This window comes from Notothenia rossii (assembly GCF_949606895.1).
Source record: "Notothenia rossii genome assembly, chromosome: 11".
Classification (NCBI taxonomy): Eukaryota; Metazoa; Chordata; class Actinopteri; order Perciformes; family Nototheniidae; genus Notothenia; species Notothenia rossii.
The window spans coordinates 22,370,379-22,493,859 of record NC_136910.1 but is presented as its reverse complement, the minus strand read 5'-3'; the positions used below and the strand labels follow the sequence as shown (position 1 = coordinate 22,493,859).

At 41.4% G+C, this 123,481-nt stretch overlaps 2 protein-coding genes and 2 long non-coding RNA genes across 5 annotated transcripts; 2 read left to right on the top strand and 2 right to left on the bottom strand.

The window, feature by feature from the left end:
* Positions 1 to 3,532: 3,532 nt before the first annotated feature.
* On the top strand, positions 3,533 to 78,433 carry abcc3 (ATP-binding cassette, sub-family C (CFTR/MRP), member 3). Of its 2 annotated transcripts, none has more exons than XM_079658200.1 (31): positions 3,533 to 3,857; positions 28,292 to 28,468; positions 29,257 to 29,382; positions 33,159 to 33,296; positions 37,217 to 37,342; positions 37,622 to 37,683; positions 41,377 to 41,508; positions 46,814 to 47,059; positions 48,626 to 48,803; positions 48,913 to 49,074; positions 51,020 to 51,112; positions 51,469 to 51,672; positions 52,858 to 53,004; positions 53,093 to 53,180; positions 56,644 to 56,710; positions 56,800 to 56,926; positions 58,263 to 58,439; positions 59,380 to 59,547; positions 59,914 to 60,097; positions 60,184 to 60,292; positions 60,453 to 60,609; positions 66,373 to 66,580; positions 68,420 to 68,733; positions 70,453 to 70,652; positions 71,924 to 72,050; positions 73,071 to 73,172; positions 73,914 to 74,060; positions 74,336 to 74,494; positions 76,177 to 76,343; positions 76,457 to 76,651; positions 77,590 to 78,433. In XM_079658200.1, exons 1-31 carry the CDS (start codon positions 3,822 to 3,824, stop codon positions 77,699 to 77,701), a joined length of 4,635 nt encoding a protein of 1,544 aa, XP_079514326.1. In that variant the 5' UTR covers positions 3,533 to 3,821; the 3' UTR covers positions 77,702 to 78,433. The 2 variants fall into 2 exon arrangements, with proteins under 2 accessions (XP_079514326.1, XP_079514327.1); XM_079658201.1 differs by lacking the exon at positions 68,420 to 68,733 and adding an exon at positions 67,015 to 67,325.
* On the bottom strand, positions 55,876 to 58,376 carry LOC307024248. Its single transcript, XR_013803872.1, has 3 exons — positions 58,237 to 58,376; positions 56,762 to 56,946; positions 55,876 to 56,231 (listed from the first exon to the last, which is right to left on the bottom strand). It is a non-coding gene; the product is annotated as an uncharacterized lncRNA (long non-coding RNA).
* Positions 78,434 to 84,554: 6,121 nt separating the features above from the next.
* On the top strand, positions 84,555 to 89,517 carry LOC307025909 (WAP, Kazal, immunoglobulin, Kunitz and NTR domain-containing protein 2-like). The gene is made up of 2 exons (XM_079660886.1): positions 84,555 to 86,931; positions 87,196 to 89,517. Exons 1-2 carry the CDS (start codon positions 86,749 to 86,751, stop codon positions 88,741 to 88,743), a joined length of 1,731 nt encoding a protein of 576 aa, XP_079517012.1. The 5' UTR covers positions 84,555 to 86,748; the 3' UTR covers positions 88,744 to 89,517.
* On the bottom strand, positions 88,917 to 98,839 carry LOC307025911. The gene is made up of 3 exons (XR_013804303.1): positions 98,273 to 98,839; positions 89,689 to 89,999; positions 88,917 to 89,028 (listed from the first exon to the last, which is right to left on the bottom strand). It is a non-coding gene; the product is annotated as an uncharacterized lncRNA (long non-coding RNA).
* Positions 98,840 to 123,481: the final 24,642 nt, after the last annotated feature.

Sequence of the window (123,481 nt, the reverse complement as noted above, 5' to 3'; positions counted from 1 at the left end):
GCCCACTTTTGGGTGAAAACAACACTGTCAGTTGAATACAAATTCTGAAGTCTTTGCCAATCCGATCAGAAATTTAAGAAAACCGGAGATTTTTGGATCTTCAAAGAGCCCGATTCCAATGGCCAGACAAGCAAACAATTGCATTAAGCCATTAGAAATCGACGATTGGGCTCGATATATGGTTAAATATAGCAGTAGGCTATCGATTTTCATAGATGAGAGTAACATCTACGTGACTTTACGGCCCGCCCACTTTTGGGGGAAACAACGCTGTCATTTGAATGCCGATCGAGCCTGAAGCCACAGAGCTCTTCTTTTACTGTCCTTTCTTCTTAGAGGAAGTACAGAAACACTGAACTCTTGATTATTTTTAATGTTTGAGGTGCAATAAACGACACAGCAGCTTTTTGGCATGATACAAATATTATGTTCCACCTCGCTCATGAGAGTAACAGCTGGAGAAATTACAGCCTCACCTACTGATTTTAATTTAACCATATATCAAGACCGATTGTCGATTTCCAATGATCAAATGTAATTGTTATCCTGACAGGCCATCGTAATCGAGCTCTTTGAAGATCCAAAAATCCACGGTTTTCCCAAAAATGTGATCGGATTGGCAAAAACTTCAGAATTTGTATTGACAGCCATTCAAATGATAGCGTTGTTTTCCCCCAAAAGTGGGCGAGGCCGTAATTTTTGCCCGGAAGTGACGTAGATGTTACTCTCATCTATGCCATTGAACACGTTTTTTGATCAGATTGACAGCTACGGTGAGACGATCTCCCGTAAAAGCTCCGTAAAGGTACGTGTTGTGATGTTTGTGTTTGCTTCGCCTGTCGCGAGTTCGGATCGCTCAGTGATGATATTATACCTATATAATCTGTGGAACCTCAGCTTTAATCGGATATTTTGTATGTGCAGCTACGATAAGTAATAAGGGTATTTTCATCTTGAGTTCTGTGCCAAAGTGCGTTAGCATTTTTTGCTCAGGGGTAATTTAGATGCTTCTTATGAGACATGTGTTTGGTTTTGGTAAAAATTGTTTGTATCGTCAGTTAGCTGAGATTCTTCCCGTTAATCTAGTATAACACATGAATAGGTTCTTAAATATTAAGATTCACGACACAGTGTCGGTAAAAAAAAAAAAAAAGACCCGCCGAGTGGGTCTTTGGGGCTTAACAAGTTAAATGAATCATTAGGTCTTACACAAACTCTGTTGACCTTGGGCATTCAACTGCATCGGTGCTGTTTACACGGGAACGAAACAGGTTGTATCCGCTACTTTTCTCTTTCGTATAGCCCGTTCGGCCACACGAGGCCGTAACGGAACCGCGGAAACGGACCCCTAAAACGATAACGGGTCCCAAGGTGGATAGATCTGCGGACTGAACGCTCTGGGGGGCCAAACGACTCTGTGTGTACGTCCTATACGATCATTTTCCTGATAACGATGAAGCCATAGCCCCGCTTCTCCCCACCTCTGCTGCTCACTGCTGTAGCATGGTCAGTAGCTACTGTCAGTAGCTACTGTCAGTAGCTACTGCTACTGTTACTGACCATGCTACAGATGTTAGTGCAAAATCTACAGCTCCTCTAGCACAACCATCAGCAACAAGTGGACATGGAGAACTACATGAACTACATGCTGCTAAATCCACCGCAGAGCATAAACAGAAGGGCAACCAGGCAACCATGGCAACAATGCATGGGGGCCTTCTTCGCTGCTTTTGGTGTATTTTGTGGCGGAAGTACAGCGCCATTTACAGGTTCATGTACTACAGCGTCTCCAGCTGGTCGAGCGGTCTCGTGTGAAGGGACACGTTTATTGAGCCGTATCGGTGTGAACCTTTATATATAGTCTATGGTGTGAACGGAAGACCTTTTTTATATCGAATTCGGTTTGTTTGCGTTTCGTTTGCGTTCCCGTGTAAATGGGGTCTTTAACAGCATGTAACCGGATTCTTGAACTTTTAAACAAACACTGAAAATGTCCTGTGCAACTGGTTTTGGGGAGGAGGGAAGGGGGGGCTGTACATTCTAGGCGTGTATGTACAGTATGGGCTATGAGTCACCAAACCTACAACTGAAACCTTTACCTTATTTAGCCCAGAGAACATGTAACACAGACCTTCACAACCACCCAGCTGTCCCCTCTCACACTTTTTTTTGAGGGACTTTTAATTTGTTGCTACTTTGTACTTCAACCCTACTACAATTAAAAGGTAAATCGTGTACTTTTACTCCACTACATTTATATTCTATAAATTACTTTTTGTTTAATGATGTGAAGTATAACACTTATGTAAGACATTCTACCCTGTATACAAAGTAATTCAAATTAGCTGCACCTGATAATACTAATCACAATAGAAATATATCATTTATATTATTCTCAAATGGGCCAATCTGCATATTGAGTACTTTTAATTTTGATACTTAAGTTATTCTGATGGTAATACTTTGTGACACAACAAAAGTACTTTTACTTTCACTTAAGCACGAGATAAGTTGCAACTTTTTGTTGGTATTGTTTATTTTTGCATCACCAGACACCAAAGCAAATTCATTATATGTGTAAACGTACCTGGCAATACACTTGATTCTGATTCTGATCTGAGTAATTCTTCCACCTCTGTACATGTGTAATCATTTTCATTGTGAGGACTTGAAATAGCAAACACACCGCTTATATTGAGGCTATATTTAACCAACTACGCCTTTCCCCCGGGATTGACCCATATTTTGTTTAATTTTCCAAAAGAGGAACAGTTAAAACTGACTGATTTTAGGCTACCTCTAAATCACTTCCCTTAAGCGAATCAAATCTTGACACACATTAGTGATTTCATAATGTTGACTCATGTTGTGTGTGTGGAGATAATAAGATAGAGAGCGAGTGAGCAACAGAGAGAAGAAAGGATACTAACAATACAACTTCAGGACATTTTTATAAACTTTAAAGAGTGATGGATTTGAAACAAATATAGCTTTTAAAACAAAACCTTTTAGTTTGGGGGAAATGTTACTCTCAAGAAGAAATAGACTGATTCTAAACCAAACTTTGAACATGTTTACAAAAATGTACAACAATTTGGCACAAACAGAGACAGACTGTACCAGACACTTTTATTCTACCAGACACTTTTTATGCTGCTATGGACAGTTTTGCACTACTGTATATATTTTGGTGATGAAATAATTTATCATCTCTTTCAATTAATCCGTTTAGCAGTCTGACCACTAGACTAGACTCAAACCCATACGTTATTATAATTTTGAATAATTATGTATATATTTATTTTTGGATATATTTACTCTCTGTGGTGAGATAATTATGATGAATTTCTGTCACACAAAAATAGAAGTTGACAATAAAGTTGACTGTATCCCTGATTTCAATGTTTTGTCTATGTAATTTTTGATTGTATATGACATTTATACATTTTGTTTAATAAGAGGGGGGGAAACTGAGAAAGATGGGGGGCGGGGCTTAGTAAGCTGACACCCTGGCCCTGCTCTGCCTTGCCCTCGCGACAGCCTCCCGGTGAACTAATTCTCCACAGGCTCTGAAGGACTTTTCTCTCCGTTTCTCACCAGGGCGGAAGGAGCGGACCGTTTCCTGACTGCTCCACGTTGTCGCCGGGGGGGGGGGACACGGTAACCGAGGCGCCTCCGCTACACATACCTGGCATGTGACAGTTAGCGAGCATCTCTTTTTTTTTTTAACGCCGAGGAAAAAGGAAAGTTGGTCGGCGAGAAAGGGCTCGACCGGTAGAGGGTGAGCTCCGCTTTGGTCTCCCGCCGAGACAGTCACAGAGATGGAGCGGCTGTGCGGACCAGAGCTCCCTTTCTGGGTGAGTACGTCTCCGTCACTCGCTGCCGGCCGGTGTACGGTTTGTCACGACCGCCGTGTATGTCACAAGATACCCTAACTCCATTGGTGTGTACTTCACGTACTACCTGACAAGGTTATGCAATGTTATGTCATTCTATTGTTTTCTTTTCGGGCAGAAAAAGCCACTAATGGTCATAGATTACTCGAAATAACCCACTTGATAGCATTCACTGTGTTAACAAGCTCCCAGTTCATGTCATGCTGTATTCAGTGCTCTCGTTTGCTGTATAAAGAAGGTCGGAAACTGCAGTTGTTTTCTATGGGGTAATAAACTGTCTAATAAACGTCCGCTAGCTTAATGTTGATATTATTATAGTATTTATGATACACCTCAGCAGGGCCGGCCCTAGACTTTTGGGGGCCCTAAGCGAGCTTTGGCTTGGGGGCCCCCCTCACTCTAGCGCGTGCTCACTACACACAACACGGAACCAACTTTTGTCTTATGATGTTAGCATAAGCACACATATTGTATAAATAAGCATGTAAACACCATGGACCTAACCTGAGGGGTCCTCACCTCCTCTAGGGGTGTCCGGGGGCATGCTCCCCCGGGAAGATTTTTCTTAAAATATTGAAGTTAAAAGCATCAATCTGGTGCTCTTTGAGAGCAAAATTAAGAGATCTATGGATACATCTCTCAACACCCATATGAAACAGAACTGTAAACAGATTTTTCTGTATGGATATATTACAAATCACTTAAATTGTATTCTTGTTTTGTCATATAGTATTTCATAACTGTTTTTCATTTGGTCTCTCTGACTGTCCATCTCATAATGTTCACATAGAAAATAGCTGTCAACAGGAATATCATTCAGAAGAATTATAATTTCTTGCAAAAATCTGTCACAAAAAGAGGTATCACATATAAATTCTGGTGTTGTTATGGCAACGTCAGTGGCCAAAAAGCCACATTTACTGCTGCAAATACGTTCAAACATGCTGTTGACACGTAAAGCAGTGGCAACTATGCCACCATTTCAGCTTTTTCTCAGAAATACTGTCACATAACATCCATATATTTTAGTGCTAGATTGATGCTTAGCTAAGCTAACTATGAAACACTTTAACTGACAGGACTCCGGATCAAATGTGTACTGTAAGGTAGCTTCTAGCTTCATGTCGAACATTAAGTCAACATTTCCCAGAGAGCTTTCTTTGAAATGACCAGGTAACGCTAAAAAACATTACATTTAGATCGTATGACAAAGTGTTTATTTAATATATCTGGCTAGCTATAGCTACTTGCTAACGGTTTAGCTTACCCCCGCGATTCAAAGTAACGTCAACGTAGCTGTAATTTATGCTTTGCTTACATGTTTGCATAACTTGGAAGTTTACTGACATTTACATACCTTGTTTACCTGGCTCTGGGGTTGTTGTGTGAGCCACCACTTGAGAATTGGCGTATTTTTTAAGAAAATGTTTTCTTATGTCCATCTTCAAAAACTCTGAGTCTGACTGACAGTTTATTTTAAACATTGTCACAGCTCACAGGATAGGTACCTGTCAGCCAATAAGACTGATGTTTATCTCCATTCAACTCTCTGGTTGGTCTGGTGTCTTGCCTCTGTTGCATTCACTGAACACGGGAAATTACCATCCTGTCATCCTATCTTGTGTCATGATGAGGATCAGTTAAAGCACGGTTAATGTATTATATTATTGACTCAATAATATTGTTTATGTCGCTTAATGGGTCGGGCCGGCTCTGCACCTCAGACACGATAATGTCCGTAAACTATCTCAGTGTTAGTACACAGTAGCTACATCAATCAATATGAAAGTGACAGCATAGCAGAGATAACAACATCATAAAGAAGGAAGTATCTACAGATAGCATTTAACACTCACTATAGGCTCACTGGGAATATTTCTCTATGGTGATTAAAACATGTGCAGTACCAAAGTCCCTCAATACTCATATTAATGGTCAATATTATAATACATTGCTGCGTTAATATATCTATTAGTCACCAAAGACACCTGTGACAGTACAAAAATGTATATGAATATTGTAGGAGAAGAAAAATCCCAAAAGCTATACAGGGTGTCCGTGGGGTCTTAAAAAGTATTAAAAGTTGATAAATCAATTTAGCGAAAATTAAGGCTATTAAAAAGTATTAAACGGCATTTTCCAAGGTATTAAGAAGTCCCACAGCAACGACAACATGAAACACCCTTTAATTTACTCAAACGACATGTCGGGAAACCCGCTCAAGGCGGCCCCATGCATAGAGCGCCGTAAAATGCTGCTTCTTATTTTAAGTTTCATTGCCTTGCTCCGCTCTGTGGTGGGGGGGGTCCCAAGGTGGGTAGACCGGCATACGCAACGCTCTGGGGGTCCAACGGCTCCATGTGTAAGCCCTATATGATCATTTTCTGATGACGATGAAATAGCCCGTCTCCCTCTCCCCACGTCTCCTGCTGCTGCTGGGCTGTCAGAAGAGGGGGAGGAAAAGAGAGGCAGGCACCGTTTATTAAATATTATTATACAGAGAACAGAGTCGTTATCAATTTGTTTTAAAGCTCAATAAATAACAAAGAAGACCTCTGATCTGCACTTTTCTAGTTCTGTACGGAAGATTTAAACTTTAACAGACATGTTGGCGGAATTTTTTTTTTAACGGAAACTCTACCGCACGGTTCCCTCGTCCTTTGGAAGAAGCCGAGAGGTGGGTGTTTTTCATCTGCTGGTGGACTACCTGAGAGATATACAGCAGGAGAACACGCCGTCCACCACGGAGAATAAACAGAAGGGCAACCATGGCAACCATGCTCCGGGGTCTTCTTCGCTACTTTTGGTGTATTTTGTGGCGGCAGCAGCGCCACTTACAGGCCTGGCATATGTACTACAGCGTTTCCAGCATTTCCAGCGGTCCAGTGGGAACGGACACATTAATGAATCGAATGCGTGTGAACGGAATACTTTTTTGCGTTTGCGTATGCATTTTACCATATGCGTCCTCGTGGGGCCGGGGTCTAAGCCAAACTATATCCGGTCACAGAGATCTGCTATTTTAAAGTCAAGTCAACACATATCGACCCTAATATAGTCTATTGCAAGAACGAGAAAAGTCTTAACATATATATTGTTCTTTGTAAACATATGACAAATGTGTGACGGGGATGACGTCAGAGCATCGTCCTATGTGCCAGGGCTTAGCCCCGGACAGCCCCAGCCCAATTTAACCCCTGGGTATTTGTGAGGGAGCTCCTATATGGCATTACCCCGCTGAAGCTCATCAAAGTTTAATATATTTCATAGTTCAAAGTTTTGTCAATTGTTTTGTTTATTGGTCAAATACTGGTTTCTAATGGTTTCTGAGGAGTTTTACTGGAATGAAAGAGCACAGAGTCAGTGCATGACATTAAGGATTTTGGGAGGCTAATTTACAGATGGCCCTGAGCCCAATAGAGATTGCCCTGAAAAACGCGCGCGGACGAAATGACGCACAAAGGTTTTGGGGGGCCTCCCAGAACATTTAGATTTTTGCAGGTCTTAGATGCTGTCTAGTGCATTCTCTAGACTGAATTATAAGATGAACCACCACAATATTACAATTTCAATTGTATTCTTCATTTCACTTGTTTGTGTTTGCTCGCTTGCATGCCCTGCATAGCTATAATAAATACTTAAGTTGTTTGTCAAGACACTTTCCATCTGATGAAGGCAAATGCCTTCCCAGATGTAAAAAAGTAGAAAACATTACATGCAGCTATAACAGCCAAAACAAACATTATTTACGCTATTATGGCCCCTGTTAAAAATGTTTGTAATGTTATCTACTGTAAGTTGGTCGAAGGAATGCCTCCTCATCCAGAAGCTGACCTAGCAGACCCGAGCAGCCGAGTGCATCCGCGAAGCACACACAATGGCGACGTCAGAGTTCCCGTTAGCAAGCAAATCTAAATCTCTTCGGTCAAAATGTCCGGTCAAAATCATTTCCCTTTAGCGCAATACCGCTTCAGTTGCGCCACTTATGTGACAGACAAGAAGAGTATGTGACGGACAAGAGTAGTCCATTCTAATGTGTAACACTTAATGTGGAGAAAGAGATGTGCTGTGTGGGTTGATTGTGCGTTGATCTGTTGGTAATGCCTCGGGGTTCCGGTAGGCATGTAAACAAATGCATAATGCTGCGCTATACTTTGTGGCCTCACCCGGTTGCATAGCGACACTTATTGTTTAGGTCACGGTGTCTTTTAATAAGCAGGTTGTCATATCATTAGCTAGAACTAGCTGGATCTGATCGATATGGACATAAACGCGAGTGAAGTCTAATCTGACGGGAGAGAGAGATCAGCTGCTGCTGACGAGTCGACACGCAGCTCTGCATGATCACATGCAGCGGTGAGCGGACCAAACACACACTTCAGGGTTAGAATATCACACGTAGCTATTTTAATCACCTCTCAAACTACCTAAACTAGTTATAGATATGTTTAGTTTTACTGTCGGGTCACTCATTACTGGATCCGCGAGCTGCATGATACTGGTATAATAGATTGCCCGATCGGGCAACCAGCAGGTGAGGCTTCATGGCCCGAGCTAAATACTAGATGGCCCCGGGCCATCGGGCAGCCCTTAATGTCGAGCCCTGACAGAGTACAGAAGCAACAAAGCAGCATACTGCATTAAACCTGACCTTCACAGAGAGGTTGAAGTTCATGTGGAGAGGAGGCTTCAGTAGTCTGTCTGCACTCTGTTTAGTTGTGCTATCTTACAATCAATATAGTAAATGTGAGGTAAAGTGTGTAGCCAATGTAACCGGTTAGAACTCAAAGTTGCGATGAGGTCTTAAAATGTATGGAAAGGGTCTTAAAAAAGGTCTTAAAAGGTATTAAATTTGACCTCAGGATTCCTGCATATACCCTGCTATAATAGGATAAGGTAATTACTCAGTCAGTAGTGCCACTTTCCTTAGAAACCCTCAAATGCATGCACATTGTGTGGATGGTAGTGGTTACTTGAGTCCTACTAATGACTTTTAGCCTCAGAAATATCTTTAAAAATAAGCTTACAATCACAAAACTTGCAAACGGCTGCAATTGTGTATTTCTACATGCTTAAAACATACAGAAGCTTACCTAGTGATGTCTGACACATTTATGTGCTAAATTTGATCCTGAACATAACAATTCTGACATTTCGCCTTCATAGGTTAATGATACATTTTTTAGTGTGGTAATGGGGACGTATGTTTATAGATCTGTTGCTGTGGTAAATCAGTGTTTCCTGGGTGATGTAGAGAACATATGTCACTTGTTAAGGTTATGAGTCGGGTGTGAAATGTGCAGTTTCATTTGTTATTGCTGTAAATATACAGAGACTGTAACAGCCCGTCCACACGGCGGCGTGCGTTGAAGCTTCAACGCTTCTGCCCATTCACTTTGAATGGGGTGACGTCACGCTTTGCCGAACTGCATCGTGGGAGCGTCGCTACGCTTTGCTTGCGTTGCTCGCTTCAAAAGTTGAGCAATGTTCAACTTTTGAAGCATCGACAGAAGCTTCAGCCAATCAACTCATATGCCAGTACAAGCTCTAGCTAATCAAACCGCATGCTTGTGTGTCCGGGGCGGGAGATTCATGTGATTGGTTGTTGGTCGAGTTTCAGACACGCCCACCGGCAAGCTTCAATGCACGCCGCCGTGTGGACGCTGCGTAAACCTGAAGCGCTTCCTTGATTTATACCATATTAAAGATGTACATTAGAGATGTTTTTTATCTATTGTTAACATGAAAATATGACCACACCAATATTTGTGTTGGTGCACCAGGCTGCGGTACCACTACTACAACATTTTGCATCTTTGTGCCATTCAGACATACCCTTGCTTGGGCTCACACCTCATTAAACTGTCATGCTATATTAGTGAGGAAACCCCTTTATGCACAAAACTCAACAGGGGCACAAAGGTTAAGACTGTGCACCTGACTTTCCTCTCGCTGGATATTATATCAAAGGCTGGCTTGTTTTAGAGGCCAACTGAGGTGACCTGGACTAATTGCTGCTGTTTACATCCACTTCAAACAAACTGGAGGTGGTTGTAATCCCCCAGGGCTCAACAGTGCAACAATTTTCAGTGTGAGTCAGGTTAAACACGAAAGGCTTGACCAAGGACATTATTTGCAATCTCATTGTTTGTAAAGGTTTGTAACCGGACCTTTATCGTTAGCTCAAACAAGGTTTATCTTAGTTAAATCCATATTAATATTGTTCAATGCTTTTTTAATAAGATCTCCCTGCAATAGCCTGTTCACAATCCAAAGAGGTTTGAACGTGCTGCTTCCCTTCTAATATGCTTATATAACGGCTGCTTTAGATGGCAGGTTTTACATGTTGTAACTTTCACTAGATCAAGATAAAAAACACCATTGATTCAGATCTCTTTGGTTTTTTCCCAAAGCATACCCAACTTGTGACCAAAAAGGTTGCCTTGAAAATAATTAGAGTATTTCAATTTGACAATTGTGTAAATGTAACAGCATATTTGAAGTACTGTTGCTGTGGTTAATCATCGTTACCTAGATAAAGAAGAATGTTCTTGTAAAAAAATCTAAAATATACGAACTTAATTTTTGTAATTTAACAAATAACAGTGCTTGTGTCTCCTAAATCAAGATATATCATGTTTATTACCCAAACCAGCAAATACTGACATTTGTTAAACTAGTAACCGTTTGCTTGAAAAATGTGATGTACCTTTAAGCTGTTATTACAGTTGTTATTACAGTTGTTGCAGAATAATCTCCTGTGGATGAATGACTAAACTGATAATTTCAGCTTTATAGCCATTCTTAGTTAGACCAAATACAATATACTCTTTAGATGTGCCGACAGTAAGCTCCATAGGTCAAGAATGACTCATTTCAACTTAATGCTACAGCACAGCATCTTTTTGACTCTGTTCTTTGGTCACAATTAGAAAGAGATTTGGTTACTAACATCAATACAAAACCTGTATCTTAATTGTAAAACCCCATTTACAAACTTTTTCAAAAAAGTCTTCCGTTCACACGCATTCGATTCATTTAACGTGTCTGTTCACACGAGACCGCTGGAAACGCTGTAGTACATATGTCAGACCTGTAAGTGGCGCTGCTGCCGCCACAAAATACACCAAAAGCAGTGAAGAAGACCCCGGAGGATGGTTGCCATGGTTGCCCTTCTGTTTATTCTCCGCGGTGGACGGCGTGTGCTCCTGCTGTAAATCTCTCCGGTAGTCCACCAGCAGATGAAAAACACCCACCTCTTCCAAGGGACGAGGGAACCGTGCGGCAGAGTTTCCGTTAACATTTTTTTTCGCCGGTCAACATGTCCGTTAAAGTTGAAATTTTCCGTACAAAATTAGAAAAGTGCTGGTCAAAGGTCTTCTTTGTTATTTATTGAGCTTTAAAACAAATTGATAACGACTCTGTATAATAATATAATAATAATAAACGGAGCCTCTCTTTTCCTCCCCCTCTTCTGACAGCCCAGCAGCTGATATCTGAGCAGGAGACGTGGGGAGAGGGAGACGTTGGGAGACGTGGGGAGAGGGAGGCGGGGCTATTTAATCGTTATCAGAAAATGATCGTATAGACGTACAGACGGATCCGTTGGACCCCCCAGAGCGTTCCGTTTGCAGATTTATCCACCTTGGGACCCGTTATCGTTTGCGGCAGACATGTCAAAGTCAAGGCGTGGCCCGCGGTACAATTATATCCGGCCCGCGAGATAATATATCTAATGTCATAATCATTATATAACAACTGGCCCGCCGGCGTGCAAACCGCTGATACTGAGGTCACAGGCGCGGGAGATTCACCTTCTCTTTCTATTGTACTCATCACAGGTCAGAAGTAATCTACACTTGTCACTTCTAGTTACATTTTTATTAGTCTGTCAAATGAAATGGCCAAACTAAAAGTGGACTCTGAAAACAGGGGCTTTCAAGACAGGTGGGAGTCAGAGTATATGTTTACAAGTGGTAAACCAGTTTGTCTGGTTTGTGGATCTGGCGTGGCCGTTATTAAAGAATACAACATCAGGCGGCACTATGAGACGAAACACCAGGACAAGTACAGGCGAGTGGACAAACAGCAGAAGATGGAGGAGTTCAAAAAGACTCTGGCATCACAGCAGACTTTGTTCAAAAAAGCCAAATCACAGAGTGAGGCTGCCATGAAAGCAAGTTTCATTGTGGCCAAAGAAATAGCTAAATCAGCCCGGCCGTTTACAGAGGGAGAGTTTGTAAAGCGGTGCATGTTAAAAGTGTGCAAAGTCATGTGTCCAGACAAAAAGCAAGCATTTTTAAGTGTAAGCTGGAGCAGAAATACTATTGCTGATTGTGTGTGTGAGCTGGCCAACGATTTAAAAACACAGTTAATGAACAAGGGGAAAGACTTCGTCGCCTATTCCCCTGCCGTGGATGAGAGCGCTGATGTGACAGATACTGCGCAGCTGTCAATCTTCATCCGTGGAGTAGACTCCAGTTTAGGTGTTACAGAGGAACTTTTGGGGATAAAATATATGCATAACCACAGGGAAAGACATCTTTGAGGAAGTTTCCAAATGTGTCAATGAACTGAAACTGCCCTGGGACAAACTGACGGAGCTGACGACAGATGGAGCGCCTGCGATGCGCGGTGAAAAGAACGGACTGGTGGGGAGAATGCGGGAGAAGATGCAGCGGGAGAACTGTGCCGGTGATCTGAAAGTGTATCACTGCATAATAAACCAGGAAGCACTGTGGTAAAGCTCTTGATACGGATCATGTCATAAGCACCGTAACACAGACTGTAAACTTTATCAGAGCCAGAGGCTTAAATCACAGACAGTTTTAGTCTTTTCTAGAAGAAATGCATTCAGAACCTGGCGACATTCCGTATCACACAGAGGTGCGATGGCTAAGTCGAGGAATCGTTCTGAATAGATTTTTCGAGGCTACGTGAGGAAATCTGCGAAGGGAAAGATACCACAGATCTCCGGGACGAAAAGTGACGATATGAGCTGGCTTTTCTGTGTGACACAACAAAGCATCTCAATGCGCTAAACCTCCAGCTATAGGGGCAGGGCCGTGTCATTACGGACATGTATGACGCAGTGAGAGCATTCCAAACAAAGCTGGGCCTATGGGAGACTCAGACTCTTCTTCTTCTTCTTCTTCTTCTTCTTCTTCTTCTTCTTCTTCTTCTTCTTCTTCTACTTCTTCTTCTTCTTCTTCTTCTCATTGTTATTATATATGTAATATTTTTCACTTTTAATAAAAAAAAAAATTAACTTTTAATTTTTTTTTTCTTTTCACTTTTCAAATGAGGGTGCATAACGACTCAACTGAGGGTGGTCTTAAACAATACCACAGCAAAAACCTAAAACATCAGGAAAGTAATGATGACAGAGCATGGCATTTTAATTATTATTTGCCTTACTATTAATTAATAAACATCATGGTCAATGTCATGCAGTGGAGCAGGGACGTGCACTGACATTTTGGGGGGCGGGTGCTCAAGTGAGAAAAAGGTCACTTCCCATAATCATTTATATAAAAAAAAATGTAAAACAAAAAGTTAAATATAGTTGCACATCTCTGACCAATTTATTTTTAATACCCTCACACTCACGCAATTGTTTAATACTCAACAGAATTCTACAAAACAATCAACTAACACCGAGACAATGGTCTTCTTTAGTATTCACAATGCACAAGAGCAGACAACAAACTAGTACAATGAATAATTATTAAATGAGCAGCCAACAATCAACATTTTGAAGTTACTGTTTAAGGACATTACAGGCAAAAATATCCTTTTATCATTTACTTGTTATTTCCATGTTTTCTTTAACTCTAATGGAAATAAAACGACCAAGAAACATATAAATGGTGTTCGTGTTACCATGTCTGAATTCATCTATAGATTTAAAGCTAATCTGCATTTAAACATAACATTTCCGGGGAAAATACTGACTTGACGTAAGTAACTATCCGGGGAAGTTGTGAGGTAATGTGTTTTTTTGTTTTATCCTTTCACCTGCAATGCCTTGGTAACTGCATGCAAATTAGAGCATTTTAATTAGGCCTAGTTAACGCCTAATTTACATATCAATGTGGCGATTGTGATGACGTTATTAGATACACATTTGACTGTATTCGCTTTAAGTGTCTCCCCTTAAGTACAGTACATTAGCCTGTATGCCCATGATGCATTGCCTTAGCTAAACCTTGAGCTAACTTATCCATTAGCTAGTAGCCTACCTTAGTTAACTCTATTTGTTATTGTCTTTTAGCAAATTAGCTGTAAACTCGAGGCACTGGCAGCTTTGTCATTTGTTAATCACCACTCACCTTCAAAATAAGCCAAGAAAAGCCGGCATAACATGGGACAGTAAAGTGGGAGGTGCTGCTACCTGTCTGTCTGAAGTGACAGTAAAGTGGGAGGTGCTGCTACCTGTCTGTCTGAAGTGACAGTAAAGTGGGAGGTGCTGCTACCTGTCTGTCTGAAGTGACTGTAAAGTGGGAGGTGCTGCTACCTGTCTGTCTGAAGTGACAGTAAAGTGGGAGGTGCTGCTACGTGTCTGTCTGAAGTGACTGTAAAGTGGGAGGTGCTGCTACCTGTCTGTCTGAAGTGACTGTAAATTGGGAGGTGCTGCTACCTGTCTGTCTGAAGTGACTGTAAAGTGGGAGGTGCTGCTACCTGTCTGTCTGAAGTGACAGTAAAGTGGGAGGTGCTGCTACCTGTCTGTCTGAAGTGACAGTAAAGTGGGAGGTGCTGCTGCGACGTGTCTGTCTGAAGTGACACTAAAGTGGGAGGTGCTGCTACGTGTCTGTCTGAAGTGACTGTAAAGTGGGAGGTGCTGCTACCTGTCTGTCTGAAGTGACTGTAAAGTGGGAGGTGCTGCTACCTGTCTGTCTGAAGTGACAGTAAAGTGGGAGGTGCTGCTACCTGTCTGTCTGAAGTGACAGTAAAGTGGGAGGTGCTGCTACCTGTCTGTCTGAAGTGACTGTAAAGTGGGAGGTGCTGATACCTGTCTGTCTGAAGTGACAGTAAAGTGGGAGGTGCTGCTACCTGTCTGTCTGAAGTGACAGTAAAGTGGGAGGTGCTGCTACCTGTCTGTCTGAAGTGACTGTAAAGTGGGAGGTGCTGATACCCGTCTGTCTGAAGTGACTGTAAAGTGGGAGGTGCTGCTACCTGTCGGTCTGAAGGCACTGCCGATGTCCGCAACGCTGTGCACGAGACGTGGAGGGAGGGAGGGTAGAGAGAGCATCGGAACTTCACAGTCTAATCTCCCGACCTGATATTTTGTATTCAATAAATATATCTTTGGAAAGGGAAACTGTGCACAAACAGCAGTAGATATATATTCATTTATAAAAAATAAAAAAGGGGAAAAAAAGGGCACTTTCTCTGGAGGAAGAAAAAGTGCAGGGGCTCAAGCCCACTTTGATGTCTATGTGTGCACGTGCCTGCAGTGGAGGATGTGTATCCAAACAATAATACATCAGAACATTTAAACATCCATATGTCCTTGATAAAGATAATCTAGTTTTACTCATACACATCTTTTAACCTTCACACAGGTTTGCAAAGATAAGTGCAAGCTATTTTGTTGAGACACTTCCTAAAGAGATGCTCAGAGGGAATTACATTTCCCCCAGGATAAACATACATTATGCATAGTGTATGTTGAGGGCTTTTATTGTGAAGGACACACATGGTGTGCCACTACTGCGTTTGAAAGTGTTCGTGAAAATGACAGCCCGCCTTTCGATGCCAATTCATTACCAAGGATAGAAATAAGGATGTTAAACACATTGCATGCTTATCTGTAACTTTATGGTACAGGTGCCCGGAGCACCCAAAAAGGTGTGTTGCCTTTTTAAATGATGTTAGGAAGTCGGCTATCATGACTTTATTTAAACAGGCCATACAGTTTTTATTGTAGCTGTATTACTCATGATGCGTAGACGAGTTGCTACCCTGTATGTATTTAAGAAGGCCTTGAAGAAGCAGAATATAGCATCCAGTTCACACATGCCGATCTAAAACCTTTTTATCAGCAGCAGCACATAGCAACTATTCAATCTGTCACTAGCATCTTACATTGTCACTTGTCAGTTGATGGATAGCGCAGCCCAACAGCTGGAGCTGAATGTTAACAGACTTTGTAAACTATATGGTGTTGCATCAGTCAAGAATAGTTGATGTCAGTTCGGGTTTAATTGGTGTAGGGTGAAGCTTCTGCTGAATGGAAACTGAAAAAGAGGAAGCTTTTGAAGAAGTCATTATACTAAGGGACATTTAGTGGGAAAGGTCACTGGTAGTTCCCAACCCTTTATGTGTTAAGGTGTGTTAGCAATAACTCAAGTTGAGATAGAGTAGTGTGAAGTTATTAACCTAAAAGCTAAACCTTTTCACATTGTGAATAAACAACAGCTGGAGGGAAACAATTGTTGTATTATAATGAATGCAAAATTCAATGTAATATTGAACATATTGAATGTTGTTTTCTTCTTTCTGCTTGATGACTAATTTCTCATTCGTTTGCCACAACATTATGTCTGTAAGTGATTCGAAATGGTTAAACGACGATCTATTTGACACGATATTCATATTTCTTTTAGTCATTTAAAGGTTGTTGACGAACAGAAGTATTGTTTTCTGGCATCACTTTAACATTTTACGGGGGAAATCAGCATTTTGTTATGACGGTGCACGCCAAAAATGAGAGGGCGCTGCGCCCCTCTTACCCAGTTTGGAAAAAACCCTGAGATTTAAAAAGCTTTCCAGGAATGTGTGTTTTTGCTGTACTTTTTAAAACGCAAAACACATTTTTCTTTTAGATTTACTGCCCACATTCTGATACTACATAATTGAAAATGTGGTCTCCCGGTTTCTTTATCTGTACGTGGGAGGGGGATACATCTATCTGAGTAGGATCAAGATCAATTGAAGATCGTCTGTGAAAGAAGACCTTGAACTTTTGAGCACAAATAGTAATTTCTGTACCAGAAATGTATGCTGGACACATCAACTGATGACATTGTAGTTTCAAACTCCTTAAAATATCATAAAACACACAATTCACAAGGATGTTTGTTTAGTTTTTGTACTTGTAAACCTGTAAACCTTTAATTATTTCATCTCACATTTTCATTATCAAGCTGATGTTTAACTGCAAAGTATCTTAATTCCTCAAAATATTAGGTGACTATAGAAGGCCACTATTTCTTCAGTACTGGCAGCCAAAAGCTGAGGACTGTTTGGTAACCTAGTAACCACTTTTAAAAGTTATTTGTGAGCCCTGTGCACACAAACTCTGTCAGTCAATAAACCATGTATTGTTAGCTGACTTTGCATGTCCAAGGCAAACCACTCAATATGGCAATGCTGTTTTTAAGAGGACTCACTCACCTATATCCACCAGCATGCTTGTAAAATTCTACATTTTCAAAGAAAAATCCCCAAATGTAGTGTCTACTTCTGGAAAAGAAAGACTGCTAACCCAGCAAACAATGAGGAAATGAGAGTTGTGAAATGGGTTCATTTGAGGTCTTTTCTTTTTTAAAGTAGCACCTGAGAACAAGGAGAAATGTGCAAACAAGTTCTGTCACGTTATCATCTTATCAATATCCTTTTACATTCTAGTCTGTGTGTTATACTCATTAAAGTCTGACTCACTTCCTGTGACACATTTTGATTGGTTTTACTAGCAAATCCCTTCTTAATCATAAGTGTTTGTCCATTATGAATTGGAATGTCTATCCTGTAATCCACTTTCAAGGAAACTGGTGTCCAGCAAACTTTAGAGAACAGAGAACCATGAATAACACTGTTAATGTTTTCCATGTCGTAAGCAAACATGGCCAGCAGCAAGTCCTGTCCTCCTGCAGTGTTTACGGTCCTCTGTGTCTTCCTTTCATACCTCTCGACAGCTTTTCAGTGTAACAGAGAACAGATGGACGGCCTGCTGCATTTTATTTCTAAATACACTCGAAAGCATAAGACAAGTCCGTCACCCCCTCACCATCTGCATACTTTACATCGTGATTGTCTGTTAGTCACTGTGATTTCATTGCGAAAGCTACTACTATAGATTAATATAATATAATTCCACTGTTAACACTGTTAATTCCACTAGAACCTTGTTTTTTAAAGGATCTTTCTAGTTCTATAATGTCACTTCCAGAGTGCTCCTCAAATATTACAATTACATATTTAATATTACACAAGTGTTACACTCAATCAAAAACATATACTTACCATATTAGACTCTTACTTTTAAAACAAGCCATTTTATTTTACTGGTTTGAGTGGTAAGTACTTATTTACTAGTGTAGTAAAACATGTTATACCTATTATCAACTTGCATTTAAGTGTGCTTTAGCTGCATCGGGGTGAGACAAGTCGTGGTCATATAACTTTGCTCTGTGATAATACTGATATTAAAGAACTTGTTTTTGGACCACTAGCAAGCTTAGCTTACCATAGAGACTTTTTTTCTAAGCAAAGATAATACTTGCAGTTGTACAGTGTTTCCACTTTACACGTTATATGGGCGTCATATGTCACAGTATCATAATATCTTCCTCGAACAAATGCCAGTGTCTGACAAACACACACAAACATACACACAGAGCTGAGCAGAGCAGAAACTGACACACATCAGGCGCCCTGGTGACCGGACATCTCCTTCATAAAACAAATAATCAGGTGTAACAATCGGGCAGTTTGTTGTGTGTGTGGCAGCCTGCGGTCGCTCTTTAGCTGATCTAATGAAGGTAAACACAGTGATGATGGCGGTACGTGAAAGGCACAGCTCTTTGCGTGCTGGTCTCTTATTATACATCCATGGTGCTGGTGCTGCTCTTCTCAGAGGCTGAGTCCGCTGCCTCCTGATGCTGCAGCAATTTCATAAAGTGACTGAGGTTTCGCTTCTATAAAACAGGTTTGGGCAGCAGGTACTCTGAGAGTCACTGACATGAATTCATAGATCAAGGCAGACTGTTTACAGACCCTCGTCCTGTTTTGCCGATCCGGTGCTTAAACAAATAGCTGTACACCCCTGGCCGAAATGTCCTTAAAATGAAGTCTGAGTGCGAAATACAAGTCAAATAATGTATGTACTGTCATTTCCACACATACACATAACAGTCTGCGAGGAAATAGCGGTCTCTTGTGTGCTCCACTTCCTCTTTTGTGCACCGCGAAAGTATGTCATGCTCGTGAGGAACGTTCTTGTGACCATGTGAAAGTAACCCGTTATCCCAACTTTTTTCCTTTAAGGGCTCTTTTGGTGTTTGTTAAGCAAGACTATTTTTTAGTTTGGAGGTTTGTTCCGTATTTTAGTCTCACTGTTTTTCTCCTGTGCTTCCCTGTATCCATATTAATGCTGTGATGTGCTACTGATAATGCAAACTGATCACTTCCTGCTTCTTCTGCTTCACATTAATAGCTTTACATCGCTAAACCCCGGGAATGCTTTTACTGTGAGGAACATTTACAGGAAATGGATTTTGTCACACATTATTATACATATATAGTCACTCAATGCATCTTTGGGGGATGGGATTGCTTTCCTATTTCACAATAGCTATGTGAAATGCATCCAAGAAGCATTCAAGAAGGATTTCAATCTAATTGCTCAAACTGCCTCTGAAGGTTCTGGCTTCATCATTACTCCTCTCATAGTTTAACTATGCGATTAAGCAGTCGGGAAATAGTCACTTACTGTGTACTTTACTTATTACATCCATGGTCTCTCTCCTCTGTCCCATCTTAAATCTGAACAGGACTTTATTTGGATACAAATTAATAAAAATAACAAGATGAAATGGGGCCCAAAAGACTGCTGTTTTAAGCAGTTTGGTCAAAGGTTTTACTCTTAAAGTGACATAAACCGAGCTGGCATTCTTCACTAAAGAACAGATAACAAGCTGAGCGACACACACAGTATTATCCTTTAAAGCGTTTTCTGGCAAGATGCTTTAAACATATTGCCCTCTTCTTATGCATTCAGCAGACAGAATTTCACATGATCAAACCATTAGAGAGTTTTTTTTTTTACCACAGACCAAAAATAGAGACAAAAGGGCTGCCTTTGCTGGGCAGGTTGCTACAGGCATTCATATTAAGACGGACTCTAGAAGATTCAGGAAGTTCCTTCCTTGGCGATTTAAAGCAAACCAAAACAATAAACAAATAAGCACTGTTTGGAATATTTAAAGCTAGATACAGTTAAATGTTTTACTTTTATATTTGCTGGCCGTTCAGTATAGAATCAGCTGATGTTTCTGAGTGGTGTACACATCCTTCGATGATCTGTACCCAGATAGTCCGAATGAAAGAGATTCACTAAGCTCTTAAGTGTTTAATCCCTAATAAACAACACCACAACAAGCAGCAAGGATGTTGTCTTGAGCGGTATGAGAAGTGTAGAATACAGTTCATGTATAGAATGCCAACACCTTTGCAATTCAACGTTTACAATACCTTTTCAATACTACTGTAAAAACATTAAATCAATGTCATCATTAAATCTGATGTAAATGCATACATACATATTTTCGTTTACATCTTGGAGGTCATTTAAACAAATCATTATACTGTATCTTTTGTTACGTGTCAAAACATTACAACTGAACACATCATTATGAAATCATAGTTTATCTTTGAACAATAGTTTAAGTAGTAGAGCTTCAACCTACCATAATTCATCTTTATGCAACGTCTGCTAACCGATGTATTTGATCGTTGACAATGTAGCTTTTAGGTAGAGAAATAAGATGCGTCCCCTGAGTTTTCTGTTTCCAAAAGATATGTTCTACTATCCCAGGGGCGACAGGATGGTGTACCTGTAATATGTACGGTACCTGTGTTACTATATAAAAAACAAAACAGTATTGTCACGGTTATCAGAATGTTTCAGAATTTACTTGGTACCAAAGTATTGGTTCTTGTGACATCCCTAAAAGGGCTACTATATTACGCATTCAATTCAGTTTACTGAACATAAGGAGTGATTAACCAGTAAACATACTTGTATTTATCTTCTGTAGCACAGGAGCAACTTTTCTAAACAGGAGGAATGGGGTTTGAAACAGGATGGAGGACGGAGGGATCAGATGCTGCATTATGGGACGTGCAGAATCCGGTTCATTCTTTTCTGCTACAAAATATAGCTGACATTGTTTGTCGGCTATTAAAGCCATGTGGTGGTAAGGTAGTCCTTTGGAACCAATTTCACACCCTTAAATAGAATATATTGATTAATGTGATTCTTACAACAGCTGCACGTTACATGATTCCACAGTCTCTGTGCAACTCTCAGCAATGATTCATGCTCATTAGGCAATGATGTAACTTTGTGTAAGCCATGCTGTAGCTCCCTGTTGCTTTGAAGCGATCCTTTGATAATAACTCGGTTCTATGCAACAATGCCACCAAGGGATGGAATTCAGAGGCTGGGAGTTGCCAGACCTGTATGTTAACACTCTGCTTAATTTACTATTAGTTTCAGACTCCCTGTTCTTGTATTCCTGTTTCTCTCTGCTGGCGCTCTGATAGAGCCTCACCCTTTTCCTTCACCTTTTGTTCAAGTTTCAGGTTACATGCATTGTACCTGAAAGCCTGTGAAATGGAATAAAAGCCAACCCTTCCACATTCAGTAAGAGCTGCAGTGTGGTAACAGTTGATAGTTATCAGTGCTAGTCAGTTTTGTTTTTAAATAATTAATGGTAATTTCAGATGCCTTTTATAAACAGTTTCCATTTAAAGAGGACATATAGCCAATAGAATTGCGAGTGTTACATATGAATGTCACTTTGTATATGAGAAGCCTAATTTAAACAATTACAAGTACTGCTTATCGATCCGGTTCTTTAACAGTATTTTTATAGGTTATTGTTTTAGGGGGAAAACTAATTAGAAACAGAATTCACATTGATTCATTTTATGTATACTGTGGATTATGGGCTGCTAGCACAAATAAAATAGGCCTACCTGTAGTGTTATATTGAGGTACTTAAGTATTTCCACTTTTGCTTCTTTGTACTTCTGAGAGAGAGAGAGATGTCAAGGGAGATGTGTGCATGCCTCACAAACAATGTTTGTTTACAACTTCTTCCCAAGCTTCACGCGCCCCCCCTGCAATAGCGCAATTATTATTAATTGTTAATCTTTCAAGCGCTTTGAGCACCAGGAAGAGTGCTATATAAATGACATGTATTATCATTATTGTATGTGCATTTACGCAATCTTCAGTTTCAGATTGTATCGGTAGGCTGCTTCATTGAAATGCCTCAGCGCTAATGTGATGATTACAGCCTCTGTATCACATTAAATATATGAAAAAGGGAACACGTTTTGCAATAACCACATACGCTTAGAAAACGTAGCCTTTATGTAGTCCCTTCATCCATGGAAACAATCTCCTTTTTTTTATCACTTTCAAACGAACGAAAATGTTAATTTCCCCTGACAAATATTTAAAAGGTTTCACCACTGTGTGAATATTCCTTTTAGAAGGTGAGCCGATGTAGCAAGAATTAATGAAACCATTTCTTATGCGCATTCAGTTTCTTTGCCACCAAGATAATAAAACATGTGATATATGTGAGCAAATAAAACACAATGGTGTGGTTACTAGTGGATATTTACTCGCTGCCTTTTCCCCAGTGGGCAGTCGAGATAACTACATGCTTTTAAATGTGACGTTTGCTTTCAGCCCTCTGTTCCATGCCGAGTGTGATAGGGAGGTGTGTTACAAACCCAACACAGATAATGTGCTGTTGGCCTGCTGCTCAGGTTGGCATGAGGAAAAAAAGCGTTGACACATTTGCAATGCAAAACTCTGCAGAATCCATTACTTCAAACAAATATGGTGTTAAGGAGCGTGACAACGGCCTGTTTGGCTCCAGTGTTGTGCTAATAATCGATCTATCAAATATTCTTCTCGATTAGTCGATATATGTTACGTCTCTAAAACTTCAGAAGGCAGTAAGATATTGTTATGAAATGTGTTGTTGTGAACAAAATACCCAAAGAGAGAATTATCAATACTGTCTCCAATTATTCAAGGTTACGTGATTTTGGCAAACATGGAGGACGAGAGTTTTGTAATTGACCTTTCGCAAAGCCACGCCCCTAAATGCCCGTTGTCCAATCATATTCGATCACGTGCGCGGCTCCCTGTGGAAGTCCGACAAGCTTAGCGTTCAAATTAATTGCGAAAATGGTGAAGCGTTGTGCTTATGGTCTTTGCAAATCGGATAGCAGATATCCCATAAGCTTATAGGGGGAGGGAGAGAGGGAGAGGGGGAGTGAGAGGGGGAGGGGGAGGGGGAGGGGGTGATATTTTACCCGTTTCCTAAACCCAAAACCCAAAACCCGAGAGGAGAGATGCCGCCAGTGGATAAAGAAATGCGGCAGGCCCCATGCCCAGCTGAATATGGCGAATATCAACAAACACAAATACGTTTGCTCCAAGGTAAATACGTGCTAACGTAGCTAGCTAGCTAGCAAAGATTACATTCACAAATTAACTAACTAATTTAATTAACTAATTTCACTAACTAACGTTAGCTAAAGTCACACGACTACAGCTGTAAGCTGTGTGCTTCTAGGTCGTTTTGACCATGTATATCACTTGATGCATAATAATGTCTGAACAGCTGAGCTCCGTTATTAGTCTACCTGTGGTCAAAGTACAAACAAGAAAGCCAACAGGCAATCATTCATTTATATTTTGCTTTAATCTTTGTAGCATTTTGTTAATGGAAAGCCTACTGCCGACTTCCCTAATCCTGCTGCACAAGTGGGCACCCCGACCCCCACAAAGGAACAACAAGGTGGATGCAGAAAGCCACCAAGGAAACGGTAGTTAACTTTAGACAAACTACAACATTTAATGCCTCTTGTGATTGTATTGTTTTACTCCAAAATAATAATAATAATTCCGTCGAATTTGACATACAGCTCATGTGGTTTTTCACTCTTGCACTGCGACCTATATGCAATTGCCTCTATTGATGTTGTGCCTCCCTCTTTTCTAATGTTTATACTGTGGATATAACCCTCCATAGCGTATTGTAGCCCCTTTTGTCGGGACCTGGAGGATATTGCTGCGTTATTGCTCCAAAATGAGTCTGTTAAGGCGACTCCGACGTTACGGAGACCCTCCATTATGGCTTTGTCTAACGCATCTGGCTCCCAGCTTGTCGGACTAGCAACAGTAACCAAGGGGGGGCGTGGCTTTGCGAAAGGTCAATTAAACGTACACCTCAATTACTCTAATCTGAGACTAGGACAGGCAGCAAATGTTTATCATTTGAAAACCTAAACCAGTGCAACTTTTTTCAGTTTTCCTTGTTGAATAATCAGTTGAATATCAAGACGTTTAGAGCACATCTAAAGCTAACTGCTTAACTAGCTTCATATTCTTTTTTCTATCTGTAGGCTACAAAAAACAAAGTGTGTTTGTACATGGGGTTATGCATGTATGACTTTTATTTTAATCTGCACACGTGGAGAAATATGTGGATTAGAATCAGTGATATTTATACTTTAAGATGAGTTGGTAATATCAGATATTGGTGACTTTAAACCTAGCAACATTCTGTCATTAAAAAATGGCTTGAAACGCTGGAAATGCTGTAGTACATATGCCAGGCCTGTAAGTAGCGCTGCTGCCGCCATAAAATACACCAAAAGCAGCGAAGAAGACCCCGGAGCATGGTTGCCATGGTTGCCCTTCTGTTTATTCTCCGCGACGGTCGGCCTGTTCTCCTGCTGTAAATCTCTCCGGTAGTCTACCAGCAGATGAAAAACACCAACCTCTCCGCCTCTTCCAAGGGACGAGGGAACCGTGCGGCAGAGTTTCCGTTAACATTTTTTTCCGCCGGTCAACATGTCCGTTAAAGTTGAAATCTTCCGTACAAAATTAGAAAAGTGCCGGTCAAAGGTCTTCTTCGTTATTTATTGAGCTTTAAAACAAATTGATAACGACTCTATATAATAATATAAGAATAATAAACGGAGCCTCTCTTTTCCTCCCCCTCTTCTGACAGCCCAGCAGCTGATCTCTGAGCAGGAGAGGTGGGGAGAGGGAGACGTAGGGAGAGGGAGACGTGGGGAGAGGGAGGCGGAGCTATTTCATCGTTATCAGAAAATGATCTATAGAGGCGATTACACGGAGCCGTTTGACCCCCCAGAGCGCTCCGTTTGCAGATCTCTCCACCTTTGGACCCGTTATCGTTTGCGGGGTCCGTTTCTATCGTTTTGTTACGGCCTCGTGTAAACGAAAGGGCTATACGCGGATACAACCCGTTTCGTCCACATGGGGCCGGGGCCTAAGTGAAAAATTATTAGCAGTAATTACGAAATATGTTTACCCTTTACTTCTTTACACCTCACCCTAAACTGGTACGCACTTTTGTCACATTTAATCATCATTTGTTGCTTTTCAATGTAAGTTTGTGTTGGTATTAAAGCTTTAGAGGAGCTAATAGGTGTTATTTGGCACAAAAAGCATGGCTCTCTGTTTCTCTTTATGCTAAGCTTAATAGCTGCTGGCTGTAGCTTTATGTTGACTGCACATTACATACTTTTACTTTTACATACTAATTCTGGTTCTTGGCAAGTAAAACAGTAAATATCCCAAAAGGTTCCAATATTAACAACACAAGGGTCTTAATTATTTGCTCCCCTGGATTCAGTTAGATGTACTGTATGATGCATATAAAACGATTCAAACAAATGAGAATATGTTCAGGCCTTATCAGGTATTCAAAAGCTTAAACACCTTTTCCGGGTGTATGATACACAAAAAAGACAGAAATATATGTGCTTGTGGTCATTTACACATCACATTGTATTTAGGGCCAGAGGGTATACTGTAGGACTCCTTAAGAAGAGACATTTCAAAGCTGCCACACACACCAACACGAGCAATTACCCAACACCTCATACCAAGGCAACCCTTTCACACACACAGGAGGGTGTGGTGGTGTCGGAGAGTTGGCCAGCAACTGTGTTTATCTTGGTTCCGTCTGTGGGTGGGCCCTGTACTGTGTTTGTCAAGGGGAGCACGATAACCACGGGCTGAGTCAGGGCTGCATCCCACTATGCTTCATGTTTACTTTACCCATCTCCTCCGGATGTCCTCGGATCACTCAGTTATTGTTGCTCTACTGCAAAATAAATGATCTGTTTTCATATGCATGGTGTGGAAAAAGTTACACATTAACATATCAGTGTCGGAATCACACAGTTGCTCCATTTTAGAATACAATTAAATTAATAGACATATATTTATATACATAGATGGATAAACTGTATACTTTATTCATCCCACATTGGTCAATTGATATGTCACAGCAGAAATGTTAGGCATTAGACATGAGTTTAAAAAAAATTGAATAAAAAAAGACATAACTCTACAAAATAAACATCAATTCTATACATATCAACACTAGGAGAAACACCAATTGAGTTCAATGTGAGCTGTTGTCAAGTGCATCAGAGAGAAGGAGAGAAATGTAGGGGAAGATAAAGTGTCAAGAAAGTGCCTATAGCCTCATTATGACAGATTCAGAACCTTTTCATCACGGGCCTGGGATTATATCATTTTGGTTTTCAGATATGTCACTGGAAATTCTACTGTCAACTCAATACAATGAAGGAGATTGCAATGTCATTCTGGTGATTGCAGTGTTGAAAAATGACACTTAATAATTCATAAAAAAAATAATGAATGGTATTTTTTTTGAGTGCTTTTCCAAGTGCTCAAAGCGCTAAGCATTACCTATTACATATCAGACATGTAATACATTTAATACTGTGGACTATGGCTGCACGATATATCGTGTCGTGACGATCGCAGGAAGTGTTTAAAAAATATTTTTGTTTTATTATTTTTTTAGAACGTGCGATATTAAGTAGGCAAATTAACTCTAACACGTCATGTTACAATTATTTTGCTGCTTGCTACAAAAGAAAAACTCTCATGTCAGGGTTACTTGAGTGAGCAATGGAGAGCCGTGACTTTTATACCTAGGCCCTCTGACCCCCACACGTCACACGTCAGTCAAACAACTTAATTTGCTTCGCCATTTTTTGTAAAACAAACACGGCGCACGTGCATCGCTTTCTGGCTCCGTAATCACACCAATGCACGTGCAACTTAAGTATCAGGTTCCGACTGGTCACAACAATAATTAAATATCACTCTTAATACAACCAATAATTAACATTTATCTATTTTGGGGTGCACATTTAGCTGTTTACTGTCCTTATTTCTTTATGTTAAAAAGTGGTTGCCACTGATGGCAACCAAAGGCCAAGAAGTGGTTGACATTTTTTCTGAATGGTTGCCAATGGCAACCTAGCAACCGTTACTGTCGAGCCCTGATAAACAAATAATAATAATGCTATCAGTCACATTCATCTTTTACTTTGGTTTATTGCGTGTTGTGTAACTTTTTTTGCAAATAAATACACTGAAAATACAAATGTAGTGACTAGGTAAAAGAGTCAATTACAATAGCAATATGTATATAATATGATCAAAGAGGTGCTGGATATGTATATTATGAACATCATATAAATATCTGATTTAAACATCTTGGTACATCTCTAACCCCTAAATGATTGCTGATGCCTTTGCTTCTTTTCAAAGATTTAAAATCCAATACATTCCTGGTTACTATATATTCCACAGTTAGAGGAATGTTGTCAGGCTGCTCTGGCTCTGACCTCTAACCTGCTTGTAAAGCTGTTAATCCTGGCATTTAAAGTTACTATGATATCGCACAGAGGTTGGCAGACAAGTTTCTAACATACAAAGAACAGGATTTCACATCATGTTTCCTTCTCCCATGACGGATGGGTAACTATTTTCACAGTGTTGAAGGGAACCATTTGCTCTGATAAACTAGAAGTGGTGTTTTTGGTTGGGTGTTGGAGGTGTGGCGATGTCTTTTTGGAAGTGTAGGTCTGAGCAGAGTTTCTGCAAATCCAGGGAGAAGGTCAGGCATACCAGTTTGGGTTTTTTGATCAAATATGAAGCACTGCATTTAAAGGATTAAAAGGCTTTTGGAAATGAAAATCCCAAGAATCCTCCGACAATGCAACATCAAATATACTTAACAAGTACATACAATTGTGTAAAAGACAATGTGGTTTAAGTAAGTTGCAGAATAAGAAATATATATTGTTATAACAATTGAAAAGTTTAGAAATGAAATACTGTAGGGTAGAATAGGCACTGTATACTGTCATCATGTATCAACATTTGGATATGAGGACTTTAAACCGATGTGCAGGACAGCGTATTATGAACAAACTATAACTGAATGGTGAAACTTCAGGAGACTTTGTACTAAAGTGTTGTTCCCCATATCGTGTGTCTGCAGGTAGCCAATCAGACGTTCCACACGGACCGGCCCGACCTGCCGGAGTGTTTCCAACTCTCCGTCCTGTCATGGCTGCCGTGCATCTACCTTTGGGCCGTCTGCCCCATCTATCTCTTCTATCTCAAGAGGAACAACAGGGGCTACATCATGATGTCCATAATGAACAGGTTCAAAACGGTGAGAGGGGACTTCATTGTTGTACATTTTATCACAGTGCACTCCAGAGAACAAGGTTAGATTGTTACACGTGGCTGATATTCACAATGCCAGCTAGTGCTATGAATACTGTTGGTTGATCTGTTCTTCATTGAATAGCTCTAAAACAGTTAGATATATTTTACATTTCAATGGAAATGACTATATTGCTCCTGTGCATGATTTAAAGACAAATGAAAATCATTGGACGGCTAGCTTCAGGCATGTGTTAGGGTGTTTGACTGACATTGTTTAATTGCGTTTATTGGTTTATAGTGTCGTGGACAGTCCACATTAATCAACTGTCACAATAAACAGTAAATGGGGCAGCTTAAGACAACATTGCTCATTTCCAGCTGTCGTCCCCGGCCAGATGATAATAGACCCTTAAATTGTACCAACACTAAATTTCCTTATAGTTCTCTAATGTAATAATGTTGAAGCAAGCAATTATTTACATTTGTTCAACAAGTCTTTGTAATGTAGTTAATAAAACGTATCATGCTGTTAAATTTGTTTCTTACTCAAAAAAAAAAAAAATGATAGTGAATTAGCTAGGCTAACTATAATGAATGGCAAAAACTAAATGAAATCATTTGGCTGTTCTAGACTTGAGATTGTCAGTTTCCAGTGATGCTGTATGAGAGAAAGTCCCTAGTGTGCATCCAATGATGTTGCTGGAACTAAGCCACAATAACCTTTGGTTTTTAAGTATTTGATGTCTGTCTGTTTTTTAACCTTGCCTCGTTTCTCTCTTGCTCTGCTCTCAGGTGTTTGGCTTGTTGTTATGGATTGTGTGTTGGACAGATCTCTTCTACACATTCCACGAGCTGCGGCAGGGGAACACACAGCCGCCCATCTACTTTGTCACCCCGCTGGTGCTCGGCATGACCATGGTGAGGATATGTCTAACAAAAAAACAGAATGAGAACGTGTGGCTCTCTCGTTTATAATTTAATGCTTTTAAAACAAATATTTCCAGAATTTTCTAATACAGAGCTCACAGTGATATGATATAATCAAGTCAACTTGCATACAGTATATATTTAACTGGAATTACAGGGCTCGACATTATCATTGGCCCGCTTGCCCGGAAGCACTATTTAGACACCCCGGGCCAGCATAACGTACTTTCCACTTGCCCGCTCGGGCCACTAAAAATATTGTTTAAAAAAAAATGTTTCCTGTGGTATTGGTATTTTGACTATCAATTTAGTTAAATTGTTTCGTTTATCAACGCTACAACATAGCGTTTCGTGAGTCGGTTGTTGTTGTTGGGTGAAAAGCAAACAGCTGTTTGCTGCGGAGCGCAGTGCGAGCAGGCTCCCGTGAGCGGGAGCGCGCTCCTTCACTACAGACTATCGCGCCACCTAACCATTCGCCAAAATGTTTTTAATACCAGCGGTAACCGGCCAAGCGCCGGGCAAAAAACTATCTTCAAATAAAAGAAAGTCACCGGAGGAGTTAAAGGAGAGTGACAGGGAGCATGAGAAGAAGAGGGAGAGAACATTTCAGCCAGCTTAAGCTTGAGGAGTTGGTTTCTATAGAGTGGTGCAGTGGCGCGTCCTAAAACCCTTTTTATAATCTATCGATTAGATTTATGATTAGAAAATTATAAAAGTAGGGTAGACATGTGGAGATTATCCGGCTGAACAAAACGTGCATTTATCAAACAAGTTTGTTTTCCACAGACTTTATTTCCAGCTGTTTTCCAAAACCCTGTAGAGAAGTCCCATTGCTTTTTTGTCGATGGAACCAGCGGCTTACTTCCTGGTTTTATGACGCGTCACTGGCTGCACCTCTCAATATGATGCCAATATAAACAAGGTCTTCTGTCGGCTCTTTACATCAATGCCGACCTATGCTGACAAGTAAGTGAAGAGTAGAAAATATATAAGGTATTGGCTATAGGGAAATGTCCCAGCAGTTTAGGATAATGAAGGTTCTAATCTAATCTACTACATAGCCATTACATTTCTAACTCCTATGACGGCAGAAAGCGCTTTATACAAATAATAATACTCATAATAATAGCAGAAATGTTTTAACAATGACCACAATATAATTATTTTAATAAACCAAATATGATCAATTGAGGAAAGTGAGGAAGAACTGATGATTCAAATGTTGTAGTACAAGTAGTAATGTAGTTAGCATAAATGACTATTGCAACAAATGTGTTAATTTTCTTCATTATTAGTCGATTTTTTTTGGACGAATGCTCTGGGCCAGTGGTTACAATGGTGGGGCCAGTGATAATAAAATTCCACCGGCCCGGAGGGCCACTGGCATTTTACCCTTAATGTCTACCCCTGAATTACTGATGCTGATTATTACCTGTTGCAAAGTTATTCGGTTCAGCCCTAATATTTAGTCTAAATATAATTTAAAAAGGTACATTTTCAAAATGAGCATGTGTCCAAAGCAACTGTAGTCTCTAATGCAGTTTCCCAAATCCATAATACTATTCCCATACAGCAGGAGTGCCCAATAGATAGATCGCATGGCATTTAAAAAAATAAAAAAACATCCTTATTATGGCATTTGCCACTTGTCTACCTACATAAAAAATGCAGGTAGACAGGCCCGCCCCTCCCTACACGCAGATGATGCACACTGCGTGGGGCCTCACCTCGCGGAGGGAGCCTCATCTGAAGCGCACAGTTTCTCCGCCGCTGCGAGGTTCCGGCACTCGCAGTTCACTAGCACCCCCCCCCCCGTCAACGCTCGCAGCACAGAGGGCCTCATGACTTAGCGTGGGGCCACAAATTGGGCAGGGTAGACCTAGATCATTTTGACTTTAAAAGTAGCTCCCAAGCTGAAAATGTGTGGGCACCCCCTGCCATACAGTACTACATACCTAACGTCATAGTTTCAGCAGTTACTAAACAAAAACATCTAAATAGACATTTGAATGTCACTGCCAATAAAATAAAAAAACAAAAAGGTCTTCCTTGATTTATCTGGATCTCACAACCAATTAGGTAATTTCAAATATAACAGCATTTAAATGATCCTTTAACGCCACATTTCTAAATCGATAGCATTTATTTCTCTCTGGTTTTAGTACCCTTCATTTTTTCTCTCCCATGTAGTATTGTTTTGAGACGGACCATTTATCTTGTCACAGTGCATGATATTAAGGATTTTGGGAGATGGCCCTGTGGGCCGTCTAAGCTAATTTACAGATGGCCCTGAGCCCAATAGAGATTGCCCTGAAAAATGCGCGCGGACGAAATGGCACAAAGGGTTTGGGGGGCCTCCCCCTAGAAAATTTAGATTTTTGCAGGTCTTAGATGCTGTCTGGTGCATTCTCTAGACTGAATTATAAGATGAACCACCACAATATTATATTGTACAATTTCAATTTTATTCTTCATTTCATTTGTTTGTTTGTTCTTGTTTGCTCGCTTGCATGCCCTGCATAGCTATAAGAAATACTTAAGTTGTTGGTCAAGACACTTTCCATCGGATGAAGGCAAATGCCTTCCCAGATGTAAAAAAAGTAGAAAACATTACATTCAGTTGTAACTGCCAAAACAAACATTATTTACACTATTATGGCCCCTGTTAAAAATGTTTGTAATGTTATCTACTCTAAGTTGGTCGAACGAATGCCTCCTCACCCGGAAGCTGACCCGAGCAGCAGTCGAGAGTAGCCGAGCGCATCCGCGAAGCACACAAAATGGCGACGTCAGAGTTCCCGTTAGCCGGCAAATCTAAATCTCTCCGGTCAAAATAATTTCCCTTTAGTGCAATACCGCTTCAGTTGTGCCACTTATGTGACAGACAAGAAGAGTATGTGACAGACAAGAATAGTCAATTCTAATGTCTAACACTTAATGTGGAGAAAGAGATGTCCTGTATGGGTTGATTTTGCGTTGATCTGTTGGTAATGCCTCAGGGTTCCGGTGGGCATGTAAACAAATGCATAATGCTGCGCTATACTTTGTGGCCTCACCCAGTTGCAAAGCGACACTTATTGTTTAGGTGTCTTTTAATAAGCAGGTAGTCATATCATTAGCTAGAACTAGCTGGATCTGATATGGACATAAACGCGAGTAAAGTCTAATCTGGCGGGAGAGAGAGATCAGCTGCTGCTGACGAGTCGACACTCAGCTCTGCATGATCACATGCAGCGGTAAGCGGACAAAACACACACTTCAGGTTAGAATATCACACGTAGCTATTTTAATTACCTCTCAAACTACCTAAACTAGTTATAGATATGTTTAGTTTTACTGTCGGGTCACTCATTACTGGATCCGCGAGCTGCATGATACTGGCATAATAGATTGCCCGATCGGGCAACCAGCAGGTGAGGCTTCATTGCCCGAGCTAAATACTAGATGGCCCCGGGCCATCGGGCAGTCCTTAATGTCGAGCCCTGTTGTCATCACTTCCTGTCAGTTCTATTGTTTTTTGGTGCCCCTATGTCCTACCTGGCCATCAGTAGCAGGCTGAAAGCATTTACCCAGAGCTGTATACTTGAGTGAAGCTTGTCCGCAGTTCTCCTGAGAGCGATGAAGCATGAAAGGCTGACCCAGTCAGACCGTGGTTCACCTTACATGCCCTCAGGGATTAAACCCTGGCTAATCTAACATTCTGCCTCTGCCCATCCATTCCTCTCTCTGTGTAATACCCCCCCCCCCCCCCCGCCCTCCTCTCTCAGCTGTTGGCCACGTTTCTGATCCAGTTTGAGAGGTTACGCGGGGTCCAGTCCTCAGGGGTCCTCTTCATCTTCTGGTTCCTGTGTGTGCTATGTGCCATCGTGCCTTTCCGCTCCAAGATCCTCCAGGCCTCCAGCCAGGTGAGAACGGCTCTCAAATGTCTTTTACACACTGAAAAAAAATATTTGTTATGAAACGTATTATGTCAACAAATATCACATAATTGTATTCAGTTCACGTCCATCATCCTCTTCCCCATCCCCAATTATCTTGTCTTTGCTCTGGTGGTTCTCTTCCATTTCCTTCCTCCTCTGCCTCCTCAGTGCTCTTGACGTTTGAGACTACTTCATCTGTCAGCTCTGTCTCTCCCCTCCCCCTCCACGTTGTCTCAGGAGCTTACAGTGAGTGGATGTTTGGAGAGGGGTCAGCCCAGGGCATCACTAAGCGCAGAGGGAATAGTAGGCCTGTTGTTCCTACCATACTTATCTCACCTCTAAGGCTGTTAGCTGCAGCACACTGCAGACAAATCCCACAGGCGACAAGACAAGACAGGGTACAACAACAACAACAACATTTCAAATATAATTCAGAAGCAGCGCCAAAACATTATTTTTGTTGCAAACCATTGATCCAGGTAATTACTTGGCTAGGTGTTGGGCATTTTGGCAGAACTGTAAAGCTCCGAACTGCTGGAAATAAAACACTCTAATCAGTGACCTATTAAACATTTCAGTACCACTTTCTATAATGCTGCATAATGAGTTATAATCTGTTATAGCGCTGTAAATTGACTGCATTAATATAGCATCTGTCTAGCTTTAGCAACCACTCCACACAATACAACTCAAGCCAGCCTTCACCCACACTGAAAAAAATGAAATGTTGACTTAAATTGTATTATGTCAACAAATGACACATAATTAGGTGAGTTGAAAGCAATTATAAGAATTTTAAATATTAGGTTAAACTTAATCAATGTATTATGTCAACAAATTAAACATAATTGTATTAGGTTAGTTGAAAGCAATAACATTAAAGGTCCCATGTCATGGCCATTTCTACTGATCATAATTCCATTGTTGAGGTCTACTAGAATAGATTTACATTGTTCAATGTTCCAAACTCACATTGGTTTCTCATACAGCATCTCTGTATAGTATGTGTATTCACTCTCTGTCCTACACGGCTTGTTGGAGCTCCTATCCCACCCCCTCCCTATGAGCCCACTGTGCTCTGATTGGTCAGCTCGCCCACTATGAGTCCACCACCGTTACAGCGGAACATCAGTGATTATGTATTACAATGGCGTTTGTTAGCAACCAGAAAATGACACCAGTAATGACAAACAGAGGAAAATGCTGCGTGGGGTCTGGGTGCCGTGTTGGCGGGACGTTGCAGGGCTCGCTGCTGCGAGGAGCGGACAGTGTGAGCTGGATTACTGGTGTCGTTTCCTGGTTGCTGCATGGGGTCTGCGACACAGCGAGCTGTGAGTTTGTGTGTGCTCAGGCTGAGTTCAGGATGAGAAATCCACGGAGTAGCGTGGCTGAGAAAAGATATGGCTGAGTGTGTATGAGGAGCTCCACGGATTGGTCCATTTGGAACAATTGGTCCATTTGGTCGTCGTTACGTCACTTGGTACCAGGAAGAAAAAAATGGAAAAAGAGGAATTTCAAACGAGGCGTTCTGGGGCAGCATAGACAGGTCTTTTCTGTGTTAGAGTTTTTCTCGCTACAGGGTGTACTTTGAGGGTTTGTGACTCTGCAGACCGTTTACATGTAGAAAAAGCTACATAACACACAAGGGAACGGGTAATAACCGGAAAAGCATGAGGGACCTTTAAGTCTAACTAAAATGTAGGTTACATTTACTATTACTTATTCAAATAACTTGATATAATACATTTAAACGTTGTTGTTTTTCAGTGCATTCATTCACACACACATTCACACACTTGTGGAAGAGGCTTCCATACCAGCTGCCACCAGCTCATCAGGCTCAATAAACAATTAACAGATTATAGTCTTTATGTATTCTCTCCTACACAACATAGCAGATATAACATATCACACGCTTGTTGTAAGTCAATATAAGTTGTAATTGTTTGCTTTAATGAAGTGGGAAAAACATATTTAATCTAAAATTGGAATTACAAATTATTTAAGTACTTGACACTTAAAGTCATATAACATAGCTTTAGAATGTGTAATGGTTATTGTATATAAAATGTTGGATTCAGGAAGACAAACATGGGGTAATATTTTCAAAAGGAAAGTCTTCAGCATACTCTTAAAAGTTTGGACACTGTCTGTCTCATGAAAATAGGAAATTGAGGTGAATTTCTGTTAGATCTAAGCTATTTTTGGCATTTTTGATCATCTGTATTATGAAAATGTTTCTGGCTGTGTTAACTTGCACGTTATAATTGGATTACGCTCAATATTCAGAGTAAGAACCGATTAAGATGTGCACATTGGTTCATATTCATGTTTCTGTGTGCGAGATAATCTGATTTACGTATGGAAAAGGCCACCTGCAATTGTTTTAGCATCAACATAACAGTAAAAAGTGTGAAATAAATATCCATTAGATCAGAAGTGTATTAAGAAATGCAAGTCAGCCTCATGAATGCACCACACACTGACGCTAATACCATGGGTTACTGTAAGATATTTATGAAAAAATAATATCCTGTGTGTGTGGGCGGAAAATCTTTTATACCAGTTAAGAGTAGACTCCACTTGTCCAGCCTGAATGTCTCAGTACAAAAAGGTGTGTTCAATTGCTGTCACTGAATTCCTTTTGTGCCACATGATGGATGGTATTCTTTTCCACTTCCTTTATGATAAAAAACACTTTCAACCATAATAAATACATTTCATTCATATTTAAAAGTCTTTACTTAGTGTGGCTGCTTTCAAAGTAACACCAACCCAGGACAGAGGTGTAAACAGACCCTGGAGCGCTCAGTGGGTCAGAGTGCGAGGCAGACAGGCGGTAAACCACGCAGCCATGTGTTCCAGGTCAGCCCAGGCTACAGCAGACCTATGCTATATTCACGTTGATCCAGAAAATTAGCCCATGAACAAATATGATTCGGTGATTTTACACTGTCTAACTAGGCCATCTATTTATAATCATGTTCGTCTGATTTAGCTGTTTGGAGAAAAAGTTTGTGGCTTCCCTTTGGGTCTTTCTGTCTTGGGAATATTGTGTGAACTCAAATCAATGGATGCAAGTTAAAAGTTTCAGGAATTCTAATGGTAGGTAGCGTTTGCTACAGGACAACCAGGTCAAAATGGTCTGTCTAACTCTTTAATTTATGATCAAATACCTGTAAAATGAGGTTTGTGGCTTTTCAGATTAGATGTTAGCATATTAGCAGGCTAAACTAAAGTGCTGGAATTACATCTGCTAAACATCAGCACTTACATTGCCATTGTGAGAAGGTTAGCATGCTAATAATTTAGCTGAAAGAGGCCCTATTATGCAATTTTTTCATTCTTAATGCCTTTTTTTGTCTGACTTGCGCTCTACGATTGGCATTGTGGGCCTGTAGGCTGGTCCACCAGTTAGATCCAGACTTACATATGTCAAGGTGGACTGCCATCACATTTTGTACAGGCTTTGATGGTTCCTTGAGAAAGAACTCGTCTTGTGCTTGTGGTGATCGTCTGGCGCAATAATGATGTTGCAACTGCGGTTTTGAATGAAATATTTTGAAGAATGTTGGGAATATCAATTTCCTCATAGGATTTATCAAAACATCTTATCTTATCTTTTTTAACTTTTAATTTAGTGCCAGCATCAGGTCAACATTGTCCATCCAAAACTTGGAAAGAAGGCTCACTTTTGACTGAATACCCACAGAACAGTTTGATCAATATTAGCTGTACCTCGCATTTAGTTCAAATTGGCATGTTAGTGTGGTTTTTGTGAGAATGTTAGCAACTGACATTTTGCTCAAAGCACTGGTTTGTCCTAGCACAGCCTCACATGATCTTTCCTTTAATTTCATATTTGCTATCATCTCATCTCTTTGTGTCTTTATTTTACATTTCAGAGCGAAGTCAACGACAAGCTGCGATTCACTACGTTCTACTTCTACTTCGCCTTTGTGGTCTGTGAGCTGATCCTCTGCTGCTTCAATGAGAAACCTCCTCTCTTCTCCAATGTTGTCACAGACCCAGTGAGTTATGCATCCTTCTGAAGTGTCCACTCAGAGCCCATGGAGCATGTATGTATGTTACATGCAAGGACATCTTCAATTCCTGCTTGTATGTTCACGGTCCTGAGTGGCTGGAAGTCTGAGTGTGTGCCTCAGGGCCACTGTTTACTTGTTAAAGAAGGTCACACACTTATTCACACACAGAGAACACGCTTGTTGCTGGCTGCTCATAGAAGTATGTCAACTGTATCCTTGTTTACCCATGACTTGTTTTTCTGCACATTTTCCTATTTTTTTCAGAATCCCTGCCCTGAAGCCACAGCAGGTTTTCTCTCCACCATGACGTTCTGGTGGTTCACAAGGTGGGTTCACACTGGTGTCTGCCTCCCAATGCCTCACCCATAGACACATCATGTGTTGTACATATTGGGATTAATAATATATTGTATTTTTACATTTAAGTTTAAAATGTAACTTTCAATTAAGTCAAGTTACTTCAAGTCACTATAAAAGAACCAACTAAAGGCTGCTGCTGCACTTAACACACTACTCACACAAAGTAACCTACTACTCCTTTTATTTAGCTAAACTATGCTACCAACCTAGTGGCTAAATTAGTGAGGCAAGGTTGCTAACTTGGATTATTTCTCGAAGTAGAGTAGGCCTACATGTTAGCAATGTTTTCTAGCTCCTTTTATCGTAAGCAAAGAAAATGTCTGTCATGTTGTTTGTTTTTGGTCAGTTTGATGTTCACAGAATTCTGTATTTCTCTAAGGGACGTCTTTGAAATCAAAATCGCTTAGCTCCGAATTATCTAGCTAGCTGTTTTTGTCACTTTAGTGCTGATTAATAATACAAGCTAGCAACCTAGCATAGTTAGCTGGCTAGGTAGCCTTGTTAAGCTAAATCAGTAAGGTGTTTCTTACTGTGTACAATCTACATTTAAACATCAGTAGGAGGTGGTTACATTTGTTAGCGCTTATTTTGCTGGCTATTAGTCTGGGATCATGTAATTATTTTTGAAGGGCTGTAGTCAGGGGGGATTTAAAGGGTAAATATGTTATCCAGCCCAAGACCCAGGTCCATGCAGAGATCTATGGTGATGATGCATTATTGTGAACAACAATTTAAAGTTAAAATGATACGAGAAGAACTAGTGACGTTAGCTGTTAGAAGCTGGTTTTGCAGCACAGCTACTTTTAATAGAGGTTGCATTGTGAATTGTGTCGCTTCAAGCTCTATTCAGTAATAATACATTTAAACGTAATCTAGTAAATGTACTTTTGGTCCAGAAGCTTTCAAGAAAAACAAAGGTGATCTCTGCAGACCAATATAAAATGGATATCAGGCAATTATTTTATTATAAAATATATAATATGTATTTGCTCAAAGTTGATAATTACTGTTAACAAGGGACGTTGGTTTGTCTCACACCAACTGATGATAACTGACACACCAACTGATTCCAACAACAAACAAGATGTTGCTTCTTTCATCTTACTGAAGTACAGCATCTTCTTTCTGTTTTTTCTGTAAGCCAGTCTCTCCTCTTACCGGAAAATGCATCAGGGCAATTTCCGGTGAAATCTGATCCACCAGTACATAATAATGATTAGCAAATCCAGGAAACTCAATTAAGGTTCTTTGTGGGGAGAATTCCTACTGAGTCAGTATCTTAGATTTTTGTTTTAGAATGACTTGTTGCTCATGTAATGAAACACACAACAAGGTACATAAGAAAACACCCTGAAAATCGTTCAAAGGCAGAGAGACAGGTGGAGACTAACAAGCCTAGACTGTCTCCTTCACATATAATTGTGATTGTTGAAGTGTTGAATGTTCCAGATTCAATTAAACGGCTCTCTCACTTCAATTCAATTAAAAAGCTTTATTGGCATGGCCATGATGACATACATCCTTGCCAAAGCATTTTACAAATAATACCATTTAAAAACAATCATCCAAACATAATGAAAATCATTGTACCAGCCATCTACTGTATCAATGTTTTTCGAATTTGAGCAAATTCAACTACAGCATCCCCTAACACCAGTCCTATTTTTTAAACCCTTAAAGTGACAAAAACTGAACAGAAATCATATAGGCAATTATTAATTATTCTGCTGGATAAAACTGGTAATATATATATATATATATATATCAGGGTGTCCGCGAGGTCTTAAAAAGTATTAAAAGTTGATAAATCAATTTAGCGAAAATTAAGGCTTTTAAAAAGTATTAAACGGCATTTTCCAAGGTATTAAGAAATCCCACAGCAACGACAACATGAAACACCCTTTAATTTACTGAAACGAAATGTCGGGAAACCCCCTCAAGGCGGCCCCCATAGCGCGCCGTAAAATGCTGCTTCTTATTTTAAGTTTCGTTGCCTTGCTCCGCTCTGTGGGGGGGGGGGGGGTCCCAAGGTGGGTAGACCGGCATACGCAACGCTCTGGGGGTCCAACGGCTCCGTGTGTAAGCCCTATATATGATCATTTTCTGATTACGATGAAATAGCCCGCCTCCCTCTCCCAACGTCTCCTGCTGCTGCTGGGCTGTCAGAAGAGGGGGAGGAAAAGAGAGGCGGGCACCGTTTATTAAACATTATTATACAGAGAACAGAGTCGTTATCAATTTGTTTTAAAGCTCAATAAATAACAAAGAAGACCTCTGATCGGCACTTTTCTAATTTTGTACGGAAGATTTCAACTTTAACGGACATGTTGACCGGCGGAACATTTTTTTTAACGGAAACTCTGCCGCACGGTTCCCTCGTCCCTTGGAAGAGGCGGAGAGGTGGGTGTTTTTCATCTGCTTGTGGACTACCTGAGAGATATACAGCAGGAGAACACGCCGTCCACTAAGGACAATAAACAGAAGGGCAACCATGGCAACCATGGCAACCATGCTCCGGGGTCTTCTTCGCTGCTTTTGGTGTATTTTGTGGCGGCAGCAGCGCCACTTACAGGCCTGGCATATGTACTACAGCGTTTCCAGCATTTCCAGCGGTCTAGTGTGAACGGAGTGCACATTAATGAATCAAATGCGTGTGAACGGAAGACTTTTTTGCGTTTGCCCATGCGTTTTACCGTATGCGTCCTCGTGGGGCCGGGGTCTAAGCCAAACTATATCCGGTCACAGAGATCTGCTATTTTAAAGTAAAGTCAACACATATAGACCCTAAATATAGTCTATATTAAGAACGAGAAAAGTCTTAACATATATATATCTTTTTTTGTAAACATATGACAAATGTGTGAGGGTGATGACGTCAGAGCATCTTCCTATGTGCCAGGGCTTAGCCCCGGACAGCCCCAGCCCAATTTAATCCCTGGGTATTTGTGAGGGAGCTCCTATATGGCATTACCCCGCTGAAGCTCACCAAAGTTTAATTTAATTCATAGTTCAAAGTTTTGTCAATTGTTTCGTTTATTGGTCAAATACTGGTTTCTAATGGTTTCTGAGGAGTTTTACTGGAATGAAAGAGCACAGAGTCTACAGAAGCAACAAAGCAGCATACTGCATTAAACCTGACCTTCACAGAGAGGTTGAAGTTCATGTGGAAAGGAGGCTTCAGTAGTCTGTCTGCACTCTGTTTAGTTTTGCTATCTTACAATCAATATAGTAAATGTGAGGTAAAGTGTGTCGCCAATGTAACCGGTTAGAACTCAAAGTTGCGATGAGGTCTTAAAATGTATGGAAAGGGTCTTAAAAAAGGTCTTAAAAGGTATTAAATTTGACCCCAGGATTTCTGCATATACCCTGTATATATACATATATATATATATATACATTTATATACATTCGATGCAGGGTTGTGGTATGACTTAAACAAAAACACTTCTGATTAACAAAAAAATGATAGACAGGTTTACATTTTGGGCATTGTGTAAGGTAGTGCTGGTCTGTCTCCACAGCAGTTCTGCCAAACTGATGGCAGAGCTGCTCCTTTTTTGGCGGCCATGTTTTCTTATACCTGCCTGTTCCTATCACCATGTTGTGAATGCTCAGTCTGTACTTTGCTAACATGGCTCTCTCTGTCTCTCTCTCTCTAGTATGGCTATAAAGGGCTACAAAATGCCTCTGGAGACCAAAGACCTGTGGTCTCTGAACAAGCGCGACAGCTCCAAGGTGACGGTGCCCAAACTCCTCAACCAGTGGGAGGAGGAGCTGACGAAAGCCAAGAGGTATGTTTTAAAAGGGAAGAGAAGAAGAAGTTAATATTTGATAAAAACAGCTTTACTTTACTGTCAGTGTATTGAACATACAATATGTTTAATGCCAAAGAGACAGTACCGTAATTTTCGGACTATAAGCCGCACCTTTTTCCCCATTTTTCGACGCTGCGGCTTACATAACGGTGCGGCTAATCTATGTATTTTTACAGCTAACGGCCACTAGGGGACCTCCTAAATCTATGGATTTTACAGGTTACAGTCCACCACCTTTAACTCTATGGGCTCTATGGCCGGTCCGCGCCCCCCACCTTTAAGCGGCGGGCTCCAGCAGGAAAAGCTGGAGGCCGGAAAAGAGTGAGACAGGTAGCGCGCAAAAGTAAAAGTGGAACTGAGAGTGGTACGAGAGACAGAACGAGAGCAAGACAGACGGACATTACGAGAGTGAGACACTTTGTCCCCGTACCACTGGATGAAAACCACTGCTGTAGATCACTGCCGGTACGTGCGCTGGGAGCGCACCGTTAAAGTTTGAAAGTTGAAAAGTTTGTCTGTCTGAAACGCTATGTGATACAGTACAGTTTACACAGCACAGTACATGTTCTGTAGCTACTATTGCACGAAATGGTAACACTTGAATACGTTATGCAAATATGCAACTTGTTTGTTGAAATGTTAATAAATGGGAGCTTCCTCAAACAGCCATCTCTTTCCCGACAATCCCCTCTGTGCACGAACCCTTACATATGCTAATTAAACATTAAAACACCTGCGGCTTATAGTCCAGTGCGGCTTATATATGTACACATCATTCAATTTAGCTGCTGCGGCTTATATTCAGGTTCGCCTTATAGTCCGAAAATTACGGTAGTCTAAGGAGAGAGAGATCAGGTTTAAGAAGAAAGATCTGCCTAGTTTAAAAATACAATGTGACGCAATAATCACATTTATCCATTCACATTTTTTTTTAACCAAGGCTGTCCAATTGTAAGTCATGACTTTCGAGAGCTGTCATTTGGTTTTAAAAAAATGAAATGTATTTATTTCAGTTTTAGTTGTATTTAACTATCTTGGACACAGCTATGTTTCCTTTCACCTATCTGCATTCCTGCCATAATATACTTTCACTTTCTATGGTCATTTGTTTCTACTTGAAATATAAATCTCTAAAAAACAGATAAAACAGATTTCATAGTTTGATTAAAAAGGTAATTACCTAAAACAGTAGCTCCCGTAACAGGAGGAAATAGTACATTTGATGAGTTCTTCTCAAGGTAACAAGGAAACGGTGTGGTTTACAGCTGTCTTTTGGAGGTCTATAGCACAGAGGAATATGATGTATTAGTCTTCGATCACACACTTTTATTACAGTAGGGTACATTATTTATTTTTATTTTTACAAAAATAAGGAATATAGAATTCTTTAAGACTTAAACAAGATATCTGGTTTCTCCAGGATTATTCACTTGTGTTACATGGTATTTTATTTTAATGCAGGAATCAGACACCAACCAGGTTACTTGAGTGTAAAAAAGATCCTAAATGTAACTTAAATAATGTGGTTTTACACAAACTGCAAGGGAGTTCTTATTTCCTGTGTGAAAAGTTTAAAAAGTGCTGTTGTACAATATGTTCACCCTTTTTTGCACAAGTGAAACCATGAGAATGTCATTGAAACTCTAACAATAACATAGCTACATCTCATTTATGAAACCAATACCACTGTCTCTTTAAAAACATATTTTTCACAATGGAGTTGATAACAAAAGTATTTACAAAACAAAACTATTCACAACAAACAAGTAGTACTTACACATAAAAACACATGAATTCAAAAAGATAAAAAGGAAAGAAAAGAGTCAATAAGAGGACAGAAGAAAGTGTTTTGTGCTATTTTATCATTTTACATTGTTCACTTTACATTGTTACAATATTGGGGACTTCTGGATTTTGGGGATAGTCTGGCTCAGCTGGTGTTAAGAGGAAAAGGAGACCGGGTTTTATTAAAAGGGATTATTTTGCCTTTAAGGTTGAAGAAAGCGGTTCCAGGTTTGCATGATCTGTTTAATTATTGAGCTCATGGTTGATGGATATTTTTTTTCTTCTGTTTTTCCATCTGATTAATATGCTATATTAAATCTGTCTCCCATCTCTGTAAAACATGCTGCAGAACAAATAATTGTTCTAGTATGGGCAATATTTTATTCCACATTACAAGCCTGTTTGGTTACATACTTGAGAACCAAGTGAGTTGCTTAGTCATGATAACAGGACTTCAGCTCTACATCGATGAATGCATCAATAGGAAACACAATCTGCAAATATTTTTGAAAAACGATTAATAGTTAGTGAAATATTTAAAGGTCCCATGTCATGGCAATTTCTACTGATCATAATTCCATTGTTGAGGTCAACTAGAATAATAATAATAAATGTGATTTATATAGCGCTTTTCTAGACCCAAAGACGAAAGAATGGATTTACATTGTTCAATGTTCCAAACTCACATTGGTTTCTCATACAGCATCTCTGTATAGTATGTGTATTCACTCTCTGTCCTAAACGGCTTGTTGGAGCTCCTGCCCCCCCCCCCCCCCCCCCTCCCTATGAGCCCACTGTGCTCTGATTGGTCAGCTCGCCCACTCTGTTCTGATGAGTCCACCACCGTTACAGCAGAACATCAGTGATTATGTGTTACAATAGGCGCTTTCACACCGGAGTACTTTTCCCAGGAATAGTTCCGATAGTTCCTGGGATTTTGCGTTCACACCAAAAAGATTTGGAACTAGAACTTAGTTATTTTTCAGTCCCTGCTAGAGAGGTGGTACTTTCCTGGGGAGGAAAAGGTTCCAATTGCTGGGCGAATTGCAAACCACGCCCCGTAAAACTCAGAAAAGTTTTGTGAAGCCGCCATTTTATTTGCTTGCATTAGCATTATTAGCATTAGCCCAGCGCACCAACGGAGAGAGAATAATGCCCCTTTTACACTAACGTGGTTCCCATTCTAGCTCCTTGCTAGAACTTTTCTGGTTCGGAACCGGTTTTTCTTTTCAGCCACCGCCTTTGTTCACACCGCCCAGAGCTCGAATGGTGCTGCGTCATTGCGTCATCGTTTGCGTCATGACGTAACCGTTTACATGCCTGCTTCATAAAGCCAAACCGCACGGAAAACCCTCACATCGACAACAACAACAATGGCCGATTGTATTGAAGAGCTGCTCGTTTTGCTTTTGCTCTGTTTGCTTTGTGTACAAACTGGATAAAACGCTGGCTTTTTGTTGTTGTTCAGGAGGTTGATCCTGCCCCCGCCTCCGACGTAAGCGTGACGTATGCAGTTCTTGCTTCTAGACCTACAATCTTTTGGACGCAGTGTACTATCCCGCAGCTGCTGCCTCTCTGTTGGACTCCGGTACTGCACATTACTCACGAGACGTTGTAAAACAATAAATGAGTGGTGGGCGAATGCACTAACCACTCCGCAACGCCACAGTCACCCCCGTCGTGCTACCAGTTGATGGTCACTGGTTTACATGAATAAAAAGCTATATCACACAAGGGGACGGGTAATAACCGGAAAAGCATGTCATGGGACCTTTAATGCAAAAATGTAAGTTGCATATCATATGAAAGTAAAAAAAATGGGGTTTCAACTGATGAAATAAGATATTTAAAGACGTCATCTTAGACTTTGACATTTTAAGCACAACACGACTAATCATGAAAACTGCAGTCCTACAACATTGTGCTGCTCCAGTGTTCAATTCTGTGCACACTCAACAAGTCTGATGAACTCTGACTCCCTCCAGGCTGCTTCCCCTCTCATGCTCTGGTTTTCCTGTCATAGTTCCTTTGTGCTTTCTCACTGAGAACAACCTGTAAACTGATATGGAAAAGCTTGATTCAGCCTTTTTTACTCATCGTCTGGAAACCTGTTTGGTATTGTGCTGAATACCTTCACAGTTGAACTGTAGTCGTCTATTGGTTCGCTGCTGGAATCCGACTCCTGTGCTCTAAGCTGGTATTAGAATAGATTTTGTGTAGCTTACAAAACATTCCTTTCAGAATGTCTCACTGCCTGAGCTTTCTATACATTTCTCAAGATGAGAAATGCGCCTTTGTTTGTACTGTATTACAGCTAACCTTACTATTCACTGTTGCAATAATCCAAAAAAAATCACCATACCAATAAAATATGGAATGTGTAATTCTTAGGAGCTAAAACAGTTAAACATTTATCAATAATAAAAACCTATGTTATTGCAGTGTAATTTGTTCACAATTTAAATGGGTTTATTATTTAACCACTTCCTGACGGTGAATTACTGCTAATGCAAGACATATCATCATCAGCTTTGAGTAAGATGTATATTTATTTCTAAGGCAGATTAAACGTATCTGTTCCTTTCCCTTATATCGAATCACTTAAAGGTGGGGTAGGTACATTTGAGAAACCGGCTCGTGATACACTTTTTGTTATATTCCATGGAATGCTCTTAACATCCCAATAGCAATGAATATCTTAAGTGCTTTGACAAAAAATCCATAAAAAAATGTCATCTGTGGAAGCCGTAGTACTGTAAAAAATACTACCTGCCTGTCAGCCTTCTTTCTGTGCACAAACTTATCTCGTGCCCTCATTGGTCATGTCCGCGTTCGTGTGTGTTGGAGGAGGGGCTCTGTAAGGAAGTAGCAGATTTCTTCCGGCTGTGTATTTTCAAATTCTAGCGATCTCGAGCTGGTTTCTCCAAAAATTAACTACCCCACCTTTAAGCTTATTTTAGGGTTAATATTTGTATTTTGTGCCTCTTCTGTACAATGTTTACTTAATTTTCAGATAGGTATTTATTTTTCTCATACTGAGAACTTTGGAATTGTAACCACTGCAGACCATTTATATGCACAAAAAGCTACATTATATAACACTACAGGAAAGGGAAAACCCCCCAAAAGCATGATTTGGCCTCTTTATGTACACTCACAATGTGCATTGTTGGAGGATTCTGGGATATGCACAACATGTCCTATATGTAAACAGACATTTCCGTGGCAAATCTAACCATGAGTCAAATGTCCCTAGCCCTAATTTCACCTCAACATTTGCCAGTTAAATGCATAATTGGTTTTAATGTTCTTCTTAAGAGTCTTTCAAAGGCCTTACAATGATGTTGTGTACTGTTTTAATATTATTGCTATTATATATCGTCTTACTTGTTGTGTCAACACTGTTTCATTTGACACATAAAGGCCTTTTTTTACTTAGCCAATAATGAAGCGGATTATCATTCTGAAACACTCTCCAAAATTCCATATTCTCCAGTGATCAGAACCTTTCCAGTCAGGCGGTGTACTCCAAGCCCCCGCCATCCACCACCAACCACACCGGAGCGGGAGGAGGAAGTAGCCCGGAGGAAGTAGAGGTGCTTCTGTCCAATAAGAAGACGACTCCCAGACAGCCCTCCTTCCTGCGGGCCCTCATCAAAGCCTTTGGACCCTACTTCCTGATCGGGTCTGCCTTCAAGTTACTGCAGGATGTGGTCACCTTCGTCAACCCTCAGCTGCTCCGGTAGGAAAAACGTCCTTAACACACCATATTTGCAAATCTGGAACACCAACAGGCTACCATTGTTCCCAAATACTATGTTCAGGGTAGATCTTTGAATGTTTATGTTTTTGCATCCTGGTTAGTTTTTTCCTAAGGTATGGTAGCTCTTATGTAAATATTGTATGTTTATTCATCTTATAATAGACTAGGATGGACATTTTGTGAGAGCATCTGTCTGGTGAAAGCTAGAACTTTACATAAAAAGAAGATATAGATCAGTTTATACAACCACATCATTTCCCTGAGCGCATTTTTTTATGATTATGTTTTGACTATAGATGTGTGGCAGATGCTTTTCTTTACATGTGTCATTTTGATATCATACCGGGGTAATGCTACTCTGCTAGTGCTGCAGACCGGACTTTCCTGGAACGACATGGGACTCCTGTTGTAATTCTTCTGAGAGTTCATGATTTGCTGTCCTGTTTTTATAAAATGTATTCCAGCCATGTGTTTCACCTCCATAATTGAATCTATTTGACACAGAAGAAACCAACACATCAGAACAGAACCATTTTAATGCATTTTTAAGCAACCTGCAATTACCAACTTAAAGAATGAAAATAATACTGATTTGTCTCCATGGTCTTGTCAACATGTGAAGAATTACTAAATGTGGACATATAAGGGAGTTTTTAAAGCTTACATTTTTTGTTTCCAATTAAATGTATTAATAGAAGGACTTTGCTTAAGTCATCATTTCTAACAAACGTTGCAGTTTGATACAGATGATATTTTGTCAGATGAAATGTTTTGCTGCCTGATTGTAATGTCTGCGTTTTCAGCAGGGGTTAGATTCGACCCGGGCTGTCTGAGGCTCGTAAGCCAACGCTCTTATGTCATTAGCTTCGCACGTCTTACACAATGTATATTTGAACAATGTGTTTGAAATGGGTGCTCCGTGCACAGAAAGCACTGCTGCATTTCAAATCAAGCTCTCCAAACACCAGCCAGTGTAAGAGATGGTTGGTCAGCTTGTTGAAGGTGTCTCTTCTTGTTTGGTTATGTCAATATGAAATTATAGATAGAAATGCTTATTTAAATGTGTCATATTAATATGATTTTGTGAACAATTAATAATCATTGTTAAAAATTGTGATCTCAATATTGGTTTCTTTCCACATTTATAAAAGTGATGCAAAGGGTTTGTTTGAAAAGGTGTGTATGTAGCTGTAAATTAATGAATTGAAATTAGCTTTTTCATATTAACCACCTGACCCCAGAGCCTCCCCCTCCCCCTTTCGACACACCTGTATCTGAATCTGAATTCAACACCTGGTTGTAAGAACAGTTGTATTTACTGTTGCATGCTAGCAACATATAAAGCAACCAATAGATGGTTTGTTCATGCTATCTCATGTTGACATTTTGCAGTTAAGAAGACGTGTCTATTTAAAGACCATGAGGACAGAACAGAGGGGTTACATAAGAAGCAAACTATGTGCTATTATCAGCACAGCTCATTCCAGATATGTATTGTCTTTTGTGTCTTATCTAAAATAATGTCCCTCCTTCTCGCTCTTTCAGAATGCTGATCTCGTTCACCAAACAGAAGGGTGCTCCTGATTGGTGGGGTTACTCACTGGCCTTCCTCATGTTCTTCACGGCCTTCTTGCAGACGCTCATCCTCCACCGTCACTTTCAATACTGTTTCGTCACTGGCATGAATGTACGCACAGCTGTCATAGGAGCCATCTACAGGAAGGTATGCAGAAATGTTCACGTTTCATTTTCTGGGGTTTTACCAAAAACAAATGCAACAACTCTTAAACAGCCCTCAAAACTTCACTTCTCCCCCTATTATTGATCTGCAGTCGCTAGTGATAACTAACGCCGCCAAGCGCTCCTCCACGGTGGGAGAGGTGGTCAACCTGATGTCGGTGGACGCACAGAGGTTCATGGACCTCACCACCTTCCTCAACATGCTGTGGTCTGCTCCTCTTCAGATTATGCTGGCCCTTTATTTCCTCTGGCAGGTAAGTGCACAAAGTAAGCATTTGATAGCTATACTAGGCATTTCCCTCCATATTCTTTTGCGTGAACCTTTCTTTATGGGACACAGTAGACTTTTGCTTTCTCACTAGTAGTGAATGTTTGACCATGCTTTTAGTTCCTAGGCCACTATCAAACGGATGTATACCATTGAGATCAGAATCAGAATAACTGTATTCGTCCCACAGAGGGGACATTTACATTGTTAAAAGTAAAGAGCCAAAGATAGCTTAATATTCATTAAGAAGCATGCATAAAATATTAAAGATAGAAGTAGCAACGACACAATTTACAATTTACAAAACTCACATCTAGTACAGTTAAGAGATAGCAGCCAGGTGATAGTATTACAGGTGGAAGTATATATATTGCACAGTTATTTACTGTTGTATTAAGTTGAATGGTCTATCTAAAGAAGAGCAGCAAGTTATACAAACTAATAATTATGAATATAAACATCTCAGTTCTGACTAATGTTCCAATAAAGTGAAACCTTTTATAAAGACCCAATGTACTAATACGTAAAGATACAGTGGAAAACATTGTACCTACCAGAGTTGTACGGTGTTTTCCAAACAACAAACCATGGATTATCCCTGAAATAAAGGCTCTACTCTACCACTACTAAGGGACACAAAGAGGGCCTTTACATCAGGCAACAGAGAGGAGCTGAGGATTGTGCAGAAGTAGCTCAGGAGGATCAGAGAGGGGAAGAAGAGCGGCAGGAAGAGGAACAGCTGCAGCAGAGGAATGTCAAAGTCTTGAGAGTCCTGAACATCTCTGGCTACAAAGAGCTAGACTCCCAGGTCCAGGCAGGGGGACCGTCAGTGGGCAAACAACCTGAATCATTTCTTCAATAGATCTGATCAGTCAGGTGCCCCTCCCCCTGCCCATTCCCCCCTTGCTGCACCCGTTGTCCCATCTGCCTGCACATGACCCTCCCACTCCTCCCCCGACCCGCGGTGTCTCGATACCGCAGGTCCTTTCTTCCTGCAACAGTCAGACTCTACATCCATCATGGCCCCTGGTGGATCCCCACACTCACACTACAACACAGATTAAGATACCACTGTTGTGTAATCACACCAATGTGCAATAATGTAACAAACAAGAGTATGACTCCAATGTTGTGTAATGACACTTGTGTGCATTAGGTACATTTTTTGTCCCCATCTTCACTTTTGCTGTAACCATGTAAATGTCCCCTCTGTGAGCATTCTGCCAAACCCGGCCAACCCTTTCAACAATATAGTTTTAGTTTTATTTTGTTATGATTACTTAAGCACAACAATTCTATTTACCGTAACAACATTTTCTGGTACTCTAAACAAAAAAAATCCATAGTACTAGATTATTGAAATAATTGATAAATATATACTTTTTGTAATTTTTATACATAAAATGACCTCCTCACGGAATGTAATTTGCATGCAGGATCCATCTGGTTTAGTTCCACTACAGACTTGATGTTCCAATATGAAATGTTATAACACTGTCATTAGTAAATAAAAGAACACTGACATGGTGATCTTGCATTACCATGAACTGTTGACATGTTCCTTTCCCTTAACTTCTGTTCGTGTTTACTTCCTGTTTGTCTCATTCTGCTGTTCCCATTGCTGTTTACTTCCAGTTTGTCTTCTTCTGTTGATTTCTCTGACATCCAGCGCTCTGCCTTTTAACCTCTTTCCTCGTCTATCTTTTCTTTACTGGCAACAGTTCAGTTGTATTCCATGGTGTTTCCTGATGGATGAAAAACAAATGTTGGTTGTCCACAGCTGACTTTTAAATAACGGGACATCTTTCTGTGGCAAAATGAACAACCTCTCAATTGTCCAAATGATACAAAGATGTGCTAAAGAGCCACTTACTGTTATATTGGTTTTTAATGATGTTTGCAGTCATTTATTGACGCTGTTGTTTTTTCAGAACCTGGGTCCCTCCGTGCTGGCGGGGGTTGCTGTGATGATCATGCTGATCCCTTTAAATGCTGTCATTGCCATGAGGACACGAGCCTACCAGGTATGAGCGGAAATAGTATTTGACAAAAAATGTAATTGTTGTCTTTTGACTTTGGAACCAGCAAATCAGTGATATTTACAAAGTACTTGATTAATTTGCAAAAAGAAATGTGCATTCGAAATAAATAAAAGCTTTAGTATATACCAAGAGCTACTTTAATTGTTTTATTCTTTTTTATTTGCATTTTAAGAAATGAAATGGTTAAACGACATACATGACGGAATGGCATACTGATAAAGCTAGAGTAAATGAATAATATTACAATCCACAAATCAGAAACAGTTTAAAGTAATCTGTAGTCTAAAGTAGTTTCGTGTCATCGTTCTCTCCCACCCCCTCCTCTTCCTCTCTCCCAGGTGGAGCAGATGCAGTACAAGGACGCTCGTATCAAGCTGATGAACGAGATCCTGAACGGCATCAAAGTGCTGAAGCTGTACGCCTGGGAGAACTCCTTCAAAGAGAAGGTCCTGGACATCCGTCAGAAGGAGCTCAACGTGCTGCGGAAGACTGCCTACCTGGGAGCGCTGTCCACCATGGCCTGGACCAGCGCCCCCTTCCTGGTAGGCTCTGCTCACATTTCTGGAGGCTGGCTGTCTTTTAAACTGCTTTTTGAATCTTCTTGTTATAAGGAGCATAATTATGTAGTTTCCTTTTGATCAGATTCCTTATTAAAGCGTACCTGTGACTTCTGATTGTTGCACATGCATAGTGACGTTAAGCCAAACGCGCAATGTTTGTGTTTGTTTGGCAACGGAGCAATGGGGAAGATAAAAAACAAATGGTGCTTATAAACTGCGACCCACCTTGTTTTTTTCCTGATGATGCTACCTACATAACATCGCAACAAATCTTTGATAGAATAAACAGGAGGTGGCTAGATAACTTGGCTAAGAGAGCCAGCCAACATTTACTTACGTTTCACATACTAAAATGTACTTTTTGAAAAGAAACCTGAATAATTACAGTTGATAAAGAAGATGCTTTAACAGCAAAAGGATATCAAAGATGAAGATTTATTCAGTGTTTCGATCACTTTGTCCATTGGTTTTGTAGAGGAGATCTCTGCGGATAATTTGACTTTGAAAAAACCTCTTAACAAATAACGAGTGAGAAGCTGTCTGCAGTGGCAGAAATGGTGATGGAAGCAACAACACCCATGATGCCATTAAAGTCCTTTATAATCTTTTGTTATTGTTTTCCTAGTGGCAGAAAATTACATCAGAATTTAAGAAAATTGCATTAGCTGGCTACGGTTACATGGGAGACTAAATACAGAATACTTGTGGTGGAACCGTTGCCTTGTTACATGTTAACATCTTGAACATCTAGTAACATTTGCACAACATGAACAGCAAGGATGGTTGAATAATCTTTCGACTGACCCCCCCTCCACCCTACACCAGAGGCGTCTCGGGAATCATTGACTGCACAGAGGCTACACACGCTCCAGTGCACACGCCATAGCAACATTACACGCCACTTTTCACCAGCTGATTGCCTGCTTACCAAACCAAATCCTCACGATTATATGAAACAAGTTGCCATGCCACTGCTCCCATAAACACACAGCCAGTGTGTATCAGTCTTTATAAACTGAATCTGAGATGTTGTGAATATCTGCAGCTGTTGATAGTGAGGTCATTGCTGAGTCACCGGTTGAATGAGATTAACGTGTGAGTGTGTGTAGCATCACAGCACTGACTGCTACAGTAAATTATGGGTCTGTTTGCCCATGTGCTTTGCAGGTTGCTTTGACAACGTTTGCCGTGTACGTGTCTATTGACGAGAACAACATCCTCGACGCAGAGAAGGCCTTTGTGTCGCTCTCGCTCTTCAACATCCTCCGGTTTCCTCTCAACATGCTTCCCCAAGTCATCAGCAGCATGGTGCAGGTGGGAACTTTTTTTCTTTTTTCTGTTAATTGTGTTTACCTATCTTTTTTGTGTGTGTGATTTCATTTTGTGTTTGTTTATCATGCAGGCCAGCGTCTCACTGAAGCGAATAGAATCTTTCCTGAGTCATGAAGAGCTGGACCCAAATTCAGTAGACAGGAAGAACACAGCCGCAGGTGATTAAACACTCCTACTCCTTTCACAGACCTTAAATCAACATGTGGGTTCTGTTTTCCCTTCCTTGCCATGCTTTGATTATGTTTGCACATCTGATGTCATTACGCATGCTTTTAACTGACAGAAGACCTTTAGAAAATGTGGCTTGTCATTATTTGTCATCATTTTGAATCTCTTGTCTGAACTCAATAGCGTCTTAAGGTTCAAGGAGTTTCTCAAAGACACTGCTTCCAACGCATCCCTTTCGCACAGTGAGCTTGAAGAGCTTTTGGATGACTAACACTTAAAAAATGCCGTTTGTACTTCCAACGGGTGGAAAGTAACTAAGTACATTTGCTCAAGTTTTGTACTTTACTTGAGTACTTACATTTATAGACAGTACATACTTCTACTTCTCTACATTTCAGAGACAAATATTCTTGTTTTTACTCCTATACATTTATTATATTATACTCAGTTACTTTGTACATCTACACACACCTGAAATGCTAATATGATTTAAAGTGTTTTTTCTCTTTCCTTTAGTGTGTTATCTAGATTTTGGTGAATTGGTCTGCAAGGGTTAAAATCCCAAAGTCCTCCCCCGTCTGAAACACGTCCATTGGACTCCTTTTTTTACTTCTGTGACGCTGTAAAGTCACTATTTAAATCTCGCGCTTCTATTGGCTAGCGCTCCGACACATTGTACATGATAGGCTAAGGGGCGGGACATCTCTAAGTGGTTGCCCATCACATCAGTGCCGACCTGCTAACCAATCAGAGCAGAGTGGGCTCTGGTTTCAGACAGAGGAGGAAAAGAGGTGCTGCAGCATAGGCAGTAGGAGAAAAGTAAAGGGCTTTTCGAACATTAAAGCATGGAGACATGTCAGAGTACAGTCACAAAATACAAATATGAACCTGAAAATATGTCCTCTTTAAAGCAGCGGTACAAATAATCTTCATCATCACTGTTAATAAAAAGGCTGAGGTGAGCCCATTAACACCGTCCTCTGGAGTTGGGAATCACCAGCTGTAAACTTCACCCAACTTCATGCAAGCTCATTTCAAATAGAGTTTGTGGGTGTTTGGGTGTGGGGGTGTAAATGACTGTAAATAAAACATGGCAGATGTAGCTAATCATATTTTTTTGATTAGACCAGCTGCTGTATACTCAGTTTAAATTTACACAATGTTAAACATTAATATCGTACATTTCCCAGTAGACCATCTTGCTCTTCAAGATTTGACAGAAGAGGTTTCCAATTTCCAAACCGGGATAAATTATCTGAATTTACAATACCTCCAAAAAAAGCAAAAACAATACTTTTTTTTCCCATAAACCAAAATCAGCTGTATTTCATCAGAGGCAATAAGCAAGCAGACACATCTGGTGTGTTTACGTCTCACAGGCTCGCGGGTGCGGGGTTCAAACTGAGCCAGCAAATATCCTCCGCTGTATCTTTTCAGAGAATATGAACCTGAAAATGAGCACAATAATGCAGTACTAATCTACACAGTATTTCAAGTATCTACATTTGGTCTGCACTGACAACTACAATACTAAAATGCTCTTACATGTATGAAAACACGATATTACAAATATGATAATAATAGAATACTGTGAAAGATCCATTCTGCATAGTGGGTGCTTTTGATACTTCAAGTACATGTAGCTCAGTGGTTCTCAAACTTTTTCTGTCATTCCCCACTTTGAACAGATGGGGCTTTTCACAAATTGTCATATGTATTGTTCTATAACAGGGGTCTCCAACCTTTTTTAGGATGAGAGCTACTTTAAAAAAATAAAACAAGTCGTGAGCTACTTTTACTCCTCTTTTGTTGTTTTTATGCAGTGTATATATTTAGCACATTTGAACATTATGATATGCTTACCTTTAACCTTTGTGTGCTGTTTGGGTCTTTGGGACCCGTTTTCAGTGTTTACTAAATTAAAATGTATTTAATTTAATTATTTTAACCTGCTTTATTTGGGGTGGACCTCACATCTTCTAGTGGGTCTGGGGGCATGCACCCCCGGGAAGAGTTTTTTTTAAATATTGAAGTTAAAAGCATCAACCTGGTGCACTTTGAGCTCAAAATGAATTTATGGATACAGCTCTCAACACTCATAAGGGAGCTGTATACTTTTCAATAATCCAAACATCTTTAGAATATGATCACATATGATCACTTGTGTTAAAAAATTATAATAAACATAGGCCTATTTTTAAAGTGAGGGGACACAAACGGGATTTCGAAAATTGTCGGTTAAACTCCTTATGAAGTGGTGAGGTGCCGCTCCACATTGCTTTTCTCCTTGACTGCAACGCTGTGTGTGTGTGTGTGTGTGTGTGTGTGTGTGTGTGTGTGTGTGTGTGTGTGTGTGTGTGTGTGTGTGTGTGTGTGTGTGTGTGTGTGTGTGTGTGTGTGTGTGTGTGTGTGTGTGTGTGTGTGTGTGTGTGTGTGTGTGTGTGTGTGTGTGTGTGTGTGTGTGTGTGTGTGTGTGTGTGTGTGTGTGTGTGTGTGTGTGTGTGTGTGTGTGTGTGTGTGTGTGTGTGTGTGTGTGTGAGCATTTCACATGTGTGTATGAGAGATTTTTACATATGTCTGTAAATGATTTTGGTTTCAGTTGTGTGTGTGTGAGCAGGCTCGGATTGGCCATCGGGAGATTCGGGACTTTTCCCGGTGGGCCGCTGCCTTTGGTGGGCCGCTGCCTTTGGTGGGCCGCTGCCTTTGGTGGGCCGCTGTCTTTGGTGGGCCGCTGCCTTTGGTGGGCCGCTGCCTTTGGTGGGCCGCTGCCTTTGGTGGGCCGCTGTCTTTGGTGGGCCGCTGTCTTTGGTGGGCCGCTGGCTCTGACATAGGTGGGCCGCTGGCTCTGACATAGGTGGGCCGTGGACTTTCACAGCGCCGCTGCGCCGGTACCGCACCCGCCGCCGTCGCACCTGCCGCCGCAAACACCCGCTGTTGCAAGGCTCCGGCGGATCCGGCGTTGTGTGAAAGTCCACCGCCGTTACGAGTCTCCAGGTGTAACAGTCCACTAACGCCCGCGAGGACCCAGGTTCGATTCCGGCCTGAGGTCCAAAACATTTATTAAAAAATTACAAAAACTCCCGTTCATCGCGTCCATTTGCGACCCACCTATCACATCTCTGCGCCAGTGGTGCGCGCCCCACACTTTGAAAAAACACTGATTTAGCTGATAATACCTGTTTACTTCATTTTATTCTGAAATGTGACATTGTGCAGAATGAGTACTTTTTGTACTTAAACTATATTCAAATGCTAACATTTTTCTTCTTCAACTTAACTCAAATTTTGAAATCAGGAATTTTACTTGTTGTGGAGTATTTTAGTATCATAATATTTGCACTTTTAACTTGTAAAGGATGTACTTCTTCGTCACTGGCCCTGCCTGAATAAATCAAGCTGACATCAATTTCAAAAGATATTGACAAAAATGTTTCCACTTTTCTTGCTCCAAAGACTTTGCAGTGACAGTTGTCAATGGGAAATTCAGCTGGGCTAAAGACGACCCTCCTGTCCTACACAAGTATGTCTTTAATCTCCTCCACATTTTTGTCATGTTTCTGTGTTGTCATACCTGTGGCTAACTCCTGTGAATGTTCTATGTGTTTGCAGTATTAACGTGATGGTGCCTCAGGGCTCCCTGCTGGCGGTGGTGGGCCATGTCGGCTGTGGGAAGTCCTCCTTGCTCTCTGCGCTGCTGGGGGAGGTGGAGAAACTGGAGGGAGAGGTCTCAATCCGGGTAAGACTTAAGTACACCTTCTAAAAAAACAAAACAAGCTTATTTTTCTTTCTTTCTTTCCTTCCCTAAAGCTGCACTAATTCGTTTTTATGTTAACAATAGACTACTCTGTATTTTCTCTTATCATTTTGTATTGTCTATTCTTTAAACGCTCTAATAATATATATATATATATATATATATATATATATATATATATACTAACCTTTTAAGGTACTGACTCAAGACACGTATTAACATATATTTCAATTCCTCAATTCATTTCAATTCCTCACTTTTGAAAGTATCCACAAGCCCTTAGGCTCAATAAATAACACAATAAGCTTTTGGGGATTTATCTGAACCAAAAATGAAAAACAACAAGCAAGGCTTTTCCTCCCTGCTTCCAGAATTTAAGCTAAGCTAATCGCTGCTGGTTAACATGCTAAACAAATCTCAATTTGGGATGATCAAAGTATATTTGATCCAATCTACTGTTGTGTAATTTAACATTGATGACCCAATATAGAATGATCACCTCACTCAACTGAGCTCTTAAGAGCATTTTAGCATTTCAACCCTTTGTTTATTCACACCAACTTTAGATTCGTTGCTGAATTTCATAATACATTTCTTTTTTTATTAAGTAACATTTTATTCCACACGTTATGAGAGAGTGACCCGCTCTGTTATTCATTGGCACTAGGTGTACACTTATCACAAAATATGGAATAAAGAGGGGAATCAATCAGTCACACTTTATTAATATAGCACTGTTTGCACAACTAACCATACAAGTGGTTCAGAGGGTTCACAAGTCATTGCAAATGTTTTGAACAAAACAAACTAAACACAAAAACTAATCTCTTTGAGAGGCTTACTTATTATTAAACACCAGTTCTAATACAATGACTTACTCATTTCCATTACTTTGTCTTTCAGTGGATCATAATAAGTGTTTCCCCTAGTTATGGTAGTAGAAAAACTGATTATATTAATATTACATTTTGGGAATTTGCACTCTTGTGGAGACTATGATTAGAAATTGACACAACTCTGTCTGCCTGCTTCATATGAAACTTTAACCAGCAGCGATTAGCTTAGCGTAAATACTGGAAGCAGGAAGGAAAAGCCTTGCTTGTTGTTTTTCATTTTTGGTTCAGATAAATTCCCAAAAGCTTATTGTATTATTAATTGAGCTTAAGGGCTTGTGGTTACTAAGTGGGGAATTGAAATAGATGGTAATACGTGTCTTGAGTCAGTACATTAAAAGGTGAGCATAGGATATACTTTAGATACTGTTAATTATTGGGTTAAAGGTTACTAACTACCAGTGTGTGGGCTCTCCTCTCCTCAGGGCTCAGTAGCATACGTCCCGCAGCAGGCCTGGATCCAGAACGCCACGCTGCGGGACAACATCCTCTTCGGGAAAGACTACAATGAGCAAAAGTACCGCTGCGTTCTGGAAGCCTGTGCCTTAACTCCTGACCTGGAAGTGCTTCCTGGAGGGGATATGACCGAGATAGGAGAGAAGGTACAAAGAGAAAAACACTTCGCTTTCCATTCTTTTACTGAAAAACACTTTCATTTTCCATTCTCTCTAAAAAACACTTTCAGTTTCCATTCTCTTAATAAAAAAAACACTTTTTGTTCCTGTTTTCTGGTGTGAGCTTTGGTCATGGTTTCTGATGTTTCCGACATTAAAGAGAAAAACATTTTGAAATTGATTCGAGGGAGACTTCCATAACAAGTCTCCGTCTGACTAGTGTGAAGTATCCAGAAGTTTTATTTTTCATTGTTAACTGATTTATAGAACATTTTATTTTGTTAAACCTGGTGGAAATAGTTTTTTGTGACAGTTTTTTATGATTATGGAGTGATATAGAGAGATATCAAACATTTCCTCATTGGCCTAATCCAATGTTTTCTATTCCATATGCAAATAAGCACACATTTTAGTTTGCATATTTAAACATATTCATTGAAAAAGAAAAACGTAATTATTTTTAAGTTAATGTATTTCAAATGTTTCACCTCATTTATAGAACATGTTATTCTTAACAGCCTGTCAAAAATTGAGTTTTCTATTAAAGTATTTCTGTTTATGGTGCATGTAGAGCAGGGGTGTCCACACCACGGCCCGGTGGCCAAATTTTCTATTAACCCGCAGCAAATTCAAAAAGTATAATGGAATATGGCCCAAACATGAAACTTGTGCTTTTCTTATATTGTACAAATATATTACACAGTATTCATTTGTTAATGAGCCCCATTTTCAAATACATTTGGTAAATTAAAGCTTCCAACACTTTTTGTAACAAAATATATGGAACCCTCTGGAAAGCTGGTATGCAGGCTTTTTTTTTTTTTTCAAGACAGTGCTCCACTTGCATTTTTAAACATAATAATTGAGTAACTCCTGTAAAAATAAGAACAAGCGTTTCCTTAATGAGTGACGTGTCTGTGTCCTGCAGGGCATCAATCTGTCGGGGGGGCAGCGGCAGAGGGTGAGTCTGGCCCGGGCTGTGTACAGCGACACTGACATCTACCTGCTGGACGACCCGCTGTCCGCTGTGGACGCACACGTAGCCAAACACATCTTTGACAACCTCATCGGCCCAGAGGGGTGTCTGAAGGGCAAGGTGGGAGAGCCTTATCCGGGTTTTTATCTTTCCATTAGTTTTTGATTTAAAAAGTCCAGGATCGCCATTTTAAACTGTGCAATGCCTACATGACTGAGGCTGATGCTACTCAACTGTGCAATACTAAAACACTTATTAAAGGTTACATTTGGAGCAGTAATCATTAATATATTCATTACAACACTGAATAGATTTGTATCAGTTTATTTTTATTTTATTACATTTGTAAATTTATTCTATTTTATAAATTGTTATTTTTGAATGTTTTTCTCTTGTAAAAAGAAAAAATGTGCCAATGCTTGTCTGTAGTTTTGTAATATATGTGTTTTATTAAATGACAATGTTTTTTTTTCTTGTTAACTCCAGACACGTATTCTGGTGACCCACGGCATCAGCTTCCTGCCTCAGGTGGATAACATCATTGTGATTGTGGAGGGCCGGGTGTCAGAGATGGGCTCCTACCAGGAGCTGCTCAAACAGAACGGGGCCTTCGCAGAGTTCCTCAGGAACTACTCCATGGAGGACTTCGTGGAGGAGGAAGAGCCCGCTGGTAGACCATCACTTCCTTATATTATTTACCTCATTTTGCATATTTTCTGCTTGAGCTGTATAACATACTGCTTCATTGCTTCACAGAGGAGATAATTCAGGATGAAGAACTGTTCCCTGACGACGCCCTTAGCAACCACGCAGACATGGTGGACAATGAGCCGGTGGTCAATGAAACCAAGCGGAATTTTATAAGGTAGAGAAATACTATTGTTTCCTTCCTTTGCCTTTTCTCTCATAAAAACTTTAATGAATCATTTTAGACATATTATGGAATGCTTTTCTAGTGGAGTTTTTGAATGTGGCTTTTTCTAATGAAATTCCATACCTTGAAATAATATGTTCTCCCTTTACAGACAGATCAGCATCATATCAGCAGAAGGAGAAAACCCGAGGGGCCGCTCAGTGAGGAGACACAACTGCAGCCAGAAGAAACATGGGGAGCAACAAGAGAAGAAGAAACCAAACGAGCTGCAGAAACTCATCCATGCAGAGACCGCAGAAACAGGCAGAGTCAGTCTTTAATTGTTCATTTTTAACCTCAGATGTACAGTGAGCCTTTTGAGGCCTCTTGTTAGGGCCCGAGCACGGAGCGCTAGGACCCGACGGCGTCCTAGCACGAAGTGCGAGGAACCTATTGTTATTGGTGGTATTATTCTTTTTCTTATTAGGGCCCGAGCACGGAGTGCTAGGACCCCAACGGTGTCCTAGCACGAAGTGCGAGGAACCCATTGTTATTGCACGAATTCTTATTCTTTATTATTTTTAGTCGCCATCTTTCCTGCTTTTGAGGCCTTTAAAATGCTCAAAAAGTTGTATAATTTTGCACGGACGCCAGGACCGGTAAAAGTTACAACATTCTGGAGTCAATGGGTTAAAATATTCCAACGTGCTCGCTAGCGCCACCTATCAAAATCCCATTTGGAATACATTTACAAAGTCACACCGTAACTCCGAATGACTTGAACTTTTGCACACATATCCGGGAGCACCTGCTCTACAAATAATCCTATTGGAACCCTAAGCTCCGCCTCCATTTTTTTTTTTTATTAACAAAAACATTCAAATATTCACTTAAATTTCAATTTTCATTTTTTCAACACCAGATTTCTTACACAGAATCGGTGGAGGGTCAGACACATTACCATAGAACATAAGCATGTTTAGAAGATAAATATTGCCGCCATGAATCAAAACGTGCTCATAACTCATCAACAATGTATCCAAACATCACAGATTTTGGTGCCTAGGTTCAGTCTGTCTTGGGGAATAGGCACACCAAAGCATTTTCAGTTTGGAATATAGGGGGCGCCAAAAACACCACTAATTTATAACTCAAGAACGGATTGACGAATTAAAAAAAAAAAGTTTTACACATACTCTGGGGGTGACTACAAACTGAGATTTAAAGTGTCGCAACAAATGCAGAATGTGGGCGTGGCCTCTACATTTTTTTTAAATTGTGATAGCATAAAATGAGATTCGGATGCGAAACTTGGGTCACACATCAAAGCCCACGACTTTTTTGAGAATGTAAAAAAAAAACTGAATTTTTCAAAAAAACTGTCCACTAGCGCCCCCTATTATGTGGTAGTCACGTATAGTTTCTCAAAACTGCACGAATTTTGGCACAAACATTCCTCATGGAATTGGAGACATATTAGTAGTTTGCTTCCATGAGCCCCGCCCCCGAGAAAGTCGGCCATTTTTGAAAATGTGCGTTTTTCAGCCATTTTAAGCACATTCTTGCGAACTCCTCCTAGGGGTATGATCGGAAAAATTCCAATCCAGGACAAATTCAACCCCTATCCAATATGATGCTAAATTGCGAAGAAAATAGTTGCTAGCTCAAATGGGGAGCTCGTAAGCTAACGGAGAATGTACAATTTTTCACGATTTACATGTCACAAATTTCTCCAAACTAACTACTACATTTCCATTTTTGGAAACCTTTACAAAGTGGCACCGTAACTTCGATTGACCTGACATGTTGGATACTTATTCGGGTGGACCTACTCTACATATTATCTCCTTGAACCCCAAAGCTCCGCCTACTTCATTTTTTTTTAAATTAGCATAATGTTAAAAACAGTGAAATATTACCTTAAATTTCAATTTCTTGTTTTTCAACGCCAAACTTAGTATACAGCATTGGTTGAGGGTCAGACACACCACCGTAGAAAATGAGCATGTTCAGTCGATAAATATGCCCGTCATTAATCTAAACCTGTTTGCAAAAAGGCGGGGCTTAGAAAGAAATGCTCATAACTGTTTAGGTTTAGGGTTACCCCTAACCCACACACACACACACACACACACCGGCTCTGCTGGCGGCAAATTTTATTACAACAGACACCTATACACTCCACAACAGACACCTACTGAATGTAAAACACACACATACAGCTCCTAAAGCATATCATGTATATAAGGCTACAGCCCTTGTTTATTTTATTATGTGAAGCACTATATGGTTTCATGAAAAATATCTACTGTTTACTTGTAGATATCTACTAAAGCATACAAATAAAGTGTGTAATGTAGGCCTGTTACATATATTATTGCTGTTCTCACTGTAAACATCGCTTCTGAATGAAAGCAGTTGTATTGAAAAAATAATAGCCTAACATCCAGGGGAGATGTGATTAGTGAGTAAATAAACGGTAAAGGGCAGAAAGTCTGATACACATTTGATCATCTTGAATAACTTATAATCACAACGGGAACAGTTTGCAGAGCTGTGCTTCGTTGACATAAGTCCAGCCATGCGTCACACCTCTTTTAAACATCACTGTTGGCTGAAATCGTCTCCGAAGAATACTTCAGTGTACCCTCAGTTATAGCTCCTCCAGAGACACTCCTCTCTCCTCTACATCTTTGTAACCTCGGTTATAGCTCCTCCAGAGAGACTCCTCTCTCCTCTAAATCAGTGTATCCTCGGTTACGGCACCTCCAGACAGCCTCCTCGAAAATCAATCCTCGACGAGCCTTTAGAGAAATTTATTTTCCTTCGAGACGTTGTGCCGACATCCGTTTCCGGGTCGCCCCGCCCCGCCCTCCAGAAAGTCGGCCATTTTGAAAAATGGGCGTTTTTCATCTATTTTAAGCACATTCTTGCGAACTTCTCCTAGGGGAATGATCGGAAAAATTCCAATCCAGGACACGTTCAGCCCCTATCCAATATGATGCTAAATTGAGAAGAACATTTTTGATAACTCAATCGTGGAGGTCATAAGCTAACAGCAAATACACCATTTTTGACGATTTACATGGCGCAAATTGCTCCAAACTGCTCGCATATACTTTTTCCGATATTCACGAAACGCTGTATACACATTACTATTATGATTGCACACATATTTCAAATTGCCTTCCATAAGCCCTGCCCCCCAGGAAGTCGGCCATTTGGAAAAATGTGCGTTTTTCAGCCATTTTAAGCACATTCTTGCAAACTCCTCCTCGGGGAATGATCGGAAAAATTCCAATCAAGGATAAGTTCAGCCCTTATCCAATATGATACTTAATTGTGGAGCACATTTTTGAAAAATCACTCGTGGAGGTCGTAAGCTAACAGCGAATACACCATCTTTGACGATTTACATGTCGCAAATTGCTCCAAACTGCTCGCATTTAGTTTTTCCAATATTCACGAAACGCTGTATACACATTGCTATTATGATTGCACACATATTTCAAATTGCTTTTCATTAGCCCCGCCCCCCAGAAAGCTGGCCATTTTGAAAAATGGGCATTTTTCATGCATTTTAAGCACATTTGTGCTAATTCGTCATAGGGAAATGATCGGAAAAATTCCAGTGCAGGACAGGTTCAGCCCCTGGCCAATGTCATGAAGAATTGCGGATTACATTTTTGATAAATCAATCGTGGGCGTCGTAAGCTAACAGCAAATACATCATTTTTGACGGTTTACATGTCGCAAATTACTCCAAACTACTCGCATATAGTTTTTCCGATATTCAGGAAACGCTGTATACACATTGCTATTATGATTGTACACATATTTCTAATTGCTTTTCATTAGCCCCGTCCCCAAGAAAGTCGGCCATTTTCAAAAATGTGCATTTTTCATGCATTTTAAGCACATTTTTGCAAACTCCTCCTAGGGAAATGATCGGAAAAATTCCGATCCAGCACAAATTCAGCCCATATCCAATGTGATGCTAAATTGTGAAGAAAATAGTTGCTAGCTGAAACGAGGAGCTCGTAAGCTAACGGAGAATATACCTTTTTGGACCATTTATATGTTGGATAACCTACTGAGTCCTGTCTGTCTGCCTGGCACATCAACGCTCACACACACACAGACATACACAAACACACACACACACACACACACACACACACACACACACACACACACACACACACACACACACACACGTTGTACAACAAACACAAACAGCTCCTACAGCATATAATAAATATTACGCTACAGCCCTTGTATTTATTATGTGAAGCACTATATGGTTTCATGACAAATATCTACTGTTTATTTGTAGATATCTCCTAAAGTCTACAAATAAAGTTTGAAATGTAGGCCTGTTACATATATTATTGAGCGATATATATTATACACACTGTTCTGCTTTCTGCACTGACCTCAGCAGCTGTTCTCACTGTAAACATCGCGTCACAATGAAACAGTTGTATTAAAAAAATAAATAGCCTAACATCCAGGGGAGATGTGATTAGTGAGTAAACAAACGGTAAAGGGCAGAAAGTCTGATGCACATTTGATCATCTTGAATAACTTATAATCACAACGGGAACAGTTTGCAGAGCTGTGCTTCGTTGACATAAGTCCAGCCATGCGTCACGCCTCTTTTAAACATCCCTGTTGGCTGAAATCGACTATGGAGAATACTTCAGTGTACCCTTGGTTATAGCTCGTCCAGAGACACTCCTCTCTCCTCTACTTCAGTGTACCCTCGGTTATAGCTCCTCCAGAGAGATTCCTCTCTCCTCTACTTCAGTGTATCCTCGGTTACGGCTCCTCCAGACAGCCTCCTCGATGATCGATCCTTGACGACCCTTGACAGAAATTTGTTCTCCTTCGAGACGGCGCACCGACATCCGTTTCCGGGTCGCTGCCGGAGGACCTGGGAGTCTGGGACGCGAAATTTAGAGAAATTACAAACGGCTAATTTCCCAGGACTCGTGCGCGTCTGCTTGACGCCGGGACGACCGGCTGCCCTCCCCGACAGGCGCACGAATGCGAGGGCCCGCTCATCACTGCGCGCACAAGTGTGACCGCAGTTTTAATTTTGTTTTTGTTTTACTTTAAAATTAGATAATGTTTTCTTTCATCATATCCTGAGATCCTTTTCAGCCCTATCCTATTGCAAAGTTTAGTTTCTTTCCCAGGGCCATATGTTCACTTAACACTGCTAATATTTAAGTTATCATGTCTTCCGCGCAATAATCATGTCTTCCGTGCAATATGAGGGGAATCGTGCAATTACATTTTTTTATTTATTTATGTACATATTCCCTATCGTGTCTATTTAAGTCCCATTTCTTGTTTTTATATTGTCTTGTTGTTTTTATATTGTCTTGTTGTTGCGCGTTGGCACCTTGAGTTCATATTGTAATTTCGTTGTACTTGTACAATGACAAATTAAAGATCTTATCTTATCTTATCACACTATGAGTATTATAAATTATTATATGTATTAATAGAAATCACAAAATACAACAAAGGTTCTGAGTGTTGCATCGGATCCACGACAAGGTCACTCAAGAGAGTACATTAAAGACTTAAATCTCACTAAATTGTCCCTACCAGCTCTTCAAGACAACACTACAAATTTGAAATGCACACACTGCACAAGTGTTCACAGTGCACAACATGCAGTGTATTAAACGAAGTGTCCAAATTGAGACACAGCAAAAGTTTTTTTTTAACTTTTTGCTACTGAAGAGATTGATGTTCACTTGCCGCCCTTACTGGCCGTTTGAGTCATCCATAAATGACAGTGAATAACAAAGGTTTTCAAAATTGATGAATCACCACAACCACAAACGTTGTTTGAGCATACTTTCATAAATGTTCACCAAAAAAAAGCAAGCAAGTTTAGCTGCAGAGACACACATGCAACAGAAAAATATGAATCCTATATTATATATATCAATATATGATTGTAATGGTTATACCTCTGCATGTGTGACCATTAAAGAGGGTTTCATCCCTCCCAATTCAATTATGTCATGAAGGCTGTGTGCGCTGACCTCGCCTGACCTCTGTCCCTCTGACAGGTGAAATCAAAGGTGTTCCTGGAGTACGCCAAGGCAGTGGGCATCCTACTGTCGGTGTTCATCTGCTTCCTGTACGGCTGCCAGAGTGCGGCGGCCATCGGAGCCAACATCTGGCTCAGCCAGTGGACCAACGACGCCTTAAGAAATCAGACTCAGGAGAATATTCACTTGAGGGTGGGGGTGTATGCAGCTCTGGGCATTGCACAAGGTAAGAATCACTCAAAATGAGCATTGAGTCAGTTAAAGTCCAGCTCTTGTTTATGCATTTTACTGTTGTATAATACAATTTTTTCTAATTTTGTACAGTGGTTCAAATTGTGTTTTCAGATTGTATGTGCTGCCACACCATGGTGCTAAAATATTGTTTTACCTGATGGTGCTAAAGGTGCTCCACCCACACAGTGTCTTGTTGCACACTTTGTTGAATAAACTGTGTACTTGCTTTACAGCTAGTTTTTCTACATTAAACCAACTGGAGAGATGTTTCTGCAAGAGAACATTTGAGTGGTGTAATGATTTAACGTTGTTCCTTTTACAGCAAACTGTTGATGGACTGACTGTGTCTGCTAGTAACACACTAACACCTTCCTCTCCAACATATCTTTCCTCCACTCCTACTCTTCTGATCCACCCCCATCACAGGTCTCCTGGTCATGCTCTCTTCCTTCACACTAGCCATGGGGAACATCGGCGCAGCAAGGAAGCTGCACTTTAACCTGCTCACCAACAAATTTCACACGCCCCAGTCTTTCTATGACACCACGCCTTTAGGACGCATCATCAACCGCTTCTCCAAGGACATCTACGTCATAGACGAGGCTCTCCCATCCACCGTGCTCATGTTCCTGGGCACCTTCTTCGTTTCTCTCTCCACCCTGATAGTTATCATTTCCAGCACACCCATCTTTGCTGTCGTCATAGCCCCCCTGGCTTTCATATATGTCTTTGTCCAGGTACTTTGGGAAAATGTTGCTCATGTGCCGGATGATCGATCCTCTTTCTTCCTCTTTTCTTTGCTATTGTCCTTTTCCTGGGATGGCATGCTGCATGCATGTTGGAGCAGCAGCTTAATTAACTTTCAGTTTCAGCTTCTCTATAGCCTGTGATGTTGTCCGTGATGAGCCTGCTTCCACACTCCTTCCACACACTCAAACAGACATGCACACACAGGTTGAGCCATACTGCCCAACCCCAATATGCACACAATGTACTTAAGTACTTTTTTGTTTTAGGAACCAAAAATATTATTACTCAGGCTTCCCTTATCTATAATCTCCCTCTAGTGGTGGACCATTGTAAATACAACTGGATCAACTTGGGGCTTTTCTTTGAATGCCAGTGGTCTGTATTTGTTTTAGGGTTTTAGCAGGTGTCATGTGTAGCAAACTTGTGGACGAATTATTTCCATTCGTGGAATATTGGAGCATTTCTGAAGTTGTTTGAAATACCAAAAGGGTAGTTGGTTAGTTAAATTAACGGTAGTCTGTGAATGTATAGGAGTATCTCTGGATAAATATGGAGGATTCCGTACATTTTACCCATTATAACTGTATCTTAATATTTATATCTAAATATAAAATGAATTAGGTTTGAGGTTAAGGTTTTATTCTAAGCCAACCGTAAAATAAAACAGCAGAGATGGAGAATAATAAACATTACTTTAAAACAGTGATTGATCGAAAGATCTGTTTTTTGTGTAACATTTAGGTCAAAGATAAAATTCACACTTCTTGAGATACATGTTTGTGGCCATATGAAGTCACAACTGATTAGGTATATAGTAATTGAATGAGATAGAAGTTCATTTACTGATACCAAAGTTTGTTGTACCACTTGATTTGTACTTTGTATTTGAAGCCCCCATCCCCCCCTCCGCCTCCGTCTACTTTTAGGGAACAGCGCTGGCACACAATCATTTTTTAAAGAAGTGTTTTTTGTTTAGCTGGATTACACATTGTCATTAGACATCAGGAACAGGTCCTAATCTATTTAACTCAGGTGTTGTTGTATTGTCAAATTTGACCCCCTCCCCTCCCCCCTCTCTCAGGTGTGTTCGTGTTGGTTAACTGCCTGTTGGGTCGGGGCTTCTGTATGCTGCGGGCAGCCAAGCTCATACACTGCGACCTGCTTCAGGGGGTCCTGCGCGCTCCGCAGGGCTTCTTCGAGAGCACCCCCACTGGGCGGTTACTAAACCGCTTCAGCAAAGACGTGGATGCTATAGACACCCACATCCCTGACAATATTGACATATGGATGCGCACTTTCTGGTACACTTCGACTGTGCTGCTCATATGCTCTGCCCTCACCCCAATGTTCCTCCTAGTCATAGCCCCGTTAACGGTGTTCTATTGGTGGGTTCAGGTAAATAGGACGTCCGCTAACTCATTAATACAACATGCATGTCTGAGAGTGTGTGTGCATGGGGTTGAAGTGGTTGCAGTGCAGTAGGTCCAGTGTAGTTTGGTGTCTGTTAGTCCAGTAGTCACAGCAGGCTGGGGCCTTCAAGGCTCAGGGTGTAGTCATCAGCACCACCTGGTACAGATGATAACACCAATACCTTTTGGCATATTGCAACTCCAGTTATATTACACATTCATTCTCACAGGCAAAGCTGCTCTGGAGGCAGAAATAATCTCACTAGTTGTATCGTATGTGTACATTTAATGTCCATTTGGAACTAAGCTTGTCTACTGAACTTTTTTTGACCCTGCCCAGTTATTGAGGGTTTGTCAGATAGCTGTAGTAACTTCGGCCCACTGAGGTTAATGAGATTACTCCTGCCACAGGAGCAGCTGTGTCTGTCAGGTCTGGTGGTGGCTGTGTAGGCAGTGGGACTTGTGGTAGATGGATGGTCGTGTGCGTAGTGCTAATGACTGCTGTATTGGTTTAAATTTGTTTCCGTATTTTGAACAAATAATAAGGGCAATTTCAAGTCATCCATTACTCATTTTGCTATGGATCTTGTGGATCTTCTCTGTGGGTCAGTCATATGTATGCTACTACAGTACATCCACTTAAAGGAGCACTTATTTTACACATCGAGTTTAGTTTACTTTCCCGAAGGAGTACTAATCAGCCTGTGATAACAGCTGTATCAGTATTTCTGCGGTGCTGTGGAGAGACCTTTTTTTAGTTTTGAAGAGGCGGCTTAAGACCTTTGGAGCTTGACTCGTGCTATGAAACAAATACATATCTCAGTGTCTGCTGCTTCGGTCTTTAATCTTGTGAGCTAAAACATTGGAGTGTCCCTTCAACCCCTCTGGATACACATCATATAATGCTATCTGTTTTGCTAACCAGATTATCTTTAAATCAAGCCTACAGACTTTAAGTTAAGGAATAATCAATCACTCAATACAAAAATCAGTCATTCTGTAAATAATTTTAAAACAACAATCCAATCCACTTTATTTCAACAGTCACAAACTAACTGGAAAATGATACAGAAATTAGAAATGCATGGGGTGTTTTAGTACGCGTGTACATTTACACTAACTAAATGAACCTTCAAATAGCTTAAATCTGCTTCAGTATCACAATCTCTTAAATGTCTTTGTCTTTGTCATGACATTCATCCTGCATGGTTTATGTCTTTGCGGCATCATCTGTCTCTAAACTTAGTCTTTGTTTGAATGATTAATTTCAAATGTATTAAATTAACTAATCATACCAATAATAGCACAACAAATTGATCATTTAATATGTGTGATGAACAAAACACCTGCAGTTGAACACATTTGATTAACTGTGCAGAAATACACAGAGTTATTATGCACTAAGTGATTTCTCTTCCTATTCTAGCTATATGCTAACATGATTGGTCTGTTTACATGCAGTTTAAAGTGATTGCAGGTAATATGCATGTAGACTGAGTTGGCATCCTCTCATAAATGTGTAAATTGGACTATTAAACAATCACTGTGAGTGTTTTGTTTACACAGGCTTCTTAATTACTCTGCATGTTTGCGAGTGTGTGTGGACTTGTCTGTGTGCATCATATTTGTTTTTAACATCTGAGCATGTTTAACACCCTGTTCAGTTGTAATGTTGTGTTTGTTTCTCTCCCCCCCACCCCTGTAGAGATTTTACGTTGCCACGTCCCGACAGCTAAAGCGCCTGGAGTCAGTCAGCCGCTCGCCCATATACTCCCATTTCTCTGAGACGGTCACCGGCACTAGTGTAATCCGAGCCTATGGCAGACACTCTGCCTTTGTTCTCATGAGTGATATGAAAGTGGATGAGAACCAAAAGTGTTACTACCCGGGTATAGTTTCCAACAGGTAAGTGTCCCATTTAAGCTGTGTCTTAAGTTTTAATATATAGTACCTTTAAAAAAAGTTGTCAAAGTGCTTTAACAGACAAAGCAAAGAAAATCAGGATAAAGGCAATAAATAAGAGACAGTAAAATAAAAAAAGAATCATTTAAAGGTGGGGTAGGTCACCAGCTCGAGTGCGCTAGAATTTGAAAATACTCAACCGGAAAAAATCTGCCACTTCCTTATAGAGCCCCTCCTCCAACACACACGAACGCGCACATGACCAATGAGGGCAGGAGATAAGTTTGTGCACAGATGGAAAGCTGACAGGCAGGTAGGCCATCCAGTTACTTTAGCTGGGCCGGCTCAGATGATTGGTCGTGCTTTTTACAGTACTATGGCTTCCACAGATGACATTTTTTTATGGATTTTTTGTCAAAGCATTTAATATATTCATTGCTATCGGGATGTTAAGAGCATTCCATGGAATATAACAAAAAGTGTATCTCGAGCCGGTTTCTCAAACTTACCTACCCCACCTTTAAGGTCAAATTGACACATTAAAAAGATGACAACAATAAATAGTAAGAGAAGAACAAATGATTGTATAAAATAAAAGTACAGTATTGTTTTATCCTCCTTCACACAGCCACTAGTAAGATGAATATTATTTTGTCTATCTATGCTGATACTAACACCACTGTTAATTAACATTTAATAAACCTGTAAAACAGGAATAAACCATGAAGCAGAGTAACATGCTGTTTACAGCCACTATGCCATAAAAAATGTCCCTTTATGGGAGGCTCTGCTTCCCTCTGCTGTCTGTAGGTAGACGTGTTTCGACCAAAATATGACCCGGAGGACATAGTTATAACAATACATTAGTGTAGCTAATACGAAATAAATAAAATGAATCAATTAAAACTGAGAACATGATTTTTATTGCATTTTAATTGTTATATTTTGTTTTAATATGGGTATGACTATGAGCTGGATTGATGTAATCCACAATCAGTATTGAACAGAAGCAACCATTAGCTTATATATGCTACCAGATGAATACATGTGGTCATATGTATGCACTTAATTAAAACATAATCAAGCAATTAAGTTTAATAACCTCCTGAAAATCATAACTGGTTTTAATGATAGTCAAGATGTCAGTATTAATTAAGGTTTACATTGAATGTCATTCCAGATTTCTAGTTTTCATCAAAACATAAACATGATAATTGAACTTTCAACCAGATGCATGAAGTATTTTAATAATGTATGTATATTGTGTCCCACAGGTGGCTGGGAGTACGTATCGAGTTCATTGGGAACTGCATCGTTTTGTTCGCTGCTCTGTTTGCTGTGATTGGAAAGGAGAATCTGAACCCGGGCCTCGTGGGTCTGTCAGTGTCCTACGCTCTGCAGGTACAACTAACTGCTGCAACTAAATCCATCTGCAGGATTTCACCTTTTTTTTTAACAAGTAATGTAAATCAGCAGCTGAAGTTAGTTACAGTATGTGTATAAGTCCTAACAAAGGTAGCTAATGTTGCCCATCTATAAGTGGTAACTTATAAACAGGGGTGCACATAAGTGGTACGCAGGTACGCATGCGCGGCAACAATCTGAAATGCGTACCGTCACTTGTGTCACAAAGCGCATTTGCGTACCGATGTATATGTGAAGCTTTTCCAGAAGGCGGTTAGATCATCGGACGACGGAGTTGGTCTCCGTGTGCACAGACAGGGCTGCTGTTAACGTCGGCCTGTACAGCAGCACTGCGCTAAAACAGCTGATCACAACGTTCACACGCTCTGTGGTCACGAAGCTCTGCACTCTACTACTACCCCCCCCCCCCCCGTTGACATTCGCGATACAGAGGGCTTCATCATACTCCACTAGCACCCCCACCCGCTGACATTCGCGATACAGAGGGCTTCATGGGAACTTTGAGGGGAGCCGGAAGTTGGAGTACCAAACACTGACTCCAGGTACTCATCTGAGTACCTCACTGAGAAAGTTGTGTGCACCCCTGCTTCTACAACCATTTATCTACTATCGTTATCTTTAGCCATTCACCTATTCCTTTAGCCATTTTGACCATTTATCCACCGAATGTAGCTTTTTCACTATTAATGTACTTTTAGCTTACTGTTTAAGCTGACGTTAACTCCTGACTAATCAAACCATTTATCTAGCTTTTTTTTTGTTGTTATTTTAACATTCATCCACCATTTGTATCTTTTTATTCTATTCGTCTTTAATGGTTAGCTAGCTATTTTGACCATTTATCCACCACTATTTCTGCTAATGTTACCTGTCTTGAATTTGTACTTAACCAATTGAACCATGTATCTACTATTATTATTATTATTATTATTATTATTATTTTTAGTTAATACAATTTAGGTTATATTTAACTATTCAACATTCGTTCTGTTGTAGGTGACCATGTCTTTGAACTGGATGGTGCGGATGACTTCAGATCTGGAGAGCAACATCGTAGCAGTGGAGCGGGTCAAGGAATACTCTGAGACCAAGACAGAGGTGTGTGTGTGTGTGTGTGTGTGTGTGTGTGTGTGTGTGTGTGTGTGTGTGTGTGTGTGTGTGTGTGTGTGTGTGTGTGTGTGTGTGTGTGTGTGTGTGTGTGTGTGTGTGTGTGTGTGTGTGTGTGTGTGTGTGTGTGTGTGTGTGTGTGTGTGTGTGTGTGTGTGTGTGTGTGTGTGTGTGTGTGTGTGTGTGTGTGTGTGTGTGTGTGTGTGTGTGTGTGTGTGTGTGTGTGTGTGTGTGTGTGTCCACTTCTGTCACTTTCTAGTATTCCAGAGAAGTTGGCTTGTTCATGTGTTTGCTTGCAGCAGTAAAATAGTGTTGGCTTTGTGCGGCAGTTAAATAGGAGGAATGTAACCACATTCCAAAAAACTGTCCTGCTGCCAAGTCATGTTCTCAACAAAACCTATAAACTATAACCAGATCCAGAAATGTTAGATTACCTGGTGCCAACAAGAGCCCCTTTGTTATACAAGACAAACATGGCACGTTCACTGTACACAGTGTACTTTCTTCTTACTTTTCAGCAGCCATCACAGTGTGTGCTCCATGTATACAGTAACTGCTATAGTTGTTTGTGAAAGCTTTTGTTTGGAGCATCCAGCGTGTCTCAGAGGGGAAATAAATGTTTGGCAGCTCTGCCTCTGACTCACACACAGAAGTCATTTGAAGTTCTGCTAACAGGCTGATGAGTTGTTCAGAAAGTGTTCCTGGTCTGAAATGCTGCTCTTCTGTTCACAGGCCCCCTGGGAGATAGAGGACAAGAAGCCCCCAGCTGATTGGCCCATGAAGGGGAATGTAGAGTTCCACGACTACAGCGTCCGGTACCGAGAGGGACTGGACCTCGTCCTAAAGAACCTCACACTGAGCGTGAAAGGAGGAGAGAAGGTGGGGGGGGTTTAGTGTGGCCATCAGTAAGCAATAATGGGTCAACAAGGTCCACTAATGTGTGTGTGTGTGTGTGTGTGTGTGTGTGTGTGTGTGTGTGTGTGTGTGTGTGTGTGTGTGTGTGTGTGTGTGTGTGTGTGTGTGTGTGTGTGTGTGTGTGTGTGTGTGTGTGTGTGTGTGTGTGTGTGTGTGTGTGTGTGTGTGTGTGTGTGTGTGTGTGTGTGTGTGTGTGTGTGTGTGTGTGTGTGTGTGTGTGTGTGTGTGTGTGTCCACAGATTGGTATCGTGGGTCGTACAGGAGCTGGGAAGTCCTCCATGACGCTCTGCCTGTTCCGACTGCTGGAGTCTGCAGCAGGAGAGATCACCATCGACGACGTGAAGATCTCAGAGATAGGCCTGCACGACCTGAGGTCCAAGCTCACCATCATTCCACAGGTACACACGTGCACACACTCCTCACAATATGTCAGAGAAAATGTTTTTGCCATTGAGATATCAAATATTAAGCATAGTGAAAATAAAATGCACTTGGAAACTCTGATAGCTTAAGGGAAACGGAATTAATAAAACAGTTATGGGTGAACAAAAGGAATACATTTGCTTTATATGGCACTGACACTGGTTTGCATTAGGGGTCGACCGATTATTGGCCTGGCCGATTATCGAGGCCGATATTCCGCATTTTACAGATTATCGGCCTTTTTTTTTATTATCAAATTGCCAATAAAACTTTGGCTTTGATGCGGCCGTTTCTCTGGCTGCAGTTACCACTGTTCACGAGCAATGTCCCGCCCACAGCTATTACTGAAGTGTCAATCAACACTGAAGATTTTCCGGGCTGCAGCCAGCCAGAGAGGCGGAACCTTCTCAGATTACAGGCAGGTGCGAAAGATCGCAGACACAGACAGAGGCAAGCAGCAGCAGTGAGCGGTGTTTCGAAGGTAAATCAGTTGAAAGCCGAAGTTCAATAAACATCCCAATACCCTATGCTGAAGTTGCAAAAACACCACGATCTTATGATCCAATTCTATCAGTTTTCCAGTTACAAGGGCGGGTAGCGTCTCGCAGCGGAGAAACTGGGACGCGCTGTGACGACTGGGACGACTAGTGGAGCCTCGCACAACTCTGCTTTCTGCACCACAATCTGGTGCTGCTGAATTGTGACTACTAAATGAGTGAGACTCAAATATCAGAAGTTCAGAACAAGTTTTAGTAGTTTTTATTTTATTTTTACTTCATTTACTTTACTCAGGGTCACAGAGAGAAAACCAGTTTTAAGATGTTGAAAAGTTCATTAAACATAAAAAGGCCTTTCAAAGAAGTTGTGTTATTCTACATTTTGACACCAAGATTTTCAGATTTTCTGCAAATGTACATCGTTTCCAAATATCGGTTATCGGTCCCCTTGATTACTAATAATCGGTATCGGCCTTGAAAAAGCCATATCGGTCGATCCCTAGTTTGCATTGTCTCACAGAACCTTTACCTCTCAAAAATGTTAGCATTATATCACTAATCTTTTTCATTTAGGATCCCTATGAAAGCTTCAGGTGAGAAATATCAATACTGGCACTGGATTCGTTGAATTTATGGTTTATCAAACAAGACAAATATGTGCAAGCTAGTGCATCCCTCCTCCTCGCTAGGAGAGAACTTTGCTGAGAGAGGAGGCATTGGAATCAGACCTACAGTTAGCAACTAACGATTCAGCCAGGAACATAACGTTTACTGACCCGGCAAATAGTTGGAGCAGTCTGGGATCAGACCCACCGCGCTAGCTCTAGCTCTGGCTAAAGCGCTTGCTATCTATCTCCTCATTTTACTCCCATCAGAAAAGGAAAATGATTCCTTGACGTTTTTTTTAAACTGTTGGTCAGACAAAACTAGTCCTTTTTAAGACTTCATCTTGTGTTCTGGGAGTGAATATGAGCATTTCTCAATTTTTCCTAACAAAATATGTCAAATGTAGTCGGAAATTGTTTGTACTGTTGGTTCTCTACGGATTACTGACTAGAAGCGACTTAAACTACTACAATCCAAAATATATAATATCTCTCGTTGGGCCTTTTTCTGATTGTCTGTTATGTTTCAAGCCTGAAAATATTTGCCTGTTGCAGGAGCCTGTGCTGTTCTCTGGCACACTGAAGATGAACCTGGATCCCTTTGAGAAGTACAGTGATGAAGAGCTGTGGGCGGTTCTGGAACATTCTCACCTCCATAAGTTTGTGAGCAACCAGCCGGCCAAACTGGAGCTGGAGTGCTCCGAGGGAGGAGAGAACCTCAGGTTTGTACGGAGGGGAGATACAGCAGCTTTTAATGCATGGATGTTAGCAGACAAACTGATTGTTCTCTGTAGCGCTGTGTTTCACATGTTGTGTGCTCTTTATTTATGTTCAGTGTGGGCCAGAGGCAGCTGGTGTGTTTGGCTCGGGCTCTCCTGAGGAAGACGAGGATCCTCGTCCTGGATGAAGCTACAGCTGCTATCGACCTGGAGACAGATGACCTCATCCAGTCCACCATCAGGACTCAGTTTGAGGACTGCACCGTCTTCACCATCGCTCACAGGCTCAACACAATCATGGATTACACAAGGTTCAACATATATAAATACTTTACAATTTAAACTTTAAAGTAAACCTTGAAATCTAATGCATCCATCAACAGCAATCAGTTTAACTTAGTAAACACAGAACAATGATACAAATCAGATTTCAAAGCTCCTTAGTGATCCTAAAGTATTCTGGGTTGTGAAGGGCACACAAACATTGAGTCTATCTCACCGAAGCTCACTGCGTGTATTCTTCAGGTCAAAGAGACACGCAGGGGGCACTTTTTAAAATGGCAACGCATTTTTCTGTATCTTAAAACCTGCATATTTGACACACTGCAACATTTATTGGCATGTTACAGCTAACCGTAGATCAGTGGAATAATGTGAAAACATTGGCAGTAATGACACATGTAAATAATATGATAAACCAAGCAAACTTAAAATATTTATATTCTGTGTTGGTTCGCTTTTAGAAAATATAGAGAAGCGAATGCTTACTGTCATTAAGAATCCTTTATTATTTTACTTCATCCTGTCTTATCTCAGTGTGAGGAAATCTCATCCAGTAGAAACCAACAGTACAAAACAACTTCCTCACCTGGCAAACAAACAATGAATCACAACAAAAATGGAGACAGATGAGTTAGAGATGTTGGTAACATAACAACAAAATCACTAAACAATCACGAAAATGATGTTAATAGACAACCTTTCTCTGCATAATAACAAGCCATTAATTATGTAATGTGTATATGTACTGTATATATATTTGGGCGATCAAATAATGCTTAATTGGTCATTTCAAATGTTCATCCATTTGCCACATTGTGTATGCGTATGTGTATCTATCATTTGGATTGTATACTATGTGAACCTTGTACTGCCTGCTTTGCTAATATCGTGGTCATGCCAATAATCCAAACTGTGAAAAGTATCCATGTTTTGTAAATGACTCATGCTCTCCTCTTTCTCCTTGCAGAGTGCTGGTGTTGGACAAGGGACGGATAGCAGAGTTTGACACTCCGACAAACCTCCTATCACAGAAAGGAATCTTTTATGGCATGGCTAAAGACGCAGGCCTGACGCAGTAGAACTGCCTTTCGTCCCAATTTTTACAAACCAGGGTTGAGGATGAGCTCAGTTCAGTGTGACTTTGCATTTCAAACCTGGCAGTGGAGCTGAAGAGTACCTTTTATTGTGAATTTGGTATTTCTTTTCAGGGCACTCACTGCTGGTTTTGAATGAAGCCTCCTCTGCAGACTTGGATCAATTAGCCATTGCAAACAGTTGTAGTGTTTTCTAAACCCGTATCAGCAAAATGTACATATTCTGTGATTGTCTTAAGTTTCTTGCACTGAATGTGTTGTTTTTTGTGGCAAAGAAATGTCCATTTGGCATCTCATAAGGATAAACAAGCCATATGTGCAAGTACTAGTTGATCCAAGCCTGCTGTTTAGTGCCTTCTGCTAGTGGGATAAAGAAAGCCAGTGAATGTATACTTTTCTAATCGGCTGACTGCTGCAAAACAAACAGCAACAGAAAAAGGAGGAACTTTTTAATTATTTTTATTTTTTTTCTACAGATAAAAATATTGTGCCACTGTTACTTTCCTCAAAAGAAAAACAACACTCCTTTTGTGATAAACCCACTTGTTTTTGTACTGTACCATTATTTAAGCTACTTTTTAAAGAATTGTTTAATCTTAGGGAAGTTTGCTCAGTTTAATGTGATTCTTTTGTGAACCAAATCTATTGAAACTTGAACTCTGTACTACCAAAATATGAAAGATGATAAAGCCTTTATTAAAAAAAATGGAAGAACAATGTTTGTGTGCCGTCTTGGTATGATACTGAATCTCAGGGTCACCAAACATATTGCACATTAAAAGTGGAATGCACATAACCAAAGAGTAGTGGTGACTCCAAAAACTTGCAGAGACTGACAATTATAATACAATAAGGTATAGGAATGTGATTACATCAACAGAGAGTTGGCCATCTTTGGAGGATAACATCGACTGCAACCTATACACTGATCCATGGATGTACAAAGAGAAATGGATACAGTATACCTCAGTGGCGCATGAAACCAAAATGGTAGTGATGTGATGTTCACGAACAATCCGATTCTTTTGAACGGCTCTTTGGTACGAATGAAGGGAACCGAGTCCTACTTGGTGAGAGCCGCTCTTTTTATCGTTGGTTCACTGCCTGCCATAGATCCACTCGCCTTTCAAAGAACTTGCTTTCCTGAAAGCAAATTTGCCATAGATGATGGCATAACCAATGCATGCTGCTTGAGTAGCAGTTTGGCTGGCTGAGAGATGTAGCAAGTTATACATTTTTCTGTGAGTTAAAGTAGATTTCTGGCAATACAGTCAATCATTATCCTGGTGATTATTTCGCAGATAAACCTGTTAACCCCGCCCCCTTAAAAAAAAACGGCTCTTTTGAACGGCTCTTGGAAAGGAACGGAGCCATGAGATCCGGCTCCCTTCAAATTGCCGTAATTCCCATCACTACAAAATGGCCTGACTTTGGAGCAAAACTACCTGTTAAAGCTTGGGCCCTTGTGTTTGCTTAAGTCCCGCCTCAAGTCCTCATTTTCAAGAACGGATCTCTGGATTCTGCTTTTAGCTCATTTCAGTAGCGGTTCTAGACCAATTTGACTGGGGGGGGCAGGCTGGGGCCATTTATTTTCTGAGAGGGGCACAATAAATGCAGGGCGAAAAAGACAGAGACAGTATGAAGTAATTGTGCATAAGAAAACAATGCAATACAGTTATTGGTACACATATTTATTTCAGATACTTATAGTTACAGTTTTAAGCTCTAATGGGTCCGACTATTCCATCAGCCAAGAAATCGTTTAATCATACATTTTTCATTTTCAGGGGGGCCACAGGGGCGTCCAAAGTCAGTGTTAGGGGGGCACTGGCCCCGTTGCCCCCCCCCCCCCCCCCTAGAACCGCCCCTGGGTCATTTTGCAACTTTTAGACTCTAATGATTGAAATAAGGTCTATAAGAGTCTTCGTACTGGGTAGTTGATTTAGTTAAAGCGAAACAATTATCCATTTTTCCCCAATCAAAAAATCGATTTGAGCCCAAGTGACGTCACGGACTGACACTGAAGTTGTAGTACCACCGTTTGGCCAAATGTGCTTCAACGTGAACTGAACCTGTACGGCAAGCAAAGTTGCTTAACTTTTACCCTCATATTCCACGACCAACAAAATAAAATAAGAAAAAGAACATTGCTTTTTATCTTTTTTGTTTTCAACATGGAAGTTACGTAGAAGATGTAGCCAACATCAGCACTAGACTGCAAGTGTTGCAAGTGCAAAAAAACAGAGTCGACGACTTCAGTAACAACGAACGGTCTATTCTTTTAATTGTATTCATTTGGGTGGCGTGTGGTGTAGTGGGTTGTGCATTGGTGTTCGTATCAGGAGGTCACAGGTTCAAACCCTGCTGCAATCAGCATGTTGATTTGTCCCTGGATACTTCACCCCAAATTGCACCTGTGGGGATTGTCCACTGTATTGAGTATGTAAGTCGCTTTAGATAAAAGCATCTAACAAGTGACATGTAATTCATTAACTTTAATCTAGGAAAATAACTCCTTTGCCTCCTTGATGAGCTTCTCTTTGTAAGGGCATTTATCTATTGCACATACTTAATTCGTTTTGGATGCAAAATAGCTAAAAGATGATCAGTAAAAGCTAATGCAAATTGATGGCGGCTGCTTTTGCTATGGACGCTATACTCCAAAGATGGCCGTGCCGCCACAAACTGTCTAAGAAAGATGCATTCATCAAAATGGATGATATAAAATATTCACTTGTCAGTTGTCTTTATATGGAGTGTGGACTGCTACTTGGAGAGGTCCCAGTTCACCTCCTGGGCCCTGCCGTGGTGCCCTTGAGCAAGGCACCGGACAACCCCCTTCCCCCCTCACTCCCCATTGCTCCTCGAGCGCTGTACAATAGCTGCCCACTGCTCCAAGTACTAGACTCCTGGCACTAGGATGGGTTAAAAGCAGAGAACACATTTCACTGTGTGCGCTGTCAGCATGTATATGTATGACCATTAAAGAGGGTTTCATCCTCCAATTCTATGATCAAACAGGGATGAATTACTTAATTTCCATTTTATAAGGCACACCTAGCAAACGTAAGGCTGTTTCATTTGAGAGCAATGGTAGTAAAACCATTAACTTGGTGTGTACAGTATGTGCTAAGTTATAAGAAACAAAATCATTTGAAAATGAGAGTGTCATTATTCCACTCATCCACTAGAGTGCGCTCACAGACAATCAGGGGTCCACTAGAAGAACATCAGTCTCCAGTCAACACCATAACATATGCAGTCTTCTATGGTGAACTTGTGGACCTCACTAAGGAAGTTAGCAGAATGTTTTCACCCCTAATTTGGCATTTCATCTGACACCACACAGGATAGCACCATGGCAGGACTAAGAAGAGTAGTTCACCTCAGATCTCTGGCAAGATGTCTCCTGCCCCAACCACACACACACACACATACACACACACACACACACACACACACACACACACACACACACACACACACTGTGGCTTGCTGTTCTAGAGAAGCTGCGGTTAGCATTTATCAATGTCCCTCCAATTACTGATGGCGTACACATACTATTTGTCTAACATGCCAAAACTATCGGATGCTGATAACCAGGGATGAATGGGTGCTTGCTGCCAGGATGCTCAGTAATTTACCTGCCCTGGGGCAGCTACATGAAATGGCATTGAGGCTTGTCTCTGGCCGTCTGATGACTTGTCCTTTCGGTTTCTGCTGCAGGCGCAATTTACCAGAAGTGGGTGGAAGTTTGAAAACAACTTCAGCAGAGTTCAGACAAAGCACGGCGCTTTCTTGCCTCAATGTTGCTCAATGTCTGTCTGCCGATACCAACCTGACTGGTCTCCTGGATATTATTTTTGCTATATTCAAACTAGCTAAACTTCAAATGTTAAAAAAGGACAAAAGAAAAGGCTAGTTCAACTTCTTTGGGAGTGCACAAATTAGCTTTCTTGCTACAGTAAGAAGCCAAAATCACTCTCATCATACCTGTACACTAAATAAAGCTAAAGCTAGCAACTGGTGTGCTTAGCTTATCGGCTATGGGCTTAGTAAGGCATTTTGTGAAATGCTTAAATAACGGACGGTCATTCATGTGTAGAATTCCTGCACTCTAGCTTAAACATGTTTTTCTTTGTTTGTTTGTTTAATCCCTTTTGTGTTACATTTGGTAATATCATGGTTAAATTTCTCCCTAATTGTTAGCAGCCGCTAGCTGTAGCTTCAAATGTCAGCAATTCTTCTCGTCTAAACCTAATGAAGATCTATCATATATTTAATTTTGAAAATAACAACAAGTGTTTTTTTAACCATCTTTTGATCTTGCCATCTTTTATATAATAAATGAGGTTTCTTGTGAGGTAGGCCTAGATAAGAAAACAAACCCACAAGCAAGGCAATTGACTCATTTGTTACAGAACAAATTAAATGGTACCTTATATGTGTTTCAGTCGGGCTTTCGACCTAACCACAGCACTGAGGCTTCACTTGTTAAGGTCTTAAATGACATCCATTTGAACACAGACAGTGCCAGAATATCAGTGTTAGTATTATTAGATCTCAGCGCTGCCTTTGATACTGTTGACCACAACATATTGCTAGACCGTCTTGAAAACTGGGTGGGAGTTTCAGCAACAGCTCTAAACTGGTTTAGTTTAAAGGACAGAACAAACTTTGCCTCAATAGGCAATTACAAATTAACCCTGATAAATATGTCATGCGGGGTTCCTCAAGCTCCATCTTAGGACCTTTGCTTTTTAATATTTATTTGCTACCTCTGGCTGAAATTATTAAAAAGAGAGAGCTATCACATCTATGCAGACGACACCCAGATTTATTTTTAAATTACACCAGGAGACTACTCTCCGATTGGAACACTGAGCATCACTGATTGGATGACTCAGAACTTTCTCCAATTGAACAAACAAAAAACTGAGATCATTGTTTTTGGAGCAAAGAAGGACCGATTTCAAGTAATCGCAGAGCTTCAGTCGGCAGACTACAAAGTAACTCACAAAGCAAGAAATCTGGGTGTAGTGATGGACTCAGACCGGAATTTTAACAGTCACATTACAACAGTTATTAGGTCTGCATATCACCTGAAGAATATATCAAGGATTGAAAAACTAATGTCGCAACAGGATTTAGAAAAACTTGTCCATGCTTGTATGTATTCTGTACCTGCTGTGTTTATTTATTTATTTTATTTCATTATCTTTGCTTTTTATGCCTGTTTTTAAATGCCATTTAATAATGTATTTATGCTGTATTTGTTCTTAAATGTCTTTTGTTTTTATTTTGTAAAGCACTTTGAATCGCGACGTGCTGAAAAGTGCTATATAAATAAAATTGCCTTGCCTTGCCTTATATTTTTGAGTTTTTGTTTACAACATTAGAGTACAAGACATTCTAATTATTAAGGACTTAATTGGAAGTTGTTTGCTTTCTGAGAAGATGTATACTACTCTCATGTCTGTCAAGCTTAAAGCCAGCTTACACGGTAGGCCTACATCCCATTGTTACATTTGCTTTCAGGCTAAATGCTAAGCTAAGCTAACTGGCTGCATGCTGTAGTTTGGTATTTATCTGAATGGTTTTGATCTTGTCATGTAACTTCTGGCAAGAAAATAATTAAATCTACATCAATACATTTCTAACAATATGTTTTTCTTTTAGCGTTTTTTCCTCTGCCATGCTTATGCATATGTTATCAATATATTGCATGTCTAAGTATCATGTTGGAGTGACTTTGTGTATATGTAGATTGTAATTGACACAGAAAACAACCAAACTAAACCAATCATTACATAAATGCACACTACATGGTACCATAGGCGGATTATGAGTCAGAGGGCACTAGCAAAATGCTGCACCATGTCTCCTACATTAGAGGAAAACTGTCGTTGTGGGGATCTCCCACGTGTCTTTGTGATTTGAGACTGTTTGTAGTGATTTAGCATATTTCCTTTCTTATGTCTCTTTGTGATTATATAATTTGTGTGTAGCGTCTCTTTGGGGTCATTTAGCATCTTTTCCTGGCGTGAATGCGTCTCCCTGACACTTTTAGTCCATTGGTATGTTGGCCTAGTTATATATTTGGTATATAAGCTGGTACAGTATGGTAAAACAGCTCCAAAAGTGTAGCTTAATTGCTTGATAATTAGCTTAAGTTAATTATCAAGCAATTAAGCTACACTTTTGGAGCTGTTGTGATTGTCTTACCAGAAACTTGCAAGTTACACCTTATACTTTGTCTTAATTGACTGGTGTGGGCTTTTATTTTTCTCCAAATTGCATAAGAATCTACTATGAAAGTTTCTCCAGGCGGTTTATTTTTTTGAAGCTCGAATCCTCAAATAACCCCTTGTCTGAGGGAGGGCTTTTGGACGATGTTGTGCTTTTCAGGGTTCCTATTGACGCTTTCCTGAGGGAAGAAATAATTTCTTACATATTTGTAGCCCCAAGATGTATCCATCTTCACTGCTTTGACAAGTTTATTCATTTCTCCCCCGTACAAAGAGTTTGTGCATGACAGGTGATGTGAGGTGAGCCAGCTTCTTCCTGTCTGGAGATGTGATATATTTATATTTTTATTAAACCCTTCAAATGTATCTTATGAAACGTGTATATGTTAATAAGGACTTTTGTTAGCTGGATTGTTAGGAAAAGACCAGAAAACAGAACTCGAAGAATGTTGGGTGTTGTAAATCACAGGAAAGACCCGGCCATACAGTAAATAGCTGTTGAAATAAGCTGATATAGCTAATCATATGTGTGCAGTTGTTTGTCATTGGCGGGGGAAAAGAGTCAATGTAATCCTTCTTAGGATTGAGACTGGAAGCTCTGCAGGCTTCAGATAAACAGGTTTTATTTATTGCTGGTCATGCACACACACAGAAATCACCATTGAGAACAAACAATGTCCCGCAGAAACACTTCATGAGCACAAATCCACAGTATGAGCCCGCTGTTATTGCACTGGAAGGCAGACTAATAGCTCCTCTGTCCTCAGCTGAACTGTGGAGGCGACCAAAGGAAGAGGTTTACACAGGAAAGGAATCATAATTACACCTTCATTCATTAAATGCTCTGCTCCGCACACGCCCACTTTGGAGAACATCAACAGATCTTAACGGTGTTTTAACTGGTATTGTCCTCACCTCACCTCTGCTGGCCTACCAGATACATTTGAATAGGGGTGTACTCAAGGTTGAGTTTGCTATTTTAAGTCCACAATGAAGCCAGTTCGCAAATTAAAACATTTTATAATGCTTCAAGTAAGTTTTGTCGATGCAATGCTGTCTGCCAGTCCGTCCAGTCTTTGGGGAATTTGTTCTTCTTGAGATTTCTGTAAATCCATGCAAAGTGGTTGTATTGACATAAATAATCCTGTTTACAAAGACATGCTTTGTAGAATGTGGAGCATGTATAAACTGCTGTAAGATTTAGGTACACGGCTGAAAGTTGGTTAAGAATGGAAGTGTTTGTGTGGCAGCAGTCACACTCGTCACATGTTTAGACAGGAAACACTCCATAACAATGTGTTAAATACAAGGTTATAAATATGTGTTTGCAATAGTGTATTTATAATAAACTGTTGAGGTGTTATTGATGTATTACTTTCAATACACAGTTATTCAAACCTTAACCTAGTACTACCAGTTGAATAAGCATTAAGAAGAGCTACATGGATGACCCATACACTAAAATGATTACAGTGTTACAGGAACATCAACATGTTATCCTTAAATGTGTTTTTAACAGTTTTCCTCTAAATGCATGCAGTTAGATTTCATTACATTCTAGTGTGTTTGCCCCTAAACTATCGAAGGTTATGAACTGTAAACTGAGGAGTATAAGTATAAATAGGTATTCATTTGAAATTATTTCACTTTATATTATTTTGTTAAACCTGTGCAATTGCTAATTCCTCAGTTTGTAAGATGAATTATAGTTGTAAAAGAGTTTGACAAAACATAATAATGTGCAAGATATTGGTAATACCTTCCAATGTTTGCTAAGCATATCTTCTTATATTTAGTCTGGAATAGAAAGTACATATAACAACATGTATCAACTTTTGTGTCCAATAGAAGGGATCAAATGTAGACAGAATATTTGTGCATGGCTGGTTAAATGCACAAACCTCTGAAACGGATTTTGTTGTAGCAATAATAAAAAATACTTCGTAGCAGTTAGAAATGTTTGACTTATTGGATGTTAATGCAGTATCACTATTGAAATCCCGTGTACTTTTAGGATTCTTGTTTTGAAGTTTGATGGTTGAATGCACTTTGCTTTGGATAATCCGTTTAATAATTCATACTTAAAAATGTAAAGAAGACTGAATGTATAGGCCTATTCTTTTTAATCGGTATGGTTGAAAACAGGAGTAATGTTTTCGAGGCTTTTATTAAACGGGAAAATAATATAATGACAAAATAGTTCATATTCAAACTAAAGTTAAGCGTCATTTACACAACAATTACTCAAATCATAAAACACATGCTGTCTTTCTTTCGTGTGTTTACTCCCAGAATCACGGTTGGATTTAAACATCCTCAGTTTTAATTCGTGCAATCGTCAAATAATAGCCTGTGTATGTTTTATAACAGTTTGCCTGTGAGTCTCTTATCTCCGTGCGTCTTTCCGCACAATGGCGCTGGAGCGCGCAAAGGGTTAAAAGGGGGCTCCCAGCAATCCTTTTAACAGGCAGGTGCCCCGCCAGCGCCAGCCCAAAGTGCACCACTGTAAAGCTTCTTCCAACATCTCAGGAGCAACTCATATCTGTCATGATGCGAGTCATGTTAGCGGCGATGGCTGCAGATCGTTAGAATAAATAGAGCATCTCCAAACCGGATCAGCTGACACACGGCGTCCTGCCTCGCAGACTCACACACGTGTGATGCGCTCTTGACTTCTGCCATCGTTTTCACTAACTTTTATAATCAAAGACTTTTACTGTTGGATCACAGAAACCTTTAACTAAAAACTGTTCCGCGCTGACGGAGCTGTGTCCCGCTCTGGATATGTGGTGGATGCTGTTTCCACGCTGGATCTGGTTCCTGGTGTGTGTGTCAGTGTGGTGTGTCAATGTCGGAGTTCTGCCGCATATCACCTACTCACACCCGGGGATCTGCCCCAATGACATGAACCCTAACCTGTGGGTGGATGCCATGAGCACCTGCACCCGAGAGTGTGTATCTGATCAGGTAAATACATTAAAGTTACATTTTAGAATTAACTCTTCTGTTTGTTTAAAGTATTTTGCATGCACTTTTTTGTATTATAAGTACTATTTAAATATTCTGTTTCAATTTCTGCTCTCAACTGTAATGAGTTTTTTTTTTTTAAATGTTTCATTGTTAAAATACTTTTAAAAAATACTTTAAAAATACTTTCCAAATACTTTCCAATACATTCCAAATACTTTCCAAATACTTCCCTTCATCTCCAACTCTCTTCTCCTCTTACAGGAGTGTGAATCCTTTGAAAGGTGTTGCCAGAATGTTTGCGGGAACCGGAGTTGTGTGGCAGCCCGTTATCTGGACGGGAAGAAAGGCCCCATGGGAATGCCAAAGGAGGCCTCCTGCGCCAGCTTCATGTGCAACCAGCAGGGCTCTGAGTGCGACATCTGGGACGGCCAGCCGGTGTGTAAGTGCCGGGACCGCTGCGAGAGGGAACCGCACTTCACCTGTGCCTCTGATGGCATGACCTACTACAACAAGTGCTACATGGACGCAGAGGCGTGCTCCAAGGGCATCAGCCTGGCTGTGGTCACTTGCCGCTTCCACCTCACCTGGCCCAACACCAGCCCCTCGCTGCCCCAGGCCACCACTCTGCGCCCAACCACTGCTCCTCTTCCGGTGACCCCTCCCACTCCCACCGAGCCTCAGCCTCCCATGGTTGTCAGCAGCCCGGTTCACCAGACCGTCAAAGTGGGCGACACCGCCAGCTTCCTGTGTGACGTGACAGGCCGCCCCCGACCTGAGATCAGCTGGGAGAAGCAGCTGCCGGAGGGGCTGGAGAGGGTGGCCATGAGGCCCAATCACGTGTGTGGGAACATGGTGGTCACCAACATCGGGCAGCTGGTCATCCACAACACGCAGCCGCAGGATTCAGGCGTCTACATCTGCACCGCTCAGAACCCCTCTGGATCTGTGAAGGTCAACAACCCGCTCTCTGTCCTGCCCACAGAGCCACCCAAGACCCCTGACCCAGGGAACGTGACCCGCTGCCTGTCTGAAGAGTGTCTAAAACCGCCTGATAACCCAGAGGATTGTGGGAGCGAGATGGAGAGAGTCAGCTGGTACTACGAGTCCAAGACCAACAACTGCTTCTCCTTCACCCACTGCCACGGCAGCAACAGCCCACAGCCCAGGAAGATGTTGGAGACGTACGAGGAGTGTATGCAGTGCTGCGGCCCCGAGCTGGCCGGTCCCTGCGGCCTCCTCAGTCTGCAGGGCCCCTGCAAGGCCTACGAGCCACGCTGGGCCTACAGCAGCACCCTACTGCAGTGCCAGTCCTTCATCTACGGAGGCTGTGAGGGCAACAACAACAACTTTGAATCCAAAGAAGCCTGCGAGGAGATGTGCCCCTACCCGAAAAACCACCACTGCAAGGCCTGCAAGCCGCGGGGCAAGATGGTGACGAGCTTCTGCCGCAGCGACTTCGTCATCCTGGGCCGCATGACAGAGCTGACGGAGGAGACGGACTCGGGCCACGCCCTCGTGACCGTGGAGGAGATCCTAAAGGACGAGAAGATGGGTCTCCGGTTCTTTGGCAAGGAGCCTCTGGAGGTCACCTTCCTCAACATGGACTGGAACTGCCCCTGCCCCAACATCACGGGCGCTGCCGCTGAGGGGCAGGTCATCATCATGGGCAACGCGAACGACGGCATGGCAGTGCTTCAGCCGGAGAGCTACGTGGGCGCTTCAAGCCCGCGACGTGTACGGAAGCTGAGGGAGGTCATCTCCAAGAACACATGTGACATTCTTAAAGCGATCACCAACAGCCCGCAGTAGGGTCAGGGTTAGGGACATAATGTTATACTGCAACATCCTGTTCTCTATGGAACATTCATGCAGTGATGTTTTTTAGGAGTTCCTCATGTCCGAGATCCTTGTCTCATGTTCTGTGTCTTATATGTGTGTCTGCAGAGCTTTTGTTATGTCATTGGTTGATTGAATTACCATGTACTGTATGCAACACAAGAGACATCCTTCATGATCCTCTCGCTGCCTTAATCCCCCAGACTCAGAGGTCCTCCATGCCCTCTCCTGCCTCCAGCAGAAATGGACGTTGCAGACCTGCATTGAAGCAAAAAACAGACCAGTTGAGTTTGATCTTATGGACATGATTTAGGTGTCACAAATCTTTTGATTCTTTCATTTGCTAACAGTATTTCCACTTTCTTCACACATGTACCCATTATTTCTTACTTTTTGAATGTTGGTGTAAATGCATCCATAAACCTGTCCAGGGGTTTGCACAAGCAGTGCAACAGGGTCGATTTGGATCATCCAAAGTTGTAATATATTTGATTAACCATTTTACCACATTTTCTGACGGTGAGTCATTTATTTTTTTATCTTGCTTTAACTTCTTGGATATTTATTATCATGTAATCTTTTCTTTGTCCTGTTTTTGTATCACATTCTCTATGAAAGAAAATAAAGTTTTGTGATTTTTCATCAGTCTCCTTTTCCTAATCTTTGAGTGCATCAATATACTACTGATTTACATTTTGAGAAGGTAAAACTTAAAGGACAGGGTAAACAAATTGATTGAAATATTAGTTTTTCTTTTGGAGGCCGGAGAGCTGCTCCGTACCTGTGTGGTTCCTCTGACAGGCTGTGATGAAAGAGATTTGGGAATAGCTGATCCCCAGCCCACCCGGCCCCCGACCCCATGCTCAAACACAGAGCCTATCCATTCTACAGACCCCTGTGGCATTGTAAAAACTTCACCCTATTTTGCTTTGCCTCCACAAGCCGCTCTAATTGGGTAAGGAGCCCAGGCAGTAAAGCTCAGGTCCAATCCCTTACGAGCTATGTGTTTCATGCCGTGCCAACAGGCGTCTCTGGGTTACTGGGAACAGGCCTTGGTGGGCTTTCAACGAGGGTGTTCCACTTCCCAGATGAGATTCTGTTTCTCCCATCCAGAGCAGAGGGAGGCAGCAGCAGTACGGTGGTCCTTTACTGGCAGAGCAGCGGGGAGCGGGGAGCTGCACTTCAGCAGCTGTTCAGACTCTGCAGCAGAGAAACTTCACATCCAGCACCTCGGAAACCAAAACAAACAACACAAACCTATCAACAGTTATTTGATACACTGCTTATTCAAAATCACAAACTTCTTGTTTAACAGTTAAACACTATAACAGTGTTTCTAGAATGAAGTTCCTGCGAAAATGTAAAAGTTATATATATAGTATATCTATAGCTGTGTGATATATAGATACACATATGTACCATATGTATGGTACATATGTGTACACTAGTGCTGTTTGGTTTGGAAAAACAAAAGCCAGATGAAAATGTACTACTAGAAGAGATGGTACCAGAAGTCCACAATTATTGCTCACATATTCCAAATTCTGAGGTAGTAAGTCAACTTCTAAGCTGACTGACCCATAATTTCCTCAAGAATGTAAAATAATATTTCATAATTTTGTCTAGTAGGATGGTTGGGGGATGTGGTAGGAGTACGAATTGTATATATCAAATTGCAAACATACTTATGTGAAACTGAAATCAAGTAATAATGAAAGAAAAGAAAATAGAACACTTTATGTATTCTCTAATTCTTGTTTAACACAGTACTTTTGCCTTTTCAGCCTCTTAAATGAACTTGTTGGTTAAACTGATCAAAACTCAACTCCACACAAAGACCCCTGGATTTTATTTGGGGTCTTACTTTTTAATTAATTCAATTATTATGTACAAATGGTTTGTCCCTTTAGACAGCAGAGAGGGATGCAACAAATGTCCCCAGCTGGATTGGAACCTGGGACCTTGAGGCTCCTGGTTTAAAACTATTTTGCAACACTAGAGATCAGCCAGAGAGGCTGGGAATCAATGATTGAGGGCTTCGAAAACCACAGACAGGTACTTGTGAAATATTACATGATTTTATATTTTTGGTACATGTGTGCCGCTTATTGTCCCTCTGTATCTTGCATTGAGTTCAAGAACTTAACAGCATCACAGGTGCCCCCTCCAGTTCAGCTGAGGGAACTGGTTCACCTATCAAACTGGTTCACCTATCAAACTGGTTCACCTATCAAACCGAAACCCCTGAAAACAACCACAAATGCTATCAATTATTTTTCTCCTCCCCTGATGTTATGTCCATTAATAAAACACCACTAACCACTTCAATGCGTAGTCCGGCGTATACAAAAACACAATTTGCCATCAATTAAAATTCAGCATATTCGAAACATGTGTGATCCTTATTTTTCGAGCACTTTTATGCTTTTTTAATTTGAGTTGGGCTCAGTAAAAGGGTACACGAGTTATGCTTTGATATGCTGTGCAGCATTTTTGCTCCCATTTTCTTTTCCTCTCTTATTTGATGGGGTCAACGCGTTCACAAGCTCAGTTCACACAAGGCAGGAGCAGTGGTGGTCCATGCGAGGCTCAGATGTAGATCTGCAGCAGGTAGAGAGGACACAGCAGGCAGCAGAGCGGTGGGGCTTCCTCTCTGAGTGTGTTTCTATGTGCAGCCTCAGTGTTGTGTGTGCAGGTTGGGACAGTAGCACCTGTGGAACGCATCAGCTAGCCGGGTGGTTTAAGACCTTTGATTCATGACCTGCATCTGTTATGGCCATATCATTTTGAATGTCTATTGAACAGATACAGTAGCCACTCACACGCAGTGAGTGCAGGTGAGCAGGGTCTCAGGGCAGTATATCATCCAGGGGCAGCAGCTGGAAGCTTTGATGCTGGGGGGGGGGTCCGCTCCGGACGGGGAAATAAACCAGAAATGACAACAATCACATCGAGGGGCTTCACGCCAATGCTGCTGTGGCAAAGTGTCAACAGACCATAAGCAAGCTACGCTCATATAACACATACATACATATTTATTCATGCATTAACATATTTATTTGTATTACTATATAACGTTTTTGATTAACTATGCATAGTGACGTACACTGAAAAAACTAAAAGGTGGACTTTAAAGGGGACCTATCATGCAAAATGCACTTTTGTACGTCTTTATATAATATGTGTGTCCCCGGTGTGTCAGGGAACTCACCAAGTGTCAGAAAACACAACCCTCTCTTTTTTCCTCCATACCCAAATCTCTAAAAACGAGGCTGCAACGGATCTGATACAGACTGATCCAGATTTGATATTGTTCTGACGTCAGAAACTGAGTACTCTGCCTGCTAACTCTCCACCTATCAGGGGAATGAGAGGTTGCATGGCATGGTAACAGCATGGTAACAGCATGGTAACAGCATGGTAACATGACGCTCGTGCCTCGCCCCCCTCCTTTGCAGGGGGGGCGTGGTCAGCTGCAGCTCATTTGCCAAAGAATCAGCCCTTGTGAAGGCAGGGCTGGAATACAGCAAATAGAGCAAAATAAGGCATGGCTAAAATGCATGATCTGTTTGGTATTTTGAAAAAATAACTTCACAGACATGTTTTATAGAGTGGCAAAGTCCTTTCCCTTCCGGGAGAGCTCCATGGGACCTTATTTCGGAAAAACTATGTATTGAAGTCAATGGAGAGAGAAAGATTATCTTTCGATCCCGTTTGAATTGTGCCACAAATTACACATATGATGCTGGTCAATTTAAAAGATAATTTTGCAAGTAAAAAAAAAGAAAAGTGTCGTAAAACTGTGAAGTAACACATTTGTTTGTGTGAAACGCTTAAAGAGCAACTTCCAGGTTAAAGACACCTGTGAATAAATGTGTAGGAAAATGATGAATACACTGGATTTTTTTTTTAAATATACAGAAATATACACTACAGTGACATCTGGCGTCGTTTTTGTAAGAAATATTCACTTCCGCATAAAAAAGCCTCGGCACGTGACCTCCGGCGTGTGACGTAACAAGGGGGAAACAAGGGGGAGAGCGGCCGGTGTAACGTATTAATAAACATGGATCCCAATGCTAGTTTCGACACAGAAGACACAGAAGAAGTTGAACATGAATATTCGAATGCATATGACGGACCACAACCTTATAATTATGAGCCTGCTAGGCGTCCAAGAGACCAGGAGCAGCCAAGGATTAGAAGAAATAACGGCCATCGGAGAGAAATTGAGCTGTGGTGTGAGGAGAACCAGTGGAGAACTGGGCAGCTATTTTTGTGAGTGACCAGCGTTAGCTACAGAATGTTAGCTAACGTCACATCACAACATTGTGAAGTTAACTATCATATATCAGGCTATAACTAAAGTAGCATTGATAATATAGTAACGTTACTGGCAGGACTGTTGATACTGATCCATAACAGAAACTAATGCGCAAGTATCAGCCGTATCTCGCGTTACCTAATGCAACTCCACACTACGGTGCTGTGTACCGGAGGGGAGACGCGAGATACGGCTGATACTTGACGATCTGGCGGAGAAAGGTTGTGGAGCCTCCGTTGATAAATTGCTTGATGGAAAGCAGGTGTGTAGTCTGGGAGGGTGCACAGCTGATTGCACCAGGTGAGTGGAGGTTGAGCCGGGAGCCAGGAGTGACAGCCACCACGCACACACAAACAACACAGACAGGGGGAAACAAACAAACACAAAGGAGACGGCTGGAGCAGGACAGCCACCACAGCGTTACCTAATGCAAATCCACACTACGTCTTACGGTGCCTTGTACCGGAGGGGAGAGAGAGAGAGAGCAGCGAAGGGGGGGGGAGAGAGATGTAATACGGTTTCCTGATAAAGCTTTGGAGAGTATGTGCTGCAGGGAGGTGGATGCACAACGCACCCAGGAACGAACGCTAGCTCCGGTCCTTTTCCCGTGAGGGAAACTGTGGACTCGATGTCCTGACAGGCTGGTATTTGTGCAACCTGCACAAACACAATACTGCACCATGGTTACAAATGGTGAAATACAATGTAAAACTACCGAAAAATACCAGCTCACTAAAACACAAACGCTAAACTCAACGCAACTACTAACTATACCCGCGGTCAGAGAGCGGAGATGTTTACCCTTTGTGATGTAATATGACGCGTTTGACGTATGACCTTAAAAAAAAGCCGTTTTTAAGAGCAGAGCTCAAAATTGCTCCTTTCCCTCTGAATTCCTGCCCTTATGTCTCGTAAAACATATCAAATCCTACATTCACTTTTTTAATTTTAATATTCAAGCAAGTTTAAGCATAAATGTAGAAAAAAAAAAACCTGCAAGATGCTCTTTAATGAACTACATCTCTGGTCTCGCAGACTCTCACAAAAACACTCGTCACCAAGATGGCCGTCACTACTGTCTTGTCAAAAAAGTGATAGACTACCCTCACTATCACCACAATGAAACACGTCCAGAAGAATGTCATGCAAAGCTGCCTGCCTGCCTTCCTTTGATTATCTCTGAACTGCCTGATCTTTTTAATGTCAACCATTTGTGCAGATAGCATGAAGTAGAACAGATCGCCGGTGCTAATGTAGCGTTAGCATTTCTCCCCCGGGCTTAAATGGTGTATTATAGAATGATCACACCGGTGTGACAGTACTCTTCAAAGGGTTCACGAAATATGACTACTACTCTTACTGTTTAACATTTTGGGTTACTTGATGTTACTTCAGGTTAAGGCTAATAAAAATGACAAGGCTAAGGCTGTAATGCTAACTAACGTGCTTGCTACTAGCTAGGTAGCTAACTTGATCCAGCCAGCCACTCCTGGTCCTTTCATCAGACGGGAAGCGAAAGAACGAGCAAGACCCTGGTATGATTACAGCCTGGTACTAAGCACACAGGCATCTTGTTAAAGTTATCTTATCTTAGCTATCTCTTATATTTAGCGGAGGAAAACAATTGTGAAATCAGTTATGACATCACTTACGCGACTCTGGGATTTGTAGTCTTTCTAGTTGCGTATTTTTCATAGTTTTATATTTCAACAGTTTTACGACAAACTGTGACTTTTTTGACATGGAAATATTTTTTTAAGATTGACAAACATCATGTGTAATTCGTGGCACAATTTAAACGGGATCGAAAGATACGTTTTCTCTTTCCATTGACTTCAATACATAATTTTTCCGAAATAAGGTCCCATGGACCGGAAGTAGATGGGCGTGACTTCACCACTCTATATAGTTATGGCCCTACAATATATTATTCAAATATCATGATAGGTCCACTTTAATTAAATGTATCATGTCAACAAATGTCACTTAACTGTATCAGGTTAGTTGAAAGCAATAATATTAAGTGGAACCAAATATGTGAAATCCTTTGACATAATATAATTAAAGTGGACCTATTATGCCATATTGGAAACATATATTGTAGGGCCATACCTATACAAAACATGTCTGTGAAGTTTTTTGCTTAAAATACCAAACAGTTCACCCATTGTAGCCATTCCTCATACTGCTCATACCCCTCTTTTGCAGCCCTGTTAGAGAAACGCAGATTTTGGGTCCTTAGCTTTAAAAAAAAGGAGGAGGCGGAGCTAATGCCTGATCAGAATTCTAGAGGATATAAAGTTAAATTCTGCTGTGATAAAACGCCATCCTGTTCTAAACCACATCAAAGATTATTTCTGAAATAGTATGGAGCTCAAATGCTTTTTGTCTTGCGGGTTTATCACAATGCTAATATAAACAAAGACGAGATTATGTCCAAAACACGTCAGGCATTGTTTCTGATAGCAACTTTCCGATTTGACGTCAGATCGGCCGCAAATCTATATCCGCTCGTTGTACATCCGTTTTTAAAAGATTTGGGTACAGAGGAAAAGAGAGAGGGTTTTATTTTCTGACCATGCGTGAGTTCCCAGACGCACCGGGGACACATATTTATGTATAAAAGACATCACAAAGTGCATTTTGCATGATAGGTCCCCTTTACTTAAAGTCAACGTTTCAGTATTTCATTGTAGTATTATGTCAACATATTTCCCACAACTGTAGGTTAGTTAAAAGCAATAATATTAAGTTCAAATAAATAAATATTAGGTTCAACTTAATAGTATTGCTTTCCACTAGCCTGACACAGTTAAGTGACATTTGTGGACATAATACCTTTAATTAAAATCATTGTTTCCGGGGTTTTTCAGTGTACAGTATTTCAATAGTTTACTTATTTCCGCATTTTACTTTCAAGATGGTGTCCCTTGCGCAAATATTTTTCGAATTTCTTGCATAATTTTTTTCTTTCTCTTAAGTATATATGTTGGAGCAACACTTGTTATGCATAATATATGCAGCACTACACTGTAGATATTATACATATAACAATAAAGCCGTTGACAAATGTCAGACTCTGATAACAGTGAGGGATTGATTAAATAAAGATCCTTTCATATTTAATCAAAAATCAGGTCAATATTTTAGTGTTGAGTCTCAGAATCGTATTATCTCTACTAATCAAATGTGATCCCTTGAATTTGGTGCATGTTTTATGACTGATTATGTAATGGATCAGAAAGCGTTGCATTAGCAAGCATGTGAGGCTGTGAATATAGTAACTTAGTATGAATGCCCTCATTATGTAGGCTACTATAGATTTGATTTAAAAAGTGTGTTCATATTTTCAGCTGGAGGTTTATTCCCCATTTAAACAGTGTTTGCCCCAGTCCTCGAAGGCAGCACTGCTCTGTATCAGACCTTGTGTGAGCCACAGCTTCCTCTGCTGTCGGCTGAAGCTTCTCTGCAGAAATGTCAGCTCTGGTCCAGACTGCTGTTATGGACTGTACAGTATATTTTATTAACAAAGATATTCTATCTCCTATGTTGGAACATGTTAGAAATATCCTAAGTAATGTTTTTTTTTGGTAATATGTGCACTATAGTACTCTGTTAGTAAAAAGTTACACACAGACAAAGTTAGCAACTAACCAGTAAAAGTATTGAAGCATTAATCAGCTCAGTAGTTTGGCGGCAGAAGAGAAGAACAAGACTCCAGGGAAAAGCAAGAGATAATCCTGCTGGATGTGCAAGCTTTCATGTTCCCCTTAACACATTTCAATTCAGTCGCCCCAAAACGATCGAACAACTAAACAAAAACATGAGCATTAATGCAACAAAAGAATATAGATGTGTCAGGAACACTTCAATGACTTTAACAATGACTGTTCCATGATACGTTGAATTCTTGAAAAAATTATTAGAATCAAAACCAGAGAACAACCGAATGTAAATGGAGGCCCTTGAAGCATCCAAGCAGTGTATGCAGCAGTATACAAAGTAAGATTTGTTTTAGGAAGCACACAACTGAATACATGAGACGTGGATCACACTGTACACGATGTGAGAGAGTTAGTAAACGGATGGTTTGATGGTGGATCGTTTTGCTGCTGGCCCCTTTTCACTTCAATTAATAAATACTTTTCTTTTGGAGTCCTCTTCACTGCAAAAGCATGCGAGAATTATTTTTAAAGAATTAAAAGTAACACTGTGTGAAGTAATCCCTTATTACAAATATGTGACACCGACTTCATAACCAGGGTTCCTTTAAGCATGTATTCTGTTACAATGACTTATAAGAAAAAGCATGCAAAATTGCAACAAAATGAATAAATGACATCTCTGTGGCTCAGCTTCCTGGATCATGTGACCACCACAAGCAGTAAACCCTACAATCCACTAGAGGGCAGCACTATCATACATCATGAGTCACACGATCCACACTGACCACAGCATCCTTTCACTGCACTTCCTGTCTGTTACGAGGTTGCGTTTGGATAGTTTAAAAATCAGCTCCTAAATTCTAACCCTATCTCCTATTCCTTGACCTCTGAGTGAAACGTCACGGGGTTAAGGGATAGTGGATAGGATAATTCAAAAGGACTTAGGAGAAGAGACTTCGGTACTTTTGCACTTTCACTATCCGACGTGTTTATGATGCGCCAGCGGACGTCATTGTGGGCGTCTGCTGCTGTGGGGAAACTATGGAAACTACAGTTTTCTATACAACGGACTACAACATGGATGTTTAATAAGTACGACGGACTCATCTAGAGACTTTGCACCGTGCTCTGATACTGTTGCTTTATGAACAACAGAGAAACATATTCTTCATGACCAAAATTGGAATTAAAATAAAAAATGAAAGTGAAACTTATGCTCGTCACCCTCTCCCTCCGGTCCACATTAATACAAATGATCCCAATACGTATGATTGTATGAAAATATCTTAAAATCAATACAAATGTATTTATTATAAACGTTAGTCTTTAACACCTATCACTGTGTATATCACCATTCAAACATCTTTTAAAAGTTGAACAAACCCCACACAGCTCAGTAAAGACTGTGAAGTGTTGACTTTATTTTATCATTTCAGTAAAAACTAAAGTTCATATCTCTCTTTTTGATTATAATACTGATGAACGTTCAAAACAAAGCACTTTGGCAACTTACCACATACGTTTTAAAATGCTTAATAAGCACCGTAACTTTCATGATATAATTTCTCCGTCATAATCGTTTGTGTCCGTGAACGGCCGACTGTTGTGTGACGTCAAATGCTGCGGCTGCAAGGCATTGTGGGGCAGCATTTTCTCCTCTCCTTTCGGTTAGGGAGGTCCAGTGGTTCCTAGGCAAAAGGAGGTTATAAAGGAAGTTTGAAACCTCCTTTCCTATCATTCTAGAGAATTCGAACGGCACTTATCATGGCTGCCACTGAGGGACTTCCGGGTCATTTCACTCGGTTCGGAAGGTTCCTAAGCTAAATGGACTATTCGACTGCAGTGTCACTGTCACTACTGTCACTACTGTCACTATCTCGCACATGCGCAATGTGCGAGATGGAAAAGAGCAGTTATGTAAGAAGCAGATAATTGAGCGTGTAATGAAGACTCTGAAGGGAGCAGTTTAGAGGTTCTGTCTCCCAGCCAGAGGTGGAGAAAGTACCAGATCCTGTACTTAAGTTAAGTAAAGTACCAGAGAGTAGGAATACATGGTACTAGTACAAATTCTGCATTCAAAATGTTAATCATCAATCAATTTTAAATCGCTTCTTAAAACCCACCTCTTCTCCTTAGCGTATTAACATCTTGTTGAGTGTTGCTTTTATTGCTTTTAAATTGTCTATTGTTTTTACTTGTACTTGTGAGCTGTGCTGTGTTATTTTTGTATGTTTTGTTTTGTTTATTTGACTGTACAGCACTTTGGTCTGGAGGTTTAAAGTGCTCTATAAATAAAGCTGTATTGTAAGTACCAAAATAAAAGTAGTCATTATGCAGAATGGCCAATTTAAGCACCATATATGTTTGATTATTGGATTAGATTGGATAGGGTTTAATGTTCTCCCAATTTGAGGATTGTTTATGTCACGAGAATGCATATGAATTAATATAATCTTACATTTAAATCTTACAAAATATAAAATAAACAATATATACATTTCAAAATTATAATTTTTGTGTATGATAATTATTGATGCAATAATATGTTCATCACATGGTAAAAGTGGGGATTATTTAAATTACTTTATGGGTATTATCGCCTGTATTAATAATGTATTTGTCTGAGATCTATATCTTGTATTAATAATCTAATAATCCAAAGTAACTAAATACAGTATGTAAAATAAATGTAGCGGAGTAAGAAGTACAGTAAAAGTACCTACATTTTCTTTACTTAAGAGCAGTACTTGAATATATATACTTAGTTACTTTTCATCACTAGATTACATGTTTTACAACCTTACACTGCCAGTTACTGAGCCGTGGAGATGTCCCTTCCACTGTACTCAAACAGCTGACACACACACACACACACACACACACACACACACACACACACACACACACACACACACACACACACACACAAACACACACATACCATGTATACATCACTTCAGGGGACATTACATTGACTTACATGCATTTCCTGGAGACTTATCCTAACCTTAACCATAACCAACACATGCGTGACCCTTACCCTTAACCTTATCCTTACCCTAACCCTAAACCAAGGTTGCGTTCCAATAGTCCATTTAGCTTAGGAACCTTCCTAACCAAGTGAAATGACCCAGAGGTACGTCAGTGGCAGCCATGTTAAGTGCCGTTCCAATTCTCTAAATGAAAGGAAAGGAGGTTTCAAACTTCCTTTATAATCTCCTTTAGTTTAGGAACCACTGGACCTCCCTTGACGAAAGGAGAGGAGAAAATGCTGCCCCACAATGCATTTCAGCCGAAGCATTTGCCGTCACTCAACAGTCGGCCGTTCACGGAAAAACAACCGATTATGACCGAGAAATTATATCATGAACGTTACGGTGCTTATTAAGCATTTTAAAACGTATGTGGTAAGTTAATCAGTATTATAATCAAAAAGAGAAATATGAACGTTAGTTTTTACTGAAATTATCAAATAAAGTCAACATTTCAGTCTTTACTGAGCTGTGTGGGGTTTGTTCAACTTTTAAAAGATGTTTGAATGGTGATATACACAGTGATAGATGTTAAGTACTAACGTTTATAATAAATACATTTGTATTGATTTTAAGATCTTTTCATACGATCACACGTATTGGGATCATTTGTATTAATGTGGACCGGAGGGAGAGGGTGAAAGTTTCACTTTCCTTTTTTATTTAAATTCCAACTTTGGTCATGAAGAATATGTTTCTCTGTTGTCCACGTTCATAAAGCATAAAACAACAGCATCAGACCACGGTGCAGAGTCTCTAGATGAGTTTACAGTAGTCCCTCGTTCTTATTAAACATCCATGTTGTAGTCTGCTGTATAGAACACTGTAGTTTCCATAGTTTCCCCACAGCAGCCGACGCACACAATGACGTCCGCTGGCGCATCAGAAACACGTCGGATAGTGAAAGTGCATTCGGATTCTCTAAAGTACCGCAGTCTCTTCTCCTAAGTCCTTTTGAATTCTCCTATCCACTATCCCTTAACCCCGTGACGTTTCACTCAGAGGTCAATGAATAGGAGATAGGGTTAGAATTTAGGAGCTGATTTTTGGATTATCGGAGCGCAACCCAAGTCTTCACCCTAAAATGTATTATTCCCCTCATGGGGACCTCCATTTTGTCCCCATAAGGGAGGCGAGTCCCCTCACGTGATTGTGTACACAGATGTAGGTCCCCACAAGTATAGTAATGCTAGGCCACACACACACACACACACACACACACACACACACACACACACACACACACACACACACACACACACACACACACACACACACACACAGACACACACACACACACACACACACACACTCACACACACACACACACACACACACACACACACACACACACACACACACACACACACACACACAGCAAGTTTCAGCGCCTCCAGGGAAACAGTCACTGACTGCTGGAGAACGAGAGGAGAAGGTGCATCCTCCCTTCATGTATCCCTCCTACCAGAGACACACAGTGACACGTTCAGAAGCAGTTTACGGCCCTGATTGACTGCTGCTGAATATTTCATGGGTGACAGTTTTTCATGCATAAAGTGATCCCATGCTGACTGTGAGCTATGGTAATCCTCACAATGGTAAATATCGGCAAAGATTACACAACAGCAGAGTGCATTTCACATTAAACAAACACAGCAGAATGTTCATGAGCTTGATTACTGCAGGTATTGGGGGCGGTGTGTGTGTGTGTTACACAGGGGATGTAAACAGAGAAAGGGCATGTGGATGTGTGTGTGCTGGAGGCTGTGGTCAAGGGTATCAGTACAGGTGGTGGGAATACACAGGCACAGCCATTAACTGAAGGTAGGTGAGAACACTTTAGCTGGAAATGCAAATGTGGCCTAAATTTAATATGACAACGCATTTAACCTAATTTAATCCGGGTTGTAGGATGCATCCAGTCTTTGTGTGTCTGTCCACTGATATTTTAGCATTATACTGGAGCCACCAGCCTTATATTATATATTAATTATTAAAGAGGCCCTATAACCAGGGGTGCACATAACTGGTACGCAGGTACGCATGGGCGGCAACAATAAGATAAGATAAGATAAGATAAGACTTTATTTATCCCGAAGGAAATTGTTGTGCCAGAGTAACAAAATACAATTAACACAATAAACACAGCAGCAAAAAGAGTCTAACAATCTGAAATGCGTACCGTTGTCGGTACCAGATGTGTTCGGGGTACCATATGTGTTCGGGGGCCGTCTCTTACCAATGACGTCACGCATTGTACGCATTGTGATTGGCTGTACGGTAATTTACCCAGGGGTGCTTGGGGGCAAATCACATCTACAGATCATGACGAACCAAAATGAATTATTCCTATGCTCCTAGCGTGTGAAAATGTTTGTGAAAAACATGTTAAAAAAACATGAAAACGGAGCAATGGCTGTACGCCGTTGGCTGTACGGCAACTCAAGAGGACCATCATACACGGTCAAATTCCGAACATTTAAACATAGTCTACACTTCATTCTTTACTTTGTCCGTTATTATATGTAGAAGATGAACTACCTCTCTGAAAGGTCCCAATGTGTTCATTTTGATGGGCTGTCTTCTGAGTGGTTAAACATCACTAATGATTTTCTGACTTCTGACTGCTTTGGATATATAATTACACCACAATAAGGTTTTACTATCACAGTGCACTGAGATTTGTGACAAACTGTAAAGCACTTACGCATCACTGTACACTGTAAAGTTTAAACCAAGGCGGTTTTGCCATCACTTACTGTACTGAGGCTCAGTCACTGGTACATTTTCATTTACAAAGCCATGTTGGATAAAGTACCATCTTATATCTGCTCCCTGATCTCTCGGCAAATTGAAAGTACTTATTGCATGAGATCTCATGCTGTGGTTTTATTAAATGTGCCAAGTGCTAGGACTGTCTTAGGGAAGAAAGCTTTTAGATGTGCAGCTCCACTAACTTGGAACAGTCTACAAAAAGAATGTAAAATTACCAAGCTGGTACCACTACATGTTTTTAAAGCTCGGTTGGATGCTCCACAGTCAGATGCTGTTGGTACCTGTACATTTGGATAGATATGTAAATTGTAATCCCTGTCATTTTTGCTGTATGATGTCCTTTTGTTGTTCTGTTGTTTATGTTTTTATGTCTTCATGTGGAACCTACTGCTGCAGGTCTCCCTTGAAAAATAGATCATTGATCTCAATGGGATTTTACCTGGATAAATAAAGGTTTTGAATTGAATGTCGAGCATTAACTGCAAGTCACTCAAATGCATAAACTGGAGAATAATTATGTTACAAGTGTTACAGAAAACATATCCAAGAGTAACAAACATCCAGTATTAACCTTACTGTTTTTTACTAACAGTAACAAACTAATAATTTTCATAAAGTGCATATATGTAATAAAACATAATGCACAATGGTACACAGTATCCAAACTCTTTAGGCACTGGTCAGAGGCATTCATGTAAAGCAGATCCAATACTGGTAAAAACGTTGCAGAGATCAAATGTTTCCTTGTCTGAAAGGAGAAACCTAATTTTAAAACAACATTTTCAGTGTGACTTGAGAGATAAGTTCTGATCAATAATACAACCTAGATATGTGTATGTAGTGACCCTTTCAATGTCAGTCCCTTGAACAGTACAAATGTTGGGGAGAAAATAAGTTAACTTTTTGCCATTTGAGAATATCATGAGTTTGGAGTTATCTGCATTTAATACTAACTTGAGTTGAGATAAATGGGATGGAATAACATCAAAGGCAGACTGGAGGAAATCAAGACTTTTCTCTATAGAAGAGGATGAACAATAAATAACAGTATCATCTGCATAAAAATGGAAAGCAGCATTTGAAAAATTATTAGAGATTATTTACATACAGTATATGGTGAAATTATTGGTCCTAATATGGAACCTTGGCATACACCCTTTCAAATCAAATCAATCAAATCAAGTTTTATTTATGTAGCACATTTATAAACGATTTTTGGTCGAGCCAAAGTGCTGTACAAATAATAAAAATACCCTACAGTAAAGACATTTTACAGCTAATACAACAGCAGTTGGTTCAGAATATCAGTATGAGAAGAAAACGGCACCCTCTGTCCTTAGACCCTCACATCGTACAAGGAAAGACTTCCAGAGAAAACCCACAGTTTAAAGGGGAAAATGGGAGAAAACCTTGGGGAGAGCAACAGAAGAGGGATCCCTCTCCCAGGACGGACAGACGTGCAATAGATGCCGTGTGTAAATCGAAGAGATAATACATTTTACAACATAGGTAGACCGAATGTTAGGAAATGCATGCGTCTATAATAATAGGATGAATCCACGAAGATGTCAACAATCCTGTGGGAGCCTTCAGGGAGGCAGCACGACGAGACCCAGGCAGGACCGCAGAGACAGGTTCAGCCACGACCGAAGTCCACGACTTAATCCAGAACTCAGGATAGAGGATCCAGGATGCGGGACCACAGCAAGGGGATCAGCCTCGACTCAAGATCACATCAAGACACAAAAGAAGAACAATTTGGCTGGGTTAATCGGAACATGAGAATACACAGATACAGACAGACAGAAGGAAGAACAAGCACTCCCTTTGGAGTGATTTTTTTTAAATATTGAAGTTAAATGCATCAATCTGGTGCACTTTGAGAGCAAAATGAAGAGATATATGGATACCTCTCAACATCCATATGAAACAACTGTTAACAGATTTACTTTGTCTTTATGGATTCGATTGTGGACTTGATTGTGATTGCTGCACATTATCCCTTACTTAATAGATACTTTTTTTGATAATCTATTATATAGAAAAGTATATCATATTGATATATAATATATAATTTATTGATAATATATAATATAATCAAATATAACAATCAAAACAAAATAAGTAGTATTAAGTATTAGGGCTAAGAAAATATTGTACATGTGAAATAGTTGTATGTATTGATTTAAATTGACATGCATACGCTAAGAAAAATAGTCCGTTGTTACTGTTTGAACTAACGTACCAACGCCACTGAACATATTACATATTACCTACCATATTACGTTATATACTTCTTACCTTCGATATCTCTTGTTCTTCTCCTCATTCGTCTTTGTTTTTTTTCAAGTTTTATTGTATTTCTTCAAGTTTTTATCTTGTTGGTCGAATGCACTTAAGCGTCAGCTAAATGCAATGTAATGTAATGATCAAAAAAACCCTCTATACTCTAGACAGCGTGGGTAAATTACAGTACAGCCAATCACAATGTGTGACGTCATTGACGTCATTACGTCGTGACGTCACTGGTAAGAGACGGACCCCGAACAGATATGGTACCCCGAAGACATCTGGTACCGACACCGTCACTTGTGTCACAAACAGTGTTGGGTGTAACGCGTTACAGTAACGTAACTACTTTTTCCGGGTAAAAAGTAGTGTAACGCGCTACTACGGAAAATTTGGTAACGTAACGTAGTTTCTTTTTCAATTCGCTGGAACGTTACTTTTCCCAGGGACGAGTGACAGTGTGACACACTGCCTACTCAGCTGCGTGCTTACGCAGGCACGAGCTCTCATTCCACACTGTACGTGATAGAGGCTGGCCGCTGGTGGTGGCATGAAGACTGAAGAGCAGTGATGGCAAGCGAGAAGCAGGCGCAGCCAACGCTAACATTTGAGGGATGGAGGTATTCCCATTACTTCGAACTTGTTGAAACTAAGGGGGAAAATGTGAGTGTAAGGTGTACGTTGTGCCCTGGCCAGAAACTTTTGTCCACTGCCGTTAACTCAACTGCCAACCTCACCAAGCATTTGAAAGGAAAACATGCTAGCATGAAGCTAGTAGCTCAAGATCCCCGGGGAAATGATGATATTATCATACCGTGAAGAAGGGCCAGCATATTCAGTGAACATAGCCTTTTAATTCGGAGGCCAGTCCTGCTTTAAGTTGTTCTTGATTTTATTTTGGCTAAAATGTCTTTGCTTCCAAGCTGTATTATGCCATTTTATTTTATTTACACAAGCCATTGATATCAAGACATTTTTAAGTTATTATTTTTCTGTTGGATTTACATGAGGCATGTTTTATTTTGAGACACATGAGCCATTTTTAGGTTTTCATCATGTTGTTCCTAAGGAGCCTATTGATATGATTTGCACTAGCTTTGCACCTATTTTGGGGCTAGCCTGTTTAATGATTATGATTTTATATTGATATTGTTTGATATTAATGTTTAGTGGTGGTGTTGACGCTTAGGCTATAGCCCAATGTTTTGTTAAGTGCTCTGTGGCATTTTTTTTATAATAAAGAGCACAAAATAAATATCTGTTATGTCCTCCATAGTAGAACTTTATGTAAGCCTAAACATTTAGGAACAGAGATGGGGTTCTGCCCAAAGTCGAGCAACATAAAAGTAACGTAAAAGTAACGAGTAACGTACAAAGTTACTTTCCTTGGAGGGTAACTAAGTAAAGTAAGGGATTACTTTTTTAAAGAAGTAACGAGTAATGAGCAAACACTATTTTTTAAAAGTAACTTCCCCAACACTGGTCACAAAGCGCATTTGCGTACCGACGTACTTGTGAAGCTTTTAAAGAAGGCAGAAGGCGGTTAGATCATCGGACGACCGAGTCGGCCTCCGTGTGCACAGACAGGGCTGCTGTTAACGTCGGTCTGTACAACGGAAAACTAGGCTGCGGAGGGAGACTCCCCCCCTTCACTGGACTGCGCTAAAACAGCTGATCACAACGTCCACGCTCTGTGGTCATGAAGTACTCCACTAGTTATACCTATAACGCTTTTTGGGGGGTTTCCGGCTCCTGAAGAGTGTTTTAGGTTTTAGTGCACGTAAACGGTCTGCAAAGGCTAAAATTACAAAGTTATCCTGGGGAAGTTTCTCTACCAAAGAAACATTGCGCTATTGGTCAGGTACCAACAACAACAGATGTTGCTTTTTCTTACAATTTCGATATACAGTACTACATTATGTCGTTTTTTCTAATATTTTTGACATACTTTACTATGTCGGTTTGTTTCAATAAGTTGACATACTGGTCGTTTTTTTGCATATTTTAGGCATATCATACTGTAGCGATCTGCATTTATTGTTCAAGTGTTCTGTTAACTGTTTGTGTCAGGCTTCTGTGAGGAGAGCAGGTAGGGGCGGGGTTGGGGAGCAGAGGGTTTGGTGTGTGTGGGTCTGTGTGGGCGCGTGCAGGTGGGTGAGAGGTTGGCGCGAGAGGAGAGAGAGTGAGAAAGGACGGATGAGAGCCGTTGGTTGTTAATAAACCTGTTTAACTTGAGAACGCTTCACTCGTCATTCCGACACGTCCGGGTGGACGTTACATTGGTGTCAGAAGTAAAAAAAACAACAAAAAAAAACAGAGTTTTATCCGCTAATCGCCGGTAGCCGCAGCTAGCACTGACTCGGCTAACGTTAGCTCTGCTTCATCGGCCGGTAAATAATGGAAGCACAGATGAACCGGACCGGAGCTCGTCCGAAAGTCAAGGAGGAGATGGATGGCTTATGGCGTGATTCAGAAGACAATTTATGGCGTGAATTAAATGCTGCTGCCGGTTTCGACTCGGCCGGCGGGAAGCGGCACGTCGGCGCAGGGACCTCCCCCGGGAGTGGCGCGGCGCCGGTTGTAAACAATGATGGCGGCGCCCGGCTCCAAGTTAAAACACCGAAATACAACGGTAAAGCCGACTGGGAAGCCTTCCATGCCCAATTTGAACTGTTATCACGGGCTGTGGGCTGGTCTGAGGACAATAAGGCGCTCCAGCTGGCCCTGTGTATTACAGATGAAGCTTTATCCTGTTTGCTACTGCTCAGCCCGGCTGAAAGAACTGACTATGGGGCCTTGGTTGGGGCTCTGAAGCGGCGGTTTGGACAATGCAGCCAGCCTGGGGTGCTGCGTTCGGAGCTGTCAAGCAGACAGAGACAGCCGGGTGAGCCGCTCCGCATATTGGCTAATGACATTGAAACCCTGGCGAGAAGGGCATACAGCCACATGTCCCCTGAGGTGCAGAGCGAGCTGGCTAGGGACCAGTTTATCCGGGCCATAACCCCCAGGGAGCTGCGCGTCCAGACACAACTGGCACATCCCCGCTCTCTGCAGGAAGCACTGGAGCTGGCGTTGGAGAGAGAGGTTGTAGGAGGGGCGGCAGAGAGCACGCACACGGGAGGCGGCCCGGTTGTGAGAACGGTGAGACAGGAGGAGCCAGGACAAGAGAAACCAGCATGGGCGGCTGAGTTGACTGAGCTAATCCGTGCTATGGCACTGCAATCGCCGCAGGGCAGCAACCGTCCTCGTCGGGTTCCTCTGGTGTGTTGGGGGTGCGGCCAGGTCGGCCATATTAGCACAAGGTGCCCCATGAATGCTGATATTCAGGGAAACGCCCCCGGGTCTGTGTAAATGGGACGTCACAGACCCCCGCCGTTGGGTCCCATCCTGCCTGGTCTCCAGTGGACAGAGCCCAGCTGCACGGAGGGGGGAGCGGGGCTCCGCTTCCCCCAGAAGCAAACGACATCGCAGAGTCTGTGAGGGTGGTGGGCTGGACTCACGCGGGGGATTTCTGCCATGTCCCCGTCACCCTGGCAGGGGCCCCATGGACGGCCCTTGTTGACACCGGCTCCACAGCGACACTGATGAGACCGGACGTGGTCCCAGCGGGGACACGGTTGACACCCACTCTGGTGAAACTGCGAACAGTAACCGGTGAGCTAGCCCCTATGCTTGGGAGAGGGGTGGTGGTTATACAGGTGGGGGGGCTGTCAGTGTCTGTTAAGGTGTGGGTTGCGGCAGTACAGGACTCCTGCATATTAGGACTTGACTTTCTGCGGGTTGCACGCTGTGTGCTAGACCTGGGGAGGAACACGCTGGCCTTTCCAGGGGGTCCCACAGTTGAAATGGTGCACCCCACACTTGCCACGACACCACACCCACCTACATCAAGAGTGACTGAAACACTTCCCCCACCCCAAACCCCCCCCCCTGCAGCCATGCCCCCTGTCATCAATGCTAACCCCAGCCCCAACCCCACACCCCGTACTCCAGTTGATGTACGGCCCCCGGCCCCGGAACAACAACCTGCAGCTCTAAAGGGGGACAGACGGGCGGCAGTGAAGGAGGTGTGGAAACGCAGCTGTGATGACTTAAAACCCGAGCAGCGGGAGGAACTGTGGCAAGTGCTGTGGGAGTTTAAGGACATTTTTGCTCTGACAGAAGAGGAAGTGGGCCTGACACACCTGGTGCAGCACGATATCGACACGGGCGACGCACGGCCCGTCAAGACACGCCCCCGCCGCCTTCCCCTGGCCCATCAGACAGCAGCAGACAGCGCTATTGATGAGATGCTGTCAGCTGGCATTATTGAGCCCTCTGACAGCCCCTGGGCCTCGGGGGTTGTGATGGTCAATAAGAAGAAGAGTTCAAAGATGAGGTTTTGTGTGGACTACAGACCGCTGAACAGTGTGACCAAGAAAGACTCATACCCGCTGCCCCGCATAGATGAGTGTTTGGACTTGGTGTCTGGCTCATCCTGGTTCTCCTCTTTAGACCTGCGCAGCGGGTATTGGCAAGTTCCCCTCAGCCCAGAAGCCAGACCAAAGACAGCTTTTTGCACTGGGAGGGGGCTGTGGCAGTTTCGAGTCCTCTCCTTCGGCCTGTGCAACGCTCCGGCCACGTTTGAGCGGCTGATGGAAAGGGTGCTCGCTGACGTTCCCCGACAGGAGTGCCTGGTCTACCTGGACGATATCCTGGTCCATGGTAGCTCCTTCCAGGCGGCTTTAGGAGCCCTGCGGCGGGTTCTACAGAGGATAGCAGCAGCGGGGTTGAAGCTCCACCCCGACAAGTGCTGTTTCTTGAGGAGAGAGTTGGAGTTCCTGGGGCACCGAGTCGGAGGAGAGGGCATCAGCACGCTGGAGGAGAAGGTGCGGGCAGTAAAGGACTGGCCAGCCCCCATCAATCTGCGGGAGCTGAAGAGCTTCATTGGGTTAGCGTCGTACTACAGGCGGTTCGTGCGTGGCTTCTCTTGCATAGCTGCACCCCTGTTCCGCCTGCAACAGAAAGACTGTGATTTTGCTTGGACTCCAGAGTGTGAGCTGGCCTTCAGCTCTTTAAAGAAGGCCTTGACGGAGTCTCCCATCCTCACTCCCCCAGACCTCAGCCTACCGTTCGTCCTGGATACGGACGCCAGTGACGTCGGGATGGGGGCGGTGTTGAGCCAGGTGGGGCCTGGGGGGGAAAAAGTGGTGGCGTATTTCAGCAAAACCTTCAACAAAGCTGAACGGCGCTATTGTGTGACACGCAGAGAGTTGCTGGCAATTGTGAGAGCAATCAGCCATTTCAGGTACTACCTGTGTGGCCTGTCCTTCACAGTGAGGACTGACCACGCAGCCCTCCAGTGGCTGATGTCCTTCAAGGAGCCCGAGGGACAGATTGCACGCTGGCTAGAAGGACTGGCGCCGTACGTCTTCACAGTGGAGTACAGGGCGGGGGTTCGCCATACCAACGCTGACGCCCTGTCCCGGCGCCCCTGTGCTCCCAGCGGCTGTCGGTACTGTGAAAAGAGAGAGGACCAAGAAAAGGAGCTCTGTGCAGAGGAGGAGCGAGACCACAGGCATAAACCAGCCGAGCCGGTCTGCAGAGGTGCACGGATCATCGACTCACCCGAATGGAGAGCGCGGCAGGAAGAGGATGCTGACCTACAGCCAGTGCTGAGGTGGGTGGAGTCAGGACAAAAGCCACTGTGGAATGAAGTTGCTGGGTGCTCGCTTGCCACCAAAGGACTGTTTGCAAAGTTTGAGGCTCTCCGGACGAAGGATGGAGTGCTGCAGAGAGCCTGGAAAGAGCCTGCAACGGGGGAGGAGAGGTGGCAGGTGGTGGTCCCCAGGGCGCTGAGGGAAGAAGTGCTTAAGGCCTCCCATGGAACTATTGGGGCAGGACACTTTGGGGTCTCCAAAACCTTGCGTCGACTCCGCCAAAGCTGTTACTGGGGCCAGCTCAGGAGAGATGTTGAGGACTTCTGCCGCCGCTGCGACCTTTGTACGGCGTACAAAGGTCCCACTGATCAGTCACGTGCCCAGCTTCAGCAGCTAGCCGTGGGGGCCCCGATGGAGAGGGTGGCGGTGGACATAATGGGCCCATTCCCGTGCACAGAGAAGGGGAACCGTTACGTCCTGGCCGCCATGGACTATTTTACAAAATGGCCAGAGGCGTATGCTATACCAGACCAGGAGGCGGTGACCGTTGCAGGTGCCCTGGTGGAGGGCATGTTTGCCAGATTTGGAGCGGCCGAGGTCATTCACAGCGACCAAGGAAGAAACTTTGAGTCGAGGGTGTTCGCCGCTATGTGTGACCGGCTGGGCATGCAAAAGACGCGGACTACTCCTCTGCACCCGCAGAGTGACGGACTGGTCGAACGGTTCAATAGGACTCTGGGAAAACAACTCGCTATCCTCACCACGGAGCATCAGCGTGATTGGGACATGCACCTCCCTCTTGTTCTTTGGGCCTACAGATCGGCTGTGCAGGAGTCCACCTCATGCACACCGGCCCTGCTCATGCTGGGGCGAGAGCTGCGGACACCAGCAGAAATGGCTTTTGGCCGACCCCCCGACACACCAGCGGTTCCTCCGGGACCGGAATATGCCAGGAGGCTCCAGGATAGAATGGAGTCAGCACATGCCTTTGCCCGCGATCAGCTGCAGAAGGCGGGCATGAGACAGAAAAGAAACTATGACACGAGGGCTAGAGGGGGGGACTTCAAGGCCGGGGACCTGGTGTGGGTGTATAGTCCAAGAAGAAAGAAGGGCCGGTGCCCTAAGTTGGACTGTCACTGGGTGGGCCCTTGTGAGGTGCTGGAAAAGCTGGGAGAGGTGGTCTATAGGGTCCAGCTGCCGCCTAGAGGGAGACGGGTGGCCCTCCACAGGGACCGGCTGGCCCCATACAGAGGCGATGCACATCCGCGGCCTAGACCCCCAGCATCGTCTAGGAGAAACCAGACAGTCACTTCCCCCGATTCACTGACTGTGTCCCCTGCTGACCCCCCACATTCACCCCCACCCCCAAACTCACCCCCTGTTCCGGGACAGGATGTTCCAAGCCGGCAAGCGCAGCCGCCTGTGTGCACTCCAAGGCGGCCTCAGAGACCAAGAAGAGCCCCGGGCCACCTCAGAGACTTTTTATGCATTCCCTCGGGGCGAGGGACTTAGTAAGGGGGGGGCAATGTAGCGATCTGCATTTATTGTTCAAGTGTTCTGTTAACTGTTTGTGTCAGGCTTCTGTGAGGAGAGCAGGTAGGGGCGGGGTTGGGGAGCAGAGGGTTTGGTGTGTGTGGGTCTGTGTGGGCGCGTGCAGGTGGGTGAGAGGTTGGCGCGAGAGGAGAGAGAGTGAGAAAGGACGGATGAGAGCCGTTGGTTGTTAATAAACCTGTTTAACTTGAGAACGCTTCACTCGTCATTCCGACACGTCCGGGTGGACGTTACAATACTATGTTATTTTTCTGACACGTATATTATGTTTTATTTTATTTGACACATTTCCACATGTTTTTTCTCAGCACATGTTCTACATACTGTAAAAAAAAAAAACAGTTATGAATGGTGGCCTGGACAAGGACAAGGCACTGGCCAGGGGTTGTGGGTTCAAGTCCCATCTGGGGTGAATTCTCTGTGTAAGCGTGCTGCCGTATTCATTGAAAGTGTCCTTGGACATGGAGAGACATGCTCCCATAGGCCCGTATACAGTATGTGTTACTTAGATGAAGGGATACGTATATTATACAAATGCTTTTATTTCTAAGATTTTCAACATACTATTTCATATTATCTGAAATTGTAAAACTATGTTGTTTTTCTAAAAGTTGACACATAATGCACTATGTTGATTTCCTTTATAAACACAGTATAATATATTCAGAAAACGTTTTTTTTTACAACTTTCCAGGTTTCTTTGAACTTATGTCATGTGCATCATGTTGTACCTATCTTTGAAATATATCACTTAGACTTTATAATACATTTGGTCGCACTGCCATCTGTGATGACTGGCCTTGAATGACAATATAAAGTAATTCTAAAATGCTTAATAAAACTGAAGCAAAATAACTCCAAAGTGAGTTAGGAAGATAAATCTTGTTATACCTTCCAAAACATTTGTAATGAGCTCTTTTCCTCTTTCTGACAAATGCTTTCTTTTAATGATGAGTTTTCCATCTCACCAACAGAAACTGTACCCGGGAGACATTAAAACAAGTCATTGTTTGCTTTTTCTCAATGTGAGCAGTGAGTGTGTGTTGAGGGGAGGGGGGGGAGGAGGGTGGGGAGCTGTGTGTGTGAGGGCTGGCCCACTCCTTCATAGTGTTTTATTTTTGGAGCAGCACACAGGCTGCTCAGGAATAGAACAGCAGTGGAGTGGAATGGTCTCTGTCCGTCTCCCCCCCCTCTCAGACAGAAACGAGCTGCCTCCTCACTGTGTCTGCTCTAATCATCACTCACACTGGCTCCCACAGCCTCCATGACCTGAATCCATCCCATCCTCCTTATGCAATGCCTTCATCACACCGAGAAACAGGGAGGCTGCTGTTCTCAATCTGCACTGCTCCGCTTCTATAGCATATATTATGCAATCTGCTTTAGTAGTTTAATCAGTGTGTGTGTGTGTGTGTGTGTGTGTGTGTGTGTGTGTGTGTGTGTGTGTGTGTGTGTGTGTGTGTGTGTGTGTGTGTGTGTGTGTGTGTGTGTGTGTGTGTGTGTGTGTGTGTGTGTGTGTGTGTGTGTGTGTGTGTGTGTGTGTGTGTGTGTGTAATTGCATAACGAAAGGGTTAAATCAATTTTTTCCACCTCTGATCCTGGTTGTCAGAGGTGGAAAGTATTATATCATTTCATTTTTAACATAATTAAGTATTTGTGTTTTATACTGCTTTTTATTTTACTGTGTTCAACTACATTTCATTGAAAACATTTACAGCTCTGTTTTTTTTTAAATAATACTTTAGAACACCACTACAGTGCTTTTAATTAATTGATGTACATGCTAAATATACACTGCAGATTTAGATCATAAAAACATATGATCAGGTCAAATTTGATCTGTTTTTAAAGATCAATAATTTGTTCAACCTAGAGCTAAAATGATTATTAAATTATTATATTGACAGAAAATACAATTTCAACAATTGTGATAATCAATTAATGATCTAAGTCAATCATTACAATAATAACTGCCAAACATGAATTGTTCCTTAAACTGGTCATATGCGAGAATACATTATAAATAAAACGTTTTTTGGGTTATAAATATGCTAATTAAAGATATCAATCAATCAATCAATGTTTATTTATATAGCCCAATATCACAAATATTACATTTGTCTCAGTGGACTTCACAGTTTGTACAGAATAACAGTATGACAATACGACACCCTCTGTCCTTAGACCCTCACATCGTACAAGGAAAAACTTCCAGAGAAAACCCACAGTTTAAAGGGAAAAATGGGAGAAACCTCAGGGAGAGCAACAGTCTGTCCGTCCCTCTCCCAGGACGGACAGACGTGCAATAGATGCCGTGTGTAAATTGAAAAGATAATACATTTGCAACATAGGTAGTCCAAATGTTTGGAAATGCATGTGTGTATAATAGGAAGATGAATCCACGAGGATATCCATCCAGGACTTATGATCCAGGACCACAGCCACGACTCAAGATCCAGGACTCGCGATCCATGACACAGGACCGCAGGATCATCCATGACTCCGGATCCCGGCGTATAAAGGCACCAAAAAGAAAGAAATTTGGGGAAGCTGGGTTAATCGGAACATGAGAGTACACAGGTATAGATTGAGAGAAGGAAGAAGTAAGATGTCCCCCGACAAACTAAGCCTATATCAGCAAAACTAGGGGCTGAATCTAATCAGCCCCAACTATAAGCTTTATCAAAAAGGAAGGTCTTAAGCGCACTCTTAAAAACGGATAGGGTGTCTGCCGTCCGAACACAAACTGGAAGCTGATTCCACAAAAGTGGAGCTTGATAAGAAAAGGCTCTGGCTCCCATTGTACTTTTAGAGACCAACCAACAACCCTGCATTCTTGGAACGCAATGCCCTAGTAGGACAATAGGGTATGATGAGTTCTTTAAGGTAAGATGGCGCCTGCCCATTAAGGGCTTTGTAGGCGAGAAGAAGAATTTTAAATTCGATCCTGTGTTCTATTAGGAGCCAGTTTAAGGCAGCCAGAACAGGAGTAATGTGGTCCCTTTTCCTAACTCTGGTTAGTACACGAGCTGCAGCATTTTGAATCAACTGAAGCGACTTGACTGACTTCTTGGTACACCCTGATAATAAGGAGTTACAATAATCCAGCCTTGAAGTAACAAATGCATGGACTAGTTTCTCTGCATCGTTTTGAGGCAAGATATGCCTGATTTTTGCAATGTTACGTAGATGGAAGTAGGCGGTCCTTGAAATTGATTTTATGTGGGTGTTAAAGGGTAAATCCTGATCAAATATAACACCAAGATACCTTACAGTCTCACTGGAGGCCAAATTAATGCCATCCATAGTTAGTATATCTTTAGATAATTTGTTTCGTAGATTCTTCGGGCCAAGTACAATAACTTCAGTTTTGGTCGTGTTTAACATCAAAAAATGTAAGGTCATCCACGTTTTTAAGTCCTTGAGGCAGTCTTGAATTTTATTTAGATGATTAATTTCGTCAGGCTTGATTGATAAATATAGTTGAGTATCATCCGCATAACAATGAAAGTTTACAGAATGATTCCTTATAATATTGCCTAACGGAAGCATATATAGTGTGAACAAAATAGGTCCAAGCACTGAGCCCTTTGGCACTCCATGGCTAACTTTGGTTTGCATGGAAGATTCATCGTTGACACGTACAAACTGAGAGCGTTCAGATAGATAGGACCTAAACCAGCCTAAAGCAGTTCCCTGTATGCCAACTAAGTGCTCTAGTCTTTGCAATAGGATATCATGGTGGATAGTATCAAATGCAGCACTGAGATCGAGCAAGACAAGAATAGAGACAAGTCCCTTGTCTGAGGCTATTAGAATGTCATTTGTGACTTTAACCAGAGCTGTCTCTGTGCTATGATGTGTTCTAAAGCCAGACTGACTCTTCAAATAAATCATAGTTTTTTAAGTAATCACACAACTGTTTTGCGACTGCTTTCTCAAGAATTTTTGAGAGGAACGGAAGATTAGAAATAGGTCTATAGTTGGCTAAAACCTCTGGATCGAGGTTGTGCTTTTTAAGAAGCGGTTTTATCACTGCTACTTTGAATGATTGTGGAACATAGCCTGATAATAAAGACATATTCATAATATTTAATAAAGAAGTGCTAATTAATGGAAAAACTTCTTTTAACAGCTTAGTTGGAATCGGGTCTAAGCATATCAGCATCAATCTATATTACAACAAACATATATAGATGGTATTGGATTCCTACTTTGGGTATTTCACTACGGTTTCTCCTGTATCCCCACTTAAATCTAAATATGATGACTTTAATTCAACTTGAAACTGTAGAGAACAACTTAAAAAGCATACCTCACAACTGCTTGGTCAAGGCATTAGCGAAAAGTTGCTCATGTATACAACCAGAAGGAAAGGAGTAACATTTCTGTCATTTTGAAGTCATGTCCACCGTACAGAGAGTTCAACCTAGCTGCTGCTGCTGCTGCTGCTGCTGCTGCTGCTGCTGCTGCTGCTGCTGCTGCTGCTGCTGCTGCTGCTGGGAATGAAGTTGAGAAAAACTAGCTAAAGCTCAGTAATGCTAAAGGAAACTGAGGAGTTGGATTATAATCTATGCGACACATGTTGGCACATTTGCTGTTGCATATAAATTGGAGAATACATTCAGACTGTTTCGCCTACTGTTATATTTGATGCAGCTCCAATACAGAATAAAGAAAGACATTTCCACAAATACCTAAACATTTCAAACAGAATGTATTGTGTGCACGGATGTAAGAAGCATTGCTGACTATTGACAACTAGGTTCATGTTTTTACCATGCTAAAGACACCCGGGAGTAAATAGTGTCTGCTTTGTCATTTCAACCTTCATCAGTTACACTTTTTGTATAGAGAATAACAAATATTATACCTTAAACTTTAGTGCAAATGGGGTTCTTGCAAGACAAACGTTCTCTACTCAACTTTTTTAACACAAATGCCAAAAACACAATCCTCCTGTTTTACAGTTAATTTTTCCTGTCTTACAATTGGAAAATGAAGTTTATAAAAAACCCAATTGTAATGGTGTCTCTAGCCTGCAGGCTGTAACATCTCTCTTCATGAATTCCTACATGGCGTGGGTCTCAGCTGAGTCCTGTTACTCTCTTTGCTCCATTGTTTGCAGCCTCTGAATCATTTGCTCAAGTTGAAGCGGAGCAAAGCTCTTAAACCCAGATTTCCCCCGCTCATCTGTCGATTCCTTCATCCCTCCTTCTCTTTCCAACCGCTCCTCCTTCTGTGTCAGTGTCTCTCTATCCGCCCGATCCAGGGGAATTATCCAGAAGAAAAACAAGAAATCCATTTGAACAAGTCATTTCATCTTGTATTGACGCTTCAAATCTCATGGCAGTTTAACTGGAAAGAATTGAAACTAATCTCACACAAACCCTCTTTCTTGATGCAATATTTCCTTAAATTAACTTTTATATTATTGATAAACGATGGACCTGGCTTGTTCCAAAATACAGACACGTGTTTGTGCCATCACATCTAAGTGTTATCAAAGCTATTATAATCAAAACCTTTGCCAGGGAGGTCATATTCTATATATCTTTGGCATGTTTTTGTTTGTTTGTCTGTCAGCAGTATAACGGGGAAAACTGCAGGCGTGTTTTTCTTGAAACTTGATAGAAAGATGTAGTATGGGCAAACGAGCCACCCATTACATTTTGAACCAAACCCCACATTCTTCCAATACAAACATTTTGTTTTACTTTGGTTCACATTGCGAAAGGACATATTAGCCGCGTTCACACCGGAGTACTTTTCCCACTTTAGTTTCGATATAGTTCCGAAATGTCGCGTTCACAACAAAAAGAGCCGGAACTAAAATTAGTTCATGAGAACCTTTTTACCCCCTTTTCCGTCCCTGCTAGAGAGCAGGGACTCTCATGCGGCTCTCTTGTGAGAAAAGAGCTATATTTCTGATTGGCTGGGCGGATTACAAACCACGCCCCGTAAAACAAAAAAAAAGTGTTGTGAAGCCACCATTTTATTATCCTCGCATTAGCATTATTAGCATTAGCATTAGCCCAGCGCAAAACGCAGAGAGACTAATTTATGGCAACACAAAATAAAACATGGGAGCGGTGGAGATGAGGAGGTGTCGGCGTTCTGGTGATTTACTCGGAAGGCTTCAGTAGAAGCTGCTGGGAGTCCCAGCAGTTTCCACTGAAGCCAGTCCCCAACACCGGGGACTTCCGGCCGGGGATTTTGGGCGGCAGTATACGCCGTGAAGTTGTTTGCGGCCTGCCAGTAAACCCAAAGCAGAAGAAGAAGAAGTGACGTCAGCGGCTTCATTTGCCTAATCCACCCCCAGGGACTTATTCCGGTGTGAACGCGATCTGTACTTAGTTCATCAGAACTAAAGAGTTCTGATGAACTAAGTTCTCATGAACCTTTGTGGGAAAAGTACTGCGGTGTGAAACCTGATAGACCTGGTGCGTTCGTTTTTCGCTATGAGTGGTCGCATTTTCGAGAGCTCCCGCTTTGGAGGTTATTCCTCACGATTTTTTACATATTTCATCCTCCTGACAATATGGATTATGGACTCCTACCTCAACTCATCAATGAGGCAACATCACTTAGAGAAGGAGAGTAATAAAAGCGGGGATAAAATGAACCACAATGACTTTTACCTTCTCAACGGTTGGGAAAGGAAACACCTCGCTTTTGGAAGTGCAAGCATTCATGCATTATTAACTGCAAACCCGACGCGAAAGTACTTACCCCCGTCAGGTAAACTAGACCGAAGAAGTATGATCGTCTTGGTCTTATTGTTAGTGGGAGACATCCATCTGAATCCGGGCCCGGTGCAGACAAGAAACCAGTCCTGCAGGCTCGAGGAGCTAGCATCACAACTAGCATCAAAACTAGCATCTCTTCCGCTGCAGCAACAATTACACGACGGCAACAGAGACCGTGGAGACAGCGGAGACCGAGGAATCAACGGAGACTTCGACATTCCCCCGGGGACGCCTCGGCAGACAGATACGCATGAGGCAGTGACGAGAGGAAGTGAACCGAGATCCGAGGGAACAAATATCCGCCATGTTGTTAGCCACCCTGCTAGCATATCAACGGCTAAAGCTACAACGGAGCCTCCCTCCCCCCACCACCCCACCGCTCCAAGCAACACGGCAGGCCGCAAGCCGGTTGCTGTAACGGACAAAGACAAATATCTGCAAGCTGACGACATTGTGCATTTAAGCAACAAAAATGGACTACATATTTTTCATCTGAACACTAACAGCCTGAGACACAAACTGGCTGAACTCAGGCAGCTATTCATGAACGGTAAGGCAAGCATATTATGCTTTTCTGAGACCAAATTGGACAATTCCATTACAGATTCAGAGATTGAAATTGAAGATTATCTTGTAGTGAGAAGGGACAGGAACGTGAATGGAGGTGGTGTCTGCATGTACATACATAAAGACACCAATTTCAAAAACTGTACTGACCTGCATCATGAAAATATTGAATCTGTGTGGGTTGAAATTCTTTTTGACAATGCTAAATCTGTAATAGTCGGGACAATCTATAGATCACCGGAACAGAGTGACTTTTATGATACATTAGATGGGTGTTTGGCTGAGGTGGGGGATGTAGAGACAATTATTATTGGAGACTGGAACACGGATATGCAACGTAAAGACACGTCCGTCTTTAAGTCCTTCAGTAGGATTTGTGATATGCACGGCTTCAGCCAGCTAATCACCCAACCCACCCGGGTATGTGAAACAACACAGACTGCCATTGATCTCATTCTGACCTCTGACAAGTCCAAGATCTCCTGTAAAGGGGTTATAGCATGCGGTTTAAGTGATCATTATATGATATTCTGTACCCGCAAAAGGCTAAAACAAAGGGCCGGCTGTCACAAAACAGTCATATCTAGAGACCTCAAAAACTATTCTAGCGAGGCCTTTAACCTAGAACTGGAGAGCCTGGACTGGTCAGATGAGCTCAGTGGTACGCAAGTTGAAGAAACATGGCTTGGTTTCAAAAATAAATTCTCTGCAATACTCAATGATTTGGCCCCCCTAAGAACAACCAGGGTAAAAAATCGCGATGAGCCATGGATACACTCCGGCATACTGACCGCCATGAAAACCAGAGACAAAAAATGCTCTGAGTTTCATAAAAGTCAGTCAATGATTTCCAAAAGCACGAGCAGTGAACTCCTGGCCCACGTGACTGAACTAAAAATTGAAAGAAACAGACTAAGAAATGACGTAAGCTCCATGATCAAAACTGCCAAAAAGAATTTCATCAATGTCAAAACTGAGGAAAACAAAAATAAACCCTGTGAACTTTGGAAATTACTCAATAACCAGCTTGGCTGCAGTAAAAAACTCAAAACGAGATTTTCGAACTTAAACATAAAGACAGATAACAGGCTCATCACAGACAAACTGGACGTGGCCAAGTACTTGAACATTTTTTTCACAAACATAGCCACAACTCTTGTAAATAAATTACCCTCCCACTCAGGGCTTTTTGGAGTAGATCACATCATGACCTACTACAAAAACCTAGGGGTACGCAAAGATGATTTCAGTCTAGCAAGGGTAACATCAGCAGAGGTACTCATTAAACTGAGCGCCCTCCAACCTAACAAGGCCACTGGCCACGACAATATCTCCTCCAAATTCCTCAGAGACACAGCAACCGCCATCTCACCAGTCATAGCTCACATAATTAACCTCTCCATAAAACAGGGAAAAGTACCTCAAGACTTCAAAATTGCAAGAGTAACCCCCCTGCTCAAAAAGGGCAGCAAATTGGACCCAGGCAACTACCGCCCTATTTCTATACTTACCTCCATCTCGAAAGTCATGGAAAAAATAGTATATCAACAGGTCGAAAAGTACCTCGTGGACACGAAACTAATCTATGAATTTCAATCTGGCTTCAGAACATCCCACTCCACTGACACATGCCTTCTTTATTTGAACGACCACATCAAACAAGAGGTGGACGAGGGCAAATACTGCGGCATGGTGATGCTGAACCTGCAAAAGGCTTTCGACACTGTCAATCACCCCATTCTGATTGACAAGCTAAAAGCAATTAGTTTTGATAAACTATCGGTGAGCTGGATGCAATCCTACCTGGAGGGGAGAGAACAGATGGTAGAGGTAAACGGTACTCTGTCCCCCCCCCTCCCAGTGAGCTGTGGTGTTCCACAAGGAAGCATATTAGGTCCGTTACTGTTCCTAATTTATGCAAATGACATGTCATCACCATGTGACTGCAACTTGTTCCTGTTCGCGGACGACTCAGCCCTGCTGGTCTCTGACAGGAGCAGATTGCAGGTTGAAAAAACCCTCAGCTCCGAGCTCGGCAGAATCTGCACCTGGCTCGCCGATAATAAATTATCATTACACCTGGGTAAAACAGAGTCCATTCTCTTCGGTTCGAAACATAATCTCAGCAAATCCGACAACTTCTCAGTTGCAGTGGGTGACATTATTGTCACAAGTAAGAAGGAAATTACATACCTAGGATCTATTCTTGAGGCAAACCTCTCCTGTGACAAAATGGCATCCAATGTAATAAAAAAAGTCAATCAAAGAACTAGATTCCTATACCGGATCTCCATGGTAAACAAAAACACCCTGAAAACTCTGGCACGTAATGGTACCATAGCACCTCCAAGGCGCTAAAAATAAAACTTCAAACATCACAAAATAAACTGGTCAGACTACTGCTTGACCTTTCATCTAGAACCCACCTCACCTCTGCCCACTTTGACAACCTAGGATGGCTTAGAGTAGACGACAGAGTACAGCTACTTGCAATGGGCCTGGTCTACAAGATACACTACACCTCTATGGTACCCATGTACATGTCAAAATTCTTCCCAAAGGTCAAGGAATACCATGATCATAACACCAGAGGGAGCTCCACAAATCATGTAAAACCCAGATTTGGCACAAAAAAGGGGGAATACACGTTTCGCAATTATGCCACATCAAGGTGGAACGCTCTTCCCACTACTGTAAATGAAAGTAAAACTATACTTACCTTCAAAACCTCTCTTAAAAAGCACCTACGGGGGAGAGCATTGCAAAACTGGCTCCGGTAATGGTACAAATCTCAACCTGTCGTACAATGGACAGCTTCCCCCCCCATCTATGTATATACTCTCATTTTAGACTCTGTTACTAACTGTATATCTGTAGACTTGGTATGTCTTAAATGTCCGGTTAGGATGTATTAGAACGAAATCTAAAATTAAAATTGTAAATAAGCCATCTGTATGTAAAAAACCACCTGTATGTAAATTGTAAATAAACCATCTGTATGTCAAATATGTCTTATATGTCTTAATGATATGATGAATTGGAAATGGGGGACCCTGATGTAAACAAGACGAAAGTCTTTCTCTGTTCTGCATCCCCTTAACAATTGTATGTGTTGAGCTGTACTGTACTGTACCCAATATACAAGCTGTTAATAAACTTTTCAATCAATCAATCAATCAAAAGCGCCTATTGCGTATTGAATTATTGTGTTGTGTAATAATCCAAAAAATCAGTTTCATCTGGAAAAATTCAAATGATTTGGAACAACAACTCAGACAGATAACATCATTTAAAGGTGTTCAATACTCTTAGCTATAAAAGAATACATTTTCTTTTTTTCTGCCTTTTTTCCCCTCCAAATGATGACTTAAGCTGATGAGCAACCAAAGTTGGAAGAATGACTCGGAAATGACCCCCCGAGAAGCACCATTGAACCTAACAAAGTCCTGCCTCACTGAGGTCTATACATTTGGCTGTTTTTCTTTCAAAACAGATATCATTTTAAGCACATATTGTATTGGCCGCTCTTCCTCGGCTCTAGCAGGGTAGCGTGACAGCGGGAAAAAGCCAAACCTAGATCCCCTTTCGTTTTGGAACTGGATTTGCATTTCTCGTTGATGTGGGTCGTCAGAGGGATTATTTGTGTATGTTCTTTTTTAATCTCTTTTATTAAATCCAGTGTCTATTTAGAGAAAGATATTGGCAGAAATGTAATATAATATACTTTATATACACTATGTTTTTAATTGTGTTTAATCAACTTAAACCAAGAGTTGTTGCTGGTTGTAATCTGCAACCTCACTACTGGATGGAACTAAATCCTACTGCTTCTTCTTTAAAGGTCCCATATCATGCTTTTCCGGTTATTACCCGTCCCCTTGTGTGTTATGAAGGTTTTTGTGCATGTGAACGGTCTGCAAAGTCACAAACCCTCAAAGTACACCCTGTAGGGAGTAAAACTCTAACACAGAAAATACCTGTCTATGCTGCCCCAGAACGCCTCGTTGGACATTTTTCTTTTTCTTCCTGGGTACAGTGACGTGACCATACACAAACGGACCCATTGGTCCAAATGGACCAATCCGTGGAGCTCCTCACACACAGACACTCTCTCAGCGGC

Bases quoted from the DNA above. Each gene is read 5' to 3' on its own strand.
- LOC307025909 (XM_079660886.1), top strand. From the start codon at position 86,749: ATGTGGTGGATGCTGTTTCCACGCTGGATCTGGTTCCTGGTGTGTGTG. The intron at 86,932-87,195 runs GTAAATACATTA...CTCCTCTTACAG, and splicing joins GAGAGTGTGTATCTGATCAG to GAGTGTGAATCCTTTGAAAG.
- abcc3 (XM_079658200.1), top strand. From the start codon at position 3,822: ATGGAGCGGCTGTGCGGACCAGAGCTCCCTTTCTGG. The intron at 3,858-28,291 runs GTGAGTACGTCT...GTGTGTCTGCAG, and splicing joins GACCAGAGCTCCCTTTCTGG to GTAGCCAATCAGACGTTCCA. The intron at 53,181-56,643 runs GTGATTAAACAC...CTTGCTCCAAAG, and splicing joins CAGGAAGAACACAGCCGCAG to ACTTTGCAGTGACAGTTGTC.